Source organism: Oryctolagus cuniculus, chromosome 20, assembly GCF_051225735.1.
Source record: "Oryctolagus cuniculus isolate XC-2025 breed Fujian yellow rabbit chromosome 20, ASM5122573v1, whole genome shotgun sequence".
Taxonomy (NCBI): Eukaryota; Metazoa; Chordata; class Mammalia; order Lagomorpha; family Leporidae; genus Oryctolagus; species Oryctolagus cuniculus.
This window is the reverse complement of record NC_142886.1, coordinates 24130719-24255353: the sequence shown is the minus strand read 5'-3', so window position 1 is coordinate 24255353 and position 124635 is coordinate 24130719. Positions and strand designations below refer to the sequence as shown.

The following is a 124635-nucleotide window of genomic DNA, read 5'->3' as shown; positions in this document are numbered from 1 at the left end:
TCCATGTTCATGGATTGGAAGAATCAATATCATCAAAATGTCCATTCTCCCAAAAGCAATTTATACATTCAATGCAGTACCAATCAAGATACCGAAGACCTTCTTCTCAGATCTGGAAAAAATGATGCTGAAATTCATATGGAGACACAGGAGACTTCGAATAGCTAAAGCAATCATGTACAACAAAAACAAAGCCGGAAGCATCACAATACCGGATTTCAAGACATACTACAGGGCAGTTGTTATCAAAACAGCATGGTACTGGTACAGAAACAGACGGATACACCAATGGAACAGAATTGAAACACCAGAAATCAATCCAAACATCTACAGCCAACTCATATTTGATCAAGGATCCAAAACCAATCCCTGGAGTAAGGACAGTCTATTCAATAAATGGTGCTGGGAAAATTGGATTTCCACGTGCAGAATCATGAAGCAAGACCCTTACCTTTCACCTTACACAAAAATTCACTCAACATGGATTAAAGACTTAAATCTATGACCTGACACCATCAAATTACTAGAGAGCATTGGAAAAACCCTGCAAGATATAGGTACTGGCAAAGACTTCTTGGAAAATACACCAGAAGCACAGGCAGTCAAAACCAAAATTAACACTTGGGATTGCATCAAATTGAGAAGTTTCTGTACTTCAAAAGAAACAGTCAGGAAAGTGAAGAGGCAACCGACAGAATGGGAAAAAATATTTGCAAACTATGCAACAGATAAAGGGTTGATAACCAGAATCTACAAAGAAATCAAGAAACTCCACAACATCAAAACAAACAACCCACTTAAGAGATGGACCAAGGACCTCAATAGACATTTTTCAAAAGAGGAAATCCAAATGGCCAACAGACACATGAAAAAATGTTCAAGATCACTAGCAATCAGGGAAATGCAAATCAAAACCACAATGAGGTTTCACCTCACCCCTGTTAGAATGGCTCACATTCAGAAATCTACCAACAATAGATGCTGGAGAGGATGTGGGGGAAAAAGGGACACTAACCCACTGTTTGTGGGAATGCAAACTGGTTAAGCCACTATGGAAGTCAATCTGGAGATTCCTCAGAAACCTGAATATAACCCTACCATTCAACCCAGCCATCCCACTCCTTGGAATTTACCCAAAGGAAATTAAGGCAAACAAAAAAGCTGTCTGCACATTAATGTTTATTGCAGCTCAATTCACAATAGCTAAGACCTGGAACCAACCCAAATGCCCATCAACAGTAGACTGGATAAAGAAATTATGGGACATGTACTCTATTGAATACTATACAGCAGTCAAAAACAACGAAACCCAGTCATTTGCAACAAGATGGAGGAATTTGGAAAACATCATGCTGAGTGAATTAAGCCAGTCCCAAAGGGACAAATATCATATGTTCTCCCGGATTGGCGACAACTAACTGAGCACCAAAGGGGAAACTTGTTGAAGTGAAATGGACACTGTGAGAAACAGTGACTTGATCAGCTCTTGTCCTGACGGTTGATGTACAATGTAATACTTTATCCATTTTAGTATTTTTTTTGTTCTAGTACCATTGGTTGAACTCTGTAATTAATACACAATTGTTCTTAGGTGTTTAAATTTTAACTGAAAAGTGATCCCTGTTAGGAATTTGGAAAACATTATGCTGAGTGAAATAAGCCAATCCCAAAGGGACAAATACCACTTGTTCTCCTTGATAGGTGACAACTAACTGAGCACCAAAAAGGAAACCTGTTGAAGTGAAATGAACACTATGAGAAACGGTGACTTGATCAGCCCTTGCCCTGACTGTTGATGAACAACTTAATACATTATCCCTCGTAGCATTTTTTTTGTTTGTTCTACTTAATACTTTTGGTTGAATACTGTAATCAATACACAGTTATTCTTAAGTGTTGAAACTTAACTGAAAAGTGATCGCTGTTAAATATAAGAGTGGGAATAAGAGAGGGAAGAGATGTGCAATTCGGGACATGCTCAAGCTGACTTACCTCAAACGGCAGAGTTAGAAACATACCAGGGGATTCCAATTCAATCCCATCAAGGTGGCATGTACCAATGCCATCTCACTAGTCCCAGTGATCAATTTCTATTCACAATTGATCATAATTATAGGACTAAGAGCCAAAAGGAACACATAAACAAGACTAGTGTCTGCAAATACTAGCTGATAGAATAAAAAAGGGAGAGAACAATCCAACATGGGAAGCGAGATACACAGCAGAATGGCAGATGTCCTAAACAGCACTCTGGCCTCAGAATCAGCCCTTAAAGCACACGGATCTGGCTGAAAATCCCATGAGAGTATTACAGGCATGGAAAGCCAAAACACTCTGGCAAAAAAAAAAGACCTAAATGAAAGATCTCCGCGAGTGAGATCCCAGTGGAAAGAACAGGTCATCAAAGAAGGAGGTACCTTTGGCCGGCGCCGCGGCTCACTAGGCTAATCCTCCGCCTAGCGGCGCTGGCACACCGGGTTCTAGTCCCGGTCGGGGCGCCGGATTCTGTCCCGGTTGCCCCTCTTCCAGGCCAGCCCTCTGCTGTGGCCAGGGAGTGCAGTGGAGGATGGCCCAGGTGCTTGGGCCCTGCACCCCATGGGAGACCAGGAAAAGCACCTGGCTCCTGGCTCCTGGCTCCTGCCATCGGATCAGCGCGGTGCGCCGGCCGCAGCGCGCCGGCCGCAGCGGCCATTGGAGGGTGAACCAACGGCAAAGGAAGACCTTTCTCTCTGTCTCTCTCTCTCACTGTCCACTCTGCCTGTCAAAAAAAAAAGAAAGAAAGAAAGAAAGAAGGAGGTACCTTTCTCTGAAGGGAGGAGAGAACTTCTACTTTGACTATGACCCTGTCGGAATAAGATCGAAATCGGCGAACTCAAAAGGCTTTCATAGCCCTGACAACTCATGACAAGAGCCTAGGGTGATTACTGAGGCCATAAACAAGAGTGTCAACTTGTTAAGTCAACAACAGGAGTCACTGTGCACTTACTCCTCATGTAGGATCTCTGTCCTTAATGTGCTGTGATTTAATGCTGTAACTAGTACTGAAACAGTATTTTTCACTTTGTGTTTCTATGTGGGAGCAAACTGTTGAAATCTTTACTTAATGTATGCTAAACTGATCTTCTGTATTTAAAGAGAATTGAAAATGAATCTTGATGTGAATGGAAGGGGGGAGGGAGAGGGAAAGGGGAGGGTTGCGGGTGGGAGGGAAGTTATGGGGAGGGGGAGCCATTGTAATCCATAAGCTGTGCTTTGGAAATTTATATTCATTAAATAAAAGTTTAAAAAAAAGGATGTTGGCCGGCGCCATGGCTCACTAGGCTAATCCTCCACCTGCGGTTCCAGCACCCCAGGTTCTAGTCCCGGTTGGGGTGCCGGTTCTAGTCCCGGTTGGGGTGCCGGTTCTGTCCCGGTTGCTCTTCTTCCAGTCTAGCTCTCTGCTGTGGCCTGGGAAGGCAGTGGAGTATTGCCCAAGTGCTTGGGCCCTGCACCCGCATGGGAGACCAGGAAAAGCACCTGGCTCCTGGCTTCAGATCGGCGCAGCCCACCGACAATAAAGGCCATTTGGGGGGTGAACCAACGGAAGGAGGACCTTTCTCTCTGTCTCTGTCTCTCTCACTGTCTAACTCTGCCTGTCAAAAAAACCCATTTAAGATGTTTACATTTTTTAAATGTTTTCTACTTTAATTTATCTGAAAGGCACAGCAACAGAAAAAGAGGGAGAGGGAGAAGGAGGGAGAGGGGGAGAGAGGGATGGGAGAGGTCTTCCACCCATGTGGGAAACCTGGGTGGAGTTCCAGCTCCTGGCTTTGGCCTGGACCAGACCTGACTGTTGTGGCCATTTGTGGAGTGAGCCAGGAGATGGTAGATTTCTCTCTCTTTCTGTTCCCCCCCTTTCCCTGGCTTCAAATAAGTAAATAAGAAAAAAAAAAAAAAAGCTTTCTCAAGGTGAGTGTTGCGGCACAGCAGGTAAAGCTGCCCCCTGTGATGCCAGCATTCCATATATGCACGGGTTCAAGTTTAACCAGAAAATGGAAGATTTCTCTCTCTTTCTGTTCCTTCTCTCTGTAACTCTGACTTTCAAATATATTAATTTTAAAAATAGAACTTTTTTTAAAGTGTTTTCATGTTAATCCTGTAATTCCAATTTAAGAATTATCCTTTCAAGGTGGACATTTAGCTTAGCAGTTAAGACACCTGCCTCCATGGCCGGCGCTGCGGCTCACTGGGCTAATCCTCCACCTTGCAGCGCCGGCACACCGGGTTCTAGTCCCTGCACCCCATGGGAGACCAGGAGAAGCACCTGGCTCCTGGCTCCTGCCATCGGATCAGCGCGGTGCACCGGCCGCAGCACACCGGCCATGGCGGCCATTGGAGGGTGAACCAATGGCAAAGGAAGACCTTTCTCTCTGTCTCTCTCTCTCACTGTCCACTCTGCCTGTCAAAAAATTAAAAAAAAAAAAAAACAAAAACAAAAACAAAAAAAAAGACACCTGCCTCCCGTATTGTGGTGCTTGGGTTCACATCCTGGCTGTACCTTCTGGTTGTAGTTCTTGCTAATGTGGACCCTGTGAGGCAGCAGATAAGGCTCAGGTGTGTGGGTCCCTGTCACCTATGTGGGATCCGTGGAGTAAGTTCCTGGCTCAGCCTGGCTGTTACAGGCATTTGGAGAATGAACTAGCAGATGAGAACTCCTTTTGTCTGTCTCTAAGCCTCTTGAATAAAAAAAAAATTTTTTTAAAGTAGAGTTTCCATTTTACCAGCATATAGGAGATTTCTGTCTTTGTTTCTGTGCCTTTCAAATTAAAGAAATAAAACATTTTTAAAAAGAAAATTCTACAAGTGCTGTCCGAGAATTTTAAGTGTTTGAACAAAAAGTTTTGCTTGGACAAATATACCTAGCATAGGATTTTTTTTTTTTTTAAATAGAACAAATGGCCTTTCCCCTAGTTAGTTTGAGCTATGATCAAGGTTTCCCTGGTGTATACAGATGGTCTGTGTTTGCAGCTGCTCTAATGGTAAACTTTGCCCGTGGCCAGATAATTTTCATATGGGAGTCTATTTTCAGAGATTAAAATCTGTTCAACCAAAGCTCTTGAGACAGAGGGTTCCTTGAAATGAAAAATTGCTAGCCAGGAAAATGACCAGGTACTGGTACAAGTTACTACAAGCTACCAGCAGCAAAGCTAGGTAACAGTTGAAAAATATCGGTAGGACCAGAGCTATGAGTATTTTTTAGAATAAAAATTTGGGGAAGGCAGGCATAAATTGTTTACATTGAATTTCCGTTAGTTATAGATAAGAGGAATTGGAAAGCTTTGAGAAAGGAGAGCTTTGCATGACGAGAATTGTGGCTTCTAAATTGGTTGGGGTTCACAGTCCAGAAAGTTAATATACAAACAGGCTTGGTGGTCCTGCTGGTGTTGGGATTTAAGTTTCTACATAAACTGTTTTTGTGTTAGTTTTAGGCAGCTCTTTACTCATTAACTTTACAGATCCTCTCCTCCACTACAACCCTCACCACCCCCAACTCCCGTCCTAGTCTAGCCCTTATAATTAAATTTAGGACATCTTGGAATTTTTTTTTGGGGGGGGCAGTGGATATTTGAGTACTCACCAGTACAAAGGCTCCTTTAAACTAGAAGGATCTGACAGAAATACAGAAATTGTGCACAGTCCCCAAAAGAGATGCAAATCCTTTTTTTTTTTAAGATTTATTTATTTATTCATTTGAAAGATAGAGTGAGACAGGGGGGAGAGAGAGAAAGAGAGATCTTCCATCCCCCAAGTGACCAGAGAAAAGACAAGAGCCAGGAACTCCATCCAGTCTCCCATGTGGCTGGCAGGGCCCCAGCAGTTGGGCCATCTTCCACTGCCTTTCCGGGCACTTTTGCAGGAAGCTGGATCAGAAGCAGAGTAGCTGAGACTTGAACTCCAATATGGGATGCTGGCCTCACAAGCAGCAGCTGAACCTGCTGAGCCAAAATGCCAGCCCCTAAGTTCTGTTATTTAAGGGGCTTAACCAAGTCAGATCCTTAAAAGAAGGGAACTCCACCTGAGAAAAGACTTACCAGGAGAGAAAAAAGAAAGGGGCTCAATGCCAACATTGTACCTAGTTCCAGGAGCTGCTGTTCCTTGTGCAGGTGGACTTCCTTCAGGTCCCAGTTCTGGACATCATGAATGATTGTCAACCTAGATAATAGTTGAGAGAGATTCTCTAAAGGATAATGATACTTATTTGGGAATAGAATAGTATCGCTGTGGGAACATGCATGCCATAATAAATTGTGAGTTATTCCAGGAGATTGAGGCAAATTTTCAAAGGCAAAAATTACATGGGACATTTGGTAACAATAATCTTTGGCCATAAGGATTAATAACATGGGTAGTACTAATTTGAAGAGCAGACAGCTGTTGGGCAAGTAAGTTGTCCTTGCAAAGGACAAAAAGTATTTTTGGAGGGTGTTAAAATCACACAGAACTTGTTCAAGGTTGTGGTTCTGGTAGAACTGTTTATAACATTCTGGCTAAGGTATTGTTCTTAGAATTAACTATTCTATTGTTGTTGTTGTTCTTAGAATTGGCTCAAACAGCTCCATGTTGATTCTGACAACTTTCACACAAGCATACAAACAGGACATAGCTAGAAGACTAAAAAAGACCTCTCCCGTCTATTTCCTTGTCAGGATAAAGTGTGGTACCTTTGTTGTACCTGAGTGAGTGTAAACAAAGGAGCACCACATATTGATAAAATTTGATGGTCCTTTATTGCCAGCGGTGGAGAGTGGGCTCATGCCCTAAAGAACTCTCAACCCTGAAGCCTAAAGCAACAGGGTTTATAAAGGCAAAAACCACAAAATCGGGAGGGGAATTCATGGTGGCTAGGAACAGGGGGGAATACATGGTTACTGGGGTCAAGCTGACCTAAAACCTATGCGAAACTAGTATCAATTATAATCTTGACAATACCAGTTACAATCTTATAATCCTGACATTAATCCAGGTATTAGCTTAAATCATATGTAGGACATAGACAAATTACATTTTTATCATTAACCCAGGTGCAGCCTATCCACTTCCAAGCTTGAGCAATCATGCTAGGGGGTTTCTATGCTCTGCCAAGTGTGGTGTAGTGGACTGCTATTGTCCGACTGTTTTAGATCATAGTTTCAGACCAGAGTCTCACGGCGTGGAGGGCGGGGGCACTTTCCCAGAATGGAGTCTCAAGTGCTCCAAAATGGAGTCCCTACTGTCAAGGTGTTACTTCACCTTGTGGTCTGACATGACCCATACCTTACTGATGAATGCTCCCCTTCCTAATGGCTAGTGAAGAATGCGTATCTATTGTCACTTGTATCATTTTCTCATTCACTCCCTGCCCCATGCCCATCTGTGTAAAGTTACAATTTCATTCCTAACCTTTCATTGCTTAACCCACAGCTTTCAACACATGTTCTTACTTTCATCCACCTTCCCCGTTGATGGATATACTTTTGTATGCATGTATTCATGTATTTTACATCTGTCTTATTTTGTTTAACCCCATCACACATTGCTACTACATTTTTAAAAATAAACTACATTTTTTAAAATAAAATCAATTATTAGACTTATTCATATATTTACTACTTCTAGAGAATCTTCTGCTTGAATCTCTCACAATTTTCATTTGGAATTGCTTTAAAACAGTGTTTTTCAAAATCTAATGTACTTGGGAATCCTGTTAAAATACAGATGCCAAATCAGAAAGTCTGGGGTTGGAGCCTGAGATTCTACAACTATTTCTCTCTTTAAAATTGTATTTATTTGAGAGGGAAGAAGGAAAGGGAGGAAGGAGGAAAAGAAAGAGAGAATTAGAGATTGAGATAGAGATCTCCCATCCATTAGTTCTCTCTCCAAATGCCTGCAACAAGAGCTAGGAACTCAGTCCAGGCCTCCCATGTAGGTGGCAGGAACTCATACTTGAGCCATCACCACTGCTTCCCAGGGTTTTTATTAGCAGGAAGCTGGAGTCAAGAGCCAGAGCTAGGAAGTGTGGTACATGGGCATCTTAACTGCTCGGCTAAATGCCCACCCCTATAATATATTTTAAAGTCAGATAATACAGTGCCTCCTGCTTTGTTCTTTTTGCTCAAGATTGCTTTGGCTGTTTTGGGTCTTGTGAGTCTATTGTAACTTTACAACTGTTTTTTCTAGTCTGAAAAATGCTGTTGGTATTTTGATAGTGATTGCAATGAATCCATAAGTCATTAATGATATTGATTCTTCCAATTCATGAACATGGGATGACTTTCCAATTCTTTATACCCTCTTCAATGTATTTCATTCATGTTTTATTTTTTTAAATTTTAAAACATTTATTTATTTATTTTGAAAGGCAGAGTTACACAGAGAGGAGGAGAGACAGAACTTCCATCTGCTGGTTTACCCCCAAGATGGCTGGAAAGTCCAGGGCTGATTCAGGTCAAAGTCAGAAGCCAGGAGCTTCATCCAGGTCTCCCACATGGGTGGCAGGGACCAAAACACGTGTACCATCTTTTGATGCTTTTTCCAGACCAAGAGCAGAGAAGTGGATTGGAATTGGAGCAGTTGGGACCTAAACCAATACCCATATGCGATGCCAGCGTTTCGGGTAGTAGCTTAAACTGCTATGCCACAGCACCGGCTCCTATCATTTTAATTGTGGAGATCTTTCACCTCTTTGGTTCAATTTATTCTTTGGTATTTTTGTAGCTACTGGAAATAGTATTACTTTCTTGATTTCTTTCTCAGATAATTCATTATTGATTTATAACAATGCTACTCATATTTGATATTGAATTTGTATTCTGCAACTTTGCTGAACTTGTTTATTTTAATATTTTTTTGTGGTGGACTCTTCAGGGTTTTCTGTTTTCATCTGCAAATGGTGACAACTTGCTTTTTTTTTTTTTTTTTTTTCCACTCTGGATGACATTTCTTTCACTTGCCCAATTGCATGGCTAGGACTTCCAGTACTATGTCTTGTATTGTTTTTTAAGATTCTATTTACTTATTTGAGAGGCAGAGTTACAGAGAGAGGGAGAGACAGGGAAAGGTCTTCCATCCACTGGTTCATTCCCCAAATGTCTGCAGTGGCCGGAGCCGGGAAAATCCAAAGCCAGGAGCCAGGAGCTTCTTCTGGGTCTCCCATGTGGGTGCAGGGGCCCAAGGACTTGGGGCATCTCCTGCTGCTTTCCTATAAGCAGGCCATAAGCAGAGAGTTGGATTGGAAGAGGAGAAGCTGGGACACGAATCAGTGCCTATATGGGCACTTACTACACCACAGTGTCAAACCCTAATACTATGTTTTTGTAAAAGTGATAAATATTCTTTATCTTGCTCCAATAGTTTTTAAAGATTTATTTTTTATTTAAAGATTTTTTAAAAGATGTATTTATTTATTTATTTGAAAGGCACAGTTACAGAGAAGTGGAGACAGAGGCAGAGAAAGAGAGAGAGAGAGTTTTTTTTTTTTTAAAGATTTATTTATTTGAAAGAGTTACACAGAGAGAGAAGGAGAGGCAGAGAGAGAGAGAGAGATCTTCCCTCCGCTGGTTCACTCCCCAGATGGCCACAATGGCTAGAGCTGTGCCCATCTGAAGCCAGGAGCCAGGAGCTTCCTCTGGGTCTCCCACGTGGGTGCAGGGTCCCAAGGACTTGGGCTACCCTCCACTGCTTTCCCAGGCCATAGCAGAGAACTGGATCAGAAGTGGAGCAGCCGGGACTTGAACTGGTGCCCATATAGGATGCCAGCACTGCAGGCAGTGGCTTTACCTGCTACACCACAACACCAGCCCCATTATTTACTTAATTATTTTAAAGGCAGTATCACAGAGAGAAAGAGGGAGAGAGACAGATAGCTTCCATCTGCTGGTTCACTCCCCACATGGGCACAACAGCTGGAGCTGGGCCAGGACAAAATCAGGAGTCTGGAACTCAGTCCGTTTCCCACATGTGTGATAGGGTCAAAAGTGGGCCTTCTGCTCCTTTCCCAAGTGCATTTGCAAGAAGCTGGATCAGAAGTGGAACAGCTAGGACTTGAACTGGCACTCCAGGAAGGGGTGGGAGTGTCACAAGCAATGGTTTAACAGGCTGCACAATTACACTGACCCCTTGATTCAGATCTTAGAAACCTTTCAGCTTTCCCCCACTTCTTAACTTTTGTATAAATACAGTAATAAACTCATTCATTCCCACCCAGGAATACACTCACCCTTAGCAGTATGTTTTTTTTTTTCCTAAATAAAAGAAAAGATTAACTCAAGCATATTAAAGTTATAGAGCTTTGGTATTTTTATGTACGCTTTCATCTTGTATGAATGTTACCGATTAGTTACAGTGTACCATTTCAGCAAGTGTAGGGGCTGCTTTAAACAAATCTTTATTACACAAGGTTGCCACATAGTTGGAGATTTCTCTACTTTTACACAGTTTTTCTCCCTCTCCAGAGAAAGGCCACCTTTTACCTTCTTATGTGGTGATGGCAAACATATCCTGATTTAACAGAATAGCAGTAAAATGCCTCAGTGTGTTTCTCTGTCCCCAAGCCTGAGGTGCTGGGGCGGGGGAGGGAGGATGGGACAGCCTGGTTCTCCTGGTTCCATTCAGGGTAGGTGGCCGAGCTGCAGGGCCAGGTCCAGTGCACCAAGGTGGCCCGCGGGCACCTGGAGAAGTGAATTTGGGCCTCTTGCTCTTGGTGGAAATGCACAGGAAACACATCAACCAGAAAGAGGCTGACTACAGTTGCCTCAGCAGCTGGCTGCAGGCCAGGGAGGGCCTGGGCAAGAGATGCGAAGATGACAAGGTTAACTACAGAACAACGTGTCATATCACATAGCAGACAGACATCATTTCCAGGAGCAACCTGCTGAGCTTCGTCAGGAGTTCCTTCGACAGGAAGACCAGCTTCAGGACTATCAGAAGAACAATACTTACCTTGTGGGGAGAGGTTGGAATATACGAGTTTTCAGTGTGGACAGCAGATCAAGAAATGAAGAGCACAACGTGAAGAAAATATTTTAAAAAATTAGCAGACCAGTTTTTGCAAGAACAAAAGCAAGATGTTCAGAAGGTTCAAGCAAATGATGGAGAAAAACTGGGTGTGAACGATCATGTAGTACCTAAAAACATTGCAGTAGTAGCTGAAGGTGCTGCAGAAAAGAATGAGGAACCCTCAAGTAGTCGTATTTCGTGGGAAAGAACAGACCGAGCAAGGTGGTGATGCAGGGTCGCCTGGAGGAGGAGGGAGTGACCCAGCAAAAGCTGAAGCTCTTCCTGTGCTTATTTAAGGAAACCTCCTGTATCAGCTTCTCAACTTGGAAGTCACCAAGCAATTCCTCATCTTCCAACCGGACAACCTCTTTCTCCCAATCTGGGTGAAGATGCCCAGGTAAGCCATAATGGAGACCTCAGCACTTCAAAACAGAACCCTTCCAACACTCTTCAGCACTTAATTCCAGGCTCCAAATTGGAGAGCAAACCCAATGTTCAAAAAGATTTACTAAAGCAAGCTACCAAGGATAAAGTTGGTGACTTCCGTAAATTGAAGCAAAATGATGAAGAATAAGAGCTTCAGGTGGACCCTGCAGACCATGGAAAGCAGCATTTCAGTGATGTCCTCTGAATCCTGAAGGAAAATTTCAGAAAACCTAAAGTGCTGTAATATGGAATCATTTCTATTTCATCATTTTTACTTTTGCTGTGAAGGTCAGTTCTATCAGTTGTCAAGATACATTGAGATAGATTTAAGGATAGGGTTTTTTTTTTTTTTTAAGATTTATTTTAATTATTTGAAAGACAGAGTTACAGAGAGAGGTACAGACAGAGAGAGAGGTCTTCCTTCCGATGGTTCACTCCCCAGGTGGCCGCAATGGCTGGAGCTGTGCCGATCTAAAGCCAGGAGCCAGGAGCTTCTTCCAGGTCTCCCACGTGGGTACAGGGGCCCAAGCACTTGGACCATTTTCTACTGCTTTCCCAGGCCATAGCAGAGAGCTGGATTGGAAGTGCAGCAGCCGGGACTAGAACCGGCGCCCATATGGGATGCCGATGTTTCAGGCCAGGGCTTTAACCTGCTGCACCACAGCGCCAGCCCCTAAGAAAAAATTGTAATGAAGGAATGTATCCATGTACATATGTGAACCTTTTCCTATTGTATTATCAAAGCAGAGACTTTTTGATTATGATACAGTTAAGCCAAAAACAGTTAATCTTTGCATTTAAAGCAAACTCATGTATATTTCACATTTTACTGAGCCTAATAATTCTTTCCACAAATAGACAAGCAGAGAAAAATGGCTGTACATGTTGCACATTGCACATAGCTTAACCAGAGTGAGAACAATTATGCAGCTGAAAACTCAGCTGAAAACTTTTTACACACTAATACATTGTTAGCCCGATAAATGTTCTGTCTATTCCCTGCTTCACGATCTTCAAGGAATTATACCTATCACAATTGCACAAAAAAGGGAAAGTGGAAACCAAACACTGGGCAACATATGTACAAAATCCCCTCCCTACTCCTTTTATTTTACATGAGTGCTGATGTGTTTGGCAGATATATTTTCAGCTGGGGCCTGATGGAAGTTTGAAGTAACCTGCAAAGACATAATGATATTTGTGAGTTATGCCTTACCTACTTTTTGAACTTTGCGGAATGCCTGATTGACATATATTTTCAGTTTTTATTTTTTCAAGTAATACCAGTACTGCTTCACTATGGCCATCAGTGGCTAAATTTTTTTGTATTTTCTGAGTTCAGGTTGGCAAAGATACTGATGATTGAAATGCCGAATCCTGAGAGGGGCTAAATCTGCTTTGACTGAATCTGCAATTGGTATTTCAAAGACTTTCTGGTAGTTCCAGTGATCTTAGTTGACTAGACTTTTTCAGAAGTACTAAATGAGCAATTTTAACAGGTTTTTATTCATGTACAGATAGATATAAGTACAGTGAGGCCCACAGCTGTTTTATTAAAATAGATTAAAAATTTGTAACAAAAATGAATGTTTGTAATTAATATGTTAGTTAAGAATCCATCAAACATTTTTTTTTTTTTTTGACAGGCAGAGTTAGACAGTGAGAGAGAGAGACAGAGAGAAAGGTCTTCCTTTTTCCGTTGGTTTATTCCCCAACTGGCTGCCATGGCCGGCACGCTGCACCGATCCGAAGCCAGGAGCCAGGTGCTTCCTCCTGCTCTCCCTCATGGGTGCAGGGCCCAAGCACTTGGGCCATCCTCCACTGCCTTCCCGGGCCACAGCAGAGACCTGGACTAGAAGAGGAGCAACTGGGACAGAATCCGGCGCCCCAACCAGGACTAGAACTCTGGATGCCGGCACCACAGGCGGAGAATTAGCCTAGTGAGCCACGGCGCTGGCCTCCATCAAACATCTTTCCTAGACTTACAAAAATTATTTTAAATGCTTGTGTCTTTTTTTAACTCTATTCAGTAGGATGTGTAAGCTAGGTAATTCGTGTTCTTTGATTTAAATTATTTTTAAATCTTATCCCACTCCCCTAAAATAAAAGGTTTTAATTCTAAGTAGAAATTTAAGATTGTTAACCCTATTTTTCAGAAGGATGACTGCTAATTGCATTTAAACAACATGAAATGTATTCCCCCACCCCTAGTACTAAGGTTCCAGTCAAAATTCAGATTCACAGAAGTAAAGAAATTATTTTGGAATTATTAAATGACCAGGAAAAGATGCAGTTAATTTACTAAAACTTTTTCCCACCTTATCAAAGTAAACAGTTGGTGCCTTTGTTATCAGTAGGGTCAGGCCAACAATGAATTAGGTATAATGGTTCACAAAATTTTTAAAATGTAATTAAAGAAAAGGGGTGTACATCTTTTGGGTAGTACTTCTTGATATTTAATTCTGTAAAATCTTTATAAAAGAAAACCAAGAAAATCACCTGCTTTAGTCCCTTGTCATTAGAGCAATCACTTGGTTGTTTGGTAGCTATTACACAGCAACATTTCTTCAATTAGCAGCCCAGATATTTTATAAACTGAGAAATCTAGGGCCAACTGATAATATTTCTGACTGTACTAACATTTTAGTGCAATAAAATACTATGTGAATCTCTTAAAATTCTGACATTCTACAGTCTATATTAGACATACTGTTTTTATAATGTTGTACTTTTGCCTTAAGATTTACGTTTTTAAAATGTATTTTTGCCCTGAATTAGTGTTAATTTAATGGAAATCATCACTCACTGGGTTCTAATAAATTGAAAATTAAACTTAAAAAATGTGTCAGTGATTTAAATTGAAAGCAGTACAGTGATAGCTCTAGCACTTAGTATCAGGAATATAGAAATTTTTTTAAATTCAAAAATATAAAATAAATTATATGTAGGCATGCACAGTGAGAGCAGTAAACCATTATATATCGTTGTCAACTGACACCAGTAACTGATGGTTATAGTGATTTTCTTAAACATTGGCCAGCTTTTCTACCAGTCATTTTCTTCAACTGGTGATGAGCACTGCCTTGATTGTCCCGTTACAATTCATTAATAATGATAGAGCACTATTCTATGAATTAGAACATACCACCTCCCATGCCACCCATCGCAGCCATTCCAGGGTTCTTCTCTTCTTTAGTAATTTCTGTGCCTACAGCTTCTGCTATAGTTAACAGAGAGGTCACCCAGCAGCATCCAGTAAAGCAGTCCTACAACCTTTGTTGGATCAGTGATTCTTTTTTCCGTCATTTCTACAAAATCTCCACACGTAGCACCATAACCAGCTTCGAGGAACTTTGCAGAGTTTTCTAAACAATAGGATCTTTCAACACCTACATCCTTAGCAATAGTCATTACAGGCATTTTGAATGTTCTTTTGATAATTTCTGTACTGACTTTTTTTTTTAATCTTCATTAGCTAGAGTCCATGAGTCCAAGGCTGGGATGCACCAGAGCAGGGCACAGTCTCTTCCCACAGAACAATACCTTCTTCAACAGCAGCTCTTGTAGCATTTAGGGCATCTGTAACTCTGTCTTTTTCATTAACTGTTTTTTAAAGATTTTATTTATTTATTTATTTATTTGAGAGGTAGAGTTACAGACGATGAGAGGGAGAGACAGAAACAAAGGTCTTCCATTTGCTGTTTCACTCCCCAAATGGCCTCAAGGGCCAGAACTGGGCTGATCGGAAGCCAGGAACCAGGAGTTTCTTTCAAGTCTCCCACATGGATGCAGGGGCCTAAGGACTTGAGCCATCTTCAACTGCTTTCCCAGGCCACAGCAGAGAGCTGGATTGGAAGAGGAGCAACCGGGACTAGAACCGGCACCCATATGGGGTGCCGGTACCACAGGTAGAGGATTAACCTACTGTGCCATGGCGCTGGCCCCTCTTTTCATTAACTTTAACATCACTGGTCCCTCTAACCTTCAGCACAGCTACTCTATCTGAAAGCTTTGCTAGGTGTTCATTCAACTCTTTCCTTTTCAAATACACTAGTTATTATATATAATTGCTCAATGATTTTTTTGAAAATGTTTTTTAATTTGAGCCTTGTCAGCTTTTCCTTTCAAAAGTATAGCAACCCTTAAACAAAATTTTTAAAATAATTAAAATAAAAATAAATTAAAAAAAAATATAGCATCATCTATGGTCACAATGACTTCTCCAACTTTTCCTAAGTCATGAGGTTGAATATCTTCAAGATTTGGGGTCAATCTCCCTTCTCCAAATTCTGCACCATCAGTAGCAATAGCCATATCTTTAAGCTGCTTCTTTCTGTCATCACCTCAACCTGGAGCTCTGACTGCTACAATCTGAAGATCAACTTTCAGCCTGTTCAAAATGAGTGTACTCAGGCCTTCACCATCAACATCTTCAGCAGTTGTGACCAGAGGCTTACGGTAAGCATGGGCAGTTTAAAGAGCAGGTGTAATGCAATGGACTGGATACTAGGGATTTTCACTCAGCAGATCATAGGCATCCTGGAATTCACATTTCTGACCTTTTGATGTGTTAATAAAGTATGGAGAAATAACAGCCTCAATCAGGCTTCATGCCTTCAGGGCCGGCACTGTGGCATAGCAGGTAAAGCCACTGCCTGCAGTGCCAGCATCCCATGTGGGCGCCAGTTCAAGACTATGGCCTAGGAAAGCAATAGAAGATGGCCCAAGTCCTTGGGCCCCTGCACCCGAGTGGGAGACGGGGAGGAAACTCCTGGCTCCTGGCTTTGGATCAGTGCAGCTCCAACTGTTGCAGCCATTTAGGGAGTGAATCAGTGGATGGAAGACCTCTCTCTCTCTCTCTGCCTCTCTGTAACTCTGACTTTCAAATAAATAAATATTTTTATAAATAGTTTTTAAAATTCATGTCTTCAATAATTTCTAATTGATTGTTACTTCCTTTACTGTGCTGATACCTTTTCTTTCAGCCTTCTTCATTGCATCAGAAATAATATTGCCAATTTCTTTGTCTCCATTTTCAGAAGTCATAGCAACTGCTTCAGGGGTTATCATAGATTCTGACCACTTCTTAAGCCCATTTTTTACAGCATCAACAGCTAATATCACACTTCTGATTTCCACTGGATTAGCCCCTTTGCCAGTCTTCTCAAAGCCTTCCCTGGCGATAGAGCATGCCACTATAGTAGCTGTGGTGGTATCATCAATCCCCAGGCTATTCATTTGTGTCATTGGCAACCTCTTGAACAAACTTAGCGCCAATGTTTTTATATTTATCCTTTAAGTCAGCTGACTTTGCAATAGTCATACCATCTTTTGTTACTCTGGGACTTTCCCAACTCTTTCTCAATATCACTGTTTTCGGGGCTGGTGCTATGGCACAGCAGGTTAACGCCCTGGCCTGAAGCTCCAGCATCCCATATGGGCACCAGCTTGAGACCTGGCTGCTCCGCTTCTGATACAGCTCTCTGCTAGGGCTTGGGAAAGCAGTAGAAGATGGCCCAAGTCCTTGGGCCCCTGCACCCGTGTGGGAGACCTGGAAGAAGCTCCTGGCTCCTGGCTTCAGATCAGCCAGCTCCAGCCGTTGCGGCCAACTGGGGAGTAAACCATCAGGTGGAAGACCTCTCTCTCTCTGCCTCTCCTCTCTCTGTTTAACTCTGACTTGCAAATAAATAAATAAATCTTTCAAAAAAAATAATCACTGTTTTCCCCTTTGGCCCCATTGTAATGGCCACAGTGTTGGCTAAAAGGTCTACACACCTTGACACATTAAGGCTCGGGCATCTGCACTAAATTTTATGTTTTGGCATAAGCCAAGTGAGATAAGGAGCCAGTACCCTGGACACTGGTCTGATCTGGCAGCAGCAAGGAGGGTACATGTGAGTCAAGCCAGCAGCTTGGAGTTAGGGACAGAGAACAGTATGTACACAGCAGTGAGCCTGTGTCCCTTCCCTTGGTTGCTCCCTTGCCCCCTAGCACTGTGTGCAGGGGCTCATTTTCGAAGCAAAAAGAGGAAAAGTATAGAAAATATAATCAACTTACCCATTAAGATTGTAAGATTTTATTTTTGTATACATAGCAAAGCCATAAAATATACAAACTTACCCATTTAAAACAGGTATAAGTATTTTAGAAGAAATATTTATTTGAAAGACCAAGTTACAGAGAGAGAGAGAGAGACAGAGAGATCTTCCATTTGCTGGTTCCCTCCCCAGGTGGCCACAATAGCTACGTCTGGAGCAGGAGGCAGGAGCCAGGAACTTCATCTGGGTCTCCCATGTGTATTCAGGGGCCCATGTGCTTGGATCATCTTCCACTGCTTTCCCAGGCACATTAGCAGGGAGCTGGATTGGAAGTAGAGCAGCTGACACAGGAACTGTTGCCCATAAGGGATGCTGGTGTAACAGGCCGAGGCTCAACCTGCTGCTGGCCCCTGGAAGAGAGCTTACAGTTTACAGTTTATGACTATATCTCCTGTATATAACTGAAGCAAGAGTCCTAACAAGAAGTGTCAACTTGAGCCACATCCCCTGTTCCCCCATTTCTCCATTCATATGAGGTTCCCATATCAGCAGCAAACATTTATGCAGGCTTTTTCGTGTTAGAATAATTTTGAAGCAGAAGACATTTTCTATTTTGATGAGATTCTCTTCTGTGAGGCCAAGCTTTTTCCACTCAGAAGTCCTTCTGGGGGTGGGCATTTGATGCAGTGGTTAAGATGCCACTTGGGATGCCCATGTCCCATATTAGGGTCCGGGCTCTGCTCCGGAGTCCAGCTTCCTGGTAAATGCACGCCCTAGGGGGCAGCAGTGATGGCTCAAGTAGTAGAGTCCTTGCCACTCACTTAGGGGACCTGGCTTCATCCTGGCCCAGCCCTGACTGTTGCAGGGCTGTCTCTACCCTTCTGCCTTTCAAAAAAATAAAAAAAGCAAAAAAAAAAAAAAAGAAAAAAAAAAAGCCCCCCCTCCCCAAGAAGGGTCTCTGTTGTAGTCTCTGAGACTATAATAGTTTCTCATCTGTGTTGCCACAGAGACTCAAATTCCAGCTCAAGAACGGAAGTTGGTTGGTGAAAAGTCTTCTTTCTAAGCTATCATACACATATCTCCTATACTCACTTTGCCCAGTCAGATGGTAGGGTTGCTGTAGAGCGTGTGGAGTTCTAACATGCAGAAATGAAGCTTGGGCCGGCGCCGTGGCTCACTAGGCTAATCCTCTGCCTAGTGGCGCCGGCACACCAGGTTCTAGTCCCGGTCGGGGCGCCGGATTCTGTCCCGGTTGCCCCTCTTCCAGGCCAGCTCTCTGCTGTGGCCAGGGAGTGCAGTGGAGGATGGCCCAAGTGCTTGGGCCCTGCACCCCATGGGAGACCAGGAAAAGCACCTGGCTCCTGGCTCCTGCCATCGGATCAGCACGGTGCGCCGGCCGGCCGCAGCGCGCCGGCCGCGACGGCCATTGGAGGGTGAACCAACGGCAAAGGAAGACCTTTCTCTCTGTCTCTCTCTCTCTCACTGTCCACTCTGCCTGTCCAAAAATAAAAAAAAAGAAAAGAAAAAGAAATGAAGCTACCTATTGACTCCTATGGCACATCTGCGGGTTTAGGTCTGACTAATCACTGTTTTCTTTGGAGAAAGAATAGGGCTGGGGCCGGTGCTATGGCGTAGTGGGTAAAGGCACCGCTTGCAGCTTCGGCATCCCATATGGGTGCCGGTTTGAGTCCCAGCTGCTCCACTTCTGATCCAACTCTCTGCTGTGGCCTGCCAAAGCAGTAGAAGATGGCCCAAGTCCTTGGACCCCTGCACCCACGTGGGAGACCCGGAAGAAGCGCCTGGCTCCTGGCTTTGGATTGGTGCAGCTCCAGCCATTGTGACCAATTGGCTAGTGAACCAGCAGATGGAAGACCTCTCTCTCTCTCTTCCTCTCTCTCTCTCTTTCTGTCTCTCTCTCTGCCTCTCCTGTCTCTGTGTAACTCTGACTTGCAAATAAATAAATAATTTTTTTAAAAAAAAAGGGCTATTCAAATCAATTTTACATTTATTATCCCAACCCTAGCCACTTTCTAAATTAGTCCACGTTACCCTGAGGACAGTGCCTTTATTTGTAAGAAGCTGTAACTACAACTTCTAGTTAGATTTTAATGTCGTTAAGTAAAGAAACTTACTCATCAGATATACTATAAGCATTTACACTGTGGTAGAGAAAAAGAGCAGCCCTTTGCACCTTGCTCTGACACTGAGCCCATACTAGTTCATATCCAACTGGTCAATGCCCCTTCATAAGTCTGCACAGTTGTCATCATTAATGCCTGCATTCTCATTCAAATGATCTCTGAAAGTCTTCATAACAAATCGACAAGTCATAACTAAGGGTTGGAGTAAGTCTCAAAGAAAAATTCCACTTAACCAAGAAAAAAATAAAAGTCTTTCTGAGAACTGTGGAATTTGGCCCTAGATAGCTTAGTCCATAAAACCAAGTCCAAGTGGCAATGTATCATTAATTATCAAAGAAGTTAATTAAACAGGCAAGTTGTTTTGTGTAAAATATAATGCCTTCTTGTTTATTCTCCCATCTGATTTCAGAAGAAATTAACGGAGGAGCCTCCTTCTGTCTACATTGTGGCAGGGCCTAATCTACTGTTTTCTTTTTAAAAATATTTAGATAGACTTTTTTCTTTAAAATAATTTTAGATTTACTGAAAAATTGGAAAATCCTAGAGAGCTTTTGTGTAACCAGCACCTAGTTTCTCCAATCGTTAGGTACATTTGTCACACTAATGATGCAATAAAGATACACCGTTTAGGGCCTGCGCCATGGCTTACTTGGTTAATCCTCCGCCTGCAGCACCGGCATCCCATATGTGTGCTGGTTCTAGTCCTGGTTGCTATTCTTCCAGTCCAGCTCTCTGCTGTGGCCCAAGAGGGCAGTGGAGAATGGCCCAAATGCTTGGACCTTTGTACCTGAGTGGGAGACCAGGAGGAAGCACCTGGCTCCTGGCTTTGGATCGGCGCAGCCCCAGCCGTGGCAGCCATTTGGGGGGTGAACCAATGGAAGGAGGACCTTTCTCTCTGTCCCTCTCACTGTCTAACTCTACCTGTCAAATAAAAAAAAAAATACATTGTTTATTAACTAAACTCTATATTCATATATTCCTGCTTTTTCCTTTTTCTGTCTCAGGATACCACATGACATTTTCTTTAAACATTTATTTTATTTATTTGAAATGTGGAGTTAGAGAGAGAGAGAGGGAAAGACAGAGAGATTTTCCATCTGCTGGTTCATTCCTCAAATGGCAGCAATGGCCAGGGCTGGGCCAGGCTGAAGCCAGGAGCCAAGAACTTCTTCCAGATCTCCCACATGGGTGCAGGGGCCCAAGAATTTGGGCCATCTTCTGCTGCGTTCCCAGGTGTGTTAGCAGGGAGCTGGATTGGAAGTGGACTCCAACCAGCGCCCACATGAGATGTCAGTGTTGCAGGAGGCGGCTTTACCTGCTATGCCACATCAGCCCCACCACATGACATTTAATAGTCGTGTCTTCTAGTTCCTCTTCGCTATGACAGTTTCTTAGACATTCTTTTGTTTTTAACTTGATGCTGTTCAACTAGTATTTGTCATGTATTTTTGCATATTGCCACTTTTATTATTTTTAAAGCTTTTTTTTTTTATTTGAAAGGCAGAGGCATGGGGCGGGGCACGGAGGGCATGTCTTCCATCCGCTGGTTCACTCTCCAAATGGCCGCAATGGCCAGAGCTGAGCCAATCCGAAGTCAGGAGCCAGGAGCTCCTTCCAGGTCTCCCACGTAGGTGCATGACTTGGGCCACCCTCTACTACTTTCCCAAGCCATAGCAGAGCTGGACTGGAAGTGGAGCAGCTTGGTCTCAAACCGGTGCCATATGGGATGCCAGCACAGCAGGCAGTGGCTTTACCCACTATGCCACAGCGCTGGCCTCCACCAATTGCCTCTTAATTTGTATTTGCTTCATGCTTTCCTCGTGAGTAGACTGGGTTATGTGTTCTGAGGAGGAAGACCATAGAAGTGAAGCACCATTGTCAGCATGTCGTATGAAAGATGTGTGGTATCAGCATGACGTACCACTAATGTGTCAACCTGGATCACCTGGTTAAGGCAGGGCTCTCCTTCCTTCATTATTCTGCCCCACTTTCCATACTGTATACTTTGGAAGCAAACCACTAATCATAGGTAACTGTTTAACTTTTTTTTTAAGATTTATTTTATTTATTTGAAAAAGGGAGTGAGAAAGAGGGCGAGATCTTCCATGTACTGGCCAAAACAGCCAGGGCTGGGCCAGGCTGAAGCCAGGAGCCTGGAACTCTATCCAGGTCTCTCACATGGGTGGCAAAGCCGTCTTCTGCTGCTTTCCCAGGTGCATTAGCAGAGAGCAGTTGGGGCCTGAACTGGTGCTGAACTGTGGTGCCAGCATCACAGCCCCAACCCACTGTACCACAACACTGGCCCCATGTTTAACCTCTTTATAGTCTTCATTATTTTGAAAAAAAAAAAAAATATATATATATATACCCTAGAAAAAGCTATAAATCCTAAATTTTAAATGCTTCCTTTCTTCAAGTTCCATCTGAAATGTCACTTCTTCTCATGTCCTCATCTCTCCACCAAATCGGATGTGGCATGTCTTCCCCCATCTAAATGTAATAATGTCCCAGTGCCACTTATTAAATAAGCAGGAAGCCACTAGCCTCAGACTATCTCTGTGCTTCGAGTTTCTGCCTAACAAAATGCAGCCTTACGTGTTATGCAAACAAAACAAACCTGACTTAGTACAGTAGATTTTTGGTAACAAATAGCTGAGTTTCAGACTGTCACAGGGACCAGCTGATCAGACCATGCCCAAAGAAGGCAAATGCTTAGCCACAGCCAGTCAGATCAGGTGATTCTGCGCTTCTATGCCCATCCTACAAAAGTCCACTGTTCCCATTGCCACACGGAACTCTATGAACCTCTTCTGGTTCTATGTGCTGCTTGATTCATGAATTGTTCTTTGTGCAAATAAATTCTATTAAACGTATTATATCTATCTTTAACAATTTTAATTTTTTTACTTTTTTTTTAAAGATTTCATTTATTTATTTGAAAGTCAGAGTTACACAGAGAGAAGAAGAGACAGAGAGGTCTTCCGTCCGATGGTTCACTCCCCAGATGGCCGCAAGGGCTAGAGCTGCACCGACCTGAAGCCAGGAGCCAGGAGCTTCTTCCGGGTCTCCCACATGGGCACAGGGGCCCAAGGACTTGAGTCATCTTCTACTGTTTTCCCAGGCCACAGCAGAGAGCTGGATCAGAAGTGGAACAGCCAGGACTTGAACTGGTGCCCATATGGGATGCCAGCACCACAGGCGGCGGCTTTACCCACTAGCCACGGTGCTGGCCCCTAACACTTTTTCAAAAGATTTATTTTTCTGAAAGGTGGAATTAGAGACAGAGAGAGACAGAGAGAGAGATTTTTTGGCAGGCAGAGTTAAAAAGAGAGAGAGAAAGGTCTTCCTTTTCCATTGGTTCACCCCCCAAATAGCAGCTATGGTCGGGGCGCTGCACTGACCTGAAGCCAGGAGACAGGTGCTTCCTCCTGGTCTCCCACATGGGTGCAGGGCCCAAGCACTCGGGCCATCCTCCACTGCCTTCCCGGGCCACAGCAGAGAGCTGGACTGGAAGAGGAGCAACCGGGACAGAATCCGGCACCCAAACCGGGACTAGAACCTGGGGTGCTGGTGCCAAAGGCAGAGGATTAGCCAAGTGAGCCATGGTGCCAGCCAAGAGAGAGAGAGAGATCTTCTATCTGCTAGTTCATTCCTCAAATGGCCTCATAGGCCAGGGCTGGACCAAGCTGAAGCCAGGAGCCAGGAGATTCATCTGGGGCTCCAACATGGGTGCAGGGACCAAAGGATTTGGGTCATCTTCTGTTGCTTTCCCAGGAACGTCAGCAGGAAGCTGGGTTGGAAGTAGAGCATCCAGGGCTTGAACCAGCACCCATATGGGACGCCGGTGCTGCAACCCACTGTGCCACACCATGACCTCTCTTCTAACATTTCTATTGTTTTGTGTAAAATATAATGCCTTTGTGTTTACTCTCCCAACTGATTTCAGAAGGAATTTTAGAGGAGAAGCCTTTTTCTCTGTACAGGCTGCGGGGCCCTATCTACTGACAACATGGTCAGCCACACTCCCAAATACCTTTTTATTTCTGACCTGAGGTGCTCTCGTTTTCTGATCTGCAATCTCTTAGGATGCCTGCTGTTGCTGCATGAAGACATTCCCTTGAGGAGTGTGAGTCGCAGCATTCTGGCTTTCTTGCATGTGTGCTTCAGAAGGCTTGCGGGAAACACAGTCGGTAAGGTAGAGAGAGAAAGCCACCTCCCCACTCCTACATTCCTGAACCCACCGATGTTTCTGCGGGGACTGGAAACTAGAAGCATCACATTTTTCATGCAGAAAAAAACAATGTTGTATTCTTTTTAGCATTTTGAGTTTTGGTCTTCAATTTGCTTCTTTTTCAGTCCTGACTTTGCAGAGCGAATGACAAGCCACTAGTTAACAAATCTGGTAAACAGCTTTTTCTAAGATGTTTTACTTGCTTCAGTGCTATCTGAATCTGAAGCAGGATGTTCAATAACGAAGCAATCTAGAAAACTATGATAAAACAAGGGAATTGGAGATATAAATGATATAAATTATATTGAGGGGAGTAAAAGGTATCCTAGTTGTCACACTTACATATTATTCATCCTGATGGGTTTTTTCTGTAATTTTAAGTATGCCTTGAAATACAATTTATAATTATTTTGAAGACATCTGGATTACAAAAGCATGTGATGGCCCCTGGAATATAGTCATGAATATGTAAAGCTTGCCTCTTAATTATGTGGAACAACCCTGTTGGTTCATAATTTTCATTATTAGAGATAGAGGGTTTTTTTTAATTTATTTATTTATTCGAGAAGCAAAGTTACAGACAGAGAGAGGGAGAGACAGAGATGAAAGAGAGGACTTCCATCTGCTGGTTCCCTCCCCAAATGGCTGCAACAGCTGGAGCAGGGCCAGTCTAAAGCCAGGAGCCAGAAGCTTCTGCTGCGTCTCCCACGTGGGTGCAGGGGCCCAAGGACTTGGGGCATCTTCTACTGCTTTCCCAGGCCATTAGCAGAGAGATGGATTGGAAGTGGAGCAACCAGAACTCAAACTGGCAACCATATGGGATGCCAGCACTGCAGATGGAGGCTTAACATTTTACACCACAGCACCAGCCCTGAGATAGAGGTTTTACATTGATTTTGTCTTTCTATTCTACCTTTGGCTAGAGGAGTGACTGTTAATAGCAATCACTGACTCTGGCGGACTAATTTTTCTTTAAAATGTTGCAGACAAGAGCCTTCGCTTGTACACATTTTTTTTTGCTTGCCTCACAAGATGGTAGTGAGGATTAAGCAGTTGGAATAAAATGGGTATCCCAGAAGCACTGTTTATCCCCCTAGTTCCTCTCTTCTGTCCTGGATTAAAACCCTGCTCAGTTCTATGTGTTGCTGTGACATAGAGTATGTCTCAGATAAAAAGGTATTCTTTCCCAACCACCTGTTTATTTTGTAAAATCAATATTCCTATAAAAATATTTATGTAACAAAAAGCATGTTTTATTGACACATACATATATACTAAGCTTAACAATTGAAAGAATACATATCAAACCATCTCAAAGGTTTCTTCTGGGGTGAGTGGTGATGGTTGTAACACTGGTCCAAGCATTGATAACAAAGCATTCACCTCTGTGATATTCCTACCTTTAATTTTTTTTATTATTATTTTATTTGAAAGAGTTGGAGAGAGACAGAGAGAAAGATGGAAGGACACACAGAGAGAGGTCTTCCATCTGCTGGTTCACTCCCTACATGGCTACAATGGCCTGAGCTGGGCCAGGCCAAAGCCAGGAGCTAGGAGATTCTTCCAGGTCTCCCACGAGGGTGGCAGGGGCCCAAACACAAGGGCAATTTTCTGCTCCTTTTCCTGGAGCATTAGCAGGGAGCTGATTTGGAAGTGGAGCAGCCAGGACTTGAACCGATGCCCATATGGCATGTTAGCATCACAGGCGGCAACTTTACCCACTGTGCTATAACACCAGTCTCCCTATCTTTACTTTTTAGAAAGTATATTTATTTATGGCTCTTTATTCATTCCTGACAAGAGATTTTTTTCAATGGAAGCAAAGCAATGTTTAACATTAAAAATTTAAAGAGAAAGGTATAAAAATCTAGAAAGCTTATGACAATGTGTTCCAATGAACTGATCAAAATTCAAGTTCCTGGAATATGTATACAATCTTATCCTCTAAACCTTCAAATAATGGGCTATATTTTCCAGAAGGCCCCTCTAACTCTCACCGCCCAAGTGCTTGTGGAAGAAAGTCTGGAGCTGCTTCCAAGCATCCACCTGGGCCACAGCATGAGCCCTGGGCTCCCCTCCCCAGAACACAGGACCGCCCACCAAGGCGTGCAGGGAAGCCCGGCACAGGGGGAAGTACGGGGGCTCGATGTAGTGCCCTGCCTCTGGGTAACAGATGATCTGGGGCTTTGCCTTCCCCTGGGCCTGGAGGCGTTTAGAGGCCTCATTGGCATAGAACTCACTCTTCCAGTTGTGGTCATCCTGACCTACAAGGAACAGGAAGGTGCACTCAGACCTCTCCACAGGAATTAGGCTCTTCTGGTCAGGCCCTTCCAAAGGGCTGTTCAGGGCGTCCACAATGTCTGCAAAGCCTTCTTTGGTCATCTTGATTCGACTTCTGTTGGCACCTATGGGGGGCAGGGTCACGTCCTTGTAGTGTAAGGTCCCCCCAACATTAACTATGGAACCGTTGATTATGACGGCAGCTGTGATGCCCTTCAGGAAGGAGGTCATGGTGAGGCCAAGTTCACCCCCCTTGGAATGTCCAAGCAGCCCAATCCCTGGACCTTTTACCTGAGAAGGGAACAGAGAAACAAGGAGAATGAGTCCACAGTGTAGTGCTGTACAGTGACTAGTGTCCAATCTTAGAGTCAGGTGGACCTGAGACTGAACCTGATACTACCATGTACCCAAGGAAGTTTACTTGTCCTTCCTCCTTATCCTCTTTTCCACAGTTTATCTGTCACCATTCTGGATTTCAACAACCACATGGATGATCTTTCAAATACTCTGGCTTCAGTTCCACGACCTCCATACCTCTCATGATCTTCTCTATCACCTGAGCCATCCACTCGCATTCTCATCAGTAAGCACATCATCTCCCAGGTCTCAGCATCAAGCATTGCACTCCCTGATCACCACCTTCAACACCTCCAGCTGAGCCACTCCAGTGACCCCAGTTCTGCCTCTTTGAGACCCTGGCTACCAGTTCTTCACTATCAATCTCTCTCTCTTGTTCTCAATTCCTGCCATTCTGATGAAACATCTTTATTAAAAGCTCCAATACTTCCATCTACCTAGAGCTCTTAGTAAATTATAAAGTAAGCAATAATTATTTTATGATATTCTGATATAAACTGAGTCTAGAAACCTCAAAACATTTCTGGTACTCAGGTTCTGGCTGCTAAGTGTATCCATTATTTATTTTAAAACACTTTTGCCTTTTAACTTTTCTTTTCATTTTATTTGAAAGTTATAGAGACAGACAAAAAGAGAGAGATCTTCCATCTGCTAGTTTACTCCTCAACTGTCCACAACAGCCAGGGCTGGGCCAGACTGAAGCTGGGAGCACAGAACTAAATCCAGGTCATCCATGTGGGTGGCAAGGACCCAAGCACTTAAGCCATGACCTGCTGCCACCCAGCGTGCAGATCAGCAGGAAGCTACATCATAAGTGGGGCAACCTATACATGAACCAGCACTCAAATGTGGGACAGAGGCTCTCAATTCTTCCTTCCTGCCTTCTTTTATTTCTTCTCCCCTCCCCTTCCAGCTTCATCCCCTCCCCTACCTTTCTCTTTCTTTCATAGAGCGACAAGAGACAGAGAAAGAGACACAGACTTTTCCCATCTACTGGCTCACTCCTCAAATGCCTGCAACAGCCAGGGATGGCCCAGGCATCAGCCTGGGAACCAAGAACTCCAACCTGCCTCCCACTTGGGTGCCAGGAACCCAAGTACTTGAGCCATCATCCCTGGCCTTCCTAGGTGCATTAGCAGGAAGCTAGATGGGAAGCTGAGGAGCAGGGACTTGAACTGGCACTCCAGTATGGGATGCAGACATCTCAAGTGCCAGCTTAACTCACCGTGCCACAACACCCCACCACCACCACCACACACCCACACCTTGAGCCACAGCTTAGGACATCTGCATCCCATACTGAAGCGCCAGTTTGAGCCTCAGCACTTCCGCTCCCAATGCACCTTGCTGCTACTGCATCCTAGGAGACAGCACTTGATGGCTCCAGTGCTTGAGCCCTTGCCACCCATCTGGATAACTGGGATGCAGTTCAGGGATGCTGGGTCCTCCCTGGCCCAGCTCGCTCTCTCTCTCTCTCTCTCTCTCTCTCCTTTTCAATTACATGAAAATTAACACACAAAAAAAGTTAAGCTAAACATTTTGGGGACAGTGTTCTGGCACAGCGGGTTAAGTCATTTGTGATAACAGCATCCCATAAGGGCACTCGTTCAAGTCCTGGCTGCTCCACTTCTGATTCAGCTGCCTGCTATTGTAGCTGGGAAAGCAGAAGACACCAAGTGTTTGGGCCCCTGTGACCCACATGGGAGACCTAGATTAAGGTCTGGCCTCTGGCTTCTGCCTGGCCCCACCCTATCCATGTTAGCCATTTGGGGAGGGAACTAACTCATGGAAGCTCGTGTTCTCTCTCTCTCTCTCTCTCTCTCTCTCTCTCTCTCTCTCGTAACCCTGCTTTTCAAATAAATCTTTAAAAAAAAAATCTAACTGCCATCTTTGGGAGGCAGTAATTCCCTTCTTTTAATTCTTCTGTCAAATCCATGGTTCTCAGTAGAGTTGGGACTCATTATGAAATTCCAAAACAAACTTAAATTGAGAATTTCATAATACCTACTAAGAACACCTTTACTGTCAGGAAATAGGAACTGTCTCTGAGAAGCTACTATAAAAGGTCGTGTGTCTGGAGTAGAGTGGCTCTCATGAATGACCTCACTTCTGTGAAAACCAAGAGCACTCATGAGGAGGAGACCTGCTAGGGAGCCCATAAAACAGAGAGAAGGTCTAACCTCGGGGCGGCTGATCAGGTAGTTCACCGCCTCTTCAAAGTACTCCAGGTGGAGGGTATCCATGCTCTTGGGGAGGTCGTCATAGTTGTAATAAGCCAGAGCCATGACAGCAAAGCCCTTCCCAGCCAGCAGGCTGGCTCGATACTCCAGCAGGCCACCTCCAACTCCAAACATGTCCACAATGCCAGGAAAGGGCCCCGGGCCTGGGAAGAAACAAAACAAACACACACTTCAACTATTCCTGACACTCTGCAGTGGTGGCAAAAGCCATCTGTTACCTGCTTGGTGGTATCAGAGTTTTCTAGGGACAATCAGAAACACTGAAAGACCTCTGGTCTTCAAACAAATTAACAGTGGCATATAAGCTAAATTCACATCCTCCTATCTACACAAAGCCTCTCTGAGTCCCATGGGTTTGTTTGTTTTTTAAGATTTATTTTATTTACTTGAAAGAGCTACAGAGAGAGATCTTCCATTTGTTGGTTCACTTCTCAGATGGCTGCAACGGCCAAGAGCTGAGCCAATCTGAAGCTAGGAGCTTCTTCCAAATGTCCCGTATGGGTCCCAAGGATTTGGGCCATCATCCACTGCTTTTCCAGGTCCATTATCAGGGAACTGGATAGGAAGTGGAACACCGGGACTCGAACTGGAGCCTATATGGGATGCTCACACTGCCGGCTGGGGCTTTAACTCATCATTGCACCACAGTTCTGGCCCCTAAATACATTACTTTTTTATTATTATTTTTTATTTGACAGGTAGAGTTATAGACAGTGAGAGAGAAAGGTCTTCCTTCCGTTGGTTCATTCCCCTAATGGCCAGTATGGCCAGCACTGTGCCGAATCGAAGCCAGGAGCCAGGTGCTTCCTCCCAGTCTCCCATGCTGGTGCAGGGACCCAAGCACTTGGGCCATCCTCCGCTGCCCTCCCGGGCCACAGCAGAGAGCTGGAGTAGAAGAAGAGCAACTGGGACTAGTACCTGGCACCCCAACTGGGACTAGAACCCGGGGTGCCAGCGCCGCAGGCAGAGGATTAGCCTAGTGAGCCACGGTGCCGGCCTAAATATATTACTTTTAAGACTTAATGGCCGGCGCCACGGCTCAGTAGGCTAAGCCTCCGCCTTGCGGCACTGACACACCGGGTTCTAGTCCTGGTCAGGGCGCCGGATTCTGTCCCGGTTGCCCCTCTTCCAGGCAAGCTCTCTGCTGTGGTCAGGGAGTGCAGCGGCGGATGGCCCAAGTCCTTGGGCCCTGCACCCCATGAGAGACCAGAAGCACCTGGCTCCTGCCTTCGGATCAGCACAGTGCGCCGGCTGCGGCGGCCATTGGAGGGTGAACCAACGGCAAAGGAAGACCTTTCTCTCTGTCTCTCTCTCTCACTGTCCACTCTGCCTGTCAAAAAAAAAAAAAAAAAAAAAAGACTTAAAATAATTTGCAGGGGCAGCTGTTTGGCGCAGCAGGTAAGATGCTGCCTGGGACTCCCGCGTCCCATACCAGAGTGCCTTGTCTGAGTCCTGGCTCCTCCACTTCCAACCCAGCTTCCTGTTAATATGTACCCTGGGAAGCAGCAGATGATGGCCCAAGTACTTGGGTCCCTGCCACCCAAGAAGGAGAACTGGACTGAGTTACAAGTCCTAGGCTTTGACCTAGCCCCACACTGGCTGTTGTGGGAATTTGGGATTGAGCCAGCAGATGGAAGATCTCTCTCTCTGCCTTTCAAATAAAATGAAAATAAAAATCTCTAAATAGTTTATAAATAATGAACAACTTTCCTCTCTTCCCAACCCAAAAATTGAGATGCCTAATGCTGAGGAGGATGCAGAACAACTGGAACCCTCATACAGTGCTGCTAGTACGGTCACTTTAGAGCACAGTTGGGTTCGAATCCCAGCTGCTCCACTTCCGACCCAGCTCCCCACGAATGCGCTTGGGAGAGAGCGGAGGATGGCCCCTGGGCCCACATGGGAGACCCACAAGAAGCTCCTGGCTTCTGGATTTGGTCTGGCTCAGCCCTGAAGGTTGTGCATTTGGGGAGTAAACCAGCAGATGGAAGTTCTGTCTTACTGTCGCTCTGCCTTTCAAATAATAAATCTTCTAAAATTAAAAAAAAATTATTACAAGTGTCTTTTCCTTCTTACAATTTCTTATAACTGAGCAATGGATTTGAGGACCTCTCAGTTGTGGAGTAGCAGGGCTACTTCCCCAGACATCTCATTCTCATTCCTGTCTCCTTGACACTGACCTCTGGAATGTTGGGCGCTACCTCCTTGCTGTAAAAGCTTGGGGACAAGGAACTGCAGACGCCTCACCTGGCGGCAGGAAGAGCGTGGCGCGCACCCGGCCCGCGCGCACCGGCTGGCGCCGCACCCCCGGCGGCAGGAAGCGGCGCTCCAGCAGCGCGCGGGCCAGGAGCTGCCCGGGCTCCGGGGCGTGGCCGTCCAGCACCTCCAGCTCCACGGCCAGCGGCGTCTGCACGTCCCGCTTGGTCAGACGCCAGAAGGGCCTGTCGGGCTGCAGGGCCCAGAGGAGCCCCATGGGCTCGAGCCCCGCGAAGCTGCCGCCCAGCGCGGGCGCGCGCGCCAGGTCCAGCTGGCCGCCGGCATCGGCGCAGTAGCGCGCGTGGGCCCGGAAGAGCGCGCCCTTCTCGTCGCGCAGGGACGCGCGCAGCGTGACCGGCTGCTCGGGGGCCAGGCCGCGCACAGCGATGCGCACCGGCTCGTCCCAGCAGCAGGGGCCCGCGGGCTCCACGCTCACCGTCGCCGCCATCCCGACTTGGGCAACGAAGAGGCGTCCCTGCTTAGGGGAGTCGTGGGCCGTGGGCCGGGCCTGGCCTCTCTCCATCCTGTGTCGCCACCCTTCGCACTTTCCATTGGTTGGGCACTGGGACGCTGTTCAAGTCTCTGTGTGAGGTTTCTTTGTGCAAGTGTCCCAGCAACCTGAATAGAAGAAAGCTTATTAACGCTTAGTCCCGCGATCCAGCGTGGTGACTGTCGAAATAAAGTTACAAAGACCGCTGAAGCCAAAGGTTTGCGAGAGCCAAAGCTCCAAGAATCTGGATGTTGAAAAAGCATTGTAGATCACTGAAATTCATGTGATCTGTGGAGAAACATGGCCCTAATTCCTCCCACCGATCCTTCTTCCTGTTGCTGATGGTACCTGGAGCTGCTCCCACGGTTGGGTAGTGTTTATGGAGCCAGGCCACAGTGGATTCCAATGTAACCCTGCTCCTTTAATAGCTGGGAGATCTTTAGCAAGCTACATAATTAATCCTGTGAATTCAGTTTCCTTATAAGGACACACATATTGAGAATAGTAAATGGACTAACCTAAAAACAGTGAAGTACCAAGTGAAAAAGTGTTGATTCTCAACCCATAGCTCTACTGTCTGCCAGTGTCAGGTTTTGGGTCATATCAGTCAGAGTTCCGGCAGGAAGCAAGTGGCACGCTCAAACTGGGCGATTTGAGCAGAGTTTTATGAAGGGACTATCTTATTTGCAAAGGCACAGGCAAAAAAGAAAAAAAAAAAATTTAAGACCTCATTAAGTTTGGTACAGGATGCTGGGCCTGAAGGCTCAAGGAAAGGTGGCTACCTGCCAGGCGGCAGGTGACTTAGCATGATGTGGCAGGAGTAGGGAGAATACAAACCTTGACTCCACTCTCCTCCCGCCCTTCACTATTTGCAGGTGTCTGGATGAAGGCAGCCATACAGCTTAGTCTGTTAGCAAGGTGAGGAGAGACAGGCCTGTGGAAGATGTGTAGCAAATGGGAGCTTTATAGATATTTATAACCCCCCAGAAAGTTATTGAATAAACCCCAGATCTCATAGCTCAGGGAGCTTTTTTTAATTATTGCAAATGATTTTCAGTAGGTATTTTTAATACCTACTTCTGGTAGGTATTTTAAAACGTGACAGGATGCCCCCCAGTGGAGGAAAACACTGGGTTTACAAACAACTTACCTGGGCTGCTGTAGACATCAGCTCAGAAATGGAAATGTACACACTGATTTCAGAAGAGCAAAAAGGCAGGCAAGAAAAAATAGCTCCTTCCTCCTCTTTCCCTGATCCCCAGCTTGCTGTAAAGAGACACAGAAGTGACTGTCAGGCACATGAGGGAGAAGCAGCTGAGGAGGTGGCCTGGGCTGTATTCAGAAGTACTTTCCTCCGTGGAGTTCTGAGCCCAGGAACTCCAGGAAGAAGTAGGTACTGTGCAGGCCAGCTGTGCCGGAGTGCATATAACCTGCAGAAGGACCAGCTGTCGGGAGCTGGTGGTGTGGCACGGCAGGTTAGGCTGCTGCCTGTGATGCAGCAACCCCTATCAGAGCACTAGTTCAAGTCCTGGCTCCATTGCTTCCTATCCCGCTCCCTGCTCACGCGCCTGGGAAGGGGGCAGATAATCGCCTAAGTGCTTGGACCCCTGCTACCCATGTGGGAGATCAGGATAGAGTTCCTGGCTCCTGGATTCAGCCTGGCCAAGCCCTAGCTGTTGTGGCCATTTGGGGAGTGAGCCAGCTCAGCGGCCATCTTGATATGACCTTTTCACCTCATCCTGTTAGGTAGGAAGTCAGTTATGAGCTTATGCGTGTGTGACATAAAGGCCTAAAGAGAAGACATCTATGTCCAGCACATGCATCTGCTGACAATGTTTCAGGGGCAGCCCGGTATTCACATTCTGCCCTGCCCCCTTCTACCTGATAACTTGCCAGGTGGAGATCCCCACCCCTCTGCCTGACAAATCTTCCACAATCTCCCAGATGCAGCCCAGTATCTGCATTTCAAACACCCTGCTCCGGATCCCCATTCTCTAGGGGGTCCTGCTCACCCTTCCTCTGAACCCAGGATGGCATCAGCTAGGCTTCCTCCTGTCTGATACCTTCAAGGAAAAACTCAGATAGGAGCTTCTTAATATTTACAGCCATAAAATCCTTTGTTTCAGGAGGAGATATGTGAAGGCAAAGACCCATCTCCTTAAAAACCCCCAGCCTCGGCCGGCGCCGCGGCTCACTAGGCTAATCCTCCGCCTAGCGGCGCCGGCACACCGGGTTCTAGTCCCGGTTGGGGCGCCGGATTCTGTCCCGGTTGCTCCTCTTCCAGGTCAGCTCTCTGCAGTGGCCAGGGAGTGCAGTGGAGGATGGCCCAGGTACTTGGGCCCTGCACCCCATGGGAGACCAGGAAAAGCACCTGGCTCCTGGCTCCTGCCATCGGATCAGCGCAGCGCGCCGGCCGCGCCGGCCATTGGAGGGTGAACCAACGGCAAAGGAAGATCTGTCTCTCTCTCTCACTGTCCACTCTGCCTGTCAGACCATATTATTAAAAAAAAAAAAAAAAAAAAAAAAAAAAACAGCCTCAACCGGACTGCGTGCTCAGCCCTCTGCCTCTCTGCTGAGCCGCCCACCTGGTCTGGCCAGGTGTAATCTCTCCACTCAACCATGTAACCTCACCCCCACCCCCACCCAGCCCCAGTCCGAGCGACTGTGCACTATCTCTCGGGTCCTGTCTGGAGAGGTGCCCATCCGTTCTTACGGATGTCCCTTCCCTAATAAACCTTGCTATTTTACCTCCCACTACTCTCTGTCTCACACCTGAATTCTTTCTTGCACGAAGACAAGAACCCTGCAATTTCTCCGGTAACAATTCCACCACACAGGTCTCCCCTGCCGGTGGCAGGAACCCAATCACTTGAGTCATCACTACTTTTCTCAGGGTCATCACCAGTTACTCAGGGTCAGCATTAGCAGGAAACTGGAATAAGGAGCCGCAACACAAAATTGAACCAGGCACTCTGCTGTGGGGTGCAAGCCTTTAACCAGTATCTTAACTGTTAGGCTAAACACCCACCCTGATCTCCTGGTTTTGATATTTGTACTGTGGTATGTAAGATGTTAACATTGGGGGAGGTGGATGAAAGATTTGAAGAGCTTTACTACTTTGCAATATTTGTATAGTGTAAAATCATTTCAACATAAAAAGTTTAAAGAAAAAAAAAAATACAACAAACTCCAGGAGTCATGAAACCACCATAGAGGATCTCTGGTCTTTTCTGTACAGCTGGTGGGTTAGTAAAATCTGTCCAGTCAAGATCCTTCTTCCTTCAAAATCTCAAAAAGTCTTTCACAAGTGGTTAAGGTTTCCAGGACTTTGTATTATCCATCAGCTTTTATATAAAAATCCTCTTAAAATTCTGAGTTTTTTGTCCAAAGTATCTGGACTCAGGCACATCATTTTGCAGTGAAATCTAATATTGTAATGAGTCTTGGGAGAAAGGACATTGGGGTCACGTCTGTTCCTTTGAGGGGCCTCATCCTTAGTCTTCAAGGGAAGACTCCCCACGTTCAGGGAGATTAGTTTATTCTGGAAGGCAGGAGTTTGAAAACCGGCATTGGCTGGGCACAAAAAGAGCTTTGTCATTGTCCTGGCAAGCCCTCCCTTGGCTCAGCTCCCAGGACTTCCAACCATGTAACTTACCTAGTTGAATTGTTGCCAAGACCTTTACCCCAGTTACAACTGATACAAGGATGTCTGAGAGATTAACTCTTAAAGGTGCTACTTGGATGACTCCTGTGACTTTATTAAATCATTAAATCACCAACAGGTGGGCCAAACAACTGTTTAAACAAAACGAGGCACTGAACTCCCTGACTGTTCACTACTGTCATCATCCATTCCTTGCAGTGGCTCTTATTCTAGTTAGAAAAACAAGATGTAAATCTTTGGAAAACAGAAATGCTGGTTTCTTCCTGTTTTGAAAAGTAGAAATCACTTGGGCAGCCTACTTCGGGCTAATTTAAATGACCTTTTTTTGATCATTTCTGATCCCTTCCATTATAATTCTCCCTGATTGCAGTTGTTCTCCAACATCCCATAAATAGCTCATGGGTCTCTTCATCGTCTCCTCAGATGCAGAGTCAGCATCTAACTCTTGCAATGTTGCATTCAAGGAGGGTCTTCACTTTAAGACCCTTTCCTCCTCAATTCACTGTGGTCAATTTGTCCTTCTGCCTTTATCCTGTGAACACAACATAGATTTTCCAGGAGTCTGACTGCATGATGCTGGATTTCCCATGGGGTCATTAGGCCTCCTCTCAGTATTGTTTCCATTAATTGGCAGTTGGTAGCCTTCTTCTTCCACCTCTACCCATTAGCACATGAGCCTGAGACTGTTTATAAAAGACAAAATAAATTAACCCTTCAACGTCCAATGGGAGAAAACTCAAGAGAGTCTGTTCTGGGTTCACTGACTGCCTCCTGCCTGCCCTGGTTTCTTACTTGAGAGCCCAGGAAATACAGCAGGGGACCCAGCAACCTCATTCCCTCATCATCCCCCCTACGAAGCTTTACATTCTAAATGCTCTCCCCAACTAGATCTTTTCCTCACAATATTTTGTCAAGCTGTCTTCCAAAGGGAATGTACCAATCTGTACTCCCTCCCACCAGCAGTGAGAGTTCCCGTGCATTGTCCCCAACATTTAGCATTGTCTGTGTTTTGGATTTTAGCCCTTTTAATCAGTGTGTGACAGTATTTCACTGTTGTTGTTTTTTAAGGATGTAGGACTTTATTTGGAAGTCAGAGTTACACAGAGAAAGAGGAGAGGAACAGAGAGAGAGAGAGAGAGAGAGAGAGAGAGAGGTCTTGTCTTCCAATCTGAAGTCAGGAGCCAGGACCTTCTTCCAGGTCTCCCACGCACGTGCAGAGGCCCAAGGATTTGGGCCACCTTCCACTGCTTTCCCAGGCCATAGCAGAGAGCTGCATCAGAAGTGGAGCTGGGACCGGCCGGGGGCTGTTTGAGCAGCCGGCCGGCGGGCGGGCCGCGGAGTCGCCCTCCGGGAGGTCGCCTCGCTGGACCCGGCGGGCTCACGTGACCGAGGCGGGCCCCGCTGAGGCGGTGGTGGCGGTGGCGGCTGCAGCGGCGACCGCAGCCTGGGACGAAGCCGCCTGGTGAGGGGCAGACCGCTCGCCCTGCGGGACAGCCGCGGCGCAGGAGAAAAATGGCGGAGGCTTCTGCGGCCGGTGCGGAGGTGGTCTCCGCCGTAGCCGCGCACCGGTTTCTCTGCCACTTTTGCAAGGGCGAGGTCAGCCCCAAACTACTGGTGCTGATTCAATGAGGGAACCTGTTTAGTACTATACAAGCATCCTGTTTGGACATATAACCAGTATTAGAAGGACAGATTCACCATTCCCAAGGTTTTTAATAAGGAATATGTTTGTCCCAGATGTGAATCGGGCTTTATTTAAGAAGTGACAGATGATTCCAGTTTTTTAGGTGGTGGTGGCAGCCGGATGGACAACAGCACATCCACACATTTCGCAGAGCTCTGGGACTATTTGCATCACACGATGTTTTTCCAAGTTGTTAGACCATTTCTAAGTAGCAATCCACTGGACCAAGATAATAGAGCAATGAGAGGGGTCACCAAGCTCACACTGACTTCTGGGGAGCAAGTCGGCCTCCAGCTGCCAGTGAGATACAGATCTCGGGGAAGTACTCGTCCTGACAGATCACCAGCTATCGAAGGAATAATGCAACAGATCTTTGCAGGATTCTTCGCAACTTCTGCGATTCCTGGATCCCCACACCCTTTTTCCTGGAGCGGGATGCTGCACTCCAACCCTGGGGACTATGCCTGGGGTCAGACAGGGCCTGATGCCATTGTAACCCAGCTTTTAGGACAACTGGGAAACACAGGGCCTCCCCCAGCTGACAGGGAGAAGATTACATCTCTTCCAACAGCGTCAGTAACTCAGGAACAAGTTGATAGGGGTTTAGAGTGTCCAGTGTGCAAAGAAGATCACACAGTTAGAGAGGAAGTCCAGCAGTTGCCCGGCAATCACTTCTTTTACAGCAGTTGTATTGTGCCATGGTTAGAATTGCATGACACGTGTCCCGTATATAGCAGGAGCCTAAACGGTGAGGACTCTACGCAGCAATCCCAGAGCTCTGAGCTTCTGCAAGCAACAGATTTACCAGTGATGGCCAACTACATGACCGATGGACTTTCTGAAACTAAAGAGCACACCTGCACCGGGGCTGTGCTGGTCTTGAGAACCAGAGCTGCAAATTGTATCAAAACAAAGAGAATAGATGGATTTAGGAGTCACATAAGAAACCCCAACCCGTAACATTACTGCAATGAGTGTTTTTCTTCTCTAAAATTTTTTTTTTTTGACAGGCAGAGTGGACAGTGAGAGAGAGAGACAGAGAGAAAGGTCTTCCTTTGCCGTTGGTTCACCCTCCAATGGCCGCCGCGGCCGGCGCGCTGCGGCCGGCACACCGCGCTGATCCAATGGCAGGAGCCAGGAGCCAGGTACTTATCCTGGTCTCCCATGGGGTGCAGGGCCCAAGCACCTGGGCCATCCTCCACTGCACTCCCTGGCCACAGCAGAGGGCTGGCCTGGAAGAGGGGCAACCGGGACAGAATCCGGCGCCCCGACCGGGACTAGAACCCGGTGTGCCGGAGCCGCTAGGCGGAGGATTAGCCTAGTGAGCCGCGGCGCTGGCCTTTTCTTCTCTAAATTTAAAGTTAGATGAAATTGTGTCTACAACCAAATGCCTCTTATTCCTGAATTCAGAGTGATAATTTTATAAGTGTGAAACTTAATTATGTGGGTTTCCCCTGCCTGAATAGAATCAATTCCTTAAAGTCTAGCTAGGGCGCCACTACCTATCACGTCGCCTTGTAACGGATGTTCCTCCTCATTCCCAACCTCCGCCCCACCTTTAGCGTATTTCACAGTAAACACAGTGGAATCAGAGCCCTAAAAAAGGGGGGGAAGGGGAAGTGGGGCAGCCGGGACTTGAACTGACACCCACATGGGATGCTTCCACTGCAGGCAGCAGCTTTTCCTGCTACACCTCAGCACTGACCCTCATTGTTGTTTTAATTTGTAAGTTCCTGGTGACATACGGTGTGCAGTCTTATAAGCCTATTTGCCATCCACATACCTTCTGCTCATACATTGTGTCCCTTTTCTCATTGCATTGTTTGTTTCCTTACTGTTGAATTTTAGGACTTTGTTATGGCACAGCAGGTTAAACTGATACTTGGGACACCCACATCCCATATCTGAGTGCCTACTTTGAGTCCTGACTGCTCTGCACGTCCTGATTTCAGCCTTCTGCTAATGCACCTGGAAGTTAGTGGATAATGGCTCAAGTCCTTGGGTCCCTGCTGTTCAAATGGGAGACCCAGTTGGAGTTCCTAGATCATGGCTTCACCCTGGCCTAGCCCCAGCTGTTGTAGGCATTTGGGGAGTGAACCAACAGATGGTTCTCTCTTCGTGTGTGTGTGTGTGTGTGTGTGTGTCCTCTCTCTGTTACTCTGCCTTTTAAATAAATAAATATTTTTAAAAGAGAGTACTTTTAATTTTGGGCATTAATCCTTAAATACATAAAGCCAAAGCCAAGAGCCTGGAGCTCCCTCCAGGTCTCCCACAACAGGGCAGGAGCCCAAGTACTGAAGCCATCTTCCAGTGCTTTCCCAGGCGCATTATCAGGGAGCTGACATGGAAGTGGAGCAGTTGGAACTCAAACCAGCACTCTGATATGGCATGCTGGCATCCCAGCTGGCGGCTTACCCTGGTGCATCACAGTGCCAGGCCCCTTTGGGTTTCTTTGAAAGATTTGTTTATTTAATATTATTTATTTATATTTATAAGATAGAGTGCAAGGAGAGGAGAAACAGAAATAGAAAGAGATCTCCCATCTGCTAATTCATTCTCCAAATGCCCACAACAGCTGGGTCTCCCACGTGGTTGGCAGTGGCCCAAGCACATCAGCCGTCATCTGCCGCCTCCCAGGATGCTGTAGTAGTAGGCTGAATGAGAAACAGAGTAGCTGGGACACCGACTGGCGCTCACATGGGATGTGGGCATCACAAGCAGTGGCTTAACCTACAGTACCACAACACCTGCCCCTAGGATAAATTTTCTTAAAGTGTGGTCTACAGATCTCTGGGTACAGATCAAGAACAGTTTCCATAGTAATGCTAAGATGTTAGTTGCCTTTCTCACTGTGTTGAGATTTTCACTGATATTATAAAAGCAATAATGGGTAATCTACAACCATTTCAGCATTAATAAGGGCAACAGCACCAAACTGTGCTAGTAGTCGTTGCATTCCTTACCATCAACACTGGCAGAGAAATCAAAAGCCAGCTTCAATGAGGAGTGTTTTGTGGCAGCTGTAAGATTTACTGGTGTTATTAAATCTTCACCCTTGGGTACAGATCTTTTTACTATTCTGTTTAACAAATTGAGAAGTACATATAAAGCACTTCTGTTATAGCTCAATTATGATGGTTATCTTATTAAAAGCACTTAGGTGATTGAACTGTGAGCTCAACTAGCCAATTTTTTTTCAGAGAACACCAGTTTGCTTAAGAGAAAAGTTGACAAACTACAGTCATTAAGACTTGGGTATGATGCAGACTTTTTCTCCAAAGAGGATCAAGTTAAGATCAGTCTAGGGGAAGAACTAGTAGCTCTAATTAAATGGAGAGAGTACAAAATAAAGACAACTTTGGATTCCCAACATTTTCCACCTAGGAAGCAGGCTTTCTAGATGCTAACTCAGTTTTCTTACAGAAAATAAAGGCTGCAGCTCAGAGGGTAATCACAGAGACAACTCAGAGTCAATGGGGTAGCCATGAAGGCCCTGGCAGCGTGTTCTCAGGTGGATTTCAGAGTTGCTAAGGACCAGTGATGGTTGCATGCTTCTCATTTCCCTCATTCTCAAATAGAAATATGTATAGGAGTTATCTTAAACCACCGTTGTATTATGGATGTGTTCTCTGAAGATAATGTGTTTGTTTAATTCACAGGTTTCACACTGAAAAGCCGGAGGAACTGTTCTGAGCAGTCTCATCTGCACCTGGACCTGATGGTGAGATTTTGGACTTGAATGTGAGCATGGTGCTACAATGGGATGGAATTTGGGGATTTTTAGGGTAGAAATGGATATAATTTTTCAGCACACTTTATGAATAACAAATACCTCCATATTTAAGGATCTATTTTGCTACGATTGAATCCTAAGTCATCACTTGTTTTCCTTCAATACTTTGAAGATATCATCCCAATGCTTTTTGTTTCCATGATGGCTATTGATAATTCTGTTGTTAGTCTGATTCTTGCTCATTTCAAGGTCCCCTCACATCCCACCATGGCTGCTGGTGACTTTTTAATCTTTGTTTTTATTTCGGAAGTGTTCTTGTTGACTATTGCTATACAACAAACCACTTTGTGGACAAGATTACATTTTCTAAAGATGACCACAATGAGAACTCCTATCCCACATTTCCTTTCCTTCGTGTCCTTTCGAACTTTGTGTCTGCCTCAGCCAACAGAGTAAAATGGAAGTGATCTCACGTGATTCCCAGAGCTTGGTCATAAAATGCCATGTCATTTGGCCTTGCTATCTTGAGATGTAAATTCTTTATTTTAAAGGTTTATTTATTTTTACTTAAAAGGCAGAGTTACAGAGAGGCGGGGGGGAGGGGGTGTCTTCCATCCGCTGGTTCACTCCCCAGATGGCCACAATGGCTGCAGCTATGTCAATCCGAAGTCAGGAGCTAGGAGCCTCTTCCAGGTCTCCCATGCAGGTGCAGGGGCCCAAGGATGTGGGCCATCTTCTACTGCTTTCCCAGGCCATAGCAGAGAGCTGGATCGGATGTGGAGTAGCTGGGACTCAAACTGGCACCCAAATGGGATGCCGGCACTGCAGGCAGTGGTTTTACCTGCTATGCCACAGTGCCAGTCCTGAGATGGAAGACTGATATTCTCTCTCTCACTCTCTCTTCCTCTCCCCCTTCTCTCTCTGTATTTCTGCCTTTCAAATAAATAAATAAGTTTTTTAAAAAAGATTTATTTATTTATTTGAAAGTCAGAGTTGCACAAGGAGAGGAAAGGCAGAGAAAGAGAGAGAGAGAAAGAAAGGTCCTCCATCCGATGGTTCACTCCCCAATTGACCGCAACAGCCAGAGCTGTGCAATCTGAAGCCAGGAGCCTGGTACCTCTTCCTGGTCTCCCACATGGGTGCAGGGCCCCAAGGACTTAGGCTGTCCTCTACTGCTTTCCCAGGCCACAGCAGAGAGCTGGATCGGAAGCAGAGCAGCCAGGTCTCCATATGCAATGCTATTGCTTCAGACCAGAGCGTTAACCTGCTGTGCCACAGCTCCAGCCCCAATAAATAAGTTTTTTAAAAAACAAATGAACTCTTAAATATGAAAGAACCAGGACTTAGCAAGTATGACAATAATAGTGTTTCTTAGTCCCAGTCTGTCCAGATGGTAAATGATTATTTAATTAAGAAAGGACCTCAGGGGGCAGGCATTTGGAGCAGTGGCAATGTAGTTGCTTGAGACTCCTGGTGCCTGGTTTGAGTCATGCCTCCACTTCCTATACAGCTTCCCCTACTGCACATCCTGGGAGGCAGGTAACAGTGGCTCAGATACTTAGGTCTTTGCCACCCACGTGGTAGACCTAGATTAGGTCCCAGGCCCTTGGCTGCAGCCTGGCCCAGCCTTGGCTATTAAGGGTAATTAGGGAGTAACCCAGTAAATGGATGAATAATCTCTCTCACTTTCTCTCTCTCTTTCAAATAAAATGAAAATAAAAAAAGGACCTCAGACCAAAGTCAACTCTAGAATAGTTCTTCAAGATCCCTTGTACAGACCTCAAAAAGATTAAAAGCAATGGTTCAAGAACATTTCAGTCTGACGGAATGTCCACTAGTTTTTAAAGAATGTGCCTGACTGAGCCTGTCTATTAAATAATAGGGCTTATGGGAATAGAATCTTCAGAGTGTTGTCCTATAGTATCCATACTGGGAACCCAAGGTGAAAAGTTATCTCAGTAGTGTATTTGTTTAATAAAACAAAGTTCACCAAGATTTTTAGAAAACTCATACAGTATTTTATATTTGAGAGAATTGTGAATATTTGGGAAGACTATGTGGCGAGAAGGTAAATTGTATTTTCCAAAGATGGTATACTTCCCGTCCCTCATGCTTTTCTATAACCTTGCTACTCCTCTTCCAAGAGGTGAACTCTGTGTTCTCCTTGAACTTCAGTGGGCCTTGTGATTGCCTCAACCAATATAGCGTGGCAAGATTGATGCTAGGGAGCTTATGAAACTACGTCATACGAAGGCCATGCAATTCTGCCTGACTGGCTTGGGAGTCGCACTCATAGATCTCATGCCATGTAAGCAGTGAAAAGGCCCAGGTGGAGAGAAATTGAGAACCCCCTACCCCATAGCTCTGCCTGAGTTCCCAGTTGTCAGATAGCACCAACCTCCCTGCCATCAGACTGCATCCCCAAGTCAAACTGCCCCGGTCAGTGCCATGTGGACCAAAGGTGATGCATTCTAAGGAGATTTGCAGACCCTGGAGAAGAAATAAATGGTTACTGTTTTCAGCCACTGTGATTTGTGATGGTTTACCCAACAATAGACATCTGAAACATCCCCAAACTCTAAGTCACGTAAAATAAGACCAATGTGCTTGGCTCATAAATCTGCAAGTTGGACAGGGCTTGACAGAGACAAAGCTCTTCTCAGTACATCTGAAGTCTTTGCTGGGAAAACTGAGAGAACTGGAGGCTAGGATCCTGGGGAGGTTTCTTCACTCCAACATCTGGTATCTGAGCTGGGATGACTCAGAGTCTCTTCCTAGCTGGGGGCATCACAGGAGTGATGGCCTCTCCTTGTGTTTGGACCTTCATCACAGCACCCAACCTTAAGGCAGCCAAATCTCACATGATGGCTCAGGATGCCAGCAGCAAGTGTTCCAGCAAATAAGGCAGACTGTTCATGGCTTTTTATAACCCAGCCTCTGAAGTCACTTCCGCTCTGTTTTACTGACTGGAACAATCACAAGTCTATATAGACTTGAAGTGACAGGACATAGGTCTCCTGCCTTTCGTTGGGAGTGTGCAGCAGAATTTACAGCTATGTTATAAAACTGTCATGTTTTTTTCTGATTTGTTAAATATGGGTTTCCTTTTATTTGTCCTGAGTGGGGCTTATAGTGTTCTTGAATATGTGGTCCGAAGTTTGGAAAATTGAAAATTTGAAAAAAGAGTATTTGGAAACAGGAGTGGATGCTTTGTCTACTTAGGTGGGTTTTGGAGACAAATAACCTATAGGTATCTCAGTCACTTGCCTAAAATTTAGTACACAGCTTCTATAAGATGACATGTCAGGGCAAATGACAAATTTATTATTTTTTTCTTTTTAAAGATAATAAACATTTTTAAAACTTTTTACTTACTTATTTTAATCTGAAAGGCAGAGACACAGAGAAACAGATAGACATCTTCCATCCAGTGGTTCCCTTCCCAAATGCCTACAACAGCTGGAGCTGGGCCAGGCTGAAGCCAAGAGCCCAGACCCCAATCCAGGCAGGGACCCAAGTACTTGAGGCATCACTTGCTACCTTTCAGGGTGTGCATGGGAGGAAGCTGAAATCAGAAGTGGAGCCAAGATTTGAACCTAGGCTTTCCAATATGGGATGCAGTGTCTAAACCATGTCAGCTAACACCTACCCCCAAATCTTGGCTTTTCCCTACGTTTTAGTAAGAAGCTTTAGCTACCTGAGTGAGTAATCTTAATTTTGTGCATATGCCAGAAATATGAAGGTACTTTCAAATGGTCATGGAAAATGGAATTCAAAAGTAACTTTGCCTTGGTCCAAGATTTTTTTGAAATCTATGGATAGTTTTTTTTTTTTCAAAATAGCCATTTCCATGAACTTTTTGAAGTATTCTATACAGTTTGCATCTGCCTATTCTTTTTTTTTTTTTTTTTTTTTTTTTTTTTTACAGGCAGAGTGGATAGTGAGAGAGAGAGAGACAGAGAGAAAGGTCTTCCTTTTGCCGTTGGTTCACCCTCCAATGGCCACCACGGCTGGCGCGCTGCAGCCGGTGTACTGTGCTGATCCGAAGGCAGGAGCCAGGTGCTTCTCCTGGTCTCCCATGGGGTGCAGGGCCCAAGCAATTGGGACATCCTCCACTGCCTTCCCGGGCCACAGCAGAGAGCTGGCCTGGAAGAGGGGCAACCGGGAAAGAATCCGGCGCCCCGACCGGGACTAGAACCCGGTGTGCCAGCGCCGCAAGGCGGAGGATTAGCCTAGTGAGCCGTGGTGCCGGCCTGCCTATTCTTCTATAACCTAGAGAGATTTGTGTTGTGTTACCTCACACATGACTAAAATTTTAGAATGAAAACTATACAGTCTCTACTTCTGTTTGTATGTTTATGTCTGTATATATGTGTGTGTATGTGTGTGTGTATGTGATATACAAGGAATATTTCTGTCTGATGATATTACCAAATTAATTTACATAAAGTCTGTTAAAGGAGTTCTATTCAAATTGGCTTAGGTAAGAGTGTTTATTTTTAAGTACATGTGATCAGGGATAATAATTGGTAAATATAGCCAGTTTTTTGTTGGTAAAATAAAGAAGTGTGTTTATAACTATCAGCATTAAATATAATGCAGGTATTAATTTCCTTAAGCCTGAGTTTACTAGTCAAACTTTTGTTATCTTTGTTAGATCTTGAAGATGGTAAATCTATAAATCCATAAATCCAAACTATGAACAAAATGCATGGTAAAATGGATGTCTTTTTTTTTTTTTTTTTTAAGACTTATTTGAGAGTCAGAGTGATGGGGCCAGCGCTATGGCTCACTTGGTTAATCCTCCACCTGCAGCACCGGCATCCCATATGGGCGCTGGGTTCTAGTCCCGGTTGCTCCTCTTCCAGTCCAGCTCTCTGCTGTGGCCCGGGAAGGCAGTGGAGGATGGCCCAAGTGCTTGGGCCCTGCACCCACATGGGAGACCAGGAGGAAGCACCTGGCTCCTGGCTCCGGATCGGCGCAGCGTCGGCTGTAGCGGCCATTTGGGGAATGAACCAACAGAAGGAGGACCTTTATCTTTGTCTCTCTCTCTCACTGTCTATTACTGTAACTGTCAAATTAAAAAAGAAGAAGAAGAAGAAGAAGAAAGTCAAAGTGACACAGAGAGAAGGATAGAGGTTGAGGGATAGCTCTTCCATCTGCTGATTTACTCTCCAGATGACCACAGCAGCCAGAGCTAAACCAGTCCGAAATCAGGAACCAGGAGCTTCATCCAGGTCTCCCATGTGGGTGCAGGGGCCCGAGCACCTGGGCCATCTACTGCTCTCCCAGGCAAATTAGCAGGGAGCTGGATCAGAAGTGGGGCAGCCAGGACTCAACCAGTGGCCATATGGGATACAGGCATCGCAGGCTGTGGCTTTACCCGCCATGCCACACCACCAGCCCTGGACTACCTTTGTTTAATGCCTCATGAAAGCTTCATGATCAATTCGAGCATAATTGTTAAGGACAGTTGAATTTTTAAAATGTAAACAGGGCAGCCGTCATTGTAGTATAAGCAGGTAATGCTACGGCCCACAACACTGGAATCCCATATGAGCGCTGGTTTGGGTCCCAGCTACTCCACTTTCAATCCAGCTCCCTGCCAAAGTACCTGGGAAAGCAGTGGAAGATGGCCCAAGTCCTTTGGCCCCTGCCACACAATGGAAGACCCAGAGGAATCTCCTGGCTCCTGGATTTGGTTTGGCCCACCTCCAGCCATTACAGCCTTTTGGGGAATGGACCAGTAGATGGAGGATCTCTCTCTCTCTCTCTCTCTCTCTGTCTCTCCCTCTCTCTCTCCATAACTCTGCCTTTCAAATAAATAAATAAATAAATCTTTTCAAAAAATGTAAAAGAGGTAAGTTTACAAAAGAACTTTTTTTTTTTTTTGACAGGCAGAGTTAAACAGTGAGAGAGAGAGAGACAGAGAGAAAGGTCTTTCTTCCGTTGGTTCACCCCCCAAATGGCCACTACAGCCGGCATGCTGTGCCGATCCGAAGCCAGGAGCCAGGTGCTTCTTCCTGGTCTCCCATGGGGTGCAGGGCCCAAGCACCTGGGCCATACTCCACTGCCTTCCTGGGCCACAGCAGAGAGCTGGACTTGAAGAGGAGCAACCGGGACAGAACCGGTGCCCCAACCGGGACTAGAACCCAGGGTGCTGACACCGCAGGCTGAGGATTGGCCAAGTGAGTCACGGCGCCAGCCACAAAAGAACTTTTCAACAATCATTATGTTGTATAAAATATGTCTACTTAACTGGATTCCAAAATTTTTATGTTAATTTATAACCTTCAAGTAGAAGGATACCACAAAAGATTGTTGAGAATTGGAATTAAAGGATCTTTATTTTGGTGCAAAAACATTTTGAAATCCATCATAGTTTTTTCATATTATGCATTTTCATGATGTTTGGTGATACCTAATATGTAAATATACTTGTATCTGTTGATAAACATTAGAAATTATATATGAGGAAGCGTACGTTTCTAGAAGTTATGAAAAGTGCTCATCTATCAAATGCTGGTTTGACAGTTCATAATTCCTTACTTCTTAGTTTTCACTAGAAATTAAAACTAAGGATTAAAAATTCTAATTGCTATATAGGATTAAAACTACCAGAAATAATGAGGTAACAATTCTGTATGCAATGTATTCAAGGAAAATAAGGTATTTTTTGGTAAAGACAGTTATAAGGCACAAGGATGTAGTTTTATTAAGATCAAAAGAAAGTTGTTGGGGTGGGCATTGTGGCACAGCAGGTTAAGCTGCCGCTTCAGATGCCCACATCCCAGATTAGAGTGCCTGAGTTCAAGTCCTCCTTCTACTTCCAACCCAGTTTCCTGCTAATGTGTAGCAGCAAATGATGACTCAAGTACTTGGTTCCCTGCTACCCACATGGGAGACCCAGAAGGAGTTCCTGAGTCCTGGCTTCTGCCTGGCCTAGCCCTGGCTGTTGTGGCATTTGGGGAATGAACCAGCAGATGGAAGCTTGCTCGCCACTCTCTCTCTCTCTGTCTCCCCGCCCCCCATCACTCTCTCAAATAAATATAAATAAATAAGCTTTTTTTTTAAAAAAGAGAGAGGGCTATTGATTCTATATTAATGAAGAATGACTGTTTCAGAATAAGAACAAGAAACTTGTAGGGAAAAATAAAACTGATTGATGAGGTGCAATGTGTTAAGCCTCTGCCTGTGGCACCAGCATCTCACATGAGCACCAGTTCAAATCCCGGCTGCTCTGCTTCTGACCCAGCTCTCTGCTAATGCACCTGGGAAAGCATTAGAAGATGGCTCAAGTACTCGGGTGTGTGTCACCCACATCAGAGACCTGGATGGAACTCTAGACTCTTAGCTTTGGCCTGGACCAACCTCAGCTATTTGCAGCCATTTGAGGAATAAACCAGAAGATAGAAGATCTCCTCCACTCCATAACTCTGTCTTTCAAATAAACAAATCCTTTAAAATTATTTTTAAAAAGTTAGTGGGTATAAAAAATTATAGAAGTTCTGCAGAAAAAGAATCCTAGAAGGGAATCTTATCTTGTATGGTCAAATTAGCTAACACTGAATTTATTATAAGGGTTATAAATTGAGCATTAATATCAATAGTACATTGGTGAAAGTTTTGATTCTGGTTTTCTCTGTTGAAATGGCTTTTTTGGCATATTGGTCTGATAATACTAAGAGATTATGAAAGGTGTTTCTTTTCCTTTTAATCAACTGACTTAGGAAAACAAAGATTTTGTTCTATCAGAATAATTTCCCATGTTTTATGTTAACTTTCATCATGTTCTTAATTAAGAGAACCTAAGTATTTGTTTCATAACAGTCTGAGGTACTGTATTTTAAATCTTTTGATACTTTTTAAAGTTTATTTGTTTACTTGAAAGGCAGAGTAATAGAGAGAGAGAGAGAAAGATCTTCCATCCATTGGTTTACCCCAAATGCCTGCAACAGCCAGGACTGGGCCAGGCCAAAGTTAGGAGCCAAGAATTCCATCTGATCTCCCACATAGGCGGAAGGGGCCCAAGTACTTGGAGCATCATCTACTGCCTCTCAGATGCATTAGCAAGAAGCTGGATCAAAATACAGAGCAGCTGGGATCCAACTGGCATTCTGGTATGGGATATGCATATCCCCAGCAGCCGCTTAACCCACTGCACCGGGCCGCTTAACCCACTGCACCGGAACACCACCCCGAAGCCTTTTGACTTTTCTTACAGCTTCACAAAATAAAATTCCAAATTGCTTTTTAAAAAAAAAGATTTATTTATTTATTTGAAAGTCAGAGTTACACACAGAGAGAAGGAGAGGCAGAGAAAGAGAGAGAGGTCTTCCATCTGCTGGTTCACTCCCCAAATGGCCATAATGGCCAGAGCTGCGCTGACGCAAAGCCAGGAGCCAGGAGCTTCTTCTGGGTCTCCCATGCAGGTGCAGGGGCCCAAGGACTTGGGATATCTTCCAATGCTTTCCCAGGCCATAGCAGAGCACTGAGAAGTGGAGCAGCCAAGACTAGAATCAGTGCCCATATGGGATGCCAGCACTGCAGGCGGCGGCTTTACCTGCAACACCACCGCGCCAGCCCCTCTAAATTGCTTTTCATCTCAAACTCACTTCATGAGTTTCCAGAAATCCCCTGGAATATCTCAAAAGAATTTGTTTTCTCTCCATATAATAACAGAAATGTAAAGCTAATTAGTTTATTTGGTATGTTAAATGACATGTAAAGCAGTCAAATAATACTTGATACTAAACCTTCCTTCATTTATATTTTATGGGCATATGTTACTAATAAGAATGTTCTAGAAATTGTATTTAATTCCTAGAAATATGCTATGTCCTGATATAATATTATCAGTCATAATTTCCGTTATTATATTAAACTGTTGTATGCCACAGAAATGACCACATTTCCTGTCAACTTCATGGTTATTACAACAAACTTCCATTAGGTCTTTAACCTTGGCCATTTTAAGTTTTTGTCATTGTCAGATAGTTACTATTTTACTTTGATTCTTCCCTGAAAGCATTTGTAATCAGCTACAGTCCAAAACTGCTGTTCTTCAAGGAGATTCCCGAAAGAGTCTGATGAGTACTCTGGAATACAAGTTTCTGATAACTTGAATATCATACATGGGCCTGGTATTTAGCCCAGTGGTTGAAATACCAGTTAGGATGCCTGTTTTCCATATTTGAATCCCTGGGATTGATACCCAGCTCCAGCTGTTGGCTCCAGATCCCTAATGTGGACCCCGGGAGGCAGTGGGTAATCGGCTCAAGTAACTGGGTTCTTGCCACCCACGTGGGAGACCTCTCGGCCTCCAGCTTCAGCCTCAGTTGGGGCCGTTGTGAGCATTTTGGGCACGAACTAGTGGATGAGAGTTCTCCATCTCTCCACTACAGCACACCCTCACGGATAGCAGATTCTAGGTTTTGTTATTTACCTCTAAACTGGACTGGGTCCTGAACTGTGGTTTCCTCTAGTATCTGGCTATTAACGCGTTAGTCAAACTAATATTCCCAATTTTTCTCCCACCCTTCTGGCTTAGAAACACTATGAACAAAATCTGTTCTTTCCAAGCCGGCGCCGCGGCTCACTAGGCTAATCCTCCGCCTAGCGGCTCCGGCACACCGGGTTCTAGTCCCGGTCGGGGCGCCGGATTCTGTCCCGGTTGCCCCTCTTCCAGGCCAGCCCTCTGCTGTGGCCAGGGAGTGCAGTGGAGGATGGCCCAGGTGCTTGGGCCCTGCACCCCATGGGAGACCAGGAAAAGCACCTGGCTCCTGGCTCCTGGCTCCTGCCATCGGACCAGCGCGGTGCGCCGGCCGCAGTGCGCCGGCCGCGGCGGCCATTGGAGGGTGAACCAACGGCAAAGGAAGACCTTTCTCTCTGTCTCTCTCTCACTGTCCACTCTGCCTGTAAAAAAAAAAAAAAAAAAAAAAAAAAAATCTGTTCTTTCCCCGAAGCCCCGAAAGCTGAAGCTGGACAACTTTCACATACCTCAGAAAATCACCACTTGAGAACTCAGAGTGGAAACCCTGTGGGCCGGTGCTGCGGCTCAATAGGCTAATCTTCCGCCTGCGGTGCTGGCACACTGGGTTCTAGTCCTGGTTGGGGCGCCGGATTCTGTCCCGGTTGCCCCTCTTCCAGGCCAGCTCTCTGCTGTGGCCAGGGAATGCAGTGGAGGATGGCCCAGGTGCTTGGGCCCTGCACCTGCATGGGAGACCAGGAGAAGCACCTGGCTCCTGGCTTAAGATCAGCCCAATGCGCCGACCACGGCAGCCATTGGAGGGTGAACCAATGGCAAAAGGAAGACCTTTCTCTCTGTCTCTCTCTCTCTCTCACTGTGCACTCTGCCTGTCAAAAAAATAAGAAAGAAAGAGAGAGAGAGAGAGAGAGAGAGAGAGAGAGAGAGAGAGAGAGAGAGAGAGAAAGCAAGCAAGCCTATGTAGGCTGCTCAGAAACCTTCCCAGGGCACTCGATACAAACTGCTACTTAGGAAAATCTGTCAGATTGTGCCTGTGCCTCCTCCACCACCTGAGTCTAGAGCTTCCAGAGCTCAGCATCTAGAAATCCTCTGAGCTGACTTCCCTCTGGACTCAAAACCTCCGTGTGTAGTTCTTTCGATCATCAACACTACACAGAGGCCTAGCTTTGGTGGAAGCCTACTGTCCCACTGCCTCCTGAAATAAGTCACAACAGTTTAACTGGACTGACTAACCCCAGCTGAGAAACCTGCTTTATTAGCTCCAATGAAACCCAGGTTCTGGACTGTGAAGCTTTTGGGGGAAATTCTAGACAGAATAATGGGATTCAGGACATGCTACTAGAAAACATGGCATGCTGGCATTTGAGAGAGCAGCAGAAACAGCCACAAAAATCCAGAAGGTCACACTCTCTGACCTTTCACACTCCCTGCCGTGACAGGTTGTTCAGACCCTCATTCGAGGAGGACCCACTGCCGTCCTATCACAGGAGACACAGCAGCACAGAGCGGGATCCCAACAGGCCTCCCTGAATTGCCCAGCTAGTAACAACTAGCTCATAGTTCCTTCCTCCAACACGTTTCCCTGCAACTTAAATACTCCATCAACCTAGTGTAAAAATACGCAGGATTCCCTGATTCTTGGGGGTCTTTATTTCTGAAGGCTCTCATGACAGGTAAAACTAGTATTTAATAAATTTCTATGCTTTTTCAGATTAATCTATCTTTTGTGGTAGGCGCCTCAATCATAAACCTAGTAAGGAAAGAGTCCAAGAAATCCCTCTTTCCCCACAACTTTGAATAGCAATCACTAACTCTCACAGGTGACTTTTGCCTTATAATATGTGGGCAAGAGCTTCTCTCTCTTTTTAATTTATTTCATGTAATCGATAGGCAGAGTTTCAGAAATGAAGAAGTGACAGAGAGAGAGAGGGAGAGAGAGAGAGAAATAATCTTTCTGCTGGTTCACCCCCAAAATAGTCACAACTGCTAGGACTGGGCCAAACCAAAGCCAGGAGCCAGGATCCTCAACAGGTCTCCTTTGTGGGTGTAGGGGCCCAGGCACTTGAGCCATCTTCCACGGCTTTCCCAGGCACATTAGTAGGGAGCTGGATCAGAAGTGGAGCAGCCAGCACTCAAACCGGTGCCCTAATGGGATGCTGGCACTGCAGGTGGCGGCATTACCCACTATGCCCATAACACCAGCCCCAACAGCTTTTTCTTGCACTTTCTTTTACTTGCCTCACAAAATGGTTGTGAGGATTAGTGACTAGCACAAATGGATGTCCCAGAAGTATTATTTCTTCCCCAACTATTCTTTTCTTTCCTGAACTAATCCCATGTGATTCTGGTGTGTTTCAGGTAACAGTTGCTCTTTCCCCATTATTTGCTTTATAAAATCAATTTTCTTATTAAAATACTTATACAACACAAAACATTTTTGTTGCTACATATATACATGGTAAAATGTAACATCTGAAAAAATACATACCAAAAATTATTTTCTGGGGATCTGGAGGGCCAGGGAAAGAAGGGAGGGTCTGGGGGTGACCAGGTTTGTAGGTTTATGAGTAGGATGTGAAAAAGAAAGAAAAACAGACACAGTATCTTTTTTTTTTTTTTAAGATTTATTTATTGGGGCCAGAGCTGTGGCGAAGCACGTTAAAGTCCAGCCTACGGCACTGGCATCCCATACGGGACCTGGTTCGAGTCCGAGCTGCTCCACTTCCAATCCAGCTCCCCACTAATGTGTCTGGAAAAGCAGCGGAGGATGGCCCAAGCCCTTGGGCCTCTGCACACATGTGGGAGAACTGGAAGAAGCTCCTGACTCCCAGCTTTAGATCAGCTCAGCTCCAGCCATTGCAGCCATTTGGGGAGTGAACCAGCAGATGGAAGACCTCTCTCTCTCTCTGCCTCTCTCTGTCTCTCTCTATGTCTCTACCTCTCTCTGTAACTCTGCCTTTCAAATAAATAAAATAAATTTTTTAAAAATATTGATTTATTTATTTGAAAAGTAGAATTACAGAGAGGCAGAGGCAGAGAGAGACAGAGAGGTCTGTGCTGATCCAAAGCCAGGAGCCAAGAGCTTCTTCTGGGTCTCCACATGGGTGCAGGATGCAGGGTCTCCATATGGGCCATCTTCTATGGTTTTCCTAGGCCATAGCAGAGAGCTGGATCAGAAGTGGAGCAGCTGGGACTTGAACTGGCACCCACATGGGATGCTGGCACTGCAGGCAGTGGCTTTACCCACTATGCCAAAGCACTGGGCCCGAAACAGTATCTTTTATAATAAACCTGTATATACATAAGGATGGTAGTGACAATGGTACAAGCACTGAATGAGATAGCAGCTTAATCTGTAATGTTCCAATTTCTAAATATATATATATACATTTTATATATATATATAAATATATATATATTTGAAAGACAGAGTTACAGAGAGAGAATATTCCATCTGCTGGTTCACTCCCCAAATGGCCACAAAAGCTGGGGCTGGGCCAGGCACAAGCCAGGAGCCAAGAGCTTCATCCAGGTCTCTCATGTGAGAGCAGGGACTCAAGCACTTGGGCCATCTTCTACTGCCTTCCGAGGAGCATTAGCAGAGAGCTGGATCTGAAGTGGAGCAGCCAGGACTTGAACTGACCCCCTTATGGGATGCCAGCATGGCAGCTGGCAGCTTAACCCACTGCACCACAAGGCCAGCCCCATTCCAATTTTTAATTTAACAAAAGTATCTATACTTATGACTCTTTTTAAAAAATACATTTATTTATTTGAAAGAGTTACAGAGAGAGAGATCTTTCTTCCCCTGGTTCACCCTCCAGATGGATGAGATAGCCAGGGCTGGGTCAGGTCAAAATCAGGAGCCAGGAGGTTCCCCCAGGTCTCACATATGGATGGCAGGAGTCCAAACATTTGGGCCATTCTCTACCACTCTTCCCAGGCCATTAGCAGAGAGCTGGATCAGAAGTGAAGCAACTGGGACACAAACCAGTGCCCATATGGGATGCTGGCACCACAGGCAGCCCCACCGCTATGCCACTATGCCACAAGACTGGCCCCTATACGTATGACTGTTTTTCACTCAAAATACCACTGTTGTATAGAAACTGTTTTTGGCAGTAATATTATAGAAAAAAAGTGAATGAAAACCTGAGTTATAGTAATACATTCAGTCTAATCTGAACAAACCAGACTGATGTAATTAGAATATATTTAAATTTTACCCTTCAAATTGGATGGACTATATTTTCCAGAAGGCCCCTCTAACTCTCACCACCCAAGTGCTTGTGGAAGAAAGTCTGGAGTTGCTGCCAAGCATCCACCTGGGCCGCAGCATGAGCCCTGGGCTCCCCTCCCCAGAACACAGGACCGCCCACCAAGGCGTGCAGGGAAGCCCGGCACAGGGGGAAGTACGGGGGCTCGATGTAGTGCCCTGCCTCTGGGTAGCAGATGATCTGGGGCTTTGCCTTCCCCTGGGCCTGGAGGCGTTTAGAGGCCTCATTGGCATAGAACTCACTCTTCCAGTTGTGGTCATCCTGACCCACGAGGAACAGGAAGGTGCACTCAGACCTCTCCACAGGAATTAGGCTCTTCTGGTCAGGCCCTTCCAAAGGGCTGTTCAGGGCGTCCACAATGTCTGCAAAGCCTTCTTTGGTCATCTTGATTCGACTTCTGTTGGCACCTATAGGGGGCAGGGTCATGTCCTTGTAGCGTAAGGTCCCCCCAACATTAACTATGGAACCGTTGATTATGACGGCAGCTGTGATGCCCTTCAGGAAGGAGGTCATGGTGAGGCAAAGTTCACCCCCTTTGGAATGTCCAAGCAGCCCAATCCCTGGACCTTTTACCTGAGAAGGGAACAGAGGAAAAAGAAGAAAAATGAGTTCACAGACAGTGCAGTATAGTTAGCAGTGCACACTTTGGGAAGTCAGGTGGGCCCAAGATTGAGCGTGGATTCTTTTTTTTTTTTTTTTTCAGGCAGAGTTAGACAGAGAGAGAGAGAGAGAGAGAGAAAGGTCTTTCTTCCGTTGGATCACCCCCCACATGGCCACTACTGCTGGCACTGCACTGATCCAAAGCCAGGAGCCAGGTGCTTCCTCCTGGTCTCCCATGCGGGTGCAGGGCCCAAGCACTTGGGCCATCCTTCACTGCCTTCCTGGGCCACAGCAGAGAGCTAGACTGGAAGAGGAGCAACCGGGACAGAACCAGTGCCCCAACCGGGACTAGAACCCAGGGTGCCGGCACGGCAGGTGGAGGATTAACCTATTGAGCCACAGCGCCGGCCAAGCGTGGATTCTTATACAGGTTTGCAACCTAGGGAAATTTACTTACTCTTCTTCCTTACCTTCCTTTCCACAATCTGTCTATCACCATCCTTTTTAAAAAAAAAAAATTTTTTTTTATTTACTTGAAAGGCAGAGTGACAGAGAAGAGGAAACAGAGAGAGATATCTTCCATCTGCTGGTTTAATGGCCTCAATACTCAGGACTGGGACAGGCTGAAGCTAGGAGCCAGGAACTCCATCCAGGTCTCCCGCTTGGGTGGCAGGGCCCAAGTACTTTAGCCACCTTCTGCTGCTTTCCTAGGCACATTAGCAGAGAGGCAGATCAGAAGCGGAGCTGGATCAGAAGTGGAGCAGTAGAGACTTGGACCAGTGCTCTGATATGGGATGCTGCTGATGCAAGCTGCAGATTAAACTGTGCCACGATGCCAGCCCCTCTGTCACCATTCTGGATTTCAACAACCACATGGATGATCTTTCAAATACTCTGGCTTCAGTTCCGTGACCTCCATACCTCTCATGATCTTCTCTATCACCTGAGCCATCCACTCGCATTCTCATCAGTAAGCACATCATCTCCCAGGTCTCAGCATCAAGCATTGCACTCCCTGATCACCACCTTCAACACCTCCAGCTGAGCCACGCCAGTGACCCCAGTTCTACCTCTTTGAGACCCTGGCTACCAGTTCTTCGCTATCAATGTCTCTCTCTTGTCCTCACTTCTCACCTCCTCCAGCTTATAGACTTCATGCTTCATCAGTATGGTTGCTCCCCTGCAAACACATGTAACTCCTTGAATGCCCTTCTCGCTTTGGTCATACTGGCCTAGGAAAAGTGCTAGCCCTGGTTAAACCCACCTGGTCACTTCCTGTAGGCCTGCATTTCTGCAAATGAACAGTACTTGGAGGAAAAGTATATATTTGTGCTGAAAAATTACTTCCATTCATGACTATAATTTTCAAAAACACATCCATATTGCCCACCAGTTGTGGCAGACTTCACCAGTGGATCTGCTTTCTGCTTCTCTGAAAGACTGTTAACCTTCTATACTTCCTGAAGCCTCTTACAGCCATGTTCCCCTATACTTAGCTTTTTACACTTCATTGAGAAAACAGCATCTACCCAGCAGGATTTTCTCATTGTAAAATCTACTCCCACATAAACTCAAGCTCTCAGACTTCTCTTCTGTTTCCAAAAAGGTTATCTCTGCTCCTACCAGATGTCACCCTTCTTTCTATGTGTGTTTGGGATCCCATGCACCATCAGTTCATGAGGATTTTGCTTCTGCCATGACATCTCCGGGGGCTGGTGCTGTGGCATAGTGGGTTAAGCCACCACCTGCAGCACTAGCATCGTGTATGGGTGCCAGTTCAAGTCCCAACTGCTCTACCTCTGATCCAGCTCCCCGCTAATGCGCCTGGGAAAGCAGTGGAAAATGGCCCAAGTCTTTGGGTCCCTGCACCCACATGAGAGACCTGGATGAAGCTCCCCTGGCCGTTGTGCAGCCATCTGGGGAGTGAACCAGCAGATGGAAGACCTCTCTCTGTCTCTCTCTCTTTCTGCCTCTGCCTCTCTGTAACTCTGCCTTTAAAATAAATAAAAAAAATAAACATATACAAATTTTTAAGATTAGGCACAAAAAGAAATCAGAAGGAGACAAATAAGTACTGTAAGGTGGATGCCCAATGATTTCCTATCAAAACAGTGACAAAATTGCCCTTGTTTGATAAGAGAAGTGAGCAGAAGCATTATCATGGTGAACTCTCCTGGGCATTTTTCTGCTAAAGCTGGGCTAATTTTCTCAAAATACTCTCCTGATAAGCAGTTGTTGCTACTTGGTCCTTCAGAAAGCCACTAAGCAAAATTCCTTGAACATCCCAAAAAAACTGTTGCCATGACCTTTGCTCTTGACCTGTCCACTTTTGCTTGGCCTAGACCACTTCCCCTTCTTGGTAGCCTTTATTTTGATTGTGCTTTATCTTGAGAATTGTACTTCCATGCCCTGTTTCAATTCCTGAAAGAAAGGCTACTGGACCTAGATATTGCTTGTTTAAATTTTTCATCAAAAGCTCTGCTCTTGAAGCCAGCATTGTAGTACAGCTGGTTAAGCCACCGCCTGTGAGGCCACCACATCCCATCTGAGCACTGGTTTGAGTCCTGACTGCTCCACTTCCAATCCAGCTCCCAGCTAATGCACCTAGGGTAATGACAGAAGATGGTCCAAGTACTTGGGCCCCTGCACCAATGTCTCTGTAACTCTGCCTTTCAAATAAATAAATAAATCTTGAAAGAAAGAAGCCAAGCAAGCAGGCTAGGTCTGCTCTTGTCTGCATCTCATCTGAGCACAACAGTTTGGGCACATATTGAGCTGACAATTTGCTTGACTTTAATTTTTCAGTCCTAATTTAAATGGCTGTGGTGTTGGCTATTGTTTCTACTGTTAATTGTAAGTCTGTTGAATTTCAACATGAACAAGATTAACTTTTTCCATCCAAATTGATGTAGATGGTCTACCATTGTGGGCTTTATCTTCAACATCATCTCATTTCCTCTAAAACATATCCATTTGTAAACTGCTAATTTCTTTGAGTCATTGTCACCATATACTTTTGGGAAATCATAAATGATTTCACCATTCTTCTACCTTCATAAATTTGATATTTGTTCTTGCTTCAATTTTATTTTTTTAAAGATTTATTTATTTATTTGAAAGAGTTACATAGAAAAGAAGAGAGAGGGAAAAAGAGAGAGAGGTCTTCCTTCCACCTGTTCATTCCCCAGACAGCTGCAACAACCAGAGCTGTGTCAATCCAAAGCCAGGAGCCAGGAACTTCGTCTGGACCTCCCACATGGGTGCAGGGGCCCAAGGACTTGGGCCATCCTCTACTGCTTTCCCAGGCCATAGCAGAGAGCTGGATCAGAAGTGGAGCAGCCAGGATGCTGGCACTGCAGGCGGCGGCTTTACCCATAACACCACAGTGCCGTCTCCCTTGCTTCAATTTTAGTAGCGCTCACATTGCTCTAATAGTGGCTCTTTTCTTTTTTTTCTTTTTTGACAGGCAGAGTGGACAGTGAGAGTGAGAGAGAGTGAGAGTGAGAGTGAGAGAGAGAGAGAGAGAGAGAGAGAGAGAAAGGTCTTCCTTTGCTGTTGGTTCACCCTCCAATGGCCGCCACGGCTGGCGTGCTGATCCGAAGGCAGGAGCCAGGTGCTTCTCCTGGTCTCCCATGGGGTGCAGGGCCCATGCACTTGGGCCATCCTCCACTGCACTCCCTGGACATAGCAGAGAGCTGACCTGGAAGAGGGGCAACCGGGACAGAATCTGGCACCCCGACCGGGACTAGAACCCGGTGTGCCAGCGCCGCAAGGCGGAGGATTAGCCTAGTGAGCCGCGGCACCGGCCTTAATAGTGGCTCTTTTCAAAGTAATGTCCTATACTTCTTAGTGCCTCAAACTAGATCCTGTTCAGACATGTAACAACAAGTAAATACATGTTCATTTTGGTACAAAAAGGTTTTGAAATTCACGTGTGGTTTTACCATATATACATCTTCCATGAATTTTTTTGAGAACTCCATGGTTTTTTGCATTTTATTGACAATCCCTTGACTACTTCTACTCTAGTTACTGCCCTAATCCTCTGCTTCCCTTCACAGCAATATTTGTAGGAAAATTTGTTGGTAATTGCTGTATTTCTAGTTCCATTCCCTACTGAGACCCCTCTAGGGGAGTCTGGGTGTGCACTGTCCCATGAGCTGCTCTGTCTTGGTTCCCAGTGTTCTCTTTCAGATAAACAAACAATCACTTAACTGGCCTTCTGCAACAGCACCCTTCACTGGTTTTAAGGATACATTCTTCACTGAAGTACCAGGAACTGATATGTTTATTATACTGCTTCAAAGGAGGAGTGAGAGGTACCACAGTCAAGGGGTTAGAAAAGTTGGAACAGGTGTTTAGCCTAGTAATTTTAACATCTGCTTCCCACATCAGAATACCAGCTCCAGCTCCTGACTCTAGCTTCCTCTTAACACAGCCTCTGGAATGAAGCAGTAATGGCTTAGGTATTGGGTCTCCTGCCACCCTGTGGGAGACCTGGACTGAGTTCCTGGCTCCCAGCGGCAGACATGTGTGGAGTGAACCAGCAGATGGGAGCTGCCTCCATCATCTTTACACCTCTCAAATGATACACACAATGTGGTGCATGGTCATGATTTAAAAAGAAATGGGCAAAGTAGGCCGGCGCCGCGGCTCACTAGGCTAATCCTCCGCCTAGCGGCGCCGGCACACCGGGTTCTAGTCCCGGTTGGGGCGCCGGATTCTGTCCCGGTTGCCCCTCTTCCAGGCCAGCCCTCTGCTGTGGCCAGGGAGTGCAGTGGAGGATGGCCCAGGTGCTTGGGCCCTGCACCCCATGGGAGACCAGGAAAAGCACCTGGCTCCTGGCTCCTGCCATCGGATCAGCGCGGTGCGCCGGCCGCAGCGCGCCGGCCGCGGCGGCCATTGGAGGGTGAACCAACGGCAAAGGAAGACCTTTCTCTCTGTCTCTCTCTCTCACTGTCCACTCTGCCTGTCAAAAAAAAAAAAAAAAAAAAAATTAAAAAAAGAAATGGGCAAAGTAATGCCCATTAATTTAATGATAAAAGTTAAAGTAATGTGAAAGTAATTTAACTTTATTCTATGAAGGCAAACCGAAAAACTCATGGAAAATGGAATTAAAAGCTAAGATTATTTTGGCCACAAAAATGTTTAAATACATGCATAATTTTTTTCATAATTTGAATTTTCTATATGCTTTCTTGAAGACTCCCTCATATATACACTTCAGGCTTGTTCTGCTATATCCTATTATCCTTTTTTAAAGCTCCAAGGTTTCTGTCACCTTGAGTTCTGAGTGAATTGTGAAATAAGCAAGGACTATGATCTGATCCTCTGATATACACTAAGTCTAGAAACTTCAGAATATTTCTGGCATGCAGGTTTTGGCTGCCAAATTCCTCCTTCCAAATAACCCAAGACTCTCACAAGGGTACCTTCAGGACAGTAATACCCCTTTTTCCCTTTATTTTCTGTCAAACTCAGGATTCTCAAAAGTGTTTGACTAATTACGGAATACCATTAATCAACTCCATTTAGAATTCCATAATACCAGCTGAAAACATATTTACTAACAGGAAATACAAGGAACTCAATGAGTTTAAGAAAACGCAAATTCACAAAAACCATCCAAGTTTTCAAAAATTTGGGGCATCAAAATAAGTTTATTTTTTAATTCCATTTTTCCAAAGATTTTTTTTAAAGTACTCTCATACATAACAGTAATACAGATCACCATGGAAACTGTCTCTGAGAAGCTACTATAAAAGGTCGTGTGTCTGGAGTAGAGTGGCTCTCATGAATGACCTCACTTCTGTGAAAACCAGGAGCACTCATGAGGAGGAGACCTGCTAGGGAGCCCGTAAAACAGAGAGAAGGTCTAACCTCGGGGCGGCTGATCAGGTAGTTCACCGCCTCTTCAAAGTACTCCAGGTGGAGGGTATCCATGCTCTTGGGGAGGTCATCATAGTTGTAATAAGCCAGAGCCATGACAGCAAAGCCCTTCCCAGCCAGCAGGCTGGCTCGATACTCCAGCAGGCCACCTCCAACTCCAAATATGTCCATAATGCCAGGAAAGGGCCCGGGGCCTGGGAAGAAACAAAACACACACACACTTCAACTATTCCTGACACTCTGCAGTGGTGGCAAAAGCCATCTGTTACCTGCTTGGTGGTATCAGAGTTTTCTAGGGACAATCGGAAACACTGAAAGACCTCTGGTCTTCAAACAAATAACAGTGGCATATAAGCTAAATTCACATCCTCCTATCTACACAAAGCCTCTCTGAGCCCCATGGGTTTGTTTGTTTTTTAAGATTTATTTTATTTACTTGAAAGAGTTACAGAGAGAGATCTTCCATTTGTTGGTTCACTTCTCAGATGGCTGCAACGGCCAAGAGCTGAGCCAATCTGAAGCCAGGAGCCAGGAGCTTCTTCCAGGTCTCCCATATGAGTGCAGGGGCCCAAGGATTTGGGCCATCATTCGCTGCTTTCCCAGGCACATTATCAGGGAGCTGGATCAGAAATGGAGCACTGGGATGCCAGCACTACAGGCTGGGCTTTAACTCACTGCGTCAGAGTGCTGGCCCCTAAGTATATTACTTTTAAGACTTAACATAATTTGCAGGGACAGCTGTTTGGCGCAGCAGGTAAGATGCTGCCGGGGACTCCCGCGCCCCATACCAGAGTGCCTTGTCTGAGTCCTGGCTCCTCCACTTCCAACCCAGCTTCCTGCTAATATGTACCCTGGGAGGCAGCAGATGATGGCCCAAGTACTTGGGTCCCTGCCACCCAAGAAGGAAAACTGGACTGAGTTACAAGTCCTAGGCTTTGACCTAGCCCCACACTGGCTGTTGTGGGAATCTGGGATTGAGCCAGCAGATGGAAGATCTCTCTCTGTCTCTGCCTTTCAAATAAAATGAAAATAAAAATCTCTAAATGATTTATAAATAATCAACAACTTTCCTCTCTTCCCACCCAAAAACTGCCAAAGCCTAATGCTAAGGAGGATGCAGAACAACTGGAACCCTCATACAGTGCTGCTAGTACGGTCACTTTAGAGCACAGTTGGGTTCGAGTCTCAGCTGCTCCACTTCCGACCCAGCCCCTCACCAATGCACTTGGAAAAGCAGCAGAGAATGGCCCAAATGCTTAGGCCCCTGGACTCACATGGGAGACCCAGAAGCAGCTCTCTGTCTCTCCCTCTCTCTTTATAAACTCTGACTTCCAAATGAATAAAATAAATCTTAAAAAAAAAAAAAAACCAAGAACACAACTGGCAGTTTCTTACAAAATCAAGCATACACACTTACCCTATGACCCAGCAATTCCTCTCCTGTGTGAACACAAGAGAGATGAAAACTTGGGTCCACACAAAGTTTGTATGTGAAATGTCTGTAGCCACTTTATTCATAACCCCAGAGACTAGAAACAAACCAAACATCCTCCAACTGGTGGGGGATGAATATGCTGGTAAAATTACATAAAGTGGAGCACAACTAAGAAAAACAAAGGACTGATACACAGACCAGCACAAATGAACTCCGATAAGTGAATGCAGACTGACTCACGGGCTCGATTCATTCTGTACGATTCCATTTGCTGGATATTTTTACCATTTATATAGAAAGCTTCTATTTCACCTAAAACCTACGGAATAATAAACACTTCATGAGCAATACTCTGTTTAACAGTTCCACACTAACAACATGAAGCCCCTTCCTCCCACACAGGCTCCTGCATCCTGTGTTTATAAATCTCTTGGTTTTCTTTATTATCACTCACACGTGTGCCTTAAGCAATACTCAGCGTATTTCGCCTACTCTTTGAATCTCGTGTAAAGGGAATGCCATGGAAGGTGTTCTGAGAGGTGACTGTTTTACTCAGCAGTGTCTGGAGATGGACGCCTAGTGGTTCTTGTACCAGATGTCTGATCACTTTGCTGGAAAAGTTATCTCGATGTGCTCATCGATTCTGCTGTCGATGGGCATTTGGGCTAAGCATCCTTTAGTTCTTCATCGGCCGGTTTTTCTTTATGTGATGGAAAAGTACCCAATGCTCAGATTTCCAGTTGACAGGAAGAGGCCTCCCTCCTGTTGTAAATGCTCATTTACATAAACCTTAAGATAACTGTGGAAGCTGGAAGTACAACTGCAAAGCTGAAAGACTTCTAAAAGAATATTAAAAAACTGAACTTACCTGTAGATGGGCATTTTGTTTTTGTTTTTTAAATTACAAGCGTCTGTTCCCTCTCCTTAAGCTGCCTTTTAACTGAGCACTAGATATTGAAGACACCTGTCAGTTCTGGCCAGGCAGGTCCACCCCCCACCCCCACCCCCACCCCCAGGCTTCCATTCCATTCCTGTCTCCTTGACACTGACCTCTGGAATGTTGGGCGCTACCTCCTTGCTGTAAAAGCTTGGGGACAAGGAACTGCAGACGCCTCACCTGGCGGCAGGAAGAGCGTGGCGCGCACCCGGCCCGCGCGCACCGGCTGGCGCCGCACCCCCGGCGGCAGGAAGCGGCGCTCCAGCAGCGCGCGGGCCAGGAGCTGCCCGGGCTCCGGGGCGTGGCCGTCCAGCACCTCCAGCTCCACGGCCAGCGGCGTCTGCACGTCCCGCTTGGTCAGACGCCAGAAGGGCCTGTCGGGCTGCAGGGCCCAGAGGAGCCCCATGGGCTCGAGCCCCGCGAAGCTGCCGCCCAGCGCGGGCGCGCGCGCCAGGTCCAGCTGGCCGCCGGCGTCGGCGCAGTAGCGCGCGTGGGCCCGGAAGAGCGCGCCCTTCTCGTCGCGCAGGGACGCGCGCAGCGTGACCGGCTGCTCGGGGGCCAGGCCGCGCACGGCGATGCGCACCGGCTCGTCCCAGCAGCAGGGGCCCGCGGGCTCCACGCTCACCGTCGCCGCCATCCGAGCAGGGGTCCAAGTGATCCAGCCACCCGGCCTCAGCTGCGGCGGGCCCTGCAGCCGCGCCCAACTCCTCAGGCCCACCTGGCACAGTCCGGAGGCTCGCAGGACAGCGAGAGACGAGGCCACCATTTTGGGCCCTGACGGGAGACCTCTCGGAACTGAGTGGAGTAAGGAACTGGAGAGAGGGCCTCTAGTGGCGAACTGCCTACCCGGAGAGGGGCCTAGACAGCTGCTCACTGCCGCGGAGAGCCTGCCAATCAGCAGAGCGGAAATAGTCCCTCGTGAACTCTCTCCAAGCCTCCAGCACTGAAACAATCCACAAAGCACAACGCTTTGTAGCAAAACCTCCTGTGCCCGGGAGGAGCGCCAGACCGGCGCCGGCTCACGAGGAACCTGCATCGCTGAACACCTGGTGGCGAAGAGCGGTGCAGGACAGGAGTTCGCTCACTGGCTGAGTAACTCACACTCGTTACTAATCACGAGCTTTCTCCTTTAAAATGTGCTGCTTGTGCGTCATCTCTGTGTATGCTTAGCCTCCTCAGGCCCACGGCTCGGGCCTGGTTTCTTGCTGGCTATGTGACCTTCATTCCAGGCAGGTTTAAAGTTAGTCAGGTGAGGTAGTGGTTATGTTGTTACACTGAGCAAACGTTATTTCCCTCTCGTCCGAACTTCTCACTTTTTCCACTTTTTCATAAGCTGTCGGTTCCGAGTAGAAGTGGACTTTTGGTCAGACTTAAGTGTCAGGCCCCTTCCAAGGCCTGTAGCTGATTTTATGCTCATAATTCCACATCCTTGTTATCAGAGAAACATGCGAATGTGTGAGAATCAAGTCTGCAAAACCTGTGCTTGTCTCTGCTCCCAGTAGTCCGCGCTCAAGGGCTTTCCCAGACAAGCCTTTTTCCCCTTCCAAACTCTGCTCGGTCCTGCTAGTTATTAAGCGTGTCACTCTCCCACAAGGGTAGCCGAATCCAAGCACCTGAACTATCACCTGTGGCCTCTCGGGATGCACAGTAGTAGGAAGTGATCAGAAGCAAAGCCTGGGCTCAAACTGAAGCACTCTTACATGGGATGTGGGCATCTTAGCAGTGTCTTAACAGCGGTGCCACGTGCCCACCCCTGCCTGCAACCATTCTTAGGTTACAGCTAAGTACATTCACAGTACTGCAGAAGGTTGGGGAACCTAAGCTAAGGGCGGTGCAGGCTTCCCAACTCCACCCAGAAATGCAAAACTTATTGGACCACGGGCAGCTCCCCATAACTAAAAGATACTGCAGTTACAAGTGTGGTTTTTGGGTCATAGTCTCTGTGCAGCACAGGGCAGCAGCTGTCAGTCTCTAGCTGTCCTGTGTACCTGCTGCTCTCTTGCCATGTTGTTCCATAAACCCAACTCCGCTCACATTGTCTGACCATTCTGGTGAATCCTTCCACCCCTGGCAATGCTGGCCTACATCAGTTACTTCTTACCATTATCATGCCACTGGCACCACCCTATATCTCTGGAACTTTGTCCTTATGTCACCCTGAAGCTCTGTATCCATGAAACAGTAACCCCAGTCCTTTTCCTCCCCGGTCTCTGATGACCACTGTTCCATGTTCTGCCTCTGTAAATTGGTCTATTCTAGGGACTCCATCTAAGTGGAATCATACAGTGTTTGCCCTTTAGTTTCTGTCTTATTTCACTTAGCATGGTGTTTGTGTTGGTACTCAGGAAATAAGAGCCCAAGGTATGATGCTTTGACGTGCTGAGCACCTTAAACCAAAGGAAACTGGAGGGGTCGGTGCTATGGCATAGTAGGTTAAGCATCTGTCTGCGGTGTGACATCCCATATGGGCTCCAGTTCAAGTCCCGGCTGTTCCACTTCCGATCTAGCTCTCTGCTGTGGCCTGGGAAAGCAGCGGAGGATGGCCCTTGAGTCCTTGGGCCCCTGCACCCACGTGGAATACCCAGAAGAGGCTCCTGGAGTCTGGCTTCAGATCAACTCAGCTCTGGCCCTTGTGGCCTTCTGGGGAGTGAACCAACATTTGGAAGACTTCTCTCTTTCTCTCTCTCTCTCTCTGACCCTACCGCTCTCTCTGTTAACTCTTTCAAAGAAGTAAAATAAATCTTTTAAAAAAAGGAAACTGGAAAGCCTTAGAATCAGGGTCTCCCTAATCTCTCCTTTGTTTCTCCCTCTACCCAGTGCAGGGAGGGGCCACTTTATCTGAGGAAACTATTTACAAATAGAATTGTCTTAAATTCCCTCCCTCAGAATATCATCAAATAATCAGGAAAGATGAAACACCACAGAAGAGACTAAAATCACGCCAAGTTTTCTGCTGTTCTTGGGAGATTCCTTAGGAGACTTTATCTACATAACAAATTCTTTGGTTCATGGTGAAGTTGCACCTCTCAACTCTGGTAACAAGTGCCACCTCTCCCAGAATTAAGAACAGCTTTGTCTCATTCGTGATCTACTCTTTGGGCTCATTTGTTTATTCTAAACCTCATTTTCCACCTTTCAAAAAATGCCTTTATTTTCCCATTTCCCTCTTCCCTAAAAAGAAAAGTTTTTTAGTTTCTGAATCTCATTGGGTTACTGGATAATCACTCTCCTATGAAATCCCTACAGGAAATTCATATACTTTCCCTCCTTGTTTCTTTCTCTCTCTCTCTCTTAAAGATTTTATTTATTTATTTGAGGGATAGAGTTACAGAAAGTGAGAGGGAGAGGCGGAGAGAATGGGCTTCCTTCCATTGGTTCGCTCCCCAAATGGCTGCAACGGCCAGAGATGCACCAATCCGAAGCTAGGAGCCAGGAGCTTCTTCCAGGTCTCCCATGTGGGTGCAGGGGCCCAAGCACTTGGGCCACCTTCTACTGCTTTTCCAGGCCACAGCAGAGAGCTGAATTGCAAGAGGAGCAGCCGGGACTAGAACTGGCACCCATATGGGATGCCAGCACCACAGGCAGAGGATTAACCTACTGCACCACAGCGCCGACCTTCTCTCTCTCTCCCTCTCCCTCTCTCTCTCCCTCTCTCTCTTCTTCTCCCTCTCTCTCTCTCTCCCTCTCTCTCTGCCTCTCTCTCTTCTTCTCCCTCTCTCTCTCTCTCTCCCCCTCTCTCTCTCTCCCTCTCTCCTCTCCCTCTCTCTCTCTCCCCCTCTCTCTGCCTCTCTCTCTTCTCTCTCTCTCTCCTTCTCTCTCTCTCTCTCCCCCTCTCTCTCTCCCTCTCTCCCTCTCTCTCTCTCTCTCTCTCTCCCTCCTTACCGACATGGGAGACGCAGAGGAAGCTTCTGGCTCTGGGCTTTGGATCGGCACAGCTCCGGCCATTGTGGCCATCTGGGGAGTGAACCAGCAGATGGAAGATCTTTCTGTCCTCCCCCCTCCCCCGCCATCACTCTACCTCTCCAATAAATAAATAAATAAATAAAATCTTATTTGAGAGGTAGAATGACAGAGAGAGGGAGAGACAGAGAGAGAAAGATCTTCTATCCACTGGTTCACTCTCCAAATGGCCACAACAGCCAGTGTAGTCCAGGCAAAAGCCAGGAGCCAAGAACTCCATCCTAGTCTCCCGCATGGGTGCAGGGGCCCAAACACTTGGGCCATCTTCCACTGCCTTCCTAGGTGCTTTAGCAGTAGCTGGATTGGAAGTGGAGCAGCAGGGATAAGAATTGGTGCTCTGATATGGGATTCTGGCTTCACAAGCAGCAGCTTAATCTGTTCACCTGTTTATGTCAATTAATTGCAGCAAACCTTCAGAGGGTGGATGGGAAGCCCCCTGCCCCCTCCCCTGCCATACACACACACACACACACACACACCCCTTCAAGTTTCTTCCACACACTAAACTCATGTGTCAGAATTCCATTCCGTTTTAAGGCTGACTAACATTCATTTTATAGACTGCATTGTGTTTATCCATTCATCCATCAGTGGCCATTTGGGTTGTTTCTACCTTTTGGCTATTATGAATACGCTGCTATAAACATGAATGTACAATTAGCTATTCAACACCCTGTTTCCAATTCTTTTGGTATAAACCCAGAACTTGAATTGCTGGATGATATAATAATTCTATGTTTAATTTTTTGAGGAGCCATCAACAGGGTGTTTTGTTTTTTTTTTTTTTTTTTTTTTTTTTTTTTGACAGGCAGAGTGGACAGTGAGAGAGAGACAGAGAGAAAGGTCTTCCTTTTCCGTTGCTTCACCCCCCAATGGCCGCTGCGGCTGGCGCACTGCAGCTGGCGCGCTGCGGCTGGCGCACTGCAGCTGGCGCGCTGCGGCTGGCGCACTGCAGCTGGCGCACTGCAGCTGGCGCACTGCAGCTGGTGCACCACGCTGATCCGAAGCCAGGAGCCAGGTGCTTCTCCTGGTCTCCCATGCAGGTGCAAGGTCCAAGCACCTGGGCCATCCTCCACTGCCTTCCCAGGCCACAGCAGAGAGCTGGACTGGAAGAGGAGCAACCGGGACAAAATCCGGTGCCCCAACTGACCGGGACTAGAACCCGGGGTACTGGCGCCGCAGGCGGAGGATTAGCCTAGTGAGCGGCGGTGCCGGCCCGTCAACAGGGTTTTAATACTTAACTTTTGTGGTCTTTCAGTCTTCTCTTTTCGCCTTAGAGAGAATGTACTCTCCCACCCTTTTGTGGGAGTCTAAGGGTCTGAGCACAGCATGAGCCCAGGCACTAAAGCCAGTGTGCGGCTCCATCAGCAATGCCACCCTTGTCTGGAAACAAAAGACGGGGGCTGCCTGAATAGCGTGACCTGCGTCAGTCAGACAGCCTCAGCCCGGAAATCTTCCCTGTTAGAGTTAGTTGTTTGATAAGCAGACTCCTAAAGACTAGTGTTTCTGTAGGCCTGAAATTGGACTATTTTTAAAATACAGGACTTGAAGAATCCCCTTATAAAAGTAATGTGATTGCCTAATAGTCTGGCTAGGACCGGGGGGTCGGGGAGATGGAACTGAACTGTGTAGATGAAGGGGATTAAACAGTGTGGAAGAGATGAAATGGCAGTGGAAAAAGCCCAGATGGCTTGTTTTGTTTCATTTTGGATTTAACTGAGAATAGAGAGAGAGAGACAGAAAGGCCTTCCATCAGTTTGTTTATTCCCCTGGTCGCTAAAGCTAAAAACCAGGAACTCAGTTCAAGTGTGTCGAGGGTGGCAGCCGTCATCTTCTGCCTCCCAGGGTGTGCGTAAGCAACAAGCTGGACTCTGAAGCAGAGCTGGGTCTAGAACCCAGGCCCTGTAATAGCAGAGGCCAGCTCCCAGGGGACCTGTAACCACTGCACACGCGTCCACCCCAACGGTTGTTCTTTTATCATTTGTTCTAGCTACCTGGCCATCTTGAAGAATGTCAGTGCCACATATTCAAGTGTTTCCTGCCTTGTCTCTTTCTGAGCAGGACTCAGGTACTCCCGGGTTGGTGCGTGGCTGGAATATTGAGCTGCATAGATCTAAAGGTTTATTTTTCAAAGAGTGACCAAGAAATTCATTACGGAACTAATCAATATGATGCAGGGGTGGGTGTTGTGGCCCGGAGGGTTGAGCTGCTGCTTTGAAAGTCCGCATCCCACACCGGAGGTTCAAGTTCAGCTACTTTGTGCTTCTGATCCATTGCCTGCTAATGTGCCTGTGAGACAGCATGTGATGGCGCAAGCAGTTAGGTTCGTGTCACCCGTGTGGGAGACCTGGATGGAGTTCCTGGCTCCTGGTTCCTGCCTGGCCCAGTCCCAGCTCCTGCAAGCATCTGGGGAGTGAACTAACATACTAGCATATGGAAGGTCTCTGTCTCTCTGTCTCTGTCTCTGTCTCTCTCTTCCTCTCTCTGTGTCACTCTTTCAAATAAATAAATAAATACATCTTTAAAAAAAAAAAAAACAGATGCAGTTCCACAAAGCTCATTTTACACAAAAGGTAATTTAGGGAGCCCCCTCCCCAGCCCTGGCAGTCCTGCTGCAGGCTCTCGGAGGGGCGAGGCACCCGGAGGCTGGGAAGTGGCAGATTTTGACTTCTCCATGGAACAGGTGCCCTTTCTCAGGGCTGTTTTCCACGTGGGACAATCTCAGGCAAGGACAGCAGGGAGTCAACGCTGAGACCATGAGGTGGGGGCCTGCCTTGGCTCTTCACCGGCACGGATTTCTCTGAAAGTAATTTTTTTCTTAAGTGCAACAAACAAAACAAGCCTGGATGTGAATTTCATGGAATTTAATAAAACACATTCTGATTTGATGAACTTTCATTATGGTTGTTGCTAGCCATTCAAAGTGCACTCACATTTGTGTATTGAATTGCATTCTGGAAATGTACTACAAGTGCTTCATACACAGAAAACAACTGAGCAGTCAACTGTAATATTGTAAAAAGAATATATGTGTCAAGACAAGTAGGTGAAATTTTGGCAGCTTTCCCACATACCCTGCTTGAAATGATTCCTAAAGGCCAAATCATCCCATTTCTCTCCAGATGGAACCAGTATTGTCAATTGTAAGATCATCTCCTTTTTTTCAGTTTCATAGCCACTGTATCATCCCTATGCAAATTTACTTTATTTTTTACTTTTTTTAAAAAAAGATTTATTATTTATTTGAAAGTCAGAGTTACACAGAAAGAGGAGAGGCACAGAGAGAGAGAGAGGTCTTCTATCTGCTGGTTCACTCCCCAATTGGCTGCAACAGCCAGAGCTGCGCTGATCCGAAGCCAGGAGCCAGGAGCTTCCTCCAGGTCTCCCATGTGGGTGCAGGGGCCCAAGCACTTGGGCCATCTTCTGCTGCTTTCCCAGGCACATCAGTAGGGAGCTGGATCAGAAGTGGAGCAGCCAGGACTCAAACTGGCACCCATATGGGATGCTGGCACTGTAGGCCATGGCTTTACCCACTGCAACACAGCACAAGCCCCTATACATTTTTTTTTTAAAGGAATAAGGGACTGGCACTGTGGTGTAAAAGGTAAAGCCACTGCCTGCAGAATCAGCACCCTATATAGGTTATGGTTCAAGTCCCAGCTGTTCCAGTCCCCCTCCAGCTCCCTACTAATGTGCCTGGGAAAGCAGAAAAAATGGCCCAAGTGCTTGGGCCCCTGCACCCATGTGGGAGACCTGGAGGAAGCTGCTGGCTTCTGGCTTCATATTGGCCTAGCTCCAGCTGTGGTGGCCATTTTGGGGGAATGAACCAGTGGATGGAAGACCTTTCTTTCCCTCTCTGTCTCTGCCTCTCTGTAACTCTGCCTTTCAAATAAATAAAAAATCTTAAAAAAAAAAAAATGTAATGACTAGTTGAAAATACTCTCAGGTGAACCCACAGGTTCTCTGAGCAGATCCATGGAATTCTAGAGTTGGTTACTTGGTGACCAACATAAACAGCTATGGAACCTAAGAAACCAAGGAACTTGAACGATGTAGAAGCTTGCTTCCCATTAAGGACTGAGTTCCTGCTGAGGATTTTGAAGATAATTCTAGAGCAAGGCTACTTTACCATTATCTGAATGAATGTAAGAAGCACCCTGAGGTAACTGGAAAGACTTTGGACTAGGTATCAAGTGGTCAGATACTAACCGGTACTCTGGGCCCCACTCAGGAATCCGTCAGATGAAGGAGTTGGGACGCAGCCAGAGACAGTGTACAGCTGAGGGCAAGGCGAGAAGGGTAAACCAGAAAGGCGGTGGGGAGATGAGGGGATGTTTTTCAGTAGGGGAAGAAGCAGAGGGGGATTTGAAACAAGCCAGCTTAAGAGGCTATGTTCCCGGATCCCGTTCTCCGCATCAACCAAGATGCTTTAATAACACCCCATTGATGCCCTTCAGGGATGTGATGTTTCTAAATTTAATGTCTATAATGACCCCTGGGAGCCTATTTAAACGTAGATTTCTAGAGGCAGGAGTTTAACCTAGTGGTTAAGACACCCATGTGAATAGCAGGGACCCGATTACGTGAGCCATCACCTGCTGCCTCCCAGTGTGCACGTGAGCAGGAAGCTGGAATTGGGCCTAGAGCTGGGACTAGAACCCAGGCTCTCTAGTACGGAATGTGGGCATCCCAAGCCATGTCCTAATCACCATACCAGGGGCTGGCATTGTGGTGTAGCAGGTAAAGCCACTGCCTCCAACACTGGCATCCCATATGGATGCCGGTTTGAGTCCCAGCTGTTCTACTTCCAGCTCCCTACTGCTGTGCCTGGAAAAGCAACTGAAGATGGCCCAAGTGTTTGGGCCCCTGCCATCCATGTGAGGGACCCAAATGAAGTGCTTGGCTCCTAGGGAGTGAACCAGCAGGTGGAAGATCTCTCTTCTGTCTCTCCCTTTCTCTGTCTCTCTGTAACTCTGTCAAATAAAAAATCTTTTTAAAAAATCACTATACCAAAAACCCACCCAGAACTCTGCATTTTAACAAGCTCCTCAGGTGATGTTGATACAGAAATTACTTTAAGCCTAATGTTACTTAAGCCTAATGAACACCACTCCAAAAGCTCACGACTGCCTCTTGGACCCTCCCACTTCAGAAATAGAATCTGAATGGAGAATATATATAATATATATATATATATATAAGATGTATTTATCTATTTGAAAATCAGAGTTACAGAGAAAGAGAAAGAGAGAGAGAGAGATCTACCATCTGCTGGTTCACTCCCCAAATGGCAGCAATGGCCAGGGCTGTGCCAGGCCCAAGTCAAGGATGCTGGCATCACGGGAGGCAGCTGCCATAATGCCAGCCCTAAGTATATGTAACAGTTCTCAGAAGACCCTGGTTTTTTTAAAGATTTATTTATTTATTCAAAGTCAGGGTTACACAGAGAGAGAAGGAGAAGCAGAGAGAGAAGGAGAAGCAGAGAGAGAGAGAAGGAGAAGTAGAGAGAGAGAGAAAGAGAGAGAGAGAGGTCTTCCATCCGCTGGTTCACTCCCCAGTTGACCACAACAGCCGGAGCTGCGCTGATCCAAAGCCAGGAGCCAGAAGCTTCTTCCAGGTCTCCCACGCGGGTGCAGGGACCCAAGGACTTGGGCCATCTTCCACTGCTTTCCCAGGACATAGCAGAGAGCTGGATCAGAAGTGGAGCAGTTGGTGCCGGCGCTGCGGCTCACTAGGCTAATCCTCCGCCTGAGGCGCCGGCACACCGGGTTCTGTCCTGGTTGCCCCTCTTCCAGGCCAGCTTGGGCCCTACACCCCATGGGAGACCAGGATAAGCACCTGACTCCTGCCTTCAGATCAGCACGGTACACCGGCCGCAGCGCAGCGGCCATTGGAGGGTGAACCAACAGCAAAGGAAGACCTTTCTCTCTGTCTCTCTCTCTCACTGTCCACTCTGCCTGTCAAAAAAAAAAAAAAAAAAAAAAAAAGTGGAGCAGCCGGGACTCGAACCAGCACCCATTTGGGATGCCTGCACTGCAGGTGGCAGCTTTACCCGCTACACCACAGCGTCGGCCCCAGTTCCTTCTCTTTTAATAACAGAAGGGGAAAAAAGCAAGACATTACTCCTTTCAGCACACATTACTCAACACTCCAAACACTTTTGCAGCCAGCAGTACCAGACCAGGGAGTGTTTGGGCACTGTGAGGGTGAGAAGCAAGCAGCACTAAACGTGGAATCTGAGCTACAGCTCCTCTGGAGTTGGCTTCTTACACTCATAAAATGGCAGAAGACTTTAGTTCAACTTGCACATTTTACAACCAGGGATCTAGAAATCCAGCAAGTTGTACCTGGAAGTATGTGGCCTAACTTCCAGCCTCACTCCTGACTTTCAGCCTTGGCTCCCGTGTGCAGAGATGATGCTGGTAGTTGCTGCTTGCTGGGATTGCAAATCCTGAGCTGTAGTTATGCCAGGATCCACTTACTCAATTTTTTATGCTAGGCCGGCACCGCGGCTCACTAGGCTAATCCTCCGCCTTGCGGCGCCGGCACACCGGGTTCTAGTCCCGGTTGGGGCGCCGGATTCTGTCCCGGTTGCCCCTCTTCCAGGCCAGCTCTCTGCTGTGGCCAGGGAGTGCAGTGGAGGATGGCCCAGGTGCTTGGGCCCTGCACCCCATGGGAGACCAGGAAAAGCACCTGGCTCCTGGCTCCTGCCATCGGATCAGTGCGGTGCACCGGCCGCAGCGCGCCAGCCGTGGCGGCCATTGGAGGGTGAACCAATGGCAAAGGAAGACCTTTCTCTCTGTCTCTCTCTCTCACTGTCCACTCTGCCTGTCAAAAAAAAAAATTTTTTTTTTATGTTGTCAGTGTACAAAAAGGGCTTGGGACCTGCCATTCAGCTTTCAGCTCTGAGGGCTGTCTGTTAGTAGCAAGGACCCTGCCATTGCAAGGCGGGTAACATCTCCGTGCAGATGAACTCCACTCACCACTCGTAGGTCTGCCCTTCCTTCTCTAAGCACCTTCTCTTTTAAGTGCTTAATGCTCCAACCTCCCCCCACCTTTTAAAAATATTTTCATTCATTTATTTTCATTTTATTTGAAAGTCAGAGAGACAAAGGCAGATCTTCCACCTGCTTGTTCACTTCCCAAATACCCATAACAGCCAGGGCTGTTAGGCTGTCACAAAACACACCAAACTCCGGAGTAAGGCGAAGGGTTTATTGGGGGAAACCTAGCAGACCAGAGGGGTGGGGCAAAGAGAAAAGAGAGAGAAGGAGAGTGTAACAGAGAGGAGAGAGAGAGGAGAGGAGCTAGCGAGGAGAGAAGAGAGAGAGAGCAGGAGAGAAGAGAGAAGAGAAAGGAGACCAGAGGAGGAGGCTAGAGAGAGCCACGTGTTCAGGAACAGGTTCTTTTAAAACTTTGCCAGAGGGCGGGCAGGGAAGCAGGAGCAGCGAATCCCATTAGGATGGGGGTGGAGTTTGACACCAGTGGTTGGGCCACGTGGGGGCTAGGGCCTAGGATGTATACCTGGGTGTAGATCGCGCCATAGATAAAACTGCACCATTTTCCTAACAAGGGCTGCACCAGGTGGAAACCAGGAGCCTGGAGCTCAATCAGGTCTCCCATATGGATGATAGGGACCCAAGCACTTGAGCCATCACCTGCTGCCTCCCAGGGTGTGCATATAGGAAGCTGAATTGGAAATAGAGCCAGGACTCAAACCAGGCTCTTCAATATAGAGTTGTGGGTATCTCAACCACTGGGCCAAACACGGACCCATACTTCCAAATTCTTCCATTAGTGCCCAGTACATCTGACTGTGAGACCACAGAGATGTTCCTTCTAACAAGAATTCATCCCTCCCCTATATCAATAGTAACAATTCTCCACATTTATGCAATATCTTGCAGCCTGCAGAAAGAACGTTAACCCACATTTCCAGTGTCAACCTTCATTTTAACATAAAATCAGGATAGGCAGCTGGCTGTTTTAATCACCTGCCCAAGTAACATGGCTGGGAAGAGCAGAACCTGGCCTTGCAGCTGTCTTCTCGCTCTAAGGCACCCAGGACAGGTCTTCTGACTATACTGACCTTTTGTCCTGACCTCACTCCTATATAAGTGGATCTATTACGTGTTTCCTTCCTTTTCTTTTCTTTTCTTTTTTCTTTTTTTTTTTTTTTTACAGGCAGAGTGGACAGTGAGAGAGACAGAGAGAAAGGTCCTCCTTTTGCCGTTGGTTCACCCTCCAATGGCCGCCATGGCTGGCATGCTGCGGCCGGCGCACTGCGCTGATCTGAAGGCAGGAGCCAGGTGCTTCTCCTGGTCTCCCATGGGGTGCAGGGCCCAAGCACTTGGGCCATCCTCCACTGCACTCCCTGGCCACAGCAGAGAGCTGGCCTGGAAGAGGGGCAACCGGGACAGAATCCGGTGCCCCGACCGGGACTAGAATCCGGTGTGCCGGCGCCGCAAGGCGGAGGATTAGCCTAGTGAGCTGCGGCGCCGGCCACCTCCTTCCTTTTCAATAAGCCCTCATATCAGTAACAGCTATTCCTCTAGAATTTATAATAACTAATAATGATAACATGGTATTCTTTCTGGGATGTTTGCATTATAACCAAACATTCTTTATGCCACATATGCAGGGACTTGAAAAAATTTGTAGAAAAGTAGAATTAAAAGCTAGGCTTATTTTGGTCCAAAAAAAATTAAAACACATGAAATATGGTTTTTCATAATATAAACTATCTATGAACTTTATGAAGAGCCCTTGAAATTGGGGACACCCTAAATCACTCCATACAAGCAGCCATCCTGTGGTGAAACCAGTCCTCATCCTGTGTTTTTTTTTATATATATATATATTTTAGGCTTTTATTTAGTGAGAGAGAAGCATAGGAGAGTGAGAGCTTTATCTAAGAGAGAGAGGTAAATCTGGGTCCATACCGAGCACCAGGAACCAGCCACGTGGAGTAGCATCTAGGGCAGGTGGCCCAAAGGCCACGCGCCCTGGAGGCGCAGGGCTACAGCCAGCCCCCTCCTGATGAGAGGCCAGGGAAAGGAAGAGAAAGGCAGGACACACCATGTCCCAGGCTTTTAACCCACTTCCCAAGGGGAGCCTCGTCCTGTTTTTCAAGTTTAAAATTAAGTGTAAAACTCTCTCTAGTAAGATCCTGATACACAGATGTGTTAAGAATGTGTAGTATTTTATTAGAGCAATAACGAGGCAGGAGGACACTGACATGTTCTGACAGTTCATTTTCAACCAGTGAGAGTAAATACTATTTCAGGAAAAATAACTCCATGTGACTGCCCTTTACCTTTGCCCTAATTCTTCTACTCCAGCTATTGAAATACTGAGTGCCCTTGTGGCCACACTGCCTTCTTCTTTGTAAACAGATGAAACAACTAAATTTAGTTTTATGTGCAGAAATCCTAGGGGGACATCATATTAATCACATGTGATTCAATTTTTAAAGATTTATTTATTTATTTGAAAGTCAGAGTTACACAGAGAGAGGAGAGGCAGAGAGAGGAAAGGCAGAGAGAGAGACAGGTCTTCTATCTGCTGGTTCACTCCCCAGTTGGTTGCAATGGCCATAGCTGTGCCGATCCGAACCCAGGAGCCCGGAGCTTTCTCCGGGTCTCCCACATGGGTGCAGGGGCCCAAGGACCTGGGCCATCTTCTACTGCTTTTCCAGGCCACAGCAGAGAGCTGGATCGGAAGTGGAGCAGCCAGGTCTCAAACTGGTGCTCAGAGGGGATGCCGGTGCTTCAGGCTAGGGTGTTAACCCGCTGAGCCGCAGCGCCAGCCCCTTTTAATTTATTTGAAAGGCAGAGAGACAAAGAGCTTCCATCTACTACTTTACTCCCCAAATGCCCACAACAGCTAGGGCAGGACCAAGCCAAAGCCCAGAGCCCAGAACTCAGTCTGAGTCTCCCACATGGGTGGCAGGGATCCAACTACTTAATCTAGCACCTGCTGCCTCCCAGGGTGTGCATTAGCAGAAAGCTGGAGTTGGAAACTGAGCCAGGACTCAAACCCAGGCCCTCTGATATGGGATATGGGCATCCAAAGTGGCATCTTAACTACAGTGCCAAAATCCTGTCTCGTGACTTAATTTGAAACGTTATCAATTCTGGCCTAGTGGCATCCCAGTAAAAACTCTTTTTTTTTTTTTGGACAGGCAGAGTGGACAGTGAGAGAGAGACAGAGAGAAAGGTCTTCCTTTGCTGTTGGTTCACCCTCCAATGGCCGCAGCGGCCGGCATGCTGCGGCCGGCGCACCGCGCTGATCCGAAGCTGGGAGCCAGGAGCCAGGTGCTTCTCCTGGTCTCCCATGGGGTGCAGGGCCCAAGCACCTGGGCCATCCTCCACTGCACTCCCTGGCCACAGCAAAGAGCTGGCCTGGAAGAGGGGCAACCGGGACAGAATCTGGTGCCCCAACCAGGACTAGAACCCGGAGTGCCGGCGCCGCAGGCGGAGGATTAGCCTCGTGAGCCACGGCGCTGGCTTAAAAGGTGACTCTTAACAGAAACAAATACAAGGTCAGATTTCATACACAGAACACAGTGGGAGAAATCAGGCCCTGGGGAAGGATGGTATTTGCTGCAGGTTACAAGGGGAAAAGAAGTCAGATCTGGCGTGCAGAGAAGGGCAGCAGTTGGTTCTGGCAAGAGAGATGGACACGGAATAATTGGTCTCAGCTTCATTTGTGTGTGAGGAGATCCATGTGCTCTGAGAGTGGCAAGGCAACACAGTGCTGGGGAGCGGAGCTTGAGCCACGGCCAGCACGGCACAGAGTTGCCACCTGGCAGGCCGGGATTGGAACCTGATGCCTCAACTTATGGGTTATGTGATCTAAAGCAATTTGCCAACCATCTCTGAGCCTCAGCTTCTTCCCAGATGGAATGAAGATCATAGTAAGTTCTCTATGTAAATAAAGCCCTCAGCAAAGTACCCCGTAAGTGCCAACTATCGTTACTAGGCCAACGGGCTTCAGAAGAAAGGGCAAAACAAAGCTAAACACTAAATCTAAGCATTAGTTCTCTACCATTTTCTGTGCTAGTCAAAACCTGGAAACGGTCTGCCTAATAATTAAGGAAGGGCCAGAGTGATTTACCTACTTAATAAAATATTATACAGCTTGAATATTTTTAAAGGTTGATTTTATTTATTTCAAAGGAAGAATTACAGGGAGGGAGAGTCAGAGAAAAGATGTTGCATCTGCTGTTTCACTCCCAAAATGGCTACAACAGCCAGGGCTGGGCCAGGCTAAAGCCAGGAACCTGTAACTCCTTCCATCTAGGTCTCCCATGTGGGTGACAGGGGTCCAAGCAATTAGGCCATCTTCCACTGCTTTCCCAGGCAGATTCGCAGGGAGCTGGATCAGAAGTAGAGCATCCTGGACTTCAACTGGTGCCCACATGGGATGGTAGCATCAAAGGCCACAGCTTTACCTGCTGCACCACAACACTGGCCCCCAGCTTGAATATTTTTAACAATGAAGACTAAGTAGTGATATGGAAAAGTGCCAGGCTAGTCTGGAGAGACAGAAGACATGGTCTTGGGCTGAACAGTTAGAGCCGTATATCTAACAATGTGATGAATCACAGAATTAACAATCAAAGGAAGTGATATGGACTAGGAGTGACTTACACATTCAGGTATAATAGCCTGGATAGGTCAAGAAAATATTACACAGCAGGTAGGAACTGAGCTGAGCCTGAAAGAATGGATAGAATTTGTGTCAAGTATGGAAGAAAGGCCTTTTCCATGGAGGGAGCACACAGCGAAGCCGCACTCGTGGAGGGAGAAATACTCAGCGGACAGCAAGAAGACCCAACAGGCTGAAGCAGAGGTTACATGTCTAGACAAAGTCATAAACTGGGGTCATACTCATGGAGAACCCTGAATGTCAGACTGAGCAGTTTGAACTTCATGCTGTAAACCTTTTGAACAGAGAAAAAGAAACTCTTTAATACACACACACAAAATTAAAGTGTGGTATACTTGGTTTGTTTTTTTTTTTTTTTTAAGATTTTACTTATTAGCCGGTGCCGCGGCTCACTAGGCTAATCCTCCGCCTTGCGGCGCTGGCACACTGGGTTCTAGTCCCGGTCGGGGCGCCGGATTCTGTCCCGGTTGCCCCTCTTCCAGGCCAGCTCTCTGCTGTGGCCAGGGAGTGCAGTGGAGGATGGCCCAAGTGCTTGGGCCCTGCACCCCATGGGAGACCAGGATAAGCACCTGGCTCCTGCCTTCGGATCAGCGCGGTGCGCCGGCCGCGGTGGCCATTGGAGGGTGAACCAACGGCAAAGGAAGACCTTTCTCTCTGTCTCTTTCTCTCACTGTCCACTCTGCCTGTCCAAAAAAAAAAAAAAAAAAAGATTTTACTTATTTATTTGACAGGTAGAGTTAGAGAGAGTGGGAGACAGAGAAAGCTCTTCCATCTGCTGGTTCACTCCCCAAATGGCCTCAATGGCTGGAGCTGAGCCCATCTGAAGCCAGGAGCCAGGAGCTTCTTCTGGGTCTCCCACGCAAGTGTGGGGGCCCAAGGACTTGGACCATCTTCCACTGCTTTCCCAGGCAATAGCAGAGAACTGGATCGGAAGAGGAGCAGCCAGTACACAAACCGGCCCCTGGTGCTGGAAGCAGAGGCTTAGCCCACTATGCCACAGTGCCGGCCCGGTGGTATACTATTGAAATGCAGTAATGCTTAAAGGAGATGAGGGTCTGAGCTATGGAAACAATGTGAGAATTGGGAGCATGTGTGTGATACAAGAAATATTTACAATGTCGCACCGTTTCTTTCTTGTGTTCTTCTCATTTGCATGTCCTTTCCTCCAATTCCCACCCATCCTCTCTGTATTCTGTTATTCTCTTTCTTTTCTTAAATTTTAAAAATTTATTTAGTCAAACAGCAGAGAGAGGGAATGGCTTCATTCACTGACTCACTTCACAAATGCCTACAGTGGCACAGCTGGGAAGGCACCTAAATGCAGGAGCCAGGAATTCAATCCAGGCCCCCACATGGAAAAAACCAGTTACTTGAGCTAGCACCAGAACCTCTCAGGGTCTGCACTGGCAGAAATCTACAACTGGGAGCTGGGGCTAGGGATCAAACCCAGGCACTCCAGTACAGGATGCAGTCATCTTATCCACGATGCCAAGTGCCGGACCCTATTCTTTCTATGCTGCTGTAGGCTTCCCGTTTCTGCTGGCAGAAGGCTCTTACTGGTTCTTTGCATCCCGTTCACAGGTTCCTGGCCCCGTCTCCAGGCCCTGCCTCTGGACGAGCAGTGTAGAAACAATATGACCAGGACCCAGAATGGCAAGATCCCTCTCTTGCATCAGCCACTCCCCCCACAGCTGAGATGGGGCACGCTTTTCTGCAACTCAAAACCGAAAGGCAAGGAGTGTGCCTCTGTCTCGTGTGCTCCTCCAGCCTTCCGCTTCAGCCCACAGCACTACACACATCTCAAGAACCAGTACCTGAAAAAGGCTGCTGCCAACCTCACCTTCTCGCAGGAGGTGGTGTGGCAGCGAGGGCTGCCCAGCATCCCTTACAGCCAGTACAGCTTTGACCACCTCTACAACACAGACAACATCATCCAGCACCCCCAGCTCAGAAAGGCCCGACCTGAGAAAACTGCCCCTCAGCACGGTCCCTCAGTGGGGGACACTTTCCAGGGCAAGAAGAAAGACAACTCTGTCAATCCCGAGAAGAGGCGGAGGAAGTCACAGCCAGCGAGCACAGTCCAGGAAGCCCCTCGACCTCTCACCCAGCAGCCTCCCTCTCCAGACATAATCCTGGAGGAGAGGGAAGCCTGGCTCCCGCCGGCTGAGAAAGTAGCCAGAGCCTGGGAGGCTGTCGTGCTGGGGAAGCTGAACAAGCGCACGGCCCGATGGATCCAGAGCAAGCGTCCTTTGAGGCCTGGGGAGTCTCCCAGCAAGTGGCAGAGCTTCTTGCGCCAGCAGTATGACTGGAGCCACATCCGAGATGAGCTCACCTCTGCCAGTGACCTGGAGCTCCTGGAGCAGCTGGAGGAGGAAGAGACAGCGGAGTTTGAGGCGGATCAGAATGTCAGTGTGCACCCCCAGGAAACAAAGAAGCAGGAGCTGCCACTTCCTGTTTACTACAGGTAGATTGGTCAGGGCCTTGGGTGCGCCTTTGAGAACCCTGGACTCCCAGGTGGGCTCCCATTCTGTATTTCAGAATGCACTGTCCCGTCAACCTCATGTTCTCCAACACCTACCTGCTTTCTGAGATCTTGTCAAAGTTAAGGTTTCTCCACTCCACACCACTGACATTCTGGGTTAGACAGTTTTTTTCCCTAGTGGGGCTGCCGTGTGCACAGATGTCAGCAGCATCAATGGCTTCTAGCCACTAGATGCCTCCATCACTGCCCAGCTATGACATTGCCAAATGTCTCTGAGAGGGACAAAATCTCCCACAGTTGAAAACCACTGCCCTTGGAGGGATTGTTCTTTGCCTGCTCCAGCAAATTTAACTATCAGTTGTCATTCGGGTGCTCCCAGAAGTGTTACCTGTGGTTAAAGTGAGGACAGCTGAGACCTCATGGCACTGAGCTTTGGTCCTGCCTCACTTTGAATGAGGAGCCAATATGGCACTGACCTGAAAACCAACCAGCTGCAGGACAGAGACCCCAGCAGCCTGGGAGAAGAGGGTAACTACATCCCTCGGGTTGCATCCTTATTTATAGCTAAAGGAAGACCAGGGCTGGTATAATATTCTGATTTCCAAAAGTGAACAAAAATAAGTAGCAATCTACTTATTTATTATTCATTGATTGGACAAACACATTGCCTTCTTGCTGCTTTCCAGGTAGTCTGTCAATTGCTAGGAATATAATGCAATATTATAATATAACTTTGAAGGAGCTTGCAGCCTGTCCACTGAGTGAATAAATAAATAGCCACACACATAGTAGAATGAGACAACAGAGAGGCAGATTCCCTTCTCCAAGTCCATGAACCTCTAAGGGTACCATTGTACCCTTATGCAGTGAGCATGGTCACTCTATTGATCTGTCACGTGCTGTTAAAGGCACGGATCCAGCAAAGGGGGGGAGAGGTGGCTGGAAACAGGCCCTTCTGGCGGCTACGTGTCCATCTGGCACCTTAGGGGCAAGGCTAACAGTCGACACAGGTGTTCTTCAGATGCTCACATGTGTATGAGTGGGGCTTAAAGAGGAAAGAGAATGAGCTGGGGATCTAATGGAAAGGGGAGTTCATCTCCCACCCTTTCCCATTTCCTTTTCTCTCACCTATGCCAAGATTGTCCAGTTACACCCCACAAGAACAGACGGATGAAATCACACCCAGCAACAATAAGACTGCTCAGGATATCAAGGCAAAGAGAAACATCTGCCAACCCCAGAATGAGAGCTACTTCCGACAAGTGAACCCCAGAGCTGGAAAGTTTGCTTACTCCACAGACAACACCTTTGAACAGGAGACTCTCCTTGGTAACACAGCTTGAGCCGTGTGGTGGGATGCAGGTGGGTGGGCATGGACCAGGGAATTGGAAGAGAGTTGGTGAACAGAAACAGCCATGGGTGTGGATGACAGTTCTTGGATGACCAGGTTTTCATGGGGACACCTGTTGGTTTCTAGCACAGGGGCTCGGGGCAGTGCTACCTGGTACTGTGGGAACTGTCTCCTCTCTTCCTCTTTCTCTACCCCTTACCTTCCTAAGGGGGCCATGGAGGATGTAATATTTGACTTCGGGAACAAACTACCTCTTCACCCTTCTTCACTTGCTCACTTTGAGATATTCCCCTTACTGAGGAACTGTGCTGGGGGAAAAAAAATCACTTGCCTTGGAGTCAGACAGATTTAGTTTTAAATCCTGGCTCAGTCCTTTCTTAGTAACCTTCAACAAACACTCTGAGCCTTATATACCTTCTTTGTAAAAAAAATGTTAAAAATGTCCTTCAAATATAGTAGACAAGAAAGCATGATGCCTGTTGTTCAATGCCTGGCACACAGACGTTGCCCAATAAATGCCCACCACTCCCACTCCAATCCTGCTGCGCTTTCCAAGATACCTGGTGTAGGTCTGCATGTTCCAACCAACCTGTTTCTTCTTTCTGACCCCTATCTTGTTCCTAACTGCTGTCAGCTGAAAGTCTTCAAGCATTTAACAAAACTATTCTGATTAAAAAGAATCTTAATGGAGAATGGGACTGGCAAGGGGAGAGAGGAGGTAGAGGAGGGGTAGGACTGTGGGTGGGAGGGCGGGTATGGTGGGAAGAACAACTATATTCCTAAAGTTGTACTTATGAAATTTGTATTCCTTAAAAAAAAAAAAATTCTGATTGAGATATTCAAGACTGATAGGATTAATTAGGTACCTCTTTTTAGTATGAGTTAGGCTCTGCTTTCCTGATGGAGGATGCCATCCTTAGCTCCCAGGTCCCATAAGGCTTCTCTAAGAGGCCCGCTGTGACATTTCTATGCAACAGCCACCTTCAAGGGATGCCCACAGCGTGGCAGTTTCGGCCTGAGGCTTCCATTAGAGTAAAAAGAAACTGAGTCTGATCCTGGTGACGGGAAAGTTGGGAAGAGAAGAAAGAGGAGGGCGCTGGGGGCTCACTGTTTCTTTGTTCGCAGATGAAGTCCAGATCGTCCACAAGATTGGGGCAAAAAAAGACCAGATTTTCCTGGAAAACCTGAATCAGTACAATAAGCAGCTAGCTAAGGTCTTCCCTGAAACCCCAGAAACGTGGAGTTCCCAGCCAGTTCCTGAAGCACGTAAGCAGGAAGCTAACGGGGGTGGGTAGTGATGGAAGTGTGTTTCTTTCAGGCTCCTCCCTGGCTCATGGCAGTAGAGAATCCCCTTCCACCCGACTAAAATCATCTCATAGAATACTGGTTGGAACTAGAAAGAGGCTTGGTGGAACATACGTCCAATTGAAATCAGATATAACTTAGGTGTAATCAAGTGGTTTGAAGCCAATGATTACCAATAAGGCAAGTCCCATCTTAATGCTTCCAAGGGAAAGTCATCCAACTCCTGGCACAGCATTCTGTCCCGTTCCCCTGGGCTGGCTCCACAGTCAGGCTATACTTTCTCAGGTCCTGTGGTCTTCCTTTGCTCTAAGTTTCCATTTCGTAAATACATCATTCTACATTCTGTAAGACAAACAGGGTAGAGGAGAGGGAGATGACAGAGAAATGAGTTTAGGAAACAAAAGGCCATGTCTCTTTGTCCATTACTCTTCTCTTGCTGAATCACTGTTCAGATGGGTCTCCTGATGTACAGAAACAAACAGCAGGAGTGACCTGCTGTTTATCCCACCAGTCCTGAACCTCTGTCTCTAGTGCTTCCTGGATAGGCAGTAGCCACTAGGGTAGAAGAGGTGCTAATGATGACCACTAAGGGCACATCCCCCCTCAAACACTCACCCTCCTGCTTTGTTGTGGATCACCACTAGAATGCAGCAACGCCTTGGGCTGGGTCTTGGTCAGTCATCTTCTGGGCTGGTTGACTGCTTCATTAAAATGCAGACACTGATCATTAAGACAGCAAGGCACTTCTGCGAGACTGGGAAGAGGTGGTTTTGTGAATACGTTTTGCAGACTTTCATTGTGACACAAACTCAAGGAGTTATTTTTAGTACACTGCCTTCCCCAGAGGCTAGCTCCATTCTGCATGCCCTCTCCATGAGACCAGGCAAATCCGTAAAGACAGAAAGTAGATTAATGTCGTCAGGGGCTGGGGGGAGGGAAGGAAGGATGGCTATGGGATTTTTGGGGGGAGGTGAGGAAATCTGAAATTATAGTGGTGATAGTTGTTGGACTCTGAATACACTAAAAAGTGTACACTTTAACAGGATGAATCTTATTGTGTGTGAATTCTACCTCTGAAAGAATTCTCCAAGGATCCCACTGCTTTCACGGAGGCTCTGCCCCCCGCCACACTTGCGTCACGGGCACTCTCTGCCCCCCGCCACACTTGCGTCACGTGCATTCTCTGCCCCCCACCACACTTGCGTCACGTGCATTCTCTGCCCCCCACCACACTTGCGTCACAGGCACGCTGGGCCCCTGCCCTCTTTGTTCCCAGGAAAGGGTATTTAATGAGCTGATGCTGTAGGAATTTTCACATCAAACTTTAAAAAATAGTACTTGAGATTGATCTGAGGAAAGTATAGTGACATAGACATACCTTCTTTTTTCTTCCCCCCTCTCCACGTAGACCCTGCCTCCCTGCTGAGGCCTATGACATACCTTCTTATAACCATTTTATTCATCATCTCATCTCAGGAAATGAAGCTAAAAGAACCTGGGGGAAAAATAGGAAAATTATTGGGCTTAGATGCTATGATAGATTTTATATACATATATATATATATATTTGAATTCCAGCTCATCTCCTGCCCCAAATCTCTCTCCCTCACCATCATCATGGCCTCCCATGTCTGTAGTCAGGACCTTTCATAATTCCCTATGGGACTCATACCCAGTTCCCTATATAACCACGAACAAGTCTGCTAGCAAGAGTTCTGCTTCACTTTGGTGTTAGAGGACTAGGAATGAGATGCTAGCTGGAAGCACCCTGTGGCAAGGTAAGGCCAGTGGGGTGAGATCTCTCACTGCCACACTGCACAGCTTGTAGGCCTGTGAAAGGAGCCCTGCGCTGGACTGCCTTGCCAACCCCGGCCAAGGATGTGCTGCTGCAGGTGGGTGAGGATGTGCCCGTTCAGACCAGGAGATCGAAGAAGCAGGCAAGACCATCGAGGGTGGATGTGAGCTGGGAGCTGGTGGCTCTGCAGAGGATGCTGCAGGAATGGAAGACTGCCTGGTCTCTAAGTGAGTGATGGGGTCCTGAGGCACTGGTATAGACCTGTGATGGGGTGGGCCTCACTCTGGACAAGTATTTCTCAATCTCTGAAACATCCATCCCTCTGTTGTGAAATCTTACTGCAAGGCTACACTAGGTGAGAGCCTTTGACACAGCGGGTGTTCGGTGAATCCTGGCACACATGCATACATGCATCTGGATGCTTTTTGCATGGGTATTACTTCAGTAATGGGCAGAAATTCTCTCCACGGAGAACGCCTCATAGGCAGCAACTCTGTCTTGCTGATTTATGGAACTTAATGCTCAGTAAATGATGCATGAGGGGAAGGACCAAATATGCTGCCCGCACTATGTTTTACAATGTTGCAAGCAATGATGAATGCAGAGTACTCCAGAGTTTATGGAAAAATGTAAAAGGTAAGTTTATTGAAGTGCCAAAAAAATTTTTGAAAAATCTATACATAGTTTTTTCACAGACACATCTTTTCATAAGAAGACCCTTCGTCAAAAGAAACTGTATTTGACTGCAATATAAACAGTCTCCCTCTAAAATATATTTCTGGAGTTGGGGTTATCATGCGTCTACTTTTCTTTCAAAGCTATGAGAAAAGGTTGAGTACCTGGGCAGAATAATGGCCTCGCAAGTATTTGAGAACTCAAGAGCTGCTGGCCGTCAGAACATGAGACCAGTTTAGTTAATGCTGAATAAGGAAGGGCAATTCATTAGATAAACTAGACCAGTTGTCCAAAAAGGATAGAAATTCTGAGTAAGAACTGTGAACAAGGAGCACCCACATTTAGTAGGAATACTGAAATAAAAGTATCCTAATTACAAACTGAGCAATTAGCAACTAAAATGAGGAAGACATTGAAGCCTCAAAAGCAAGGAAACCCAATGGTAATCACAATAATTAACATTTATCGAATCCTCAGTATCTTGTTGGGTATTTTGCTAAACACTGGATCTACTTAACTCATTTAACCCTCAAAAGTAACTCAGTGGTGGTAAGTTCTAGTATTAGTCTCATATGACAAATGAGAAATCTCAGAGGCTAAGTAACTTTTCCAAGGTCACACAGCTAATAACTAATTCCACAACAGTTATGTCAAACAACAAAGTACCTTAACCAGTGTGTCTTATTGCTCCTTTCAATTTCCAGTTGGCTACAATGCAAAGTTGTTTAAGCAAAGAGAGAGAACATAGAGGATAGGACTGGGGGGAGTTTTATCTGGGAACTACTTGGGAGGGTACATAGGTCATCCCTAAGGACCCATCTCTGGGCCCTCCATTCTAAGCTGATGCTGTTCTTCAGTTGTCCTTAGGGAAAGGGTACTTCCCGTCTTCCGCCTGCAGCACAATATCTAACCTTGACCAGGTAGTTCTCTTCTCGTTCCCTCACTGTGACACAGTCGTCGAGTGGCACCACGAGACAGTGGAGAGCCTGCTGAGGAGCCTGGCAGACATGCACGATGACATTCGGATCCAAGCCATTGCCACATGTGCCACAGCTGCTTTGGAACAGCCCTGGATTGTCACCAGTCACGGGGACACAGACGAGAGTAAGGACTAAACTACTCCATAGGACAGCTGATCTGGTGGGATGTTAGAGCTTACCTGGGGTCACCGTACAAATGTGGAAACCAGCGTTGACGCTGTAGCATAGCCGGCAAAGCTGCTGCCTACAGCGCCGGCATCCCATATGGGTGCCAGTTCAAGTTCCGGCTGCTCCACTTCCAATTCAGCTCCCTGCTAATGCACCTGGGAAAGCAGTGGAAGATGGCCCAAGTGCTTGGAGTCCTGAACCCATGTAGGAGACCCAGAAGAAGCTCCTGGCCCAGCCATCTGGGGAGTTGACCAGCAGATAGAAGCACTCTCTGTCTCCTCCTCTCTCTCTCTCTCTCTCTCTCTCTCTCTCTAACTCTGCCTATCAAATAAATAAATAATCTTTAAAAAAAAAATGTGGAAGCCAAGACCAGAGACCGACCTGACTATACACATCTTATCCACAGTAGATTAAAACCCCTGACTTCCAGGACAGGGCTTTTTCATGACACAGCATCACCTGTCGTTTGCTCAGAGGCTTGCAGAGTTCACATTTTCCCACACTGAGACCTGTTCTTTTTTTTTTTTTTTTTTTAAGATTTATTTTATTTATTTAAAAGAGTTACTGAGATAGGTAGAGACAGAGAGAGAGGTTGGCCACAACAGTTGGGACTGGACCAGGCAGAAGCCAGGAGCCAGGAGCTTCTTCTGGAGACCCATCCTTTACAGCCAGAAACTATGAGTACACTTCAAAAAGTTCATGGAAATGTATGTTATGGGAAAACTAAAGATTTCAAAATTTTTCATACCCAAACTTACCTTTTAATTCTTTTTTTTCTTTTTTCTGTGGGGAGCAATCCGGACTGGACTGAGTTACTGGAATTAGGACTTATTCTATGCATCTGCTCTCCCACAATATGGCGCTGGGAGAGAAGTAAACAGCTTCCGCACAGCTGCCTCCAGTTCAACCAATAAACTGTAGGACTTGCTCCTGATTGGAGAGCAGCGTACTCGGCGTGTGGGCAGCCGAGTTAGGATTGGCGGAGGAGGACTATAAAGGAGGAGAGAGACGGCATGCACCGGGAACATCTATGGGGAACATCTAAGGGAACCCGTGCAGCCCCCGAGAAAGCCGGCCGGCGGTGTGCCGCTCCCCTGCGGAAGTGGGGAATGTGGCCAGGGGGAACTGCCCTTCCACGGAGGTGGAAGGGATAGTAGCCAACCCGGGAAGAACCAGCAGCAAACCCGGGGAGGGCCGAGCAGACGAGAGAACAGCGCAGGGTCCTGTGTCGTTCCTCCACGAAGAGGGGGAGCGACATTTTCTTTTTTTTTTTTTTTTTTACAGGCAGAGTGGACAGTGAGAGAGAGACAGAAAGGTCTTCCTTTGCCATTGGTTCACCCTCCAATGGCCGCCGCGGCCGGCGTGCTGCGGCCGGCGCACTGCGCTGATCTGAAGGCAGGAGCCAGGTGCTTATTCTGGTCTCCCATGGGGTGCAGGGCCCAAGCACCTGGGCCATCCTCCACTGCACTCCCGGGCCACAGCAGAGAGCTGGCCTGGAAGAGGGGCAACCAGGACAGAATCCGGCACCCCAACCGGGACTAGAACCCGGGGTGCTGGCGCTGCTAGGTGGAGGATTAGCCTAGTGAGCCGTGGCGCCGTCCTAATTCCATTTTCCACAAACTTTTTGAAGTTCCTTCATATGTGGACTTTTCTATTTATTACAAAAATGGGTGTTGAATTTTATCAGACATACTCTAGTTTTATTTTAATTTTTTTAAGACTTATTTATTTGACAGGCAGGGTGACAGAGAGAGAGAGAGAGAAATATTCCAGCCACTGGTTCACTCCCCAAATGGTTGCAATGCCTAGGACTAGTCCATGTTGGAACCAGGAGTCCAGAACTCCATCTGGATTTCCCACATGGGTGGCAGGGACTCAAACACTTGGGCCATGTTCCCTTGCATTTCCAGGCCATCATCAGGGAGCTGGATTGGAAGTGGAGCAGCTTGGAGCTCAAACTGGCACTCTGATATAGTATGCTGCATTGCAAGCGGTGGCTTAACCTGCTGCATCACAAAGCTAGTCCCTAGTTCTACCCCTTTAATTGGTAGAGTAACTCTACTGACAAACTCTGCTGTTAAATTTTTGAATTCTACCAGATTATATTATTAGTCTGCTGGGTTTGTTAATACTTTAGAATTTACTACATAAATGAAATACATATCTTTTTTTCTTTAAACAGATGTATTTATTAATTTGAAAGGCAGAGTTAGAAAGAGAGAGAGAAGTAGAGACAGACAGATTTTCCATCTACCAGCCCACTCCTCAGATGGCCACAATGGCTGGGGCTAGGCTAGGCCGAAGTCAGGAGCCAGGAGCTTCTTCCAGGTCTCCCACATGAATGGCAGGGGTCCAAGGATTTGGGCTATCTTCTGCTGCTTTCCCAGGTGCACTACCAGGGAGCTGGATCAGAAGTGGAGCAGCTGGGACTTGAACTGGCACCCATATGCAATGCTGGTGTCACAGGTGTGGGCTTAACCAACTGTGCCACAGTGCAAGCCCCCATAGTTGTTTTTTTTTCTTTTTTCAGATGCATTTATTTATTTATTTGAAAGGGAGAATTAAGCGAGAAAGGGAGAGACAAGAGAGAGATCTTCCATCTCCTGGTTCACTCCCCAAATAGCTGCAATGGCCAGGGTTGGGCCAGACTGGAGCCAAGTGCTGCATTGGGATCTCCTACATGGTTGCAGGGGCCCAGGGACTTGCTTTCAGGCACATTAGCAGAGAGCTGGATCAGAAGTGGAACAGCCGGGAATTGAACCAGTGCTCATAAGCATCACAGGCAGTGGCTTAACCTGCTACACCACCACAATGCCAGCCCTGAAATTCATAGTTTTTGGCCGGCACCATGGCTCAATAGGTTAATCCTCCACCTGCGGCACCAACACACCGGGTTCTAGTCCCAGTTGGGATACCAGATTCTGTCCTGGTTGCTCCTCTTCCAGTCCAGCTCTCAGCTGTGGCTGGGAGTGCAGTGGAGGATGGCCCAAGTCCTTGGGCCCTGCACCCCATGGGAGACCAGGAGAAGCACCTGGCTCCCAGCTTTGGATCAGCGCGGTGCGCCAGCCACAGCAGCCATGGAAGGTGAACCAATGGAAAAGGAAGACCTTTCTCTCTGTCTTTCTCTCTCTCACTGTCTACTCTGCCTGTCCAAAATAAATAAATACATAGTTTTCAGGATTTTTGTTGTTTTACTTACAACTTTTGTACTCTAAAATTTTGTAAAATGAATCATGGATTTTGCCATTTTTTTCCAATAGTCTATAATCTTTTCAAAAAGAAATGCCCATGGCTTTTTTTTTTACTAGTAGTAATCAATTAAAAAAATAAAATTTTCAGGGCCTGGCATTGTGGCACGGTGGGTTAAGCTGCCACCTGCAATGCTGGCATCCCATATGGGTGCTGGTTCAAGCTCCACTGCTTCACTTCTGATCCAGCTTCTGCTAATGTGCCTAGGGAGGCAGAAGATGGCCCAAGTGCTTAGGCTTCTGCTGCCCATGTGAGAGACCTGGATGGAGTTCCTAGCTCCTGACTTTGGCTGGCACAGCCCCAGCCACTGAAGCCATTTAGAGAGTGGACCAGTGGATGGGAGATCTGTGTGTGTATGTGTCCCTCTTTATAACTCTTTCAAATAAATAAATCTTTTTAAAAATATTTCCTCCCTGAGGCTGGTGCAATGGCAAGTAGGTTAAGCTGCTGCCTACAGCGCCAGCATCCCATATGGGCACCAGTTTGCATCCCAGCTGCTCCACTTCCAACCCAGCTCCCTGCTAATGCACCTGGGAAAGCAGTGGAAGATGGCTCAAGTGCTTGGGCCCCTGTACTCATGTGGGAGACCTGGAATAAGCTCCTGGATCCTGACTGTGGTCTGGCCCAGCTCTGGACATTGCGGCCATCTGGGGAGTCAACCAGCAGATGTAAGATCTCTCTCTCTAACTCTGCCTTTCAAGTAAGTAAATAAATTAAAAACAAAAAAATTCCCTCCTATAAGAGCCACAGCTGTAACCTACTGAGAAGGTGGTTCAAGAAGACACAGGGCTCACATGATGAAATGTCAAAAAGACAAACAGCACTGACACTCAACCCTCCAAGTGTGGAGATACCACGTTCCACTTTTACATGAACTGCACTGACTTCCCCCTTCTTTGCTGCTGGTGGCATCAGAGGTTCACTTCTTCCTCAAACTTCTCACTCTGCCATAACAGTCTGTTTACAGGGAAATAACACCTTAAAGGCAGGGACTAACTACACAGTTACTGGCTTTTAAATTTCATTTTGGGGCCGGCGCCGTGGCTCACTAGGCTAATCCTCTGCCTTGTGGCGCCGGCACACCGGGTTCTAGTCCCGGTCGGGGCGCCGGATTCTGTCCCGGTTGCCCCTCTTCCAGGCCAGCTCTCTGCTGTGGCCAGGGAGTGCAGTGGAGGATGGCCCAGGTGCTTGGGCCCTGCACCCCATGGGAGACCAGGAAAAGCACCTGGCTCCTGCCATCCGATCAGCGCGGTGCGCTGGCCGCAGCGCGCCGGCCGCGGCGGCCATTGGAGGGTGAACCAACGGCAAAGGAAGACCTTTCTCTCTGTCTCTCTCTCTCACTGTCCACTCTGCCTGTCAAAAAATTTAAAAAAAAAAATTTCATTTTGGGGCTGGCATTGTGGCACCACGGGTTACTCTGCCTGTTAACATCAGTATACCTTATGAGCTCCGGTTGGAGTCCCGGATGCTCCACTTCTGATGAAGCTCCATGCACCAGGGAAACCAGCAGAAAATGGCCCCTGCACCCATGTGGGAGACCCCGATGAAGCTCCTGGCTTTGGCTTGGCCCTGGCCTGCCAATTGCAGCCATTTGGGGAGTGAATCGGCTGATCAAAAATCTCCTCTCTCTGCAACTCTGCCCTTTAAATAAATGAATCAATCTTTTTTTAAAAAAAAGATTTATTTTATTTATTTGAAAGAGAGTTACAGAGAGAGGTAGAGAGAGAGAGAGAGGTCTTCTATCCGCTGGTTCACTCCCCAGATGGCCGCAACTGCACCGATCCGAAGCCAGGAGCCAGGAGCTTCCTCTGGGTCTCCCAAGTGGGTGCAGGGGCCCAAGGACTTGAGCCATCTTTTACTGCTTTCCCAGGCCATAGCAGAGAGCTGGATTGGAAGAGAGGTAGCTGGGACTAGAACCGGCACCCATATGGGATGCCAGCACTTCAGGCCAGGGTGTTAACCCACTGGGCCACAGCACCGGCCACCAATCAATTTTTTTTTTTTTTTTTTTTTTTTGACAGGCAGAGTCAGACAGTGAGAGAGAGAGAGAAAGGTCTTCTTTCCGTTGGTTCACCCCCCAAATGGCTGTGATGGCCAACGCGCTGTGCTGATCCGAAGCCAGGAGCCAGGTACTTCCTCCTGGTCTCCCATGCAGGTGCAGGGCCCAAGCACTTGGGCCATCCTCCACTGCCTTCCCAGGCCACAGCAGAGAGCGGGACTGGAAGAGGAGCAACGGGACAGAATCCGGCGCCCCAACCGGGACTAGAACCCGGTGGCTGGCGCCACAAGTGGAAGATTAGCCAAGTGAGCCACGGCGCCGGCCCAATCAATCTTTTTTTAAAAAAGTTTTATTTCATTTATTTCATACTGAATCCAGATAGAGGCATTTTTTCCTCCAGGTTTTTAGGTCTGCTGCTCCCTGTGCTGGAAAAGCCTCTCCCTCTACTCTATACTTGCACTACAACTTTCAACTAAGGTGTTCCTAGCCCTGCAGAACCTTTCCTGACCCATCAACCAGGTCTGGTTCAGTGTCCCAGTTTCCACATATAAATATATTTAAATTATATATTCTTATTTATTTGGATATTAAATGGATTGAGAGATTTCCAGTGCTTATCACATAGAGAAACCTTCAATAGGTAGCAACAAATATTATCTTATCTCTAGGTCTCCCACATCCTTACAAAGGAAGACATACATGTCTTCCTGAGAGCTGTGCATTTCACATGTCCACATCTCTAAATTTTCATTTTGATTTGTCTTGTTACCTCCCCAAGGAAAAATCTCCCTCCCTCCCTCCCTCCCTTCCTTTCATTTATTTATTTGAAAGGCAGAGTTGGGAGAGAAGCTTCCATCCACTGGTTTTATTACCCAAGGCCACACAGCAGGGGCTGGGTCAAGCTGAAGCCAGAAGCCTGGGTCTCCATCCAGGTCTCCTACATGGGTGGTAGGAACCCAAGTACTTGGGCCGTCTTTCCCCGGTGCATTAGCAGGGAGGTGGATCAGAAGAGGAGTAGCCGGAAATCCAACTAGCATGCCACCAACACCACCCCCTCATTTCTTGAAATAGTCAATTGATTTCTGTTTGTCCACAAAATACATATGGTTGCATCTATAGGCTGAGTAGCCCTCACCTGAAATACTTATCTGGAAAAAAACAAAAACAAAAACAAAAACAAAAACAGAAGTGTTTTGACCTGTTTAGGAATTTGGAGTATTTGCATGTGTAAAATGAGATATCTTGTGAATGAGACTCAAGTATAATCATGACATTCATTTCTGTTTCATATATACTTTAGACATACAACGTAAAGGTAGTATTTTATACAGTATTAGCAAAAGGTCAGCTATGGAATTTTTCACTTGACATCATGCTGGCATTACCTTGATTTTGGAGCAGTTCAGATTTCCAGAGTGGTGATGTTCAACCTGTTGTCTATTCTTAATAGATGGTATATTGGTGCACAGCATTAATAAAAAGGACAGATGGAGGTAGGTGTTTGGTTTGATGGTTGAGACGCCTGCATCCCACATAGGCATACCTAGGTTTGATGACCACTTCTGCTCCTGGACTCCAGCTTCCTGTTAATACAGACCCTGGGAGGCGGCAGTGACAGCTCAAGTGGCTAGGACCCCACTACTAGTGTAGGAGACCTGGGTTGAGTTCCCAGCCCCTGGTGAGGGGCTGCCACTTGCAACTCCACTATCCCATATGGGCACCGGTACAAGTCCTGACTGCTCCACTTCCAGTTCAGCTCCCTGCTAATGTGCCAGGGAGGTAGTGGAAGATGGCCCAGGTGCTTTGGCCCCTGCACCCATGTGAGAGACTTGAAAGAAGCTCCTGGCTTCAGCCTGGCCCAGCCCTGGTTCTTGTGGCCATCTGAGGAGTGAACCAGTGGATACAAGCATGCATTGTCTCCTTCTCTCCCTTTCTCTCTCTGTAACTCTGCCTTTCAAATAAATAAATCTTAAAAAAAAAAAAAAAAAAAAGCCTGCCTGGTGAGTTCTGCAGTGATACCTGCCTTGCCTAAGTCAGTAAGGGTTGGAAGACTGAATGTGTAAACATTATGTAATTAATGTCAATGCACTACCTAAATACAATTGCTATTATTATTAAAAATATAAAGCTGTATGAGGTAAACAGGTGGATTTCATCACGAAAATAATGGTGATGGTCACCATAGCCTAGCTAGAAACGCTCTTCTTTGGCTTGAATATAGGTCTTTAGAGGCCAGAAGATAAAGAACTATGAACCAGCATACCAGCACAGCAGTGTGCTCTAAACCCTTAAGCAAAAATCCTGCCCATTACAGGGACTCAGTTAAACAGTAATTACATTTTTTTTTTTTTTTTTTGACAGGCAGAGTGGACAGTGAGAGAGAGAGAGACAGAGAGAAAGGTCTTCCTTTGCCGTTGGTTCACCCTCCAATGGCCGCCGCGGCCGGCGCGCTGCGGCCGGCGCACCGCGCTGATCCGATGGCAGGAGCCAGGAGCCAGGTGCTTTTCCTGGTCTCCCATGGGGTGCAGGGCCCAAGCACCTGGGCCATCCTCCACTGCACTCCCGGGCCACAGCAGAGGGCTGGCCTGGAAGAGGGGCAACCGGGACAGAATCCAGTGCCCCAACTGGGACTAGAACCCGGTGTGCCGGCGCCGCTAGGCGGAGGATTAGCCTAGTGAGCCGCGGCGCCGGCCAGTAATTACATTTAAGTAGCAGTAAGCACCTACAGCTGAGACTGAGGTTGGCCACCATATGGCCATGGGATGGAGGCTATATATGGGAGAAAAGCAAGTGGCTACTCTCTTACCTGGCTCTTTTGATCACAGACAAGACGACCACGACAGCCCCAACCATCCAGGACTTGCCAGAGGTTCTGCAGCCCTGGCTGGAAGCTGCTCTTTGTGACAAGAATGCCAATGTGCGGATGGCAGCAGCAATATGCCAGTATGCCATACAAGCGCATAATCCTCTTGCCCAGGACATCATGCAGACTGCCCTTCTGAAGGGTAAGTCCCTGTTATCACCGTGATCGAGACATCTCACCACCGGCCTTCTCAGTCCTTTCCTCCGCACCGTTATGTTCTGTGGTGTCTACTGTACTGGGTTTGGCTTTACTTTATGTTACAACGCTCAGAAATTACTTCATCCTATGTTCTTTTACAAAATAGGTACACTGCCACCAAGGGGTCCCTGGACTAAGCTTTTCATAGATGCAATTGACTAGAAACCATGTCCTCTTCAATACAACCTGATTTTTTTTTTTTTTTTTAATGAAAGACTGTCAGGTGACAGGCCCACGGTGCCTAACTACCGTTTCCAAGAGATGAGCTTCTCCTTGCCTTGACTAGGACAACTGGCTGTCTGCATACACTCAACAGCTACATTCCTATCAGAGGAAGGCCTCCCACCCCAGCCTTCTCAGTCTCCAGGGGGAGAAACAACTGAACCTCCCAGGAAAGCCACAAATGCCTCTGGCTGTTACCTAACAAGAGCCTTTAGGACTTAGCCATTGAGATTTTCAGTTTATATTTAAAATTGTGATAGGCTCCATTTAAATATGGATTACGTATAGGACTGGATTTCTAGACTGAGTGGAGCACGGCGAAGTGAGATGATCAGGCAGGTAGCTGCCTTGGGTACCAATCCACAGGCTGTTCTCGCAGGGGCAAGAGGAACCGATGACCACTCTGGACCCCTTTCTTCTCCCCACTGCGGCAGGTAATACTGTGGATAGCTGGGCTGCTGCTCAGTGCTTGGCTGTGGAAGGGGCTGCCACTTACCGCGTGATAAAGAGGATCCTCCACCAGCTGTTTTACAAGAAGAATGAGGACACTGAGGAACAGGCCTGCATCCTCCTGAGCCATCTCAGTGAGAAGACAGTACGTGTCCATTACAGGGTTAGAGAAAGAAACCAAGTACGGGGAACAATTGGGCATTTGAGGTCAGTGCATATAAGGAATCCAAAATGCAGGTGGTGTGGGTAGGGTGATCTCAAGTATGTGGCTAAAATGGACTAAGTGTGGGTGAACCTCGATGTAGTGGTGTTTGCAGGCAGAAATGACAATAGCTAGCTCAGAGAAAAGTGAGGAAAGCAGGTTGCAAACGGTATCTAAGAAGAGCTATGACTTGTAGAATTTGCCTCTGCTGAAAGTTTGCCATTGAAAACAACTCACATTGAATACTGTGTTTAGTTACTTACAGTAGAAATGTGAAATTCACAATGATCAAGGAACAGACAAATCATTATGGAGGTAAAAATAAAGTAAAAAAGGGAAGGCTCCAGGAACTTCCTGTTCAGATTAAGTTGGTATTTTGTTCCTGATTTACAATCCAGTTGCGTTAGACAGAAGAGTGTTCATATTTTGTGATCCCACTCTTTCCTTTGCTAAAAATGGGCACCTCATGTACTTAGGACATTATGTTGGGTGGCGTAATAGGTTGTAACTTCTTCAGGGTTCTAGTATCTCTAAAAGTGATTGTGAATCTCCATTCAAGTCTTCCATTTCCTCAGACCCTGATACACACCATGCTTGCCGTGGAACTCAATAGCCCCCAGTGGAAGGACCGGATTGTGGCCTGCCGGGCGTTCTCTCGGATCAGTGGAAATGTTTGCTTAGTAAGCTGCTTCTTTCTTTGCTTCCAGGATGGAAAAGCCTAAGCAAGGCTGGGTTAGGGAGCCTTTCCACTTTTTGCTGCCACCTAGTGTCCCATTCTTACAAACAGACCTCTGTCCCCACATTGCTACCTTACTCCTAAACTAGAATTATTTCTATGGCTTATGACAGTGCTTCTCAGTGTTGGCAGTCCACAAACTAACGAATTCACAATGAAATCAGCACAAAAGCTGGAAGAGCTTAGAAGCATTTATAGTAATTTGATACTGCCTCTGTGTCAATGGGCTTTATAAAGTGTCAGTAAGTGACATCCTCTCCTCCCCAAAACTGTCCTTCACCACCGGGTTTAAGAAGCATTAGCTTAAATCACCCAACACAACTCTGTGAGTGTCTTTCCTGATCCCCTATGTGTTCAGCACACACATAGAAAACAGTTCCTGCTTTAAAAAGCTGACACTGTAGTTAGAGCAACAAGACTAACAAAAACACATGATTCAAGAACAAGAAGAAAATGTAAGCACTCCCTTAAAAGTTTTTCAGAGAGGGAGAGAGAGATTAGCCTGGGCTGGACGTATCAGTTACAGTTCTGTGAAGAAGCACTGGACGTGGCTAGAATTGAAGAGGAAGATTCCATGCAAGGGAACCCTGACCTCCTTTACCATTATCTTCAAATCATAGTCACCTTTCCAAATGCTATTTCGACTCTATCTTTTCCTATATTGGGTATCTTCAGAAAGGCCCAGAATATTGGAATTCCCATGAGAAGTGAACAACTGTCATTTTTTGACCCTCATGTTTTGATGTGGAAACACAAAATCTGGCCAGTCAATACAAACACCTAAAGTATTTTTGGACTAGGGCTAATTCTGTCTCAAGTGCTGTAGCACCAGCACCACAGGCACCATCTGGATACTTGTTAGAACTGCAGAATCCCACCTTGGGCCACCTCAATCAGAATGAGCATTTTAAAAGTACCCTTTGAACACCATTTGACTCATTTGCACATTCCCTTTTATGGTACTTGTCACACAGAACTGCCAATTGAAAGTAAAGACATGCATAGGTAGCAGTGGATGAGGTAAAGATGATAACTTCATGTCAGAATTAGACTTCATGATGCAATTAAGAAAGGCATATACCTATGAGTTCTTTCACTTATGCAGCAGGCAGTTTCCGGCACTGCTAGGCCCTATACCAGTATTGGGGCAGCAAAGACAACATGTCTTCTCTCGGTAAATATTGTACCTAGCTATCACAAAAACAGCTTAACGTGTTACAGGTATTGCCTATGCTTCTATGGGGCAGAGGAGACTTCACTAAGGATACTTTTTTTTTTTTTTTTTTGACAGGCAGAGTGGACAGTGAGAGAGAGACAGAGAGAAAGGTCTTCCTTTACTGTTGGTTCACCCTCCAATGGCCGCATGACCGGCGTGCTGCGGCCAGCGCATCACGATGATCCAAAGCCAGGAGCCAGGTGCTTCTGGTCTCCCATGCGGGTGCAGGGCCAAAGGACTTGGGCCATCCTCCACTGCACTCCCAGACCATAGCAGAGAGCTGGCCTGGAAGAGGGGCAACCGGGACAGAATCCGGCACCCCGACCGGGACTAGAACCCTGTGTGCCAGCGCCACAGGCAGAGGATTAGCCTATTGAGCCGTGGCGCTGGCCTACTAAGGATACTTTTTGAGCTAAATCCTAGAGTAGGCAAACATCAGGTACCAGGAATGGGTCAAAAATAATGTTTTAGGTAGGGAGAATAGCTTGCACACATTTACAGTCATCAACTAAAACTTCAGTAATCTCTTTCCCTCAGAGGTATACGTACAGGGTGACCAACTGTGCTGGTTCGTCCAGAACATGGGACTTTCCAGTATGAAAACCAAGAAAACTGCTAAGTTGGTCACCCCATTAAGTATTCCTTTCAAATTTTCTGTCTCCCAGGAACATTAGGTCATCCCCAACACTATACAGTACTTTAAAGGATGAGCTTGTAAAACAGACCTGAATTTGAGTCCTGGCTCAGCATTCCACCAGGTTAACCTTGGGCAAGTTCTTTAAAGCTTCTATTTTGTCCTGTGTAAATGGTAATAACATCTGCCTGACTGGATTGTTTGGGAAACTAAAGGATGGATTAAAAACACGACACAATGCCAAGTACAGAACTGATATTCAATCAATGATATAAATATTGTACTTGTTGACAGGATATGAAATGCAAGTTGATCCAGCTGATGTGGAAAGACTGGAATAAGGAAGTGAGGCAAGCAGCTGCTCAAGCACTGGGACAAATGAGCCTTGGGAAGGAGCTGCATGATGCAATCAGGTGAGACCTACTCAACACGAGGAAAGTCTTCTAAGAAGTTTTTAAGGGGGCTCAGGTTTTGGCATAGTAGACTAAACCTCTGCCTGTGGCACCAGCATCCCACATGGGCACCAATTTGTGTACCTGCTGCTCCTCTTCCAATCCAGCTCTCTTCTAATAGCCTGGGGATGCAATGGAGCATGGCCCAACTGCTTGGACCCCTGTACCCACCCAGATGGGAGACCCAGAAGAAACTCCTGGCTCCTGGCTTTGAATTGGCCCAGCTCTGGTCATTGTGGCCATTTGGGGAGTGAACCAGTGGATGGAAGATTTTTCTGTCTCTCCCTCTCTCTGTAACTCTACCTCTCTTTAAAAAAAAAAAAAAGCTTTATGTATTTACTTGAAAGTCACAGTTACACAGAGAGAGAAGGAGAGGCAGAGAGAGATAGAGATCTCTCTTTTTTTTTTGACACCAGAGTGGACAGTGAGAGAGAGAGACAGAGAGAAAGGTCTTCCTTTACCGTTGGTTCACCTTCCAATGGCCGCCATGACCGGCGCACTGCAGCCTGCGCACCACGCTGATCCGAAGCCAGGAGCCAGGTGCTTCTCCTGGTCTCCCACACGAGTGCAGGGCCCAAGCACTTGGGCCATCCTACACTGCAATCCCGGGCCACAGCAGAGAGCTGGCCTAGAAGAGGGGCAACCGGGACAGAATCCGGTGCCCCAACCGGGACTAGAACCTGGTGTGCCGGCGCCGCAGGCGGAGGATTAGCCTAGTGAGCCGCGGCGCCAGCTGAGAGAGATCTTCCATCTTCTGGTTCACTCCCCAATTGGCTGCTATGGCCAGAGCTGCGCCAATCTGAAGTCAGGAACCAGGAGCTTCCTTTGGGTCTCCCACATAGGTGCAGGGGCCCAAGGACTTGGGCCATCTTGTACTGCCTTCCCAGGCCATAGTAGAGAGCTGGATCGGAAGTGGAGCAGCTGGGACTCGAACTGGTGCCCTTATAGGATGCCAGCACCGCAAGCAGTAGCTTTACCTGCTACGCCACAGTGCTGGCCCCTCAAATAAATAAATCTTTAAAAAAAAAAAAGTTTAAGGGGACTGGGATCCCACAAACCAGCATTTGTTGAGCTCAGCATTCAACTAGGCATTAGCATAAATTGACCATTTTTCCAGAAACTAACAATGTAGCTAGGAAAAGAATTCATAGGTGTGGGACAATGTTTTGGGTACTTGAGGGAGTTCACAAGTAAAACAAAATTCTGATACCACAAGGAAGATACAGAAATGTCTAATTAAAAATACCAAATTGGGCCCAGTGGTTAAGACAGCTGCATTCCACATTGGAGTATGTGAGTTGGAGTCAGCTCTACTCCCGATTCCAGCTTCCTGCTAAGGCAGACCCTGGGAGGCAACAAGTGATGGCTCAAGTAGTTGAGTCATTGCCCATTTACATAGGAGACCTGGATTGACTTCATTTTTTAAGATTTATTTTTATTTATTTATTTGAAAGTCAGAGTTGCACAAAGAGAAGGAGAGGAAGAGAGAGAGAGAGGTCTTCCATCCATTGGTTCACTCCCCAACTGGCCGCAATGGCCCAGAGCTGCGCTGATCTGAAGCCGGGAGCCAGGAGTTTCTTCCCGGTCTCCCATGTGGGTACAGGGGCCTAAGGACTTGAGTCATCTTCTACTGCTTTCCCAGGCCACAGCAGAGATCTGGATCAGAAGAGGAGCAGCTGGGACACAAACCAGCGCCCATATGGGATGCCGGCACTGCAGGTGGCAGCTTTACCCACTACGCCACAGCCCTGGCCCCAGATTGAGTTTTTGGTGCATGGCTTTGGCCTGGCCCAGGCTTAGCCAGTGTGGGAATTTAGGGAGTGAACCACTGGGTGGAAGCTCTGTCTCGTTGCCTCTCAAATAATAAACTAAAAAATATCAAATCATATTAGAAACTAGAACACATGACATATACTATAACTGCTATGGCAAAAAAAAAAAAAAAAGAAAAGAAAAGAAAAAAGAAATACTCCATATGGGGTAGAAGAGTAAGGCCAAGTTTCATGGAGGATGTGCAGGACTGCATAGACGTTCCAGACTGGGAGCCAATTACAAAAATGGACATGTGAGGGCAATGCAGAAGAGACATTGACTGTGACAAGGGTGCAAGTTGAATAAAGTTTCCTTGATGCAGTCATTTAACACAGCTGAGAGCGTAGCACAGCTAGGTAACAGGGACTCAAGTGACTCCTGAGGACAAGGGGACGTCGGGGGAGGGAGACACTGGGAGTTCAGGGTGGAAAATAAAGCAGCTTGTGCCTTGCAGAGTCAAGCTGGGCCAAGGGAATTCTCAGGAGCGCGTGGAGGCCCTCTCCCTGGTAGGTGGGCTCAAGCTCATGACCGCCAAGCTCCTCCCCAGCTTCCTGAACTGCTTCTCTGACAACTTCATAGCAGTGCGGCAGGCAGCCTGTTTGGCGGCTGGTGCCCTACAGATCCGCAATAAGATGGTAAGTCAGGGAAACACATCCTCAACTCACCTGACTGACCTCAAGAGGGTCTTCCCCTCCCTTGTTTGTGCACAGTACACTCACTATTCTGTGCTACACAGAACGAGACCAGAACCAGAAAAGTGAGGGGGTATGTGGGCCACGTCAGTTAGGACTATTCAGCTTCCAGCCAGCCCCGGCTTCACTCTGGGGTACATCCCCTACATCCTATAAGCTCACCTCAGTTAACTGCATCTCATTATCTGGGGGCTGCTGGGCTTCAGGACCAACTCCAGTTGAACGCTTTTAATGGAAAATCTGATTGAGGTGTTTAGACACAACAGGTAATTTAGCTAATCCACTGTATACTGGCTGGTGCTTCAAGCCCTAGCTCATTTGTCACTAGAATTGATAAAAAGTTATTTTTCAGTTATAGCACCTTTCAGAGATGAGAGGAGTCCCCGTTTCTGGTCTCCCACTTAGCACTGCCTTTTATCCATCCCAGGTGCTGGACTGCCTCTTGAATCTGATGCAAAGAGATCCTTACTGGAAAATCAAGGCCTTCGCCATTCGAGGTATTACAGTAGAGGCCCCAGTTCTTCAGCATTAAACACCATCCCCTATGCTAGGACAAAAGATCCCCAGAAACTCTCTGGTTAGGGAATAGAGTACAGGGGAGGGAATGAGCTTAACTTCTCAGAAGTTCCTTGCCTGAGAATGGAAAGATTATTTTCTTCTTTTAGTTGTCAGTAAAAGATCCTGAGTATAGGTCTCTGTCAAATTTCATAGGGAAAAGGGCAGATAAAACAGTTCCTGCCACCAGGACTGTTCCAAGGACATGTACCAAGTAGATATACACTGTTGAATACATCTTGCTTTCCCTAGAGGTTTCAACTATAGCACTTTGTAAAGTCAGACCAGACTCAAGATTGCTATAGACTAAAACCCTGCCTGCTAATTTTCTTAGTTTCTTTTTAAGATCTTTATCATTGCTTCTTTTCACATGGTCTTTGGCATGTCCCTAGCAGAATTAGCTCTAGGTAAACTTGTGAAATAACTATGCCATTTCTTCCCATTACCCTGCCTTGACTAGGCTGGTCTTTCAAGTTATCTGTCCTATATCTCATACCTAAATAGGCGGTCTGTGTTCATATCCTAAAGAGCAGGGATGGTACAACAACCCCCACCCAGGAAGCTTTCAAGGTTCATTCTGTTCATTCCTGGATGCTAGCATGTAGCCAACTCCAGTGATAGTGAAACATGCTTCCCGCTCATCTCTGCAGCTCTGGGACAGATCGGGCAAGTGAGTCCCCAGCTGACAGATCTCCTGCTCTGGGCTATCCACTATGAAGAGTCACCAGGTGTGCGACTGGAAGCTTGCCGTAGCATCCTGGCCCTCAAACTCCGAGGGGATCGGGTTAGGGACACTTTCCTAGATGTGCTGCTCCTGGAGAACCACGAGGCTGTTCTAAGGTAGGCAGTGAATCTCCAGTTCTGCTATGACTTCTTGTGCTACCAGCCTCCCATCTTTGTTCACTAAATATGTGAACGTCCTTGCCTTTCCAGGCTGCCTAATGACCCTAAAAGCAAAAGCTTGCCTGTGCCATACACCTACTTACCCAGTGGGTAACAGAAAAAAATTGGCCTAAATGAGATTGAAAAATTCCATGCAGTTCATGTGCCTTTTCTCTCCCCCACTCTGGAAGATTTTAAGTTATTCATATGTTCAACTGACATTTATTGCGACAACGGGCTATAGAGTACAAATGGGGTCTAAATTCCATTCTGTCGTGCAATAGCTGTGTGAGCCTGCATGAGGAACACAAACTCTCTGAGCCCATTTTCTCATCCAACAGATAATAGTCTACATTGATCATCAATGAGATGACAGTACCTGTCAGAAAGGTGTTCAATGGTACCTTAGTACCTTCAAATGTATCAAAAACTACACAACATCTTTGTAACTTAAACATCATACCACTTTTGCAGATAGAGCTCAGCAAAACTGCAATTAGAACAGGAATTTGGGATTCTTGCCTAAGGACAGGACAGAACAATCTAAACTGCTCCTTTTCTTTCAGAGAAATTTACCAAGCAATGAAGATACTCAACTTAGAAAACGAAGGCAATCAGGAAATGCTTCAGGAGATCAAGAACAGGGTAAATAAGTGTAAACTATGCTAAAGAAAACTCAGGGCACTCAAGAGTTCCTTTACTCTTTTCCTCACTGCCAAAATTTTTTCTACAATCCTGGAAATCGATACCATACCATTTGAAGACAAAACATATATGCGTAACTGAATTCTAAAATCCTACTAGTGCGGTGGGTGTTTGGCACAGCAGTTAAGATGCCCACTTCCCATGCTGGAGTGCCTGTTTGGCTCCTCCACTTCAGATCCAGCTGCCTGCTAATATGTACCTGAGAGAAGGCAGGTAACAATTTTAGTACTTGGGTCCCTGCCACCCATGTGGGAGACCCTGAGCCCCTGGTTCCTGATTTCAGTCTGGCCCAGCCCTAGCTGTTGTGGGCATTTGAGAAGTAAATGAGCAGATGGAAGATATCTATCTCACTCTTTTAAATTAAATGAAAATAAATACAAATTAGGAAAAGGAACCAAAACAAAAATCTTACTAGTCCTATCAAATAGCCCTCAAAATCAGAGTTTACTGTTGTTTCTGAAATATTGTTTCCCTCCCCATCCCCCCCCCAATCTGCTAAACCCAAGTTGTTTTGCTGTTTTTTCTTGCACAGAGGCATAAAGGAGACATTGGAGTTGACACCCTAGTTTTTTCCTTCTTAATTTTCCTAATTCCTAATCTGGGCTTTCACCCAAGGACCTCTCTGGGAACTGAAAGGGTTGTTCTATTTTTTTGTTTTAAGATTTATTTATAATTCATTTGAAAGGTAGTTAGAGAGAAAGAGAATCTTCCATCTGCTGGTTCACTCCTCAAATGGCCACAATGGCCAGGGCTGGGCCAGGCTGAAGCCACAAGTCTAGAACCCCACCTGTCTCTGATGTGAATGCAGGTCCAACTTCTTGGCTTATCTTCTGCTGCTTTCCCAGGAGCATTAGCAGGGAGCTGGATCTGAAGCAGAGCAGCCAGGATGGGAATTGGTGCTTCAATAAGGGATGCTGGCATTGCACATAGCAGCAGCTTAACCATCTCTGCCATAATACCAGCCCTGGGTGTTCTAATTTTTAAAGCTATGAGATGAAATGAAGGAATAGAGGGAAACGAACTTTAAAAAGTTAATTCATGGGGCTGGCATTGTGATGCAGTGGGTTAAAAGCCCTGGCCTGAAGCGTCGGCGTCCCATGGGGCGCTGGTTCGAGTCCTGGCTGCTCCACTTCCAATCCAGCTCTCTGCTATGGCCTGGGAAAGCAGTAGAAGATGGCCCAAGTCCTTGGGCCCCTGCACTCACTTGGGAGACTCGGAAGAAGCTCCTGGCTTCGGATCGGCGCGACTCCAGCCATTATGGCCATCTGAGGAGTGAACCAGCGGATGGAAGACTGCCTGCATCCCAATTGGGAGTGCCACTTCAAGTCCTGGCTAGTAGGCACTTCGAATCCAGCTTCCTGCCAATGTACCTGGGAGGTAACAGATGATGGCCCAAGTACTTGGATTCCTGCCATCCACATGGGAGACCTGGATGCAGTGCCTGGTTCTTGGCTTCAGCCTGGCCAATCCCAGCTGTTACAGCCATCTGGGGAGAGAACGAGTGGATGGAGGATGAGGATATTTCTCTCTCCCTCCCTCCCTCCCTTTTTCTCTTTGTGACTCTACATTTCAAAGAAATGAATTTTTAAAAAAAGTTAATTCACAAAACCTACTTCACACCAAGCAAGGATTTCTTAGCAGACTCCTTTCATCAATGACCAAAAAGCTAAAGGAACATTTGCATTAACAGGTATAAGTATCTTAAGAACACAATCTTCTCAGGCTTTTATGTACTACCTAAGAGAGTAATAAGCATAGTATAGTTAACTTATTAATACTTTTTGATGATTTGCTATTAATTTTTTAACATTGGTTGTTCTAATCTAGATTAAAACATTAAGCCAAAAAGACTTGGTGACACAAAAAATACTCAAAATTGAGATGGTCATAGGAAAAGTGAAGGAGGAAGCAAAACGTGTTTACTCACAACCCCAAGAGGGGCAAAAGCCATTGGAACTTCATACTTTTCTCCAAGAAGCTTTCCAGGGTAGGTTTCCTAGAAGTGTGTCCTATAACTTGACTCTTAAAAAGCCTGTTCCAGGAACTGGATGTTTTAGGAGTTAGTAGCAAGCCCTGTAGGAAAAGAATCAAAGAAAGCTACTTCCTTCCCCTCTTATCCACTATCTGTTCGGGCTTTCTATTATTTTCTTCCTAATCTTTCAGGTTTTTATCATTTGCTATTTTGTTCCTCAGAAAGAAAAAAATAATAGTTTTATTTGAACTAATTTAAAAGTTGGGTCAAAAGGCTTTATAAAATAACAACAAAAAACCTTAAAAAAATCTTTAATAGTTGTTATCTCTGGAAAGTGAAGTTGGAGAGAGAGCTATCATTTTTCTTTATGTACATCTATGCTTTTGTGAATTTTTAAAAAAAGACTTTATGGAATGGGCATTTGGCACAGTGGTTAAGATGCCACTTAGGACAATCGCATCCCATTCTGGAGTACCTGGGTTTCAGTCCCAGCTCTGCTTCTGATTTTGACTTCTTGCTAATGCACACCCTAAGAGGCAGCAGTTGATGGCTAAAGTGCTTGGGTCCCTGCTATCCACATGGGAGACCTGGATTAAGATCCAGGCTTCAAGGCCGGCGCCGCGGCTCACTAGGCTAATCCTCCGCCTAGCGGCGCCGGCACACCGGGTTCTAGTCCCGGTCAGGGCGCCGGATTCTGTCCCGGTTGCCCCTCTTCCAGGCCAGCCCTCTGCTGTGGCCAGGGAGTGCAGTGGAGGATGGCCCAGGTGCTTGGGCCCTGCACCCCATGGGAGACCAGGAAAAGCACCTGGCTCCTGGCTCCTGCCATCGGATCAGCGCGGTGCGCCGGCCGCAGCGCGCCGGCCACGGCGGCCATTGGAGGGTGAACCAACGGCAAAGGAAGACCTTTCTCTCTGTCTCTGTCTCTCACTGTCCACTCTGCCTGTCAAAAAAAAAAAAAAAAAAAAGATCCAGGCTTCAGCCTAGCTCAGTCCTGGCTGTTATGTACATTTGAACCAGCAGATGGAAGGTATCTCTCTTCTCTCTGTGTGTGTATGTGTGTGTTTGAGCCTTTCCAAAAAAAGAAAGAAAAAAAAAAGTTTTCAAATAAATGAAGACTTCAGAAAGTTCTCAAGTTCAAATAACTGAACCTATTAAATATAGTGAAAAGCATGCTAGACAACCACCTGTATGATGAAGTTGCAGAAATCAAGCTGTACCAAAATATACTTACAAAATGTGTGCCCAGGTGCAGTAGCAGCCTCAGGTCATTCAGCCAGCTGCCTACCAGCCACCACCCCAAACCCAGGTCTTCTGATTCCAAGTCCAGTGCTCTTTCTGGTACACCAGGCTCTTTTCCACCAATCATGAGAATATTCACTTGCCAGATTTGGGGAAGTTTCTTCCAACTGCCAGAAGAAAATGAAAGTGGACAGTAACTGAACACTAGCCTTTCCATAAGGCCAGCTTGCTACAAATTGGCTGACTAAGGCCTATGATATCACAACTATTAGCATGCTGCCCCCTTTTAGGATTAATGCCAGCCATTGGTAAAAGCAAGCACTCAGCAAAAACAAAATTTTCTTAAAGCTCACTCTCTGCTAGTGTTAAAGTAACTTTGGTACTGTGCTGCTTGGTATTCAAGTAGATAATAAAAACAAGCAAATTAACCCTAAGTTGAAAGAACTGGCCTCCATCAGATGAGTTTCTTTAAAAGCTTGTTTAACATGCCCCGTTTAATCATCCTACAACCACCCCGAATGGCTTTTCACCTCAGCCATTAGAGATTGTTCCTGTCTTCCTCTCCCTCCCACATTTCTTCAAACCATCCCACATAACAATCTAGCCTTAGAAAAAGAGAAATGTTCTTTGGCACTTTAATAACTTTTCTAATGTTCACACAAGCTCAATAACAAACAAGATACTGACCCCAACCGTCCCCCAAAACTGATGAAAGAGAACTCAAATCAAAGATGCGAATTCCAAATAAAAAAGTTTCTAACGTCTCAAGCAAATGTCACAGCTAGAGTTATACAGCACACTGAAGAGGGATGAAGTTGTGCTCTGAAATAACCAGGGATCAAGGTTACTTCTGCAGAAATAGCTCCTTCTTTTCCACCTTTAACTTCCAATTTTACTTTTGCACCTAGATGAGCCGGTTTTCCCTAGAAGGCAGTCTGAGTTCTGTGACGTCGATGCAGTCATAAAGGTAAATGTGAGCACAATGATGGTTATCATCAAGGTAAGAGCACTTTTTTCAAAAGTAAAAAAATAGTGGCAGTGTTCTGGGAGAATCACTACTGCCTTGTTTCCAGCAATCAGCAAGAAACTAGCTTAGGGCTAGAGGCATCTTGGTGAGCAGCAGCCCCTTATCATACAACATGGTTGCCAAAGAAAGCTGGTCCTCCACACTGTCACAGGGCAGGTCCCCTACTCTGACAAACTCTGGGTAGGAGCGAAGCAAGAGTTCCATGGCGTCAGCTTGCTGGGGGTATATTTCCAAGCACTTGGGCTCTTCCAGATGATAAACGCGGGAGTTTTCCACTGTGTAATAAAGAAACAAGTGACCTCCCTCCCCCACCAGCCTGGCTATCCCATCCTGAAGCATGTGGACTTCGGTTTCTGTTGTCAGCTGGGCGCCCACGTTTACAGGTCCTCCAGCCTCCCAGCGAATCGGGAGCCCGTGAACACTCAGTGCCCTCTCCCTGTCAGTCAACACGGGGGGCAGCGAATCGTGGATGAAGTCTTTGGCTCGCTGGTCAGCCACAGCATCCACAGGCGCAAAGTGTCCCAAGCGGGCAACCAAGACACGCACCTTCTCCATGAAAGCCGTTCTTCGTGGATCCTTAGAATCCGAATGCTGGGCCCCCATGTAATCCATGAAGTCCCGGGGCAGACCCCTGCGAAACTCCACATTTTCTTCCATTGCCGCCTGCACAGCCAGAGGCAGTACGGCCTCCAGAAAGTCGCCCCAGGTGTTGCGCTGGTACGTGGACAAGGTGAGGTGCAGAGAGTGGGCTCCCTCCTGGCACTCGGCTTGGTGAATGAAGCCGCGCGGGAAATAGAGCAGGTCTCCGGGTTCCAGCACGGTCTGCAGCACCGGCTCCCCGAGGTCGTCCTGGCTGAAGTTGGGGCTGGATGTCAGGGCCAGTTCCTCGGTGGGGACCCGGGGGCGGTAGACGCGCCAGAGCTTCCTGCCTTCCAACTGCAGCACAAAAGCCTCGATGTCGTCGTAGTGAGGAGCGAAGCCCTGCGAGTTGGGGGGCGTGAGGTAAACGTTGGAGCCGGCCATGCTTCCAAACTGCTCCTGCAGCACGGCCAAAAACTGCCACACGGTGGCCGAGAAAGCCTGCGGGCAGAGCAGGCGCAGGGAGCAGCCGGCCCGGTACAGGGACCAGGCTGCAGCGGGCAGGGCGCGACCCGGCGGGTTCAGGGTCTCCCGCCGCCCGTTGACGTAGCGCGCGGCGTCCAGGTGCTGCCCGAACTGCACCTCCTCGTTGCGTAGCATCGAGTCCAGGTCGGCGGTGGAGAAAAGGCCCTGGTAGTAGGTGGGGTCCTGCCGCCGCACCAGCACCGCCTCCCGCTCCCACAGGCGCCGGTAGAAGTGGTCGGGCGGCATGGGCGCGATGAGCCACTCAAACAGGCGCGCCGCCCGCCGCCGGCTGCTGGGAATGCGGTTCAGCTCGGCCAAGACGCGCTGCAGCGGGGAGTCCCAGGGCAGCCCCCCATCCGCGCCGTCCACGGGCGGCCCCGGCAGCGTGGCGGGGGTCCCGGCAGGCGGGGCGGCCGCCAGGTGTTGGGCGGTGCACAGCAGCGCCGAGGCGTCCACCACGCGCGCCGGCGGGGTCTGCAGGGAGCGCGCGGCGGGCGAGGCCTCCAGCAGCTCTGCGGGGCTGAGGTGGCCGTACGGCTCGCGCCGGGCCGCGTCCGACGTGGCCGCCGCGCCACCGGGCAGCGCGCCCCCCAAATCGCCAGACGTCGACTCGACCCTCGAGTCCTCCGAGTCTTCACTCGGCAACGTCTGAGCCCTCAGCGCGGCCATGCGGGACGCCACACTCCTCCTCAGCTGCCGGCGGATCTTCCTGGGCCTCAAGGGCAGGGCCAGGACCGACCCACCGTGGGACTGGGGCTGGCGCCGACGTCTCAGCCGCCCGCGCCTCAGCAGTCCCGCGCTAGCCCGAAGCCCGTCCATGGCCCGACAGTCCCCCCCAGAGCCGGGTTCGAGCCGAAGAGAAAGGGTCTCACGCCGGCGCCGGCCGCGGTGCACTCTGGGAAGGGGGCGTGGTCTCCTGGGCTGGTCACGCCCACTCTTCGTGCGCCCCACCCCTCCCGTTTTCTTGATTAGCAAAGGTTGCTTTTCCTAGATGCGTGCTTTCGCACTGGGGCGGCAGAATCCCTGCCAAACGAACTGACAAGGATCCCATGTCCAGAGGACAAGTTAAAAAGCACGTTGGTTGGAACAACAGGAGAAAGGAGGCTACTTGGTTGCTTTTCCCTTCTAGTCTGCCTATTGCACCGTTCCTCCAGGCGTGTTTCCCAGTAGCTACCCACCAGAAAGTGCACAATTGTTACCTTCAAGGAATACCCTCAGGCAAAGTATGACTTTCTACACAAACCTCGCCCGGTCCTCTTGTCCCTAGAGATGACTTCATTTATCGAAGCCTTATCTAAGAGTTCCTCCTCCTTTCCCCTTTACAAAGCCCAGCAGTGGTTGTTATGGACTTCTCGACTTGCATCCCTGCTAGCTGACTCCCCACTCCCCTGGGACTTTGTCTCACAGCTATGGATTCTTTTTCGATCTTAATCAGCTTCTGAAGTTTGTGCCTTTCACCACGGGAAAGGCGGTAGATGTCATGCTGTTATGACTGCTGTCCGGACAGGTGTGTGACCTAGAGGGGGAAGTTGCCACCTGCCTCGCTGGCATCCCATATAACCATATTCTGGTTTGTGTTCTGCTGTTCCACCTTTAAAAAAAAAAAAAAGTTTATTTACTTGAAAGAGATACAGAGAAAGGGAGAGACAGAGAGATCTTTCATCCACTGCTTCACTCCCCAAATGGCTGCAAATGGCCAGGGCTGGACAAGGCCAAAGCCAGGAGCTTCTTCCAGGTCTCCCACATGGGTGCAGGGGCCCAAGCACCTGCACCATCTTCCTCTGCTTCCCCAGGCACATTAGTAGGGAGCTGGATTGAAAGTGGAGCAGCTGGGATGGGAACCAATGCCCAAATGAGATGCCAGAATCACAGGCAGTCGCTTTACCGGCTATACCACAACTTCTGATCCAGCTCCCTGCTGTAGCCTGGGAAAGCAGCAGAAGACGGCCCAAGTACTTGAACCCCTGCCATCCACAAGAGAGACCCGGAGCCTGGGCCGGCCCTGGCCCTTGCAGCCATCTTGGGGAATGATGCAGGGACTGGAAGGTGTGTGTGTGTCTGTGTAACTCTAACTTTCACATGGATAAATAAATAAATCTTAAAGAGAGAGAGAAACTACTGCTGCTTTGTACATAGGTTGTCTTTATTTAAATCATTTAAGATGAATTCCCAAAAGTAGAATTGCTGAGTCAAGCACAAAATAAATTTTGTTATTAGGTTTTACCAAACTCTCCTCCAAAAAGATTTACCAAATTGCTCTGCTTACAATGTTGCAAACAAGGGTAAGCATAGAGAGTACTTCAGAAAGTTTGTGGAAAATGCAATTTAAAAATAAGCTTGTGGGGGCCGGCGCTGTGGCTCACTTGGTTAATCCCCCGCCTGCGGCACCGGCTTCCCATGTGGGCACTGGGTTCTAGTCCCGGTTGCTCCTCTTCCAGTCCAGCTCCCTGATGTGGCCTGGGAAGGCAGTGGAGGATGGCCCAAGTGCTTGGGCCCCTGCACCCACGTGGGAGACCAGGAGGAGGCACCTGGCTCCTGGCTTCAGAACGGCGCAGCGCCGGCCGTGGCGGCCATTTGGGGAGTGAACCAACAGAATGAAGACCTTTCTCTCTCTCTCTCTCTCTCTCTCTTTCTACCTGTCAAATTTAAAAAAAAAAAAAAAAAAAAAAAGTTTGGGGCCGGCGCCACGGCTCACTAGGCTAATCCTCCGCCTAGCGGCGCCGGCACACCGGGTTCTAGTCCCGGTCGGGGCACCGGATTCTGTCCCGGTTGCCCCTCTTCCAGGCCAGCCCTCTGCTGTGGCCCGGGAGTGCAGTGGAGGATGGCCCAGGTGCTTGGGCCCTGCACCCCATGGGAGACCAGGAAAAGCACCTGGCTCCTGGCTCCTACCATCGGATCAGCGCGGTGCGCCGGCCGCAGTGTGCCGGCCGCGGCGGCCATTGGAGGGTGAACCAACGGCAAAGGAAGACCTTTCTCTCTGTCTCTCTCTCTCACTGTCCACTATGCCTGTCAAAAAAAAAAAAGTTTGGGTGCAAAAAAATTGAAATCCGTGCATACAAGGACTCTTCAAACAGTTCATGGAAAAAGCATATTATGAAAAAAGTCTGCATGGCTCCTGAAGTTGTTTTATATCTGAATAAACCTATCATTTAATCCTATTGTTCTCTGTACTTTTGAAGAGCCCTCACATTAGATTATTAGATTACATAGCCTCTAGGACCTTTTCTTTGCTTCTGTTTGAACTTTTTTTTTTTTTTTTTTTTTTTTTTTTGACAGGCAGAGTGGCCAGTGAGAGAGAGAGGCAGAGAGAAAGGTCTTCCTTTACCTTTGGTTCACCCTCCAATGGCCGCCGTGGCCATCCTCTTTCTTGGCCACACTCCTATCCAAATGCTTGCCAAGGCGTTACACTCATGTGTAACAGCCATCTTTTCTCTTTTTTTATTTCTCACGTGCTCCATTACACAGATCTCTGGGGTCAGTTTTGCCTCCCTGAAGACATTTGTCAATATCTTATGAGGGGAGGGGTGGTTCTAATGTCTACTGGGGAGAAACTAGAGGTGCTGGGGTGAATGTTTGGTGCAGCAGTTAGGATGCTCGGGATGCCCACATTCCAGATCAGAGCACCTAGTTCAAGTTGCAGCTCCTCCACTTCCCAGCCATCTTCCTGCTTATACAGCCTTCGAGGTAACAGGTAGTAACTCAGGTACTTGGGTCCCTGCCACCCATGGAATTGAATCCTGGCCTCCTGACTTAGGCCTGGCCCAGCCCCGAGTGTTGCCAGTGTTTGAGAACAACAAATAGAAGATGAGTCAATCTCTCTCTCTCCCTCCCTCTCTCTTTCTCACTCTCTCCTTCCCTCCCTTTCAAGAAAATTTAAATGATATGCTTCTAAATAGCCCACAATGCAAAGGATAACATACCCCTACCTCGTCCAAACACACACAAAAGCAATAATCTGACCAAAAAGGTCAATAGTGCCAATGTAGAGAAGCCCTGGTCTGATACAAGTAGCTAGTCTCCTGAGTAGTGTCTGCTTTTAATCTCTCCTATGCCAGGCTAAATCACACGTCGCTACAAGATTAATGTTCTCAAATTGTGGCCTCAAACTCATCATCGCTTTACTCAAAATCTATCCAAGGGCTCCATCCACCAACGCGAACTCTTCAGCTAGCGCTGAAGTCACAGAACGTCTTAGCCTGTCAGCCACCACTCCCTTACACTCTACTTCTGCAAGCTAGCCTGCTGTTCTTTGCCTACATCATCCATCCTTCATGTTTCCCATATTGTTCTTTCTAAAGGTTAACTTCCAGTCTTCTGTCAAAACCATAAACAGCCCATTGTGTGTCCTGTCTCTCACAAAAGGCTCTACCATCTCCCTGAACACAGTTTTTTTCTTTCACATGATTTTAACACACCGTGCCTCATGTTGGTGATTTATGTCCTTGTCCTGTTCCTCCCTAAACTGTAAATTCCTTCAAGGAGAGGAGTTCCTTATGCCTTTTCTTATCCTCGCTTGATTTTGACACACTTCCTTTTCACAAAGAAGGTGCACAGGAAATGTTTGTGATAAGCAGACCAACCAGAATCGAGTCTTTCCTATGCCTTATTTGGGACAATCGGCTCAGGCAAGTTATCCTCTCAGGTCTTGGTGACCACATCTGTAAGATGGGCATAAGAATTGAACCTACTTCTTCACAGGATTGTTGTGAGGATGAAGTCATGGATTTAAGGCACTTAGCACAAGACTTTGTACAGAGCTAAACACTTTTAAATGGTAGCTATAATAATTTTTTATTATGTAGCAAAGCTCCATATAATGACTTACCTGCCACTGGTCTAGTTGGAAGAAATGGATTGGTTGAGTGGGGCAAAGAAGTTCTTTTTTTTCTTTTTTTTTTTTTTTCAATTTGAAAGGCAGAGAGATCTCCCATCTGCTGGTTCACTCCCTAAATCCCACAACAGCTGAGGCTTGGCCAGGCCAAAGGCAGGAGCCAGTAACTCAATTTCAGTCTCCCACTAGATGATAGGAACCCAAGTACTTCAGTCATGACCTGTTGCCTTCCAGGGTACACCTTGGCAAGAAGCAGGAATTAGGGGGCTGGCTATGTGGCATAGCAGGTAAAGCCACCACCTGCAGTGCTGGCCTCCCATATGGATGCTGGTTCAAGTCCTGGCTGCTCCACTTCCAGTCCAGCTCTCTGCTATGGCCTGGGAAAGCAGTAGAAGATGACCCAAGCCTTGGGCCCCTTCACCCAAATGGAGACCCGGAAGAAGGTCCTGGCTCCTGGCTTCAGATCAGCACAGTTTCAGCCATTGCAGCCATTTGGGGAGTGAACCAGTGGATAGAAGACATCTCTCTTTTTCTCTCTCTCTCTCTCTACCTCTCTGTAACTCTGCTTTTCAAATAAAATAAATACATCTTTAAAAAAAGAAGCAGCTGGAATTGGAAGCAGAGCCGGGACTTGAACCCGGGCAGTCCTATATGCGATGCAGGCCTCCTAGCAGTGATTAACCTTACCCTGCAGAGAACTTCTCGAGTTGGGCAGGGTGAAAGTGAGGGTTGGGAAGTTTGTTGTTTTGTATATGCTGTACAGAAGCTTAAACAAACCTGTGAGGACTATATCTGACAAGGCCAGTTTGTGAGATTATGTAGGTACTGCTCTGCACAGGGATTCCTGGTCAAGGGATGAGGTAAGGGCTGAAACCAATTCCTGTTCTCCCCACAAGTCCCCTCTGCGGCGGGGCTGCAGTGTCTGGAGATAGGAACAGCAGGAGGGGGAGCCCTCTTCCCTCTTGACACAAAGGCCGTGTTAGATTGCTTGGGGAAATGTTGGAGAAGAGAGCAGGTCGCAGTTATAACTGGGAACTCTAATTGCTTTTCTAAAGAGAGTGGTTTCCAGTTGACAAAGGCCACATCTCTGACTGCAGAGCTGGGGGCCTCTGCTCCCTATTACAAGAGACTGTAAGTTTATCATTTCCATATCCTATGTAAATATCTCCTCCTCCCAGTCTTTCCTGTGACCTCATCCTTTTCTTTTTTCAACATGCTGTGATTTCCTCCAATAAAGGGTCTTGTTGATTTCTCTGTCCTCTGGTTCCCCTGTGGCTGGGAGTTGCCTTGTGGAAACAGACTTATCTTTAATTTCATCACTCTTCCTGTGGCTCTACTTAGTTCTCACTACAAAAGTAGTTATTAATAACCACGTTCAGATATATAATTTAAGAATAGTGGGGGCCAGTGTCATGGCCTAGTGGGTGAAGCCGCTGCCTATGACGCCAGCATCCCAAGGGGCGCCAGTTCATTTCCCGACTGTTCTGCTTCCGGTGCAGCTCCCTGCTAATGGCCTGGGAAGGCAGTGGAGGATGGCCCGAGTGCTTGGGCCCTTGATACCCACATGGGAGACCTAGAGGAGGCTCCTGACTCCTGGCTTCAGTCTGGCCCAGCAGCACTGGGCATTGTGATCATCTGGGTACTGAACCAGTGGATGGAAGATCTCTCTCCATCTCTGTGTCTGCCTCTCTCTGTAATTGGGACTTTCAAATAAATAAGTCTAGCAAAATAAAATAATAATGATTTTTAAATATTCTTGAATGAGGGAATGTAGGCAAAATAAGTATTACAACAGAATCCTATTTGGTCATATGTGTGTGTGTCAGTGCATATGCATGTATCTACCTACCATCCATGCATACATCCATACATACTACTAGAAAAAGGTGGAGACTCTTTACACCATAATATTTAACAGTGATTGGCTGGCGCCACAGCTCACTAGGCTAGTCCTCTGCTCGCGGCGCCGGCACTCCAGGTTCTGGTCCCGGTTGGGGCGCCAGATTCTGTCCTGGTTGCTCCTCTTCCAGTCCAGCTCTCTGCTGTGGCCCTGGAAGGCAGTGGAGGATGGCCCAAGTGCTTGGGCCCTGCAGCGCATGGGAGACCAGGAGGAAGCGCCTGGCTCCTGGCTTCAGATTGGCACAGCGCCGGCCATAGTGGCCATTTGGGGGTTGAACCAACGGAAGGAAGACCTTTCTCTCTGTCTCTCTCTCTCTCACTAACTCTGCCTGTCAAAAAACAAACAAACAAACAAAAAACAGTGATTATCATTGAGATAGCCTGGTGTATACTGTAGATGACAGCTCATCAAAACTTTACTATCTTTGACCCAGTACTTCTACTTCTAGAAATCTATCCTTTAAAAATATTCACCATGTAAACATAGACAAAGATGCTCATTACTTATAATTTCACAACTGGAAATGACTCAAGTGTTTTTTATTAGGAAATTGTAAAAAAAAAAAAAAAAGAATGAGGGGTGGGCATTTGGCATAGTTCTTAAGATTTTTTTTTAAAGATTTATTTTTTTACTTGAAAGTCACAGTTACACAGAGGGAGGAGAGGCAGAGAGAGAGGGAGAGGGGGAGAGAGAGAGGAGGAGGAGAGAGAGAGGTCTTTCATCTGCTGATTGACTCCCTAATTGGCTGCAACGGGGGTTGGCTGAGCTGACCCGAAGCCAGGAGCCAAGAGCTTCTTCCAGGTCTCCCATGTGGGTTCAGGGACCCAAGGACTTAGGCCATCTTCCACTGCTTTCCCAGGTCATAGCAGAGAGCTGGATAGGAAATAGAACAGCCGGATCTCGAACCGGCGTCCATATTGGATGCCAGCACCACAGGCGGCTGCTTTACCCGCTACATCACAGCACCAGCCCCTTAAGATGGTTTTGGGAGGGCAGTACTGTGGCACAGCAGGTTAAACCACCACTTGTGATACTGGCATCCCATATGAACCCCAGTTCAAATCTTGGCTGCCCCAATTTCAATTCAGCTCCCTGCTAATGCACCTGGGAAAGCAGCAGAAGGTGGCCCAAGTACTTGTGCCCCTACCAGCCACATGGGAGAACTGGATGAAGTTCCAGGCTCCTGGCTTTGGCCTGGCCCAGCCCCAGCTATTGTGGCCATTTGGAGAGTGAACCAGTGAACCAGCAGATGGTAAATTCCTGTCTCTGTCTTTATCTCTCAGTCTCTTTCTCTCTCTCTCTCTTTCTCTCTATGTAATTATCTTTTAAGTAACTAAAAAAAAAAATCTTAAGAAAAAAAAAGGGTATTGCTTGGGGCACCCATATCAGAATGCCTAGGTTTGAGGATTGGCTCTGCTCCTGATATCAGCTTCCTGTTAACCACACCCTGTGAGATAGCAGATGAAGGTTCAAGTATTTGAGTCCCTGCTACCACATGGATTGAGTTCCCAGCTCTCTGCGACTTCAGCCTGACCCAGCCCCAGCTGTTGCAGGTATTAGGAACCGACCAGTGGATGAGAACAAGCTTTCTTTCTCTCTCTCAAATTTAAAAGAAAACATATACTATTATAAAATATAATAAAATAATTATTAGAGGACTAAATCTTGAACTCAAATTTAAAATGTTAATGGTCCATTATAATTAATTTACCCATTTATTTTATTTTATTTTATTTTACTTTATTTTTTACAGGCAGAGTGGATAGTGAGAGAGAGAGACAGAGGGAAAGGTCTTCCTTTGCTGTTGGTTCACCCTCCAATGGCCGCCACAGCTGGCGCGCTGCAGCCGGCGCACCGCACTGATCCGATGGCAGGAGCCAGGTACTTATCCTGGTCTCCCATGGGGTGCAGGGCCCAAGCACTTGGGCCATCCTCCACTGCACTCCCGGGCCACAGCAGAGAGCTGGCCTGGAAGAGGGGCAACCGGGACAGAATCCGGCGCCCTGACCGGGACTAGAACCCGGTGTGCCGGCGCCATTAGGTGGAGGATTAGCCTATTGAGCCACGGCGCCGGCCGATTTATCCATTTTTTTATAATTTTTTTAGAGATTTTTATTTATTTGACAGGTAGAGTTACAGACAGAGAGACAGAAAGTCTTCCTTCTGTTGGTTCACTCCCCAAATGACTGCCACGGGCGGAGCTATGCCGTCCGAAGCCAGGAGCCAGGAGCTTCCTTCCTGGTCTCCCACGCGGGTGCAGGCGCCCAAGCACTTGGGCCATCCTCCACTGCCTTCCCGGGCCACAGCAGAGAGCTAGACTGGAAGAGGGGCAGCCGAGACTAGAACATATGGGTTTTGTGTAGGATTAACCTAGTGCGCCACCACGCTGGCCCCTAATTTATCCATTTTTAAGTAATGAAAAATTGGTAACAGTATATTGATTATGATAGTTAATTAAATTATACAAATTATATAAAAAGTATATAATCAGACATTGTTGATGAAATAAGGAATATTATAAAAGGCATTATGTTCCTTCTGCAAATATAAAAGTGAGCACTTATCAAACTCTGATGTTAAAATTCTGAGATTAATTTTAAAGAATAATCAAGCATAAAAATCAGAAATAAGCCATTATAATAAAAAACTTCCTACTTATTTATTACCTTTAAAGATTTATTTATTCATTTGAAAGGCAGAGTTACAGAGAGGCAGAGAGAGAGAGAGAGAGAGAGAGAGAGAGAGAGAAAGAGGTATTCCTTCCACTGGCTAACTCATCAAACGGCCACAATGGCCAGAGCTGGGCCGATCCGAAGCTAGGAGCTTCTTCTGGGTCTCCCACACAGGAGCAGGGGCCCAAGGACTTAAGCCATCTACTGCTTTCCCAGACCATAGCAAAGAGCTGGATCAGAAGTGGAGCAGCCAGGACTCGAAGCAGCACCCATATGGGCTGCTGGCTCTGCAGGCAGCAGCTTTACTTGCTACACCACAGTGCTGGCCCCCTATTTATTATATATATAATATATATATTATATATATTGTTGAAAAAGAATGAGGGGTGGGCATTTGACATAGCTCTTAAGATTTTTTTTTAAAGATTTATTTAGTTTACTTGAAAGTCACAGTTACACAGAGGGAGGAGAGGCAGAGAAAGAGAGAGGTGTCTTCCATCCACTGGTTCACTCCCCAGTTGCCTGCAGTGGCTTGAGCTGAACCGACCCGAAGCCTCTCTCTCTATATATATACACATATATATATATGTATATGTATATATATACATATATATAAATACAAGCACACACACAATGACAAACTCATTGATGTGCCTCTCACTGCAGATTTATTCTCTGTAAACACAAATTCTGATCAATTCTATTTTCTGAAAATGTATCTGGGACAGATACCATGGTGGCTGTCCAAGCGGAGCCCCATGCTCAATTCAAACTTGTACTGTTGATAATGGTGGTACTAGAAAACCTACATTCATGAAATGTCCTTTGGTCAGTGAATTTGAGAAGTACTCATACGGAGCCATGCTGGATGCTGAGGTCCACACCAGCAGAGGACCTATCAAATCCAATGTATGGGATATATAGTAGCTGGCCAGAAAAAAATTGGTGGACTGAAAGATGGCTATTATAGCCAAGCCCAGTGTGCCATTACTATGTTTGGTACACCATCAAAAGTTACAAGAATGGGCCCAACTGGCATAAAGATCTGATACAGATATGCAAAAACCCCCATCGTGTTTGTAGCAACAGAGCAGCTATTAAGAACAGTAAAATGAAGATAAAATCTATTGTCTGCTACCCAAAGAAGAATCTTCAGTAGTATGACATTTCTGCCAAAGTATCCATGACTTGGGAAAGCCTTCCTCTGGCTTGCTAGAAAGCCTGTGGGAGACCCTAATTTGGAGTTTGTTGCCATGCCCGCTCTTGCCCCACCAGGGGCTGTCATGGAGCCAGCCGGGGCAGCACAGGCTCCGCATGATTTAGAGCTTCTTCAGACACTGCTCTCCTGGATGAGGATGCTGGCCGTGAGAAAATGATTCTGGAGCCAGACATCAGAGTTCTAGCTTTATAGGCAGCTGTCCTGTGATGTCAGGGGTGCAGCTTGTGTGCACCGTGTTCTCTAACTACGCAGACCCTGTGCTTCCTCTGTGGAATGCTGAAAGAGATGAATGGGCTTTTGAGGGAAGGTGGCAGTTTGAAAAATACCTTCATATTTTGGATTTACATATTTATCTGTTTTGGAGAGCAGTCATTTCCTTCTTGAGTTTTATTTTATTGACAGGTGTTTTTTTTTCTAGTAAAGATTTTATTTATTTATTTGAGAGGTAAAGTTACAGACAGAGAGAGGTAGCGACAGAGAGAGAGGTCTTCCATCCACGAGTTCACTCTCCAAAATGGCCACAATGGCCGGATCTGGGCCAGTCCAAAGTCAGGAGCCAGGAGCTTATTCCTGGTCTCCCACATGGGTGCAGTGGCCCAATAGCTTAGGCCATCCTCCACTGCTGTCCCAGGCCATAGCAGAAAGCTGGATCAGAAGAGGAGCAGCCAAGACACAAACCAGCACCCATATGGGATGTGGGTGCCGTGGCAGAGGCTTAACCTGCTGCACACAGCACTGACCCCACCTTCTTGAGTTTTTTTTTTTTTTAAGATTTATTTATTTATTTGAAAGTCAGAGTTACACAGAGAGAGGAGAGGCAGAGAGAGAGAGAGAGAGAGAGAGAGGTCTTCCATCCGATGGTTCACTCTCCAATTGGCCACAACGGCCAGAGCTGTGCTGATCTGAAGCCAGGAGCCAGGAGCTTCCTCCAGGTCTCCCATGCAGGTGCAGGGGCCCAAGGACATGGGCCATCTTCTACTGCTATCCCAGGCCCTGGCAGAGAGCTGGATGGGAAGTGGAGTAGCTGGGTCTAGAATTGACGCCCATATGGGGTGCCGGGGCTTCAAGCCAGGGTATTAACCCACTGCACCACAGCACCGGCACCTTACCTTCTTGAGTTTTAAATATAACATTGCTACATCACAATATTGAGTGGTGAAATCTTGTTTGTTACAGTCATTCTTATATTTTCATTTAAAATCTGAATAATATTGTGTTTCAAATATTTTTTAAAATTCTATTCCTTAATGTCTATCAAAAGAGAAAAACATCTGTTATGTTTATAACAGTAGCTTATCAAGAAAGAACTTTCTTGAACAATGAGAACTAAATCCTTTTTTTATAATTATGATGAGTAGAAGAATTCTCCATAAACTAGCTTCTAGCCCTGCACAGTTCGAATCTTGTTCTTCTGTAATCAATATACTTTAACGTTGGACACCATAGGACTATTCTTTATATCCTGTGCCTTCATGTCATATCACAGTTTAGCGATCCCATGAGCAAAGGGAGATTTCCTGGAAGACAGTCTTAACTCTTACATCTGGGCCAGCGCCGTGGCTCACTAGGCTAATCCTCCGCCTGCAATGCCGGCACCCCGGGATTCTAGTCCAGGTTGGGGTGCTGGATTCTGTCCCAGTTGCTCCTCTTCCACTCTAGCTCTCTGCTATGGCCCGGGAGAGCAGTGGAGGATGGCCCAAGTGCTTGGGCCCTGTACCCGTATGGAAGATCAGGAAGAAGCTCCTGGCTCCTGGCTTCGGATCAGCGCGGTGCGCCGGCCGCAGCTGCCATTTGGGGGTGAACCAACGGAAAAAGGAAGACCTTTCTCTCTGTCTCTCTCTCTCTCTCTCTCTCACTATCACTGCCTGTCAAAAAATTAAAAAATAAATAAATCAATAAAATTTTACATCTGGTCATCTAGATCTTGCATCTCCCTCACCAGTAACACCTAGAGCAGGAGGGTCCTCTGTCCTGGGACCTCAGTTTGGGAGCTCGTCTCTTATTCTAGCCATACCCCTCCTAACGGCAAGATCCACTGGGTCACACAGACATGACCTGCGAAAGCCTGCATTCTGCCTTATAGACCACATAATCTGGACACCCGAAAAGTCTGGCATTTTCAAGGTTTGGTGGACTGAACTGTCTTCCCAAGAGTGGGCAGTCTTGCCAGTGTTTGCACTCTCAGACAGGGAATGACCAACGGGCAGTTCTCTGCAGGGACACGGGCACAGAGCTTGGACATGCAGCCCGAGTGTCCACATGTAACTGTGAGTGTGGGAAAGAGCTGGGAAGGGCAAGGGACGAGTAGGCTGCAGCTCCTCTTTCCTGTGCCACCAAATTCTAACACGGACTCCAAAGAATCTGAGTACTCCGAATTCCAGTCTGGTCTCCTTGTCAAGGTAGGTGATAAAGCCCATTTTACCCAACAGCTTCTTAGCTTGGTTTACAATATTTAAGTACTTAGACGTATGGTCAGTTGGCTTCCATTTGTACTTTTGCCCAGGCTAAGAACACATTTGGAAGTGAAGTGGATATCCCTTTTAGTATTCCACTAAATACTAATATTTAGTATTACTATACAGATGCCTGCATTGATAACAGCTCTACCTAGGCTCCTGCAGTGGTTTAACTTTGGTACAAGTTCAACCCTGTTCAACACTACAGTGGTTTATGAGGTTAAGATAGAGCAGTAGATTCACCTGAGCAAATCTGTCTCCCCAGCACATCCCAGGAATAAGGGTCTTCACTCAGAGCCGCAAGGGTATCCTACAGCTGGGGCTACTTCGCATAATAGTAAAGATATGGAAAACACAAGCTAACCCCAAAGATCACCGGGCAGATATCCCAGTCTTCTCGGCTCAGCAGTTCAGGCCTGTTCTCCACATTGGGCTTCTGCCTAGGGTCAAGGAAACAGATCTTGACTCGTGGGTTCTGTTTTCTTACTTAGTATAGTCATTTACAGAGTCACTCTGGCAAAAGGTGCACTTGGGCCCACTTTCTCACGTTGGTTCACATGTTTAGCTTAGGCACTCATACATTAACATTTCTCTGCAGCCTGTGAAGCCCCACACGCCAAGTCCCTGGTTACAAAGTCCAGTCCTACGCCTCAACACAAGAAACAGAAATAGCTCATCATTTGTCAAGAATCTGCATACCAACTGGGAAAATACAACTGATACGGAGCCATTTGGATCTGACAACTCAGCTTTCTATGAGTAAATACTCAGATTTTTTTCCCCCCAGCATCATGCCTGCTCCCTCTAGAAAAAAGGTTCTCATATCTGGGCTGCTGGATGCGTCTCTTGCTCCAAGACACAGACAACTGTGGATTTGGTCAAATTTTGTCTCATTAAATGATACTATACAATCTTGTTGTCACTGTTTATAAAGAAAAATTATTTAGCAGTATCTCTGATTTCTTAAGGTGCACCCTTTACACAGATTAAAGGAAACTGACATCACATTAGGTGAAAGAGCCTATTTTCTCATGCCCTAGAATGGTCGTGCCCCAAACATAAGTCAGTTCCAAATTTTGCCAGAAACATCGAAAGACTCAGCATCTTTTACAAGCTGTGCATAATGCCCTCTGAAACCCAAACTAGAATCCTGTTTATCTAGAAAGGAAACGGCTCAGATGACTTTTCTTTCTTTCTTTTTTTTTTTTTTTTATCCACAAGTCTTGTCTTGTTCTAGAGCAGGTTCTTTAACTGCAGCCCACAGAGGAACATGGAGGCCATGCCACAGGAGTATTACAAAAAGCCCCAGCAGCCCAATCATTTCCCCCTTCATTCTGCGTGGGTGGGTGTGACACATTTAGGTCCCTGGAAAACAATCAGGCAGTTTCGCAAGGCTGATGAACAATTGTCGTGAGCCTCAATACAATCAGTGCTTACAAGATTGAAGCATTGTGGAACAACTGCAAGCTGTATCTGTATCACAAGATGTGATTCTGTAATAGCACATGGTACCAAAAAACCAACCATGGAAAAAGAGAACCAGGATTCAATGTTGTGAATCCATGGTCCTTTCCTAAATGCTGGTTGCTGTTTTCCCCTAAAAAGTTTTGACATTCAATAATGAAAATAATGACAGTGTGAACCTCCCTCCCCTTTTTCCCCCTAATCATATACTTTTGTCATCAGAAGTATACAAAGTGGGATGGGACCCGTGTTGTGGCTCAGCAGGTTAAGCTGCCACTTGGGATGCCCACATGCCATGTGGGACAGCAGATTTGAGT

The 124635-nt window shown here is 46.8% G+C and overlaps 3 protein-coding genes, 1 long non-coding RNA gene and 4 pseudogenes across 28 annotated transcripts; 4 read left to right on the top strand and 4 right to left on the bottom strand.

Annotated features, from left to right (window-relative positions):
- Window positions 1–8617: 8617 nt before the first annotated feature.
- On the top strand, window positions 8618–11644 carry LOC100343245 (protein GOLM2 pseudogene; annotated as a pseudogene).
- Window positions 11645–14573: 2929 nt separating this feature from the next.
- Window positions 14574–17333, bottom strand: LOC108178620 (60 kDa heat shock protein, mitochondrial-like; annotated as a pseudogene).
- A 7747-nt stretch (window positions 17334–25080) lies between these two features.
- Window positions 25081–31573, bottom strand: LOC138843038 (acyl-coenzyme A thioesterase 1). Its single transcript, XM_002719664.6, has 3 exons — window positions 30974–31573; window positions 28667–28869; window positions 25081–26420 (listed from the first exon to the last, which is right to left on the bottom strand). Exons 1-3 carry the CDS (start codon window positions 31503–31505, stop codon window positions 25836–25838), a joined length of 1320 nt encoding a protein of 439 aa, XP_002719710.4. The 5' UTR covers window positions 31506–31573; the 3' UTR covers window positions 25081–25835.
- Window positions 31574–36509: 4936 nt separating this feature from the next.
- On the top strand, window positions 36510–37674 carry LOC100344762 (E3 ubiquitin-protein ligase RNF115-like; annotated as a pseudogene).
- On the bottom strand, window positions 36864–64214 carry LOC100344509 (acyl-coenzyme A thioesterase 1). 6 transcript variants are annotated; one of them, XM_089322327.1, is made up of 4 exons: window positions 63359–63944; window positions 60798–61000; window positions 54560–54890; window positions 36864–37712 (listed from the first exon to the last, which is right to left on the bottom strand). In XM_089322327.1, the coding sequence occupies exons 1-4, from the start codon at window positions 63942–63944 to the stop codon at window positions 37639–37641; spliced, it is 1194 nt and encodes a 397-aa protein (XP_089178453.1). In that variant the 3' UTR covers window positions 36864–37638. The 6 variants fall into 6 exon arrangements, with proteins under 6 accessions (XP_089178453.1, XP_051681974.3, XP_089178452.1 ...); XM_051826014.3 differs by lacking the exon at window positions 36864–37712 and adding an exon at window positions 42549–43043; XM_089322326.1 differs by lacking the exon at window positions 36864–37712 and adding an exon at window positions 53788–54018.
- HEATR4 (HEAT repeat containing 4) lies at window positions 64148–123765 on the top strand. Of its 4 annotated transcripts, none has more exons than XM_070065249.2 (18): window positions 64148–64270; window positions 69129–69206; window positions 80393–81275; window positions 82432–82622; window positions 83770–83910; window positions 85771–85971; window positions 87374–87523; window positions 95641–95820; window positions 96533–96693; window positions 97326–97430; window positions 99631–99749; window positions 102055–102235; window positions 102720–102789; window positions 103498–103687; window positions 104296–104374; window positions 106262–106421; window positions 108554–108612; window positions 123453–123765. In XM_070065249.2, exons 2-18 carry the CDS (start codon window positions 69149–69151, stop codon window positions 123615–123617), a joined length of 3093 nt encoding a protein of 1030 aa, XP_069921350.2. In that variant the 5' UTR covers window positions 64148–64270; window positions 69129–69148; the 3' UTR covers window positions 123618–123765. The 4 variants fall into 4 exon arrangements, with proteins under 4 accessions (XP_069921350.2, XP_069921349.2, XP_089178449.1 ...); XM_070065248.2 differs by having other exon boundaries at window positions 87344–87523; XM_089322323.1 differs by lacking the exon at window positions 106262–106421 and having other exon boundaries at window positions 87344–87523.
- LOC103351691 (ribosomal oxygenase 1) lies at window positions 78286–110730 on the bottom strand. Of its 17 annotated transcripts, none has more exons than XR_016226593.1 (7): window positions 108333–110730; window positions 107638–107812; window positions 106399–106507; window positions 105805–105920; window positions 84565–85444; window positions 84123–84291; window positions 78286–81174 (listed from the first exon to the last, which is right to left on the bottom strand). It is a non-coding gene; the product is annotated as a ribosomal oxygenase 1 (long non-coding RNA). The 17 variants fall into 17 exon arrangements; XR_016226584.1 differs by having other exon boundaries at window positions 109219–110707; XR_016226588.1 differs by lacking the exon at window positions 106399–106507 and having other exon boundaries at window positions 84565–84703; window positions 85390–85444; window positions 109219–110707.
- On the top strand, window positions 119779–120738 carry LOC149120104 (GTP-binding nuclear protein Ran-like; annotated as a pseudogene).
- Window positions 123766–124635: the final 870 nt, after the last annotated feature.

Bases quoted from the DNA above. Each gene is read 5' to 3' on its own strand.
- HEATR4 (XM_070065248.2), top strand. From the start codon at position 69,149: ATGTCAGTGCCACATATTCAAGTGTTTCCTGCCTTGTCTCTTTCTGAG. The intron at 96,694-97,325 runs GTACGTGTCCAT...CCATTTCCTCAG, and splicing joins GCCATCTCAGTGAGAAGACA to ACCCTGATACACACCATGCT. The intron at 108,613-123,452 runs GTAAATGTGAGC...ATTTCTCTGCAG, and splicing joins ACGTCGATGCAGTCATAAAG to CCTGTGAAGCCCCACACGCC.
- LOC138843038 (XM_002719664.6), bottom strand. From the start codon at position 31,505: ATGGAGAGAGGCCAGGCCCGGCCCACGGCCCACGACTCCCCTAAGCAG. The intron at 28,870-30,973 runs GTGAGGCGTCTG...GTTTCTTCCCAG, and splicing joins CACGCTCTTCCTGCCGCCAG to GCCCGGGGCCCTTTCCTGGC. The intron at 26,421-28,666 runs GTTAGACCTTCT...TTCCCTTCTCAG, and splicing joins ACCTGATCAGCCGCCCCGAG to GTAAAAGGTCCAGGGATTGG.
- LOC100344509 (XM_070065250.2), bottom strand. From the start codon at position 63,944: ATGGTGGCCTCGTCTCTCGCTGTCCTGCGAGCCTCCGGACTGTGCCAG. The intron at 61,001-63,358 runs GTGAGGCGTCTG...GTTTCTTCCCAG, and splicing joins CACGCTCTTCCTGCCGCCAG to GCCCCGGGCCCTTTCCTGGC. The intron at 54,891-60,797 runs GTTAGACCTTCT...TTCCCTTCTCAG, and splicing joins ACCTGATCAGCCGCCCCGAG to GTAAAAGGTCCAGGGATTGG.